Consider the following 109,653-nt stretch of genomic DNA (forward strand, 5'->3'; position numbering starts at 1 on the left):
CTAGCCTGAGTAGAATCCACATGTATATCTATCCAAACAGTGATGCACCACCTTCTACAGTCTCAACCGGGTAGACTAGACTCACCCTCCCCTTATCTGACTAATCCCCCTTTTTCCATTACAACCACAAGTACTACTCATTCATCAAGAAGTTGTTACAAGTTTATTACAAAACAAGAAGACCCAATTTGTTGCACAATGGTAAGTCTAGTAGTAGGAATAACTTAACACAAGATTGAATACAACACAGATAGAGATGAATAGGTAGAGGTTAGTTCCTATGGCTATCCAGATTCTAGACAATATATCACATCCAAACAGGAATAACTTAACACAAGATTGAATACAGCACAGATAGAGATCAATAGGTAGAAAGAAACAGTGAGATGAGACCCAATCCATTCCTGAATATTATGATACAATGCTTTAGAAGAACTTTGCCCATGAGGTGCCTCTATTTAGTATTGTTCCTCTCCTCCTAGCCTGAGTAGACTCCACATGTATATCTATCCAAACAGTGATGCACCACCTTCTACAGTCTCAACCGGGTAGACTAGACTCACCCTCCCCTTATCCGACTAATCCCCCTTTTTCCATTACAACCACAAGTACTACTCATTCATCAAGAAGTTGTTACAAGTTTATTACAAAACAAGAAGACCCAATTTGTTGCACAACGGTCAGTCTAGCAGCAGCAGGAATAACTTAACACAAGATTGAATACAACACAGATAGAGATGAATAGGTAGAGGTTAGTTCCTATGGCTATCTAGATTCTAGACAATATATCACATCCAAACAGGAATAACTTAACACAAGATTGAATACAGCATAGATAGAGATCAATAGGTACAAAGAAACAGTGAGATGAGACCCAATCCATTCCTGAATATTATGATACAATGCTTTAGAAGAACTTTGCCCATGAGCTGCCTCTATTTAGTATTGTTCCTCTCCTCCTAGCCTAAGTAGACTCCACATGTATATCTATCCAAACAGTGATGCACCACCTTCTACAATCTCAACCGGGTAGACTAGACTCACCCTCCCCTTATCCGACTAATCCCCCTTTTTCCATTACAACCACAAGTACTACTCATTCATCAAGAAGTTGTTACAAGTTTATTACAAAACAAGAAGACCCAATTTGTTGCACAATGGTCAGTCTAGCAGCAGCAATTTGTGCAGTGGCCAAATAGGCTGGTTGGCCGCAACACCTGGCAATCACAGTGAACGCTACGCAGCACCAGTTTAGTGAAGCCACTATTGCAATTTTAAAAACATTTGTTTCTGAATTGGAACATAGTCTGGATCCTCGCCTGTTCTAGTTGCCTTCTTCCAGTAATTCCTCTATGGCAATGTGCCCTGAGATGAACTTGATAAGGCGATTTGTAACTCCTCCATGGCGATTCCCCCTGAGATGAACTTGATAGGGCAATTGGGGACATACCACGGCTTGTAAGCTCTCTTCATGGTGCTTACCTAGGCATGCCCAATGCCGATCCTTCATCAACTTTTCAGAACTACACTTTAATGGGCCTTGCATTTGGATGCCTCACCCTTTCCCTCTACATTACTTTCAATGCCATTCTTCCAAGCAAAGGCATGGGGCTCTATCTGCTCGAGGGTGATGAGGTCTTCTTTGAACACTATCTGTTTTGGCTCCTTGGGCCCTCTCTTCCCACCCCAACCCCATTTCTAGTTGACTCTGTTTGGGCAAGGGGCTTTAGCAAGGTCGCTCTTTGAATGAGCTATGCCTCCTCACCACTAGATCCGTGACTCATAAGAGACCGTTGCTTCTGCATACCGCTCTGGGATCTGGGGAAGGGGCTACTTCCTCGTCATGATGTGCTCACTCTAGATCTGGGGGAGGGGCTTCTTCCTTGTCATCATGATGTGCCCGCTCTAGATCTAGGGGAGGGGCTTCTTCCTTGTCATCATGATGTGCCCGCTTGAGAGTTTCCCTACCCATGCCGCCTGTCAGCAGTCTTCGGCCCTTCCAACTAGTTCATGAATTTTATAATCTCCTGATGAGGTCTTCTTTGAACACTATCTGTTTTGGCTCCTTGGGCCCTCTCTTCCCACCCCAACCCCATTTCTAGTTGACTCTGTTTGGGCAAGGGGCTTTAGCAAGGTCGCTCTTTGAATGAGCTATGCCTCCTCACCACTAGATCCGTGACTCATAAGAGACCGTTGCTTCTGCATACCGCTCTGGATCTGGGGAAGGGGCTACTTCCTCGTCATGATGTGCTCACTCTAGATCTGGGGGAGGGGCTTCTTCCTTGTCATCATGATGCGCCCGCCGCTCTAGATCTAGGGGAGGGGCTTCTTCCTTGTCATCATGATGTGCCCGCTTGAGAGTTTCCCTACCCATGCCGCCTGTCAGCAGTCTTCGGCCCTTCCAACTAGTTCATGAATTTTATAATCTCCTCCCAATTGGAAGGCCTCACGGGCGCCTGCTTGTGCTGGGCTGTCTAGATTAAAGTATGCATGCAATTTAGGGCAATGCCCTTCCAGACACCTAGGTTCTATTGTCCTAGCTCCTCCTGGACCATTTTCTATAGCTCTTCCTTAGCTCCCCTTTCCCTTTTGGCCTAGCCTTGGAAATCTTCAATCATCTTGTCCTTGTTCCTCATTTCCTCTACATGTACTCTCCTGGTAGCATCCATGTGCTCCTACCTCTTTCTCATTTCTTCTACATGCATCCTCCTCATAGCATCCAGATGTTCCTATCTCTTCCATAGGTCAGCATATGTGCTATCTCATCAAGGCAACGTTAAGCTCTTGACATTCATTTTTCCTCCTTTTGCTCTTATATTCTTGGTAGGGGTTGTAGATTCTACCTCCTTCTTGAGGGTGTTTATGGTCAACCTATCCTGCCTTTACTGCTCTTTAAACTCCTCCACTAGAGCTTCTAGTTCTTCAATCTGCACCTTTAGTGCAGCTTCATGATATTCATGTTCCTCCAGCTTCTTTGTTTTGTAGCCCACACATGCTCCTTAAGCTTATTGTCGACGAGGATTAGGTCCATTGATGACCCCTTGTATATTGATAGCTCCCTCCCCTTCCCGTCTGTTGGCATGGCTACCTTCTTCCTATCTCTTTTTAGGAGTGTGAATCTATGCTTCCAGACCTCCACCTCATTTTTAGCTACTCAATCTCCTTTTGGAGCTGTGTTTCTTTAACGGCACTTCCCCCACTGGCCCCATCCTCCTTACCTTCTTGGCTATGTTGCTTCTTCTAGGGCTCTTGTTGGTTCCAATCCTATTAGCTGGGCTTAGTTTGGCTATCCGAAGCCTCCTTTCATATTGTTGTCCTATGAGTGGTAGGGGATCATCTGTCTATAGAACGATATCAAGGCTTGCATTACTGCTGCTGCTGATGACAACTTCTTCAAATAGTCTTTCCACACATCTTCAATGGCCTGCCCTTCCCACTGCTCCATCTTTTCAACGTCAAGCTTATATACTTCCGAAAATTCATCGACATCCAGGACAGCCAACCTTGATTCTGCCTTAACTAGATCTACTCTATCTCTATCGGCCCTGGCTACTTCTTTGATGATTCTGATATGCTCTTCTCTTATTAAGGCAACCTAGCCTTTTGTCACGGCCTGGCTCTCCCTAGCCCTATCCAAATTCCCTTGCAGATGCATAACCTCCTGCTCCCTCCTTGCCATGGCCTCTTTCATCCTTTCCATATCCTCTTGAACTCCTTGTTTTCCTTTGCATATCCTCTTGAACTCCTTGTTTTCCTTTTGGCAGTCCCTGATCTGGAGTTGCATCTCTCCTAGGTGGTTCGCCTCCATTCTCCTCCTGCGTAGCTCTTTCTAAAGGGTGAAGATGGCATCCTGATCTGGAGTTGCATCTCTCCTAGGTGGTTCGCCTCCATTCTCCTCCTGCGTAGCTCTTTCTAAAGGGTGAAGATGGCATCCTTTTCCTATATTTCATCCTATAGTCCCACTCTATGTCTATGTTTTCCAAAAAGCTCATAGCACTGGTTATAGGGACATCCGACTGCACTTACTCCAGCTACATGCTTGTGCTTGTTAGTGCTTCCTATTGTGCTTCTCCAACTGGTGCGCTAGGATGGACTTGTTCCAGGCACATTGTGAAGTGTGTTATCTGTTCTTTTTTCTTTTTGAACACACTAAAGTCATCCACAAACACCCTCATGAAGGTGGTCAGATATTCAGAGAGATAGTGAGTGGAAAATAATAGAGAGAGTGAAAAAGAGTGAGAGGATGGGCAAGAGGGTAGAGAGATAATGATAGGAAGAGAGGGGCCCCATTCTGTTACAAATGTTGTTTTCTCTTTATCTTTCGAGGCCATTCGTACTACGTGGTTGTACCCATCTAGAAAGGAGTATGTCTCATGCTCAGCTACCACATCCAACAAGGTCCAACAAGGAGTCTATGAATGGCAATGGGAACGGATCCGATATGGTGGAGGCATTCAACTTGCAGTAGTCAATACAGACCCTTAGCTTCCCATTTTTCTTCGGGACAATCACTATTGGTGAAAGCCTTGGTGAAAGCCATTCTGCCTTGTCCCCACTGGATAGATGAACCCAACTCTCAGTAGCTTCTTAATTTCCTCCTTCACTTGTTTTGCGTAGTTGGGGTTCATTCTATATCTGCTCTGTTGAATAGGGATTCATCCTCCTTCAAGTTTATCTTGTGTTGGTAGAAGCTAGGATCAACTCTTTCATATCAAAGTAATTTGAGAGGCGAACACATCTTTGTAGGATTTCAACAATTCCAGGAGCCTTCCTCTGAATTCTTGATTCAGTTGGGCACTGATTCTTACTATCTTTGGCTCATGGTCGTCCCAATGTTTACTTCTTCCAACTCGTCTTCCTGGACTCTTATGTTCCGCTTCCTGAGTTGGGACTCCTCTTTGTTGAGGGCCAACATTGCTCGTTCCTGATCGGCCTTCTTGGTCGGCCTGTAACTCTACCACACTGTCCTGAGTGTCCTCCCCGTCTTCCTCTGCACTTTCTTCGTTTATCAACACTTCAAAATGAGCCACCATGAATTCTGCATCATACCTTTGTAAAATCATCTCTATGCCACCTCAAATAGCAACAAAATATATGGATTCTCCTTCATGATCTACTCTTCTTCGTCGTCTTCTACCCCTTCTAGGTAGTTTAGGCCCTTTGTGTGCATCAATCGACTTGCCAAGTTTAGCCTGTCTTTTCTTGTGCAACTGAAATGCAGACTTTCTTTTTGCCTCTCCTGATTGTGATCTTGTGCGTATCCCAATTGTGCTTTATCCTTCCACTCCTGAGCCACGATCTTCCCCAGAGCATGGGATATGCACCTACTATCTCATTCATCTTGAGAACTATGAACATAGTAGTGAACATGCATCCTGCCACTTCTATTTTTTCTTCTCTAATTATCCCAACATATCAGACCCTTCGCTGGTCAACCATGTGGATCCGGAATAGAGCTGGCTTCACAGCTTTTTAGCCAGACTATATCTGATATTATATTTACCCCTATCCCTCCATCTAGAATGACCCTTGTCACTATCTTTCCTCTCATCTTGATGGTCACTTCTGGAATGGAGACATATCACAGTCTTGGATTGTTTCCACATTCCTACATTCAATTGGGTTTTCCAGTTCCTCTGCAAGGGCATCTACACCACCAGATTCTCATTTGGCACTATGACTTGAAGCAGCTTTTGCCTGTAAATTGGGAACCACATTCAGCCTTTGATCTAGCGTGATGTTCAATTTCATCTTGCTGAGGTCCTCCCACAGGTCATATTCCTTGTTGCTATTAGTTGGCATGCCTTCTGTACATTCTTCCTTCTTTCTCTTTTGCTTCCCTTTCTTGTTCCTGACTTCCCCTTGTCAATTTTCCAATCTTCCTTCCAGATTTTCTTCCTTTTCTTCTCTCAAGACACTTGTGCTTCTCTCGGCTGTAATTGGGGATCCAGTTGCAATTTGGCATCAACTTCTTTCCTGTGCCAATCTCCTCTCTTTTCTTGACCAGGTTTTCCCTGTCCAGATTGTCCTCAAGATGCTCTAGAGCCTAGGGCCAGGCTTTCCTACATTGTCCTCACCATCTCTCATGTTCTCAAACCTTTGCTGCCCTACCCACTATTCAGGCTTCTTTTTCTATTCAGCTCGGCATTCCTGCCTATCAGCGTCTTGACAAGTCCTTGTGATCTTGTCACAGCCATCACCTCTATTGGCTTCTCTTGTTTCCCATGTTCTACTTTTACCATGTTCACAATTGCATCATTAGCTCTGAATCTGATTCTGAAGTTTCTTCCTCTTTCTTCTTCCTTTTGACCTTCCTCTTATTCTTGAAGTATTTTCTTGTTTGCTCCAAGATCCCTTCATGTATGGTAGCTCCTCCCACCACTTGTTCAAACGTAAGGGCATCCAGATCATATGAGGTGACTGCCATTCTGGAGCTTTTTCCTCAGTCCTCTCACAAACCACTAGCTCAGCATGGATGGAGCAGGACAATTGGGCTGATCTAGGGGCATCATCATTGCTCAGAATTCATCTACATAGTCTTCTATTAGCCTCTTTTTCTATGTCAGCCTCTATAGCTTTTCCAGCACCTCCACTATGGTCTTGTCTTTCCTGAATCTTTTCTGGAAAGCCTTCTTCAGTTCTTCGAATGTGTGGAAGTGCTCTATACAGTATTGTGTGTGCCAGCTTGTGGCTTTGCCACCCAACGATGTTGTAAAATACTCTCTCTTTTGTGGTAACAGAGCTCAAGTGGCCAAGAACGTGGTTTCGAAGGCAAAGATGTGGGCATCTAGATCCCCCTCACTCTTGCCCTTGAATTTAGGATACTTGAGGGAAATCCTTCACACAACTATTGGTTCTTCTCCTTCCTCAGCTTCCTACCTCCTGTTTTGTGGCTCCTGATGATCTTCTTACTGATTCCTCAGTGGTTCCTGAATTTGTCTTTCCAGCTGACGTGGAATCCCTTCTATTAGTCTTCTTGGATGGTGCAGTTGTACTTTGTGCTCCGTAGCTTCAACTTGTCTGCGGGTGGTGCCACATTTCTCTGTTTGAGGTACCTTCATTCCCCATGCATGCTCCATTGTGTTCCTATGACACTCTCTTAAACATACCTAACCCCAGTATGTGCACAGTCCCTTTTCCTGGTTTATTTCAAATAGCGTCACTCTTTGACTAACTATGTAGGACTCTATTTTCTCACTCCCCTACCTAGCTTACCAGTTCCACACAATAGGATCCCCAAAAGTGTCGGCATCTGAATAGGACCCAGCACGGTTCCAGACCACCTACTTGGCTTTGGAGGAGACACGACTAATACAGTTGTGCCCAATACAATAAGCCAACACATAGATGTTAAGCTATCGCGTCTACCTAAGTGCGGGGAGATTGAGCATGAATACAAGCAGGTTAGTTCCTATGGCTATCCAGATTCCATACAATCTATCACATCTAGACAAGAATAACTTAAGACAATATTGAATACAACACAGATAGATATGAATAGGTAGAAAGCAACAATGAGATGAGACCCAATCCATTCCTAAATATTACAGTAGAATCCTTTAGAAGAACTTTTCCCATGAGCTGCCCTCTCAACTCTCATGTGCCCCTATTTGGTATTATTCCTTACCTCCAAGCCTGAGTAGACTCAACATGTATACCTGTCTAAACAGTGATGCAACCACCACCTTCTATAGTCTTAGCCGAGTAGACTAGACTCACCCTCCCCTTATCTGACCAATCCCCCTTTTTCCATTACAACCACGGGTACTACCTATTTATCAAGAAGTTGTTACAAGTTACAAAACAAGAAGACTCGGTTTGTTGCACAACGGTCAGTAATCTGGCAGTTGGTTGACCACCAACAAATGCCTTAGCAAAGAACTCTACTCATAAACTACTCACTCAACTCTGCTATTCCCCTACTCTATGTACTGTTCCTCTCCCTTGGACCCAAGTAGACCCAACATGAGATTTTTACTATCAAGACAAAAATGCACTCCTTCCCTACAATCTCAGTTGGGTAGAACAAGTCTACTCTAACTCCTATATCCCCTTATCCGACTAATTGCCCTTTTCCTTTACAACCACCATAGGTACTACCCGTTCATCTCAAGAAGCTATTATAAGTTTGTTATAAAACAAGAAGGCTCAGTTTGTTGCACAATGGTCAGTCTGGTAGCGATCTAGGCGACGACCAAACGGGCTAATTGGCTACCAATAACACACTCAAGAGCGGAAAAGACACTATGCAAGTTCTCATAGGATGCCATTGGAATTCAAGGAAGGGGATTGGGTCTTCTTAAGAATTTCCAAGACTAGATATGGTGCTCTTAAGGAAACACAAACACTAAGGTAGCTCATCAATATTATGGGCCATACAAGGTTTGGAGCTCTTATGGGGCAACACAAACACTAAGTTAGTTCATCAATATTTACAATACTCTTAAGGAAAACACAAGCACTAAGGTAGCTCATCGATATTATGGCCCATACAAGGTTTTGAGGCATGTTGGTGAGGTTTCTTACCAATCGAGGCTCCCATCAAAGATTCATGATGTGTTTCATGTCACATCTAAAAGCATACCTTGGGCCGAAAGTGATTTGGAAGATGGGCTACCTCCAATGAATGAGGAGATGATTCAGTATATGCCCAAAATGATTTTGGGCACTAGAAACATGGTCCTTCATAATCATACATTGGTGGAATACTTAGTTAAATGGTGAGGATTACTTAAGGAAGAAGCTACTTGTTGGAAACCCACCTCTACATTGGAAAGGTTTGATGGGTAGTTAAATGTATTTGAGGGATCTAATGATACTTGATAATAGTGAGTTAGCTTGCTACTAGAAATTCACTTTGGAAAGCCCTGTACTTGTTAGTTATGGATGCAAAGTGCTTAGAAGCATCACAATTCTCATATGCCAATATGTAGCATTTGAGGGATCTAATGATACTTGATAACAGTGAGTTAGCTTGCTAGAAATTCACTTTGGAAAGCCCTATACTTGTTAGTTATGGATGCAAAGTGCTTAGAAGCATCACAATTCTCATATGCCAATATGTAGCATGTGTTATGGGTTGATTTGAAGGTATTAAGTGCAAGTTACAACCATACACATGTGTTAAATGCATTTGAGGGATCTAATGATACTTGATAACAGTGAGTTAGCTTGCTAGAAATTCACTTTGGAAAGCCCTGTACTTGTTAGTTATGGATGGAAAGTGCTTAGAAGCATCACAATTCTCATACATGCCAATATGTAGCATGTGTTATGGGTTGATTTTAAGGTATTAAGTGCAAGTTACAACCATACACATGTGTTTTTTCTCCATGATAGTTAACATGAGTCCTTAATGATAATCTCCATTCATGTGAGAATGCACATGTATATCTATGGTTTTGAGGATGAAACCTCATGGGTGGGGGTGGTTTGTAACAAATTCAAAAGTTCTCATGTTCATTACGCATGCACACCTCTAATTCAGATTGTCAATGAATGAGTTACTGAGTTTGATTTTTAAGTTTTATAAAAATCCTAGTTAGATCATTGATGATGTTGATGTGGCAAGTGGGTGGAATCAGTGATCCAATAATGTGATGACCCAGATGATCCAAATGATCTAAAAAATGGGACAATTTGAATCTTGAACGATTTGAACTTGATAATTTTGGGTTGACGACCCAAATAGTGGCAATATGAAATGTGACAATTTGAAAATGAGATCGGCAATCCAACAATGTTAGCGATGTGATACTTGGTATCAGTGATCCCTCTTTTTATCAAGTTCCATAAGGGTATAGACATGACCTTCTCCCTGTGCTTATCAATGTTGTTCATTATTCCCATTGGATATTGCATTTACTGGCACAGATCCAGAATCATCCTAGAATCATCTCTTCTTCCATGGAACCTACAGGCATGACAAACACCTTCCTGACCAAGGAATTATTTTTGATGGAAATGTTAACATTTAAAAATCCCTCGGCTTTTGTGGTTATCAAGTGAATGCTATGAACTTGCGCATCATATGAGATCAACTTATGACTTGACCCCGTATCTATTAATGCAGTGCTTGTTACATGGCCTTTAGTTGTAGTAAGTCCCACCTTGAGTCGTGCTGGCTCAATGTTAGTTCCCCTTCGTCCAAAAGGGTCATAGAGGCCATGTTGACATGTATCAGTCTTTTGTGCAGTAATTGTTTGGCTTTGATCTCTCTAGCCTTAGCATTTTCTTGTGCTTGTTGTATCTTTTCTTTTACAAGCTGTTTCTGTTGTTTCAAGATATGTTCTTGCAAGAGCATCTCTTGGATCAATGGTCCAAAGTATTGTTTTAATTTACTTCCATTGACATAACCCTCCATTTGGATGCTATCAATTTTCTCAATTCGAACAGACCCCTGAGGTATGAGTTTAATGGTCCAAGGCCTCGGTATTTAAGTTTCTTTTTCTTGGTGCAACCGACACCATACATGAGGACAAGGTCCCCTGTTTCAAGTTCTTTTTGTTTAAGGTTTTTGTCAAACCAATGTTTCCTACGTAATTTTTCAACCCCCATGAGTCCATGTGATGCTATCAGTCTAGTCTCATCAAGCTTCTCTAAGTCAATTAGCCTTTTAGCTAATGTATTCTGTGTTAGACGCTCTTGTATAAGTTAAACAATCCTTAAGCTTAGGACTAGGTATTCCATAGGCATAACTGCTTCCACACCATAAGCTAGACAGAAGGGAGTGTAACTTGTCACTACCTGATATGATGTTCGATAGGCCCATGGGGCTGCTGTCAGCTTATGTTCCTAGTCTGTTCAACTTGTTTCCAAGGGCTTTATCAAGATAGTACACAAAATCTTGTTTGTACTCTCTACTTAACCATTGGCCTATGGATAATAAGGTGATGATTCTCGATGGATCACTAAGAATCCCGAAAGTAAATGATCAATCACCTCATTGATAAAATGTGAGCCGCAATCACTAACCAATTCTAATGGGCAGCCAAACCTTGAGATGATTTGCTCATATAAAAAACTTGCAGTTATTCGTGCATCAGCTCTCCTTGAGGCTCTCGCTTCTGCCCATTTTGTGAAATAGTCCATGGCCACGATCACGTATCGGGCTTGGGGGATGGATGGGCTGCGAGACTCATCGGTCCCACAAAATCTATTCGCCATTTCTCGAACAGTTGTCTCACAACAATAAGGGTGAGCGTCATATTATCCTTTTCTTGTGGAACAGTGAAACGTTGACATTCTTCGCATCTTTTGACAAATTCTATGGTGTCTCCGAATAACGTAGGCCACCATAGTCCTACTTGAAGCACCTTTTGAGCTGTGATTTCTCTAGCAAAATTCCCGCCTGCTATGTCTGAATGAGCTTCTTCCAATATGGTGATGAACTCATCCTCTCTAATGCATCTTTTGAGCATATTATCTTTTCCTAGCTTATATAGTTCTCCGGTAATCAGTTGATAAGGTGCAACAAGCTTGATAAGCTGCCTCATTTTATCTTTGTTCAAAGGTATTTCTTGTAGAAAATCATAAGCTAGATACTCTGAGATTTCTTCACTCCATTCGGGTACCATGTCCAACTTGAATAAACAAGCATCAGGGAGATCATCATCAACACCAGTTGTTGCTGGTTCCCCATTTGGAATTCTTGACATGTGGTCAACCAACACATGTTGTGTTCCCTTCCTTATCGTGACTTTAAAGTCAAATTCCAACAACAATAGTAACCATCGTGTGATAATCCCCGTGGTGCAAGGTTTATTCACTAAGTATAGTAAGGCTTGATGGTCTACAAAAAATATAAATTTGTTGGCCAAGAGGTAATGTTAATATTTCTTGTTGATGGCGTAAACCATGGCCAATCCTTCTCTCTCTATGGTGGTGTAATTAACCTCTGCATCATTCAGTGCTGACAACTAGAAGTGAAGCAAACTGGATAGTCCAATTTGAACTCACTAGGCTAGGCTAGTACACAACCAATAGCAAAATTTGATGCATCAATATGCACGTGAAATATGAGATCCCAATTGGGGGGTCATAGAATTGGCGCACTTGCCAACGCTTGATTCAGTCGATCATATGCTTCCTGACACTCCTAGGTCCACTCAAAGACAATGAGGAGCTTGTACAAGGGTCTGGCTATTTCTGCATAAAAATTTATGAAGCGGCGATAGTACCTCACACGGCCCATAAATCTTTGCACTTCCTTGTAGTTGGTAGGTGGTGGCAGCTCCAATATCAGCTTGACCTTGCTATCGTCCGTGGATATACCATTCTTTGAGATAATGTGTCCCAATATCACACTATGCTTGACCCAAAACTGACACTTCAAGGGGTTTAGGGATATACGATATAATCGACATCACTCGAACACTTTTCTCAAGCAGGCCAGATGGTCTACCCATCGAGAGTATGCACATAGATTGTAAATGAATACCTCCAACCACTTTTGTAAGTAGTCCTTAAAGGTTGTGCACATCAACCATTGAAAGGTTGCTGGGGCATTTGTGAGGCCGAACGGCATAACTTTGTATGCAAATGTCCCCCACATTGTGTTGAAAGTTGTCTTGTGCTGGTCCTCTGGTGCTATGGACACCTGATTAAAACCGAAGAATCCATCCAAGAAGCTGTAAGCTTCTCTCCCAGCCACTCTTTCCAAAACGTGTTCTGTATAAGGCAATGGATAATGGTCTTTCCTAGTGGCTGCATTAACCTTTTTAAGATCAACACATATCCTAAGCTTTCCATTCTTTTTTGTTGGACAACCAATCCATGTGTTCAATTTCATAGATGAAATCCGCAGCAATGAGCTTATCAATTTCCTCCTTTACAATTGCCGCATACTTAGGATTCATCTAGTACGGTTTCTACTTGGTTGGTCTCGAACCTTCCATGATTGGAATCATATGCTGTACTACCTCAGGCGATACCCCCTTCATCTCTTTGTAATTCCAAAAACGAAACAATCCTCAAACTCCTTGAGGAGAGCAATGAGTTCATCTTCTTCAACCAAAGTCAAGTCTTTTAACAATGTATACGGGCTGAGCTTCTTCCCCTGGTCTTGCAATATCCACTTCCTTGACTTCTGTTGGGCCATCGTATGATGTGGATAGCCCATCCTCTTTCACCCTTGTAGCTGTCAATTGGCCCATTCGCCACAACAGTATAGGTTTTGAAGTGGTTGGGTACTGAGAGCAAGTGTGGTTTGTCCTCATTTTCACTTTTGGCTTTAGCCATGATCTTTTTAGCCTCATGTCCTGCCTCTGCTAGGGTTTTATTGCATTTTCGGTGCCCAACTTTTGTAAGCTTGGGTGTTTCTAGCTCTTGAAGGATGACTTTCTCTGTGTGCCTTCCCTCCAACGATATCTTACTCAACTCCTCGCCCCAATCCTTTGGAACTTATCGTGTACCTTAGTGGCCTCAAGGTACCTCTGTGGGTTTTCTTTGTAATAGGGTGTTTCGTCGGGCTATATACCGTTTCTGTTTTCGCCACCGTCTGAGGCGCTGAGCACCGGTACGGCTTTGTGTGCTATAGTACCTTCTGTACTTGATGTCTCCCCTCCTAATTCCTCATCAATGATCTACCAATTAACCATGCAGATAGAGGTCGTGGTTGGGGGGACGATTCCAGATTCCAAATACTGGGTTCCCCTAGGCTGCATCACATCAATGATGGCCACACATGCATCTAATTTTCATTGAGGTCTGGAGGAGGTGACGCATACATTTTCATTTCCTCTTCATACATTTTCATTTCCTCATCTTTGGAATCTCCGTCCGAGGGTTGGCATATCTGTATAGAGGTGGTTCATTCCATTGCCAAACAACTTCCCCCCCTCCATGGGGTGTGCCTTCCATGTTCTTAGATCAATCTTTAAGATTTGTGAATCCCTTCGTACATACACATGATCCAGGGCCCAATCATGCACCAATTTGGATTTCCTCATGAAGGGTCTCCCCAATATTATGTCATATGAATCAGGTTAACGCCGGAAGTCCATGACCACAAATGTATGATGATAGTGAAACGTAAAGATTACGAATTTAACATTCTCCAGAAGCCCAATGGGCTTGGATGATGTTCCGTCAACCATTTTAATGAGACGATTAGATCTACTTTTTTAGAGCGGATTTTTTCCAATTTTCCCAACAACATTTCGTGATGATGCTAACCCCAGCCCCACCATCTAGGATAGCCATTGCTGGTACCCATTATGATGAATCAGAATGGTAGCATTTGTGTCATCGCTTTTGTAGTAGCATCCCAATTGGTTAACTAGTATCTTAAAGACACCGGTTTTCCTTGTATGCCTCAAGGTTCTTTCTACCAGAGGTTGCAAAGTCCCATCTATATGTTGGTCCGCCTTCTACCCATTCTTTAATGTCTATCCATAGGGTTGGTGAATTGCGTAATAGTTTTCCTAATGGCATTTGGACAGGCATGGATAGCATAGCCACGAGACTTTCTATGTCTATGGGTTCTTTGGGAGATAGAGGGTTCTTCCCATGTATGTGTCTCATATTCCTCCACGGGGAAGGAATGGATGGACACCCCCAAACCATTTTCCTCAAACATTTTGGACAGTGTGTTTGCTTGGGACTCCTCTTCTGTTTCTTTCGAAATTGGGGTTAGCACATCCAATTCCCTATCCCAGGTTGGCTCATTTTGTGGATAAACTATATCCCTTACCCGGTTGGCCCTCAACTTGGCTTCATGAAGCCCTTGGCACTCTTCGACTAAGGCCTTGGCATTCGGGTATTCACCAACCTCCTTAGGAGTTGTTGGTTGCTCTCTTTGCTCTTCCTAATCAGATCCTCTATGATTGATCCCTTGACATCCCTCTTTCTTCGATTGGGTGGATCCGGTGTCGATTGTATCTTCTTTGGATCCGTCTTGGATTATGACCCTTGTATCACCCTTACCCACTTTTTTCATTCTTCTCCTGTGGCCAGTTCTGGAAATAGTTGCATCCGCTCGATTTTTCCCTTTGTCTCCTAATTGAGCTTGAGCTCTTGTTAGGACATTAAGTGGTGTGATGTTCCCAGGCTATACACTAATGGTCCAAATGGTGGCCTGATTGGCAGCAGTAGAAGTAGAGCCGCTTGCATGGTATAGACAATCCTTGATCAAATGATCAATTCCACGTTTGTCTCCTAATGGAGCTCTTGTCAGGATATTGAGTGGTGTGATGTTCGTAGGCTATACACTAATGGTCCGGATGGTGGCCTTATTGGTAGTAGAAGTAGAGCCGCTTGCACGGTATAGACAATCCTTGATCAAATTATCAATTCCACGTTTAGTATAGGTGAGTAATGGTATGTCATTGAGCGAAGCCGCCACTTGTTGTGGTTGATGTGTAGTATGACCCATATTCTTGTTTGGGCACTCGGTGACTCGATGCGGCCCTCCGCACAGCAGCCAAAGCATTTTAGAGGTCCTCTTCTCAAATTTAAGTTCAGGTCCTGGCCCTTCCATTGTACCATTGTTTGAAACATAGGTACTGGCATGTTATTCTATAGGACGTAATATTCCGGCGTAACCTCAATCTTTTCCTCGTAGTACTCCCCGCTAAGTTCTACTTCCCGCACCATGTCAACATCTTCTGATGACGGCTCTTCGATCATTACTTGATTGATCTTAGCATGTGGTGGTAGAAGTGGTGGTGGCAAAGGTGAAGCATCTTATACCCGGAACATTCCCCTAGGTAAGTAGGAAGAGTTGGGTTGTCCAACAGTGTGGTGGTGATCTGTACAAGTGGTGCCAGTAAAGCCAATGGGGCTCTAAGTGCTAGTAACTGTGCAACATTTTGAAATCTTGGATATCTACACATTGAAGTGTCATGATTTCCTAATTTTACACAATGAGCACAATAGAGTAATGGCCTTGCTCTTAACTGTGGACACTCGGTGGTAGTGTGATTTAATTACACATAGAGCACCACACCAATTCCCTGGCGGGGGTAAAGGTGATTATGCCCATGCCCAGATGTTTCTCTTCCCTCTTTGACTTTCAATCTCTAATATGGCATTACTGACCTCATCCACCATCGTGTTTCTGACTTACTTGCTTTGAGTTCCAATTTCTTGGTGGATTGAGACACGCGAAGTCGTAGTTGCTAAAGATGTTTTAACATCTTCTGATTGCGGCAATTCCAACATATTATCTTCATATTCGATTACCAGTTTGCAACATGCATCAAGAGTAGCAGGTCGGGCTAGTACCAACAACATGTAATCATGTATTTTGTGGTCCCTAACCCCTCTCCGGAAGCAAGGCAACAAAGTGATCATCAATTAACCTCTCCCAAAGTTTGCACCTTGAATTTAAGCGCTTAAGATAAGACACATAGTCTCTCATCGACTCATCTTCCTTTTGTTTGATATTATGTAACTGTGCCACAGGGCTCCATCTATCACCACTTCAGGCAAAACTGGGCACAAAAACATTCTTTAGCCTTGTGAAGTTAACCTTATCCTCAGGCTTAAGGGTTCGGAACCACTAATGAGCTTTTCCTTCCAAGGTCAGTGAGAAGGCATGTATCATTGTCACATCAATAACTGGCCCATAGGTTTCACATGTGGATTCAAAAATCTCTACATGTTGGATAGGATCCCCGTCCCAAAGAACTTTTGGACAAGTTTTGAAATGATATGTGGTTTCATTTTGGAAGGTCAGGATTCTAGAGCAGTGCCTAGTTCTCTGACCATCCCCCGACCCATCTGTGCTGCTATATTTAGCAGGTCTGTCCTTGTGGCTACATTAATGTCCATGGTTGAATCTATCCTAGGCCTTTGAGGAATTTCTCCTCCCTACCTAGACCTCACCCCCTTCTTGTATTGGCTCTTCTAGGTATTTCTCGTCCATGGATTGGTCCACCCGCCGCTATACCTTGGAGTGACTCCCCATTAGTCGTCTTCGTTCGTCTTTGCAGAATCAGGAGTTCCATGTCTTGTAGGAACGTAGGGTGATTGATCATCCGCTCAATATTCTTTTTGGTGTACAGATGGTCCTCTACTTTACTCGCCATGCTTGCTAGGTTACCCTCCTCTTCTATGGTTGAACCCTTTCTCCATTCTAGATTCCTCGTTTATGGGTTCCAAGATTGGAATTTCTCCCACTTCTATCCATAACTATTTTTGGTTCCTTCCCTCGTGAGTGACTGGAGTGGGTTAAAACTTCTTGTTTCGTTTTGCTCAGCTCTCATCCTTCAAGTATCAAGCTCTTGTTTCCTTAAGCTCAATTCTCATAGTTGTTGTTCCACCTTGCTCTGTTTGAGGTCTAATTCTACTTCCTCGGTGGTGGGGAAGAATATTTGACCCATTCTAGCCGCACTTTCTATGTCCTGTCTTATTCGAGGGGTGCCGGTATTTGACAGCCTAGAATTTGACGTTTGGATGGGAACTTCTTATCGTGGACCGAGTCTAGTGCTGGTTGACATAACCATGCCCGCAAATTGCGCTTCTTCATCTTGACTGGTTTGGAAACCAAAAAATCTCTGTGCGATATCAATGATACCATTGGACCTTGTTGGGGAGGGTGGTTTCTCCTCTTCCCCAAACCCAACGTATCTTAGCCCTTATTCTATGGACTCTTCGCTACTAGTTTTAGTTGTGGGGGTCAGGTTTCTTAAAACACTCAGGTGTGTGCTTTTGCGGAATGTCCTGATGCCACACTTCTTTGATAGGAAGATCCTGGGTGATTTGACGCACTATCGTCAAGTGTAAGATTGTCTCCAATGAGTTTTCCAAATCTTAAGTGCATGTATGTACGATTTGATAAGCTATTTATCAACCCAATTTGATTTTGCTTCTGATACTATCGCTCTATTTCAGAAGCCATGAAATTGCAGAGAATGTTTCATGGCGTGAAGTTACAGGAAATGGTTCACGACGTGAACATTATTCTGCACTTTCACGTGCTCAGAATTTTTTACCTTTCGGGTTAGATCTCCTCTTTTTTATATAAGCTGCCCTCCTTAACCGACCTTTGTGGCGTGGTCTGACTATTCGTTGGATTTGGCCAACCTGTGAATCTACAGAGAAGCTTTCACGTCGTGAACAAGAAAGGGTCTCACATCGTAAACTAGGAAGGGTTTCACGCCGTGTGAACAACTTCAAAAGGTTTCACATCATGAACACTTTGCTGAACTTTCACATGCTCAAAAATTTTGGCAGACTTCGCGATGTTAGAGGTGTTAGGATAAGGTTGCCTATTTTTGGCAAGGCAATCCTGTGATGTTCGATGTTAATTGCGGCACTGATTTTGTGAGCGATTCGCGATGTGAAATTGCACGAAATGGTTCACGGCATGAACGTTTTTCTACAGTTTCGCGTGGAACTTCCCACGTCAAAAGTTGTGATTTTGGGTGCCTAATACTTATCTAATTAATACCAAATCGATTGTGCCACTCCTAAGGAATGGAATGCAAGTTCTTGGCACAGTCAATGGTCCCTTATGTTTTTTATTTTTATGAATTTTTGAAAAAGAAGAAAAACTAAACACCAACCTGCTCATTCACGTTGATGTTTTCAATGATGCAAATATCAAAATTAACAAGAACAAACAGTGAAGCTTTATCCTAAAGAGTGGATAAGATGTGTAAGGGAGAGCTCTCTATAGCACAAAGGGGATTGTGTCTTTTCATTATGAGAAAATACCTTATATACTTTTGGCCCTTATTCACACTTAGGTGCCCAAAACTTACTTACTAGGCCTTGGGTACCAATATCACATAATGTACAACTTTTATAGTGCCGTTTCATGACACTTATTAATGTCCTCAATTGAGGATCATGTTTGTTAATCCAAAATAGGATTAATATCTTGTTTGTCACTCTATTGCGATTGGTGACAACCAATCCGTATGTTCTATCTCATAGATGAAATTTGCAGCAATGAGTTTATCAATTTTCTCATTTACAATTACCGCGCATATTTAGGATTCATCCATGATTGGGATCGTGTGTTGCACCACCTCATGTGGTACACCCTTTATCTCCTTGTAGTTCCAAGCAAAACAATCCTTAAACTCCTTAAGGAGAGTAATGATCTCTTTTTCTTCAATTGAAGTCAAGTCCTTAGCGATATAAACAGGTTTGGCTTCCTCCCTTGGTCCCGCAATATCCACTTCCTTGACTTTAGCTGGGCCATCGTATGATATAAACAACCCATCTTCCTTAACTCTTTTTGTCGTTAGTCGCACCACCTTTCATTCGTCAACTATGTAGGTTTTGAAATGGTCTAGTACTGAAAGTAAGTCTGGTTTATCCTCATTCTCACTGTTTATTTTAGCCATAACTTTCTTGGCCTCCCGCTCAGCTTCTACCAAGGCTTTATTTCATTTTTGGCATCTAGCCTTTGTAAACTTAGGCATTTCTGGTTCTTAAAGGATGACTTCCTCTTTATGTTTCCCTTCAAGTGATATCTTACTCAATTCCTCACCGCAATCCTTAAAAAACTTGTCGTGTACCTTAGTGGCTTCGAGGTATCTCAACCACTAGGCATCCATGGGTTTTCTTCGTAATAGGAAATTTCGTCGAGCAATATATTATTTTTGCTTTCGCCATCTTCTAAGGCTTCTAAGGCTTCTAAGGCGTTGGGCGTTAGTACGGCCTTGTGATCCATTTCCTTCTATGCTAGAGACCTACTCTTCTGATTCCTCATCAATGGTTTGCCAATTGACCATACAGCCATACAGACAGAGGTAGTAGTAGGAATAGTTTCAAATTTCACATATTGGGTTCCTCAGGGTTGTATCACATCTATGGTAGCTAGCACATGCATCCAATTTTCACTAAAATCTAAAGGGGGAAGTGATGCATACATTTTTGTTTCCTCTTCCTCTATGGATTTTTCTACCATGGACTGGCATATTTGTACGGATGTGGTCTGCTCGGTTGTAATCAAATCATTACCGAAGAGTTGTCCTTCCATGGGGTGTGCTCTCCACGTTCTCGGATCTATCTTTTAAATTTGCAAATCCCTACGCACATACACATGATCTAATGTCCAATCATGCACCAATTTGGATTCCCTCATGAAGAGTCTCCCCAATATAATGTCATATGAGTCTAGTTGGTGCAAGAAGTGTTACCATATTATAGTAGTGATGTGTGTGAACACACTTAGGACCGCCGGGGCACTTTTTCCCTCACTAGGAGGTTTTTTTCCCTCGTGCATTGTATATACGCCCATTATCTTCTAGGGCTTGTCATCTTTCATTTTTGGCACTCATAATACACTACTGTGTTGTGCTCAAGCTTCCTCATCTTCTTGAAGTTGTGTGTGCATTCCTGCAACCCTAATTCCAACAATTGGTATCAGAGCAGGCTTCCTCCTCCCGGGCAGCATCACCGGCACCTGCCGCTTCATCTCCTCCGATTGCGACGAGGTTTCACGAGCGTCTGCAGGTTAGTATATGCCGTGGGATAGCCCGTAGGGCTAGTTCGTTTCAGAATTTTGATCTGAAGTCATTTCGCCCTCCGTTTTTGCATTCCAAGTACTGCGCAGGCAAAATCGTCCTACTGTGCAGATTTTCTGTCAAGATTAAAATCTGCAGGACAGGTGCCCATTCGTCTGTTTTGGGCTGTGCTACATAGCACAGGTCGATTTTATACAGGTTTACCTCTTACAGACAGCATTTACATCTAGTAGTACAGTCATTGGCCATGGCTGACAACAATGATGTATTCCGCATGTTGGCTGCTGAGGATAAGTTGGATGGCACCAACTATCCATTGTGGGCATATATGATGCGACATGTATTGGTAGCAAAGGGGTTATGGAACATTGTGCAGGGTATTGATGCACGTCCTATTGTGGCTGGGAATGCTGCAAACACATCAGAAACAGGTACTGTTGATGATGGTGCAGGCACAAGTGCTGTAGCAGCTGTTCGAGAACCACCACTTTCAGCAGAGCAGATTCGTTGGGATGGTAGAGATGCGCAGGCTCATGCCTTGATTGCGCTGTCTGTCAAACGTACCATTATCCCACATATTCGCTCCTGCAGGACTTCTAAGGATGCTTGGGATGTACTTGCCACATTGTATCAGGCAAGAAATGAGGCTCGTGTTGCTTATCTCCGAAAACAGTTGGAGAGTGAGCATATGAACGAAGGTGATTCTATGGATAGCTTTTTGACAAAGATCAAGGATTTCAAAGAGCAGCTCATTTCTGCAGATGAAATCCTGTCAGACAGTTCACTTGTGCAGACTGTTTTGAATGGTCTACCAGATTCTTATCAGGGTTTTGCTTCCACTCTTCGCTTGATGATGAAAGGCAATCCCAATGCCTTATCATTTGAGGAGTTAGTTTCTGTTTTGCTGCAAGAAGACCAGTCAAGGCAAAACAGGAATATTATGCGTGTCGCAGATCAAGCTTTTGTTGCTAGTCAGAGAAGCGGGAAAGGTAAAGCTGGCTTTTCTTCTAGTAAGCAGAAATCTGCAAATGCTGCGCAACCAAAGAAGGAAGACAAAGATGAGAAGAAGGGTGACAAACAGAAGACATTTTGCAAGTACTGTAAGGGAAATGATCATGTCATCAAAGCGTGTCCTAAGCTGGCTGCGAAAGAGGCTAAGAAGAAAGAGGCTGGTATGGCTGTTGCAGATGCCTCTCCTTCTAACAATGAATCTGCTAATGTTGTGCTAGATACAGAATGGGCATTCAATGCGCAGTGCAGTTATGACCCATCTTTGCATGACACATGTATGTCTGCAGTAGATTCAGATGTATGGTACTTTGACAGTGGTGCCACTAAGCATATCACCTCGCAGCGCAGTTTATTCACTTTCCTTGAGTCTGCTCCCACAGGGAATACTGTCACTTGTGCCAATAACTCCTCTTATCCCGTTAAAGGAGTTGGACAGATTGTGCTGAATGTTGCAAATGGCAACACCTTTACACTTTTTGATGCATTGTATGTGCCAGGGATCAAAAAGAATCTGCTGTCAGTCTCCGCATTTGCCAAAACAGGTTTGGTTGTAAAATTTGTGGATGACAGATGTACTGTTCATGATCTCTCTTGTGGTGACATCATTGTAGCATCTGGTTCACTATGTCGAGGGCTGTATAAGCTCAATATGGATGGCAAATGTGTAGAGGATTCAGCATGTGCTATTATGGATACGCAGGCTATTTCAGATGCAAAACTGTGGCATGCACGTTTTGGTCATCTGAATTTTGCAAGTTTGCTGCGCCTGCAGAAATCTGAAATGGTGTCTTCTTTGCCTAAGCTTGAGGCACCTGTCAAGCATGTTTGTGAGGGCTGCATATTGGGTAAAATGCAGCGTGCTTCCTTTCCCAAAGATGGATCAGTGAGAGCTGAACGCAGATTGCAGCTTGTTCACAGTGATGTTTGTGGTCCCATGCAAACTCCATCATTTGGAAACTACCTTTACTTCGTGACTTTCATTGATGATTTTACCAGGCATGCATGGGTATATCCTTTGAAGGCAAAGTCCGAAGTGTTCTTGTGCTTCAAACAGTTTTTGGTTATGGCTGAAAATGTGTCAGAAAGTAAGATGGGCACCCTCCGTTCAGATCGAGGGGGGGAGTATATGTCTTCAGAATTTAATGCATTTCTGGCTGAACGTGGGATAAAACACCAATGTACAGTGCCGTATACACCACAGCAAAATGGTGTGGCTGAGAGAAAAAACAGGTCTCTCATGGAAATGGCAAGATGTATGGTTAAGAGTCAAAGTCTACCACATGGTTTTTGGCTTGAGGCTGTCATGTGTGCCACTTATGTACTAAACAGGTGTCCCACCAAAGCATTACAGGTTGTCACTCCATATGAGGCTTGGCATAGCCGCAAGCCATCTGTTGGCCATTTACGTGTTTTTGGTTGCCTGGCATATGCATTAGTGCCTGTGCAACATCGCAGAAAATTGGATGACAAAGCTGTCAAATGTATTTTTGTTGGATATAGTGCTGAGAGCAAAGGCTATCGTTTGTATCATCCACAGACAAAGCGCATTTTGGTTAGCCGTGATGTTGTATTTGTAGAAGATGCAGTTCAGCCCTTGGTTTCATGTACTAAGGAGACAGATATCAGCTCACGTGATGTCTATGATACATTGTTGCCTCTTTTCAGTGGTGCACAGTCAAGTGCAATATCTCATGAGGCAGTTTTTCAGCCTATGCAGGTTTTAAATGATGGCACAGATCAGCCTATATCTGATGCAGATGTGCATGATGCACTTGAGGATGAGAGACAAGAGATTGAGGGCTCTAGGAACATGCCTAGATGGCTGGTGCAGACTTTGCGTGACAGCAAGTTGGATGCCCCTTTGTCTAGTCGCACTCGTTCTGGCTCTCATAGTGCCTCTTATGCGTCAGATTGTTATGCATTGGCTGTTTCTAGTATGTGCGATGAAAGTGAGCCTGTTTCATTTGATGAGGCACAAAGTTCAGAAAATTGGATGGCTGCTATGCAAGCAGAATACGATGCTATTATGAAGAATAGTACATGGTCTTTATGTGACTTGCCCCCTGGCAAGAAGGCCATTGGCACTAAGTGGGTATACAAATTGAAGCGTAAGCCTGATGGCACAGTGGATCGCCATAAGGCTAGGCTTGTTGCAAAAGGTTATGCTCAAGAGAAGGGCATTGATTTTGATGAGACTTTTGCTCCCACATGTCGTATGACCACTGTTCGTAGCATCTGTGCATTAGCAGCTCATAATGGTTGGAATGTACATCAGCTGGACATAAAGACTGCGTTCTTAAATGGAGATTTGCATGAGGAGGTGTATGTATCGCAGCCTCGTGGTTTTGTTCAAAGAGGGCAGGAAAACAAAGTGTGCAGGTTAAAAAAGGCTTTATATGGTTTAAAGCAAGCTCCACGAGCTTGGTATGAAAAAATACATGCATATTTGACTGCACATGGGTTTCAGAATAGTCCAACAGAAAGCACTTTGTATGTTAAACGTGTGGATGGTGTACATCTAATCATTGCTCTCTATGTCGATGACATGCTGCTCACAGGACCAAATGAGAGTCATATTGCTGATTTTAAGGCTGATTTGAATGCCTCTTTTGAGATGTCAGATTTGGGGCATTTGCATCATTATTTGGGGATACAATTTAAGCAGTGTGATGGAGGTATTGCTTTGTGTCAGACAAAGTATATTGAAACATTGTTACGGAGATTTGGCCTTGAAGACTGCAAGCCTATTGCTACTCCAATGGAGACAGGTTTGAAGTTGAGTCTTCATGATGCTGGAGATCACTTTGATGTCACACTCTATCAGACAGCTGTTGGTTGCCTCATTTATGTATGCATTACGAGGCCAGACATTCAGTTTGCAGTCTCACAGGTGAGCAGATTTATGCATAGCCCAGGCATTAAGCATTGGCAGGCAGTGAAGCGTATCTTTCGCTATTTGAGTGGTACTCGGCATCTTGGGTTGTTTTATCCCAAGGGGGGATCATTGCCGCCAGATTTACATGCTTTTTCAGATTCTGACTGGGCTGGTTGTTATGAGACACGCGTGTCCACGAGTGGTTTTTGCTTCATGCTTGGAAGCTCATGCATATCATGGTTGAGCAAGAAGCAGCCTACTGTGGCCACTTCTAGTTGTGAAGCTGAGTACAGGGCAGCTTTCACAGCTACGGTTGAGTGTGTGTGGCTCAGACGCCTTATGGCTGATTTGGGTGTTGGGCAGCCATCTGCCACCACCATCTTCACTGACAGTCAGAGCGCATTGGCAGTTGCGCGGAACCCAGTGTTCCATGCTCGTACGAAGCACATTGAGGTGCACTACCATTATGTCAGGGAGAGACTCTCTGCAGGAGAGATCAGTTTGGCTTATGTGCCAACACAAGATAACCTTGCAGACCTTTTCACAAAGGCTCTGCCTCGTGAGAAGTTCGAAGCTTTTCGCAAAGCTTTGGGCTTACTCCCTTTTGTGGATTCGTCCACATAGCTAGACACTTCCCTATACATGAGTGCTAGCTCTTGTTCACCGCATCACTCCAGGGGGGATTTGTTACCATATTATAGTAGTGATGTGTGTGAACACACTTAGGACCGCCGGGGCACTTTTTCCCTCACTAGGAGGTTTTTTTCCCTCGTGCATTGTATATACGCCCATTATCTTCTAGGGCTTGTCATCTTTCATTTTTGGCACTCATAATACACTACTGTGTTGTGCTCAAGCTTCCTCATCTTCTTGAAGTTGTGTGTGCATTCCTGCAACCCTAATTCCATTGTTACCATATTATAGTAGTGATGTGTGTGAACACACTTAGGACCGCCGGGGCACTTTTTCCCTCACTAGGAGGTTTTTTTCCCTCGTGCATTGTATATACGCCCATTATCTTCTAGGGCTTGTCATCTTTCATTTTTGGCACTCATAATACACTACTGTGTTGTGCTCAAGCTTCCTCATCTTCTTGAAGTTGTGTGTGCATTCCTGCAACCCTAATTCCAACAAGAAGTCCATTACTACAAATGTATGATGGTAGTGAAATGTAAAGAGTTTGAGTCTCACATTTTCTCAAAGCCCAATGGGCTTTGAAGATGTTTCGTCTACCATTTTAACAAATAAGATCTGCTCTTTTTAGATCGGTTTTTCCTAGTTTTCCCAACACCGTTTTGTGATGATGCTAAACCCCACCCCACTATCCAGGATAGCCAGTGCCTCGTACCCATTATATGATGAATTGGGATTGTAGGATTAGTGTCATCACTTTCGTAATAATGGCCCAATTGATTAACCGATGTCTTGATGACTCTGGTTGTTCCTTCCCTTGTGTGTTTTAAGGTTCAAAACATCCTCTATAGTGTCAATTGGCCTTAGTCGCCTTCTACCCATTCCTTTATGTCTGCCCATAATGTTGGTGAACTACGTGGCAGTTGTCCCAATGGCATTTACACATAAGTGGATAGTAAAGCCGCGAGGCTGCATATGTCTCTGGGTTCTTTGGCAATTGAGGGTTCCTTCCATGTGTGTGTCTCGTATCCCTCCCTAGGGAATGAATGTGGACTCATCCTGTGCATCTTTCTCAAACAGTCTTGACATTGTGTTTCCTTGAGATCCCTCTTCCGTCTCTTCTAGAATTGGAGGAGGTACATCCAATTCTCTTTCCCTTGTTGGTTCATTTCTTGGATACATTGTATCCCTGACCCAGTTAGGCTTCATGAAGTCATTGGCATTCTTCTACTAGGACCTTGGCTTCTTCGAGCTTCCTCGTCTCCTCTTCAGTGTTTGGGTATTCGCCGACCCCTTTAGGGGTTAATGGTCTTTCCCCTTGCATCTCTAGGTCAGACTCTTTTTGTTTGACTGCTTGATCCCCTTCTTCTCTTGATTGGGTGGATCCGGTGTCGATCGTATCTTCTTCGGATCCATCTTGGATTGTGACCCTGGTGTCACCCTTACCCTCTTTTTTCACTCTACTTTTTCGGCCAGTTCTAGAAGTGGTTGCATCTGTTGGGTTCTTCCCCTTGTCCCCCAATTGGGCTTGGGCTCGTGTCAGGATATTGAGTGGTGTGATATTTCCAGGTTGCACACTAATGGTCTGGACAGTGGCCTAGTTAGAAGTGGGAGTCGAACCACTTGCATGGTATATGGACAATCCTTGATCAAATGATCAATCCCACATTTAGTACAAGTAAGTATTAGCATGTCATTGGGTGGAGCAATTAATTGTTGGGGTTAGTGCGTATGACCCACATTCTTGTTTAGACACTCAGCGATTCGATGTGGCCACCACAACCAAAACATTGTAGCAGTCCTCTCCTCATGTTTGAGTTTATGTCCTTACCGTTCCACTGTACCGTGGTTTGAAACACAAGTACTGGCGTGTTATTCTGTAAGACATAGAATTTTGGTGCGATCTCCACAGCTTCCTTATAATACTCTCCATTAAGTTCTACTTCACGCACCATATTCGTGTCTTCTAATGGCTCTTCAATCAATACTTGGTTAACTTTAGCATGTGGTGGTTGTGGTGGCGGCAAAGTGTCATGTACCCGAAACACCCCCCTAGATAAATAGGAAGAGTTGGGCTATCCTACAGCTGTAATGATTTGCACAGGTGGTGCTGGTAAGGCCAATGGAGCTCTAGGTGCTGGTAGCTGTGCAACTATTTGGAACCTTGGATATCTACACATGGAGGTGTCATGATTTCCTAATTTTACATAGTGTGCACAATAGAGTAGTGGCATTGCTCTTAACTGTGGACATTTGGTGGTAGTGTGATTCAATCTGCACATAGAGCACTACACCAATTTCCTACAAGAGTAAAGATGGGTATGCCCATGCCCATATGTTTCTCTTCCCTCCTTTACCTTCAATTTTTCCAGTATTACATTACTGAGTTTGTCCACAATCATGTTTCCAACTTGCTTGCTCCGAGTCCAATCTCTTGGTGACTCAAAACACGTACCGAAGATATTCTGACATCTTCCAGTTGTGGCAATTCCAGCATATTATCTTCATATTCAATTGCCAGTTTACAATCTGCATCCAGAGTAGCCGGTCGGCAAATAATCATGCAGCTTGTGGTCTCTAACTCCTCTATGAAAGCAAGGCAATAATTGATCATCCGTTAGCCTTTCCTGTAGTTTGCACCTTGAATTTAAGTGCTTTAGCCAAGACACATAGTCTCACATTGACTCCATTTCCTTTTGTTTGATGTTGTGTAGTTGTGTCACATGACTCCATTTGTTGCCACTTCTAGCAAATCTGGGCACAAACACATTCTTGAGTCGTGTGAAGTTAACCTTATCCTCGAGTTTGAGGGTTTGGAACCATTGATGCACTTTCCCTTCTAGGGTCAGTGAAAAAGCATAAATCATTGTTACATCACTAATTGCCCCACAGGTTTCTCATGTGGACTCAAAGATCTCTACATGTTGAATAGGATCCCCATCCCCATAGAATTTTTGAACGAGCTTTAAAATGATGCGTGGCTTTACTTGGGAGGGTCGAGATTCTAGAGTAGTGCCTAGTTCCCTAACCATTCCTCGGCCCATTTCCACATCCATATTCAGCAAATCCGTCCTTCTGGCCGCATTAAGATCTATGGTTGGATCCACCCTTGGTCTTTGAGGAATTTCTCCCCCCCTACCTAGACCTCGTCCTCTTCCTATGTTGGCTCTTTCAGGCATCTCCGATCTATGGAATGGTCCAGCCACTTCATTATGGTATGGCTCATCATTAGCCACCTCTATATGGCTTTGCAGAATTAAGAGTTCCATGTCCTGTAGGATTGTGGAATGATTGATCATGCTTGATGTCCTTTTTGGTGTACAGGAGGCGGTTTTCCACTTCACCCGCTGCTCTTGGTAGGTTATCCTCTTCATCTAGGGTTACAAACCCTTCCTCCACTATGGGCTCTTTATTAATGGGTTCAAAGTTTGGAATTTCTCCCTTACTTCTACCCATGACTATTCCTAGCTATTTACCCCATGATTGGAGTAAGTTTACACTTCCCATCTCCTTTTTTTCGGCTCTAGCACTTCAAGTATCCAGCTCTTGTTTCGTTAAGCTCAATTCTCATAGCTGTCGTTCTACCTCGATCCTTTTTAGATCTAATTCTACTTCTTCTAAGGTTGGGAATAATACTTGCCGAGTTCTGGTTTCACTTTCCATGTCTCTTCTCATTTGGGGGTGCCAGTGTTTGACACCCTCGAATTTGAAGTTTGGATGGGTACTTCTTGCCTTGGACCAAGTCTTGTGATGGTCGACGGACCTATGCCCGCAAATTGCACTTCTTTATCATTGTTAGTTTGGAGACCAAAAAATCCCTAAGCTATATCAATGATACTGTTGGATCTGGTAGGGGAGGGTGGTTTCTCCTCTTCCCCAAACCTAGAGTATCACAGCCCTTCTTCCATGAATTCTTCACTACTAGTTTTGACGATGGTCAGATTCCTTAAGACACTCAATTGAGTGCTTACTGAGTGGCCTAAACCCACAGTCTTTTGATAGGAGGATCCTAGGTGATTTGATGCACTATCAGGAGTGAGGTCATCTTTGATGAGCTTTCCAGACCTCAAGTTGTGAATATGATTTGATAAGCTATTTTGCTGCCCTTGTCAGAAAACAATTCATGTCGTGAATGATTTTCTATACTTTCAAATGTTTAAAATTTTTACTTGGGACTGAGAATTCTACGTTACCTTGTTATGATTTTCAATGTTCTCAAGACTTCCATAGCCTTAATCCGATAATACCAGGTTCGTGTGAGTTGGATTTGATTAAGGCATGAAATTGCAGAAAAAGTTCACGCCGTGAAGGAAAAAGGTTTCACGTCATAAATTAAAAATGGTTTAGAGATGAAGCGAGCATAAAGTTGTGAAATTTAAGGTTAAATTAGGCTGATTTGCAAGTGCAAAGACACATTGCTCATAAGAAGAAGGTGTGCTAGACAACACCACAAAAAGACATGCTCATGAGAATAGGGCATGCTAGACAAGACCACAAAAATCCTTTTCTTCATTATTTATCGCACAAGAATAGGGCATGCCCCCAAGAGGAAATGAATGGATAAGATTTGAGTGGAAGTGAAAAATCACGAGAAATTGGTTGTGTTTGTGTGTGTATTTGTGTGGTGGAGTTGTCTTGGAAGAGAGCTTCATTATTTTTTCTAGTTAATTTTGATGTTTGCATCACTGGAATCATTAATGTGAATGAGTAGGTTGGTGTTCTATTTTTCTTTCTTTTCAAAAAATTATAAAAATCGTAAAAATAAAGAACCATTGATTGTGCCTTGAACTTGTATCACATTCCTTAAGCGTGGCATAATCATCTTGGAAGCATTGGATAAGAATTTTATACCCAAAATCACCTTAGTCGACACGAGAAGTTCCCACATGAAACTGTAAGAAAATCGTTCACGACGTGAACCGTTTTCTACAACTTCACACCGTGAAACGCTCTCGGCATCAATGCCGCGATTAACGTCGCAATTCACGGGATTACCTTGCCAAAAATAGGTAGCCTTATCCTCACAACTCTAACATCCCAGGGTCTAACAAAATCAAGAATCGTGAAACTGCAGAAAATCATTCACGATGTGAACTATTTTAGAGCACTTCATGGTGTGAAACATTTTCATTTCACGACGTCCAGAAATAAATAAAGATTTTTTGTTTATGTTAATCATTGTCCTAATGCTCCTCCTCCTACCGTTGTGCAAACGGAGTGCACTTGATGCTCATCACTTCTATATACTTAGATTTCGCCAATGGAGGAAGAGATTGCATGCACCAATATGCATGTTTTGCAATCTATGAATATAGTGTGTTTTGTATTAGTTTTGCCTTGTAATGTAACATGTTTGCCTTGCAAGATGCAAATGGATGGAACCATGGATAAAGTTATACATCCAACAAATGTGTGGGTTGGATAGAGTATCAACCCCCCATCTGTGTGGTTGCTTGGTTGATTCAGGTTTGCCCTCACAACTGTGCTTCTCCTAGTGTTTCATGAGAGAGTGCCCAAGAGTGCCCTTGATTGTTGCTCACTCTATAAATGTGTGTGTGTGTGTGTGTGAGAGAGAGAGAGAGAGAGAGAGAGAGAGAGAGAGAGAGAGCATGGACTACACAAAGTGTCCAAACTCCATATATTCTTGGGTTTCATACGATTTTCCTTACAAGTGTCCCAATTCAAAAGGAAATCATATGCTATATATATATATATATATATATTTTTGGAAAAACAAGATTTTGGTCCCGATTCTTTTTTTTTTTTTGGGGGTTGTTTTTGCAGGCCGGATCCCCATTCCTATTTCCCAAACACATTTTACATTGATTAATTAGTGCTAAAATTGAACCTCAACCTTAGTAGTGCATCTTCCCAGAAAAAACAAAACAACATCGAAATCTACACGACGAGAGAGAGTATCCCGTTCAGAATGTCACTGTATGCACTTCCTGCCTCCGGCTCTCCTCATGCTTTGCTGCTGCTCTCTGCTTGTTGCTAGCAGCCTGCGAATCCGATGAAGGGCTAGAGTGGGGGACAGAAAACCTGCGAACAGGCTATGCTCTACAGAACCTTGTACGATGCCTTCGATATGATCCTAAACATAGCTCGCAACTTTTCCCAAGGTTTTGGAAAAAAAGAACACGGGGAGGGATCAGCGTATGTCACCAATGTACATGATGATGGAGCCGATTCGCTACACCAAGCATGAACTACTGGGTTGGCGACAAGCAGCTGAACTGGACGGCTGCTGGGAGAGCATCGTGGCTTCCATGGGGGCTCCTCTCTACCAGGAGCTCTGCAGCCTGGCCGTGGCCGTCCCCCCCGCCCAACGCCGCGACAGGCGTCAGCGACCACAATACAAGTCCAACCCCCCACGTAAACAACCCTCTCCCTTGTTTTTTGGTTGCCCGTATTGATTTGTCAGACTTTTGCACTCCTGCAACTTCTTGCATATAGTGCACTCTGCATCGCCTTAACCCTGGACGGTGGTTTGTTGAAGTGTGCCTTCAACCTGCAGAAAACGTGGACAGCAGGATCCGCAGCTTCAGTGGTTCTCCTGATGGTGGCTATCAAGACTCGGGTGAAGAGGAGGATGCCTTTGAGGACAGTGACGAGGAAGTGAGTCTCCAGCCACTTGCCTTTCAGGTGGAGGGTGAACCCGATTTTCAATCAGGCCCACCTCAAGATGGATTTGAGTATCTTCGACGGGTCATGTAAGCCCCTTTGATCAATGTTTGGAAATTTGTTACATGACATCAGATCATCCACACCTGTAAATGAAAGTGCGCTTTGTGTTTGCTTTGTATTTAATTATGCTGCAATGGTCAACAAAAGAGACCATTCTTTAACAGTATTTTGATTGTCACCATGCCTTTCGCAATGTTAAATATACAAGTTGTAAGCATTAAAAAGAAGAAGAAGAAGTTGTGACATTATTAAGGTAAGTCTTTTTTAAACCGAGAGAGTAAAGGCTAAGTGATGATACAAGCGCCCCCTCAAGCATTATCTTGTGCTATTCAGTATGTGTCTTTAATATTTTTTAAAACTTAAATGATGAAAGTACAGGTGTGATTGTCTCAATGCTCACTCCTTATGCCGAGAGCGAGGAATGGAGAGACATCACTCTGGCTCATATTTAAAGAACAAGCTCACTTTCAAAGAGCAAAGAACTTTGTAAGGTGAATACTTTGGGAGAGTACAACGAGAGTTTTGTGGCAGCCATATGTCGAGGCACAACGACGTGAATATTTTGGGAGAGTACAATGAAAGTTTTGTGGCCATATGTTGAGGCACATTGCCACGTGTTAATCTTGTTAGTTATATAAGATAGAAACCGTCGGTAGTGCTTGTTAATTTTGTTAGGTAGAATGGGGATCCATTGGAATGACATCATGTTGGCATTTGCTCTGAGAGAGAGCTTACGGGCGGCAAGCAGGTTGGATTCTGATACTCACAGTGTGAACAGTGCTGATCAGAGCACAATTGATTTTCCTTAGCAGGAAAGCATGCTGTGTATAAAGGATGGGCTATTTGAAGCCTCTCCCAGCCCCCCTTTCTCCATCAGATGATGTTGAGGCCCAAGCCTCTTTCGAGTATGATGCAGCCTGGAGTTGCAGGAAAATCAGCCCACAATCTTCTTTGTTCATCACTTGGGTCGTATTTGGAGCAATCTTCTCTCTAGTTTTTATCCTTCCAGCCGTTCTTTGGCTTCTTGACATAACATACTTTGAAAAGTAGTTAGACTAGTCCTCGATGAATTTGCAATAGAATCTTGAAAAACCAAGAGATGTTTTGATTTACTAAACATTCTTGGATGTGGCCACTTCCATGAACTTCAATCTGCTTGGGATCTCTGTTGACTCTTACCTAGGTTGCCCCAAATACTTCGCTTTCTCAAAAAGTAGGAACTCCTTGACGAAAAGGAAATACTCCCTGAGCTGCTGGACCCTATCAAGATGTTCAACGTGCTCCTTCAATGCTCTCGAACACAAAAGAGATAAACATCATGTTTGCTTTGAAACTGATCCTTCTTCTTTCATCTTTTTTTTTTTTTGTTCAGAGTCTTGTTTGAAAATCCAAAGGCTATCTATATCTTTGAATTTAACTTCGATTTACTCATCATAGTATCTCACAAGGTCCTTAGCTAAAAACAACAAGAAATCCCACAACATCAAGTTCTTGACCTCTACGTAGTTCAAGAAGTTGTGTTGGATTATGATCCTACCATCCAAACTCTTGATCTTGCTATATCCTTATAAGTTCATGGGTCTTAATGTAGACGCCCATAACATGGATAGTAAGCAACGTACATATGTGCTATCCTCATGGTAAACCTCTACTTCTTTGTGACTTAAAATAACCAAATTTGTGTGCACTTGCTGAGGCTCTCTCTTCACCTTTATTAGTACATTTGAAAACGGAGTGGTCCAAAGCTTATACATCTTCAAAAGTCTAGGGAATTTTCGATTGCACATGCCACCAAAAGTGAGAGTCCAATACCTTGATAAATCCCGTGATCTCTTGGAAATTATTAATGTCCTTAAGCTTAAGAACGATTCTTCTATACAAAGCAATGTACTAATAGAAACTTTTCAATTGTCTCACATTCATCCCAAGCTATCTAAGCAAGTGCATGTTTAGAATGACAACCGCCGAACGGGGAGCGACTGTCACAAACCCCTATATTCTAGGGACATGCGGATGCGTGTCAGGCCTAGAAACATGCGGATGCATGTATGTATTATACCTGGGCATGTGTATGGATCATATGAGTGGATGCATATGAGTCCAAGGACATGGCAGGACATTTGTGGACTTTCAGGCGGTGCCCGTGTGGATTCCGGCCATGCACACATGGTGTGTTATGATGGCAGGCGGAATATTTTCAAGTACAAGAATGATGATAGGTGGTTCTCCAAGTTTACATGTGCACAATGCATAAATGATGCATGCCATAACTTTATTTTACTTTGTGTGACATTGTCTTGCTGCCTGGACAATGCTTGTTATTTTGGCTTGTGAAGTCCGAGGGACCGGGGACGCCCGGGTACCTTGTGGACACGTGTGTGCACTCCTGTTTGGGCCTAAAACTGTGGGCTTATGGGTTTTGCAGGTGGTAAGTGCGTCCACACTTAATTTACAGCTTATTTCATTTACTACTAAAGTTTATTGGTTTGCAGGTCCACACTCATTAATAAGTGGCCGGACAACTTATAATGCGTTCGCATTTGGTTGGACCAAAATTAATGAAGTCCGGACAGCTTATGGCCATTTCCCATTTGGTTGGACCTAAACTTATACAAACAGGACAAATGGAGCACTATGGACTGGACACCTACCTGGACACCTTATGGGGACATTTGTCAGCCTGTATGTGTACCCACCAAGCCCCATAGGTGGCACTGGAGAAAGGTGCCTCCTTCAAGAGGCCTTTTGGGCTGTTTTATTCATTACTCAACACAGTGGAGAGCTGGTTGAAGCTTTGGGAGTTGTTACAGGGCTGGTTGCTTGCTTCCCGGACTCACACAAGCTTGGATAATGATCCCCACACTCTTCTAAAGGGCTGGTTGGTAAATTTCAGACCTGTATTTTCTGGTTATTGCGAGTTTTGGGCTGGTTTCAGGTGTCCAAAGTCAACTTGGACAGTATAGGACAGCTCTAGGGACCTCCACAGGGCTGTAGGACCCTTTACAGGTGGAATTCTCGCGATAGAAAGTTGCTGTTTTGGACTGGTTATTGCACAAAACAGGCTGGACAGCAATGGAATATGTGAGCATGGATGTGTCTCAAGGATTCCTGGTATAGCAGGTGCTTAGGGCAAGCATTGGGGACACTTGCTCGCGGAGAACACAGGTTTCTGGATCAGTTTCTTGCGTGGAAACAGGGTCTAAAGATCCATTTACATCCTGTGCAGGGCGGAGTACCTGTGAGGATTGTGATACTCTTGTGCAGGGCGGATGTACCTGTGAAGAGGCTTGTGCAGGGCGGATGTACCTGTGTGTAGGGCGGATGTACCTACAGATTCTCTTGTTTGAAATGTATTCATTCATGATGTATTTGGAAGAATCAGGTGCAAGCTGGTGGTGAATCCCCAGGCACCCGTAATCTTGTACTTTGCAGACTCTTTTGGTAATATAACCTAAAGGGGGGGGGGTCAGCCTATCATCGGCCCCTTTATGTGGTGTACTGTCATTTTCAGCTTTGTGGTTGTAATACTCAAGTGTTAAGTGCTCAGAATCTTGTTCACATTTATACGATTCCAATACACGCGTCCGCCTCCCGTTACAAGCGACACTTGTACGGTCCGTTTATATGTGCCTCTAAGGGAGTGAAGAACTCTACCTGGCACATTATACCACTTCATCCTCGGATCGTTTGGTCCTTGCTAACGAATGTGGGTGGACACCAAATTGGCAAGGATAGATGTTTGGTATGCCAAAGCCATCCTGCCAAGACTAGTAGCCAAAGCAACGAGTCGCTCATCAATACAGGTAGCTAATTGCTCCTCCATGCAGGAAAACGCTTCCATGAATGCGTCTATCTCCATGATGAGTAGCTAGAACTAGTGATTAATAAATAAGATCTTTCTCCAAACCCAACCTTGTGTACTTCTAGACTCTAGGGCTCTGCCCTATCCAAGCAGTCAAGCGCACTGTGACACCTATATGAGTATCCAGGGCAGAGCTAGACATCAAATAGCAGCCGACGGGTAGGGTTGGATAGCGCACGTGACATGTGTGGCGTTGATGACGTGGTGATCAGGTTACGACAACAATAGTATTGGTTGACTAGGAGAATTGCTGCATATATATACTTGGGTAGCTAAATCGTCATATTCATCTACTTTCCTTAGTGTTGGACTTCACAGAGTGTTTCTCTGTAGGTGAAGTGCTAGCCAGGAGTGTTTAAAAGGTCATAGGGCTGTGATTTGATGTCTTCATTCTCAGCCACATCTTGTACTTGAATTTCAGTTGTATTACTTCGTTCTTGTACATAATACATAGCAGTAGTTTAGGACTCGTGTGTGTTGTATGTGTGATTCCGCCTCACTCTTCCCTCTCTCTCTCTCAAACCCTAGCACATAGGCGCAAGTGTTCTATAGTTGTAGGGAACTTGCAATATTTTTTTCTTTTTTGGCACACCCGTGTGCGTTGACTATTTGGATAGGGTAGAGTACTTAGATTTCAAGAGTGTACGAGTTCGGGTTTGGGAAAAGTGAATATTTGGGTTCTCTTCATTGCACTTGGGTCAATTGGGGTATATTGTGCTTCGCTGCCCCACCAAACCCTTCCTTCATCGTGCATCGCTGAAATCCTTCACCTGGTCCTTGATCACTTGATATTTGTCATGGATTCACAACTCATTGATTTGCTTGTGAGCATGAAGGCATCTGGACATGCAAGCGGCTAAAATGGAGGCTATAACTCGCCGGTCTCGATAGAATGGAGTTGGGACTTTGAGCACCTAGTATTTTGGAGCTTGAATCTACAAGGGCCCATGCTTCGGAGCTTTTGCTGATACTCCCAAGGACCGTCCAACAGTCGAGCAGGTTGAGCGAGTTGTGGATGGTTTGAAACGGTCTTTGCACAACGTAGACGCTTGTGCAAATCAGCCTTGTCTTGGTACAACCCTCTAGACATGGGAGAGTTCCAAGTCTTGGACTCAACAATAGAGGAAGCAAAAAGGCAAAGACAGGGGTAGCCAATCCAAGGCCAAGGATGGTAAGGACGAGGCAAGTGGGAGAGCTTTGATGACTCGTCTCACCCGTGAAGAGGGTCACGCCAAGATGGTTGCTAGACAATGCTTTTATTGTGACTCCATCGAGCACATCACGAAGGATTGTTCGAAGACCTTGGAGGAGCAATCAGAGGAGGAGGCTTCTTTAGAACTGGAGGAGCAATCAGAGGAGGAGGCTTCTTTAGAACTGGAGGAGTAGTCCGAGGAGGAGGGTTCTTCCAAACTAGAGGATGAGTGTGAAGGCGATGCATGTGTGCGCATCTCATCTTTTTTAATTTCTCAGTCGAGCACACACCCAAGGTGCTTCATTGCATCAAGCCACAACTACGAAGAGAGGAAGTTCTATGAGGGAGAGTCTTCACAGTTGCTGAGAATCTTTGGCTTTAGTGGGGGTCGCTTCAGTTTCTTGGGTTGCTTCAATTTCTTGGTTAATTTAGGAGGACTCTTCTCACTTGTTGTTTGCATTGGGTGGAGTATCTTCTGTTTTTAATGCTATGGAGGCACCACAAGAGGACATGTCATCAGATTTGTCTTCGCCTTGGGAGGATAGGCCAGTTGGTGTATGTTCAGGGTACACATGTTATGTAACTAACACTAATTCTCAGGATTAGGTCATAATCTGGACAGGGTTGGGGAGCCCTGAGATTAGGGGGAAGATTGCAGGGAAGTTACAGGTGGCTAGGGCTCATTATTATTGATAATCCATGGTTACTGGCTATTTATGACGGGTCAGTTATTTATAGCAGCAAGAGTTACTATATGAGTGACTATGGGTTATTGTGTTCATGTGTTCATAGGTTGTCTTACTTGACAGTTAGTCTGTGCCTGGACCAGAGTAGTCTTACTCTTGTCATGGACATGGTGGTTCACAGGCGGTCTTGCCAAGGGTCCCTTAGGACATGCTCTGGTGGTATGGGACGCCAGGGCTGATTGGCTTACCTTAGCCCTTGGCTCGAGGGAGATTCCTGATGGAATCTACGGTTGGGAGGTAGTTTGCCTGGACCCTTCTATGTGTACTGACCTTGTGTGTTTAGCTTGTGTAAAAGGTGGTCTTATGGGACCTTCACAGTTGGTAGGATAGCTTGCTTGATCATGGAAGAAGGGAACTTTATAAGGTTTGCTTGTCTACTAGCATGTGTTGTCAACAATTGCCTTGTGTAGGTCTCTCTCGGTCACCATGTTCATCTTTGAGTTGTGAATTTGGTAAGTGTTTTTGTTAGGGTTGCATGAAGGAACTTGGTGATTCTATGAAAATGTTGAAATAATACACCAAAATATCATTCATGTGACATTGGGGATATGGGCATATGTTTCAAAGGTCTTATAGCCATTATACATATGGTAGACTATGGTCAAAGAAGGATCCAAATCAGCATATTCTAGGCGCCTATTGCAAGTGGAGGAGGTGCCCTCAAATCTAGGCAAGTGGGTGCTCAAATCAAGGAGAATGGTTGAGAGATTCTAGGAGAGATTATGGATTAATCTCATTGCGAATCACATGTACTCAAGCCTATATAAGAGGCTCACATCGAATGGAAGAGCACAACACTCACTTTCTCATCATCTTGTTGTCATTATGCTCCTCATTACTCTAATCGTAGGTTAATCTCCTTTTGCTTAGCTTAATGTTCCCTTCGGGATATGGGCATATGGTTCAAAGGTCTTATAGCCATTATACATATGGTAGATTATGGTCAAAGAAGGATCCAAATCGGCATATTCTAGGTGCCTATTGCAAATGTGCCCCTTTTAATCCAGGTGGACGGATATGCTGGAAGGATTACCAATGGGGAGAAGACTACTGGTTTGGTTTTGATCCAGGAGGATGGTGCCCTAGAGCTACCTTGCAGTGGAGAAGTTCAAGTTTTCCTTTGGACCCAGGTGGTGGGATAGTAGATTTTTGGAGCTACTGAGCATGGCAGACTTTGGGGTGGGCAAACCATGTTGGGAGTTTTTTGTTGATCCACTTTTGACCCTGGAAAAATAGTTTGGCGGGTGCTTTAAGGCTTGTCACTTGTGTTTGAGATGTGTATGAATGAGATATGATGTGGATAGAAGTGATGTGATATAATGGTGATGAGAATGAATGTGATGGATTACCTGTTCTTGAGTCGAGGATAGATGCCTCCTCCAAGAGGGAACCCATATTCACGGCAATAGCACACCTCTGCAAGCAAGCCTTTGTGCCACCGATGATCTCAGCACTCCACCAATCTCCAAAACTTCTCCAATGGAACGAGGTACAAGGATGAAGCAGCCCCCTCTCAAAACTGAAAGAGAAAGGGACTGGACAGCAGCAAACAGTCCGCCAAAACGCACGGGAAAGCATCCTCCGGAAGAGGAAAGAAGCCGGGGAAGGAGAGGATCTGTTGAAGCCACTTAGCAGCTGCACCATAAACCACCTCCTGATGCTCACGTGTCTGTGAAACAGCCCACACTCCTTCCAAAAGCGGCTGCAAATGCTTAGGAAAGCAAAACGCAGCACCTCCAACACAGCACCTTTGCATCCAGCAGGAGAAAACACAATGGGCAGGAGCACGGCAGGAAGAGAGGCACAGAAGAAAGAACACAGGTTCAACAGAAAACGCAGCCCACCAATCACCAACCAATGCAGCCTGTCCAGATTGTACCTGGACTCCGAGAGAAAACGCAGGGCAGGAGCAGTAGGAGATGAAAGCGCTGATCAAGAAAGGAGAGCAGGAGAAGAAAATGCAGCCGTTGTTGAAAAAAAATGCAGCACTCTTCGTCCACCAAAAAAGGGAATAAAACGCAGAAGTGGGCAGCAGGGACCTAGTCATCTGACACCATGATAAGGTTGCACAATGTGGAAGCAAAACATAGGAGAGGGGGAGAGGCAGAGAGAAAGAAAGAAAGAAAGAAAGAAATATTAACGTCTACGAGAGGCCAAAGTCGGCCTATGAGACAAAAAATAATACAACTGTGTTCTTCCGGTCATCGGAAGAAAAGAAAGAAAAGAAAAAGTGTGCATGTGTCTGGATACAACTGTGAATCATCATGGATCGGTGGAGCCCATATACAAACAATATAAGGGGGGATGGGGACGTGGATGGAGTGCTAAGGCAAGATGCATCTCTATATGCTGAAGGGGTAGTACAAGCATGCTATGCAGATCTATGTCTAACTCCATCCAGTGCCATAAGAGGGATATAAGATATCATACATCGCCGATGCTGAGGCTGTGAATGGCGTGAACATGTACCCTGAGTCTGAATGAAAGCGAGCTAGCCTCTCCTGCGTCTCCATCTGGTGTCTCATTTGGATAGCTGCTATCTCTCGGTGGTGGAGTCGGGGTGCTCTATGTCTAGTCTGTCTAGGTCTCCTCCTGGCTCTCAATTCCTTTGCTCTCCATGTGGTACATCAGCTGGCACTGGCATGGCTCTCTGGAAGAAATCTGTGAGCTAGGACTGTCTCCCACCCCTAGTGGGAGCGGGTGTCTGGAGGAGTCTCTCTCGAGAACTATGAAGCTCTAGTAGTAGTCTGCCAAGCTGTCGCTTTATTAGACATCAGACAATGAACATTTTATTAGCATGAGGCTTTACAATGGCAATACCAGCCAGCAGATGATGTAGAACAAGTGCTTGTGAAGGAACGAACTGAGTTACAAGTGAGAAGGGAAGTGGCCTTTATATAGGGAAGGAGTGAAGCTGGCCGACTGCCCCTATGGAGCTAGCCGACAGCAGCAAATAACCCCATGACCTGCATAAATGTGATAAATACATGTGTGCCAATAAAAGGTCCGGTCCCCACATGCAGTGAGATGCACAAATTCTAACAGGTATGCTGTCCCAGGAACCCAAAAAACCCTAAATCCCTTGTCCCTTGGTCAGAGCTGTGTTGTGCTTCATGTATTCTCCTATGTAGGCATGGGAGGGTGATCTAAGCTGTGTGCACAGTTCTACATGGAGGGCAGCAAAGAGCACTGCAGTGCACGGTACACACAGCCTGCTGCAGCAGGTCAGCTGGCGGCAGAAAAAGCAAGGGGGTGGAAGGGGCGGTGCAGCGGTTGTAGACGTCCGAACAGAAGCAGCCATACAGGTGTGTACAGTGGGGCTGCAGGATGCGGACAGAGAAGCTGGTGCCACAGCATTTGTGGTTGAGACAGATGCCAGCGATTACACAATAGGGGCTGTGGCTGCCTTGTTCCCGGGGGGCTGACCTGAGGCATTTGAAAGCAAGAAGCTTGATGATAGCTGTGTGGGAGAAGGAAGAATTAGGGTTAGGTTAATTCATGTGTGGGAGACATACACAGAGAGAACAAGGGAGAGAGAGTTGTGGGGATAAGTCAACTCATGAGGCATGAGTGTGTGACTCCCCTATCACACATGTATATTGCACTAGTACACATAGTGCACTTAGTACATTAAAAGTACTAAGTGTACTATGTACTATAACTTATGGGCTTGTACACACTATAAGGGTGGGCATAACGCCTTTACCCCAATAACCTCCCACTTAAAGGCAAAGTGCCCTTAAGTAAAGGAAAAGAAAAAAATCAGCATGTACATGATAATATACAAGGCCATATCAAGGCTGAAACTGGCCTCATCCAATGCCCATCAAGTGTCTGCAATGAGCAAACCGCTCCGGAGGCAAACTCTTTGTCAACAGATCAGCCGGGTTGTCATCAGTATGAATCTTAACAAGCTGAATTTGCTTGTTCTCTATCACCTCTCTGATGAAGTGATACTTCACATCCACATGCTTTGTCTTTGCATGAAAGACAGGGTTCTTTGCCAACTGGATGGCACTCTGACTGTCACAATGCAACAATGGAATATCCCTTGTATAACCCAAATCAACCACTAACCGAGATAGCCATAATGCCTCCTTGCAAGCCTCTGTGGCTGCAATATACTCGGCCTCTGTAGTAGATAAGGCTATGCACTTCTGCATCCTGGATATCCATGACACAGCACCTCCTGTGAATGTAAACACATAACCGGTAGTAGACTTCCGGTTATCTGGATGACCGGCATAATCCGAATCCGTGTAACCATGCACTGATGCATCCTGTTTGCCAAAGCAAATGCACATATCCTGTGTGCCCTTCAGGTATCTCATGACACCTTTCACTGCTTCCCAATGCTTCTTGCCAGGGTTGGCCATGTATCTAGAAACCACTCCCACTGCAAATGCAATGTCCGGCCTAGTAGCAACCATGGCATACATGAGACTGCCACAAGTTGAAGCATACGGAATCTTGGCCATATCAGCCCTGTCTCTATCCGACTGTGGGCTGTCCATAGCACTGAGTTTCACATATGGAGGCAAAGGAGTACTAGTCTTCTTCCCCCCGTCCATATTGAACCTCTGCAAAACTTTGCCAATGTATTTCTTCTGAGACAAATACAATACATGCTGATTTCTGTCCCGAAGTATCCGCATACCCAAAATGTGATTTGCATCACCCAAATCCTTCATATCAAAGGTTTGATGCAGCCTCTGCTTCAAGGTATCCATCTCCTTACGAGATTTCCCGGCAATCAACATATCATCAACATACGAGTTGAGGATCAATAGACTGCCATCCAAAGCTTTCTTGGTGTACAAGCAGTGATCTATGTCACTTCTCCTGAATTTCTGGGATTTCATGAATGTATCAAATTTATGATACCATTCCCTTGGTGCCTGTTTGAGCCCATAAAGACTCTTTTTCAGCTTGCATATAAGCTTCTCCTTTCCACTTACTACATAACCCTCTGGCTGTTGCATATATATCTCCTCATGGAGATCACCGTGAAGAAAAGCAGTCTTCACATCCATCTGAATCAAGTCCAGATCATCATGCGCAACCAAAGCTAACACAGCTCTAAGTGTGGTCATTTTGACCACTGGAGAGAAGATCTCATCAAAGTCCACACCATATTCCTGCTTGAAGCCCTTAGCCACTAACCTGGCTTTGTATCTTGGCTTTGCATCTGATGCAACTTTGAGCCTGTATACCCACTTGCATGGCAAAACCTTCTTGCCTGCAGGCAAATGCACCAACTTCCAAGTTCCATTTTTATGCAGAGAATCCATCTCTGACTTCATGGCACGCTCCCATAGAGCCTTGTCTGCCCTCTGTAAAGCCTCTTTATAACATGAGGGCTCCCCACAGTCAGTGAGCATCAAGTAGTCAACCCCTGGAACAAACCTGTCAGGGACTCTGGAGGGTCTAGTGGACCTCCGTACCCAATGACCATCATTTGCAGGTTGCTGTCCAGCCTGCATATCACCTATTGGTGGCTCCTGTTCCATGCCATAAGGCTGAAATATAATGCCCGGTATCTCCTCTGACTGTGGTATATCCATAGGGATATCTTCTGCCATCTCTGGCTGTCCATTTGGATCATTTTCAGCACCATTTAAGGGCTGGTTTTCTTGCTGTAATGGCTGATTTACAGCCCTTTGTTGTTGTCCATGATGTCCATTATCATCAAAGATGACTCTGCCAGGCTCCTGTTGCCTTGCAGGCTCCTTATACATGCATGTTTCATCAAAAATGACATCATTGCTGCGTATGATCTTTCTATTCACGGGATCCCAAAGTCTATACCCCATTTCACCTCTGTCACCATATCCTAGGAATATGCATTTGTGAGACTTAGGATCAAGTTTGGTGCGCATTTCCCTGCGTATGTGCACGTACGCAACGCAACCAAACACTCTCAAGTGCTTGTATGACGGAGGCTTCCCTGTCCATACCTCTTCTGGCACTTTCCCACCAAGCCTCGTGTTAGGTGACCTATTTATAAGGTGAACGGCTGTCATAACAGCTTCAGCCCAAAAACCATGAGGTAATGCAGCATGTGACAACATAGAACGGACCTTCTCCTGAATGGTCCTGTTCATCCTCTCTGCTGTCCCGTTTTGTGGAGGATCATAAGGAGTAGAGAGCTCCCTCTTGATGCCTTTAGCATCACAAAAGTCCTGAAACTGTTTGGACATATACTCTCCCCCATTGTCGGAACGCAAAGCCTTCAGTGTTTTGCCAGTTTGATTCTCAACATGAGCAACAAACTTCTGAAACACTGAGAATGTATCACTCTTCAAACGAAGAGGATAAACCCACACCTTGTGTGTGGCATCATCTTTGCCCCTCCCAAAGAAAGCTGAGGCATCTCACATACATCTGTATGCACAAGCTCTAACTGAGCATCTTTCTGTCCAAGAGCTTTCTTGTGGGGGCACTGTAGTTGCCTACCATATATACAATGCTCACAAAACTGAAAACTTGAAAACTTTAGAGAAGGCAAGTAACCCAAACGAGACAATTGCTCCATTCCCTTGACACTCATGTGTCCCAACCGGCTATGCCACAGAGAGATTTCCGGCAGCTCGGTTGCATTTACATTAGCATGGTGACAAACACCTGCATGCATAAAGTAAAGAGTGTCCACCTTAGAGCCTCTGGCAACAACCAGTGAGCCCTTACTAATCTTCCACTTTCCACTACCAAATGTGGTAACATAATCAGCATCATCAAGCTGTCCAGTAGAAAGCAGATTCTTCTTGATCTCAGGCACATGCCTGACATAACAGAATCGTTCTTTAGATAGAGATGATCTAGATCATGGCACAACCTTTGTGCCCTCACTGGTTGGGCAGTCATGGAGCATAAGCTGTGAGCCATCTGAAAACACAAGCCTCACATCACCTCTGCCAAGAATCTTGCATGCATGGTTATCACCCAAATAAACCACTCCTTCATTGCCAGCAGTATACCTGACAAACAAGTCTCTGCAACCTGTGACATGAAAGGAGGCACCTGAATCAATGATCCATGAGTGCATACCATGACCACCTGTAAGAAGTGAATGGGCATCAAGTGAAGACGTAAATAGGACCTCATCCTCACTGCCACCTGCATGTGACACATTGATTTCTTCAATCTTGACTCCACTTTTGCCCTTTGGCTTTACATCTTTGGCTTCATCTTTCTCTTTGTCTTTGCCTTTTCCCTTTTCCTTTTGATCATTTTTCCATTTGTAGCATTGCTTTTTAATGTGTCCCTTCTTGCCACAATAATGGCATTCCAAATCCTTTTTGGAGCGAAACTTGCTCCTTTCCCTTTCTTGGCTTTTCCCCCTTTGCTGGGATCTCCCACGTGCATTCATTGCATTGGACTTTCCAACAGAGTTGTTTTTCCTGTTCATCTCTTCTTGAAGAAGAGCACCCTCAACATCTGCATATGACAGCATAGCATGCGAATTGCTAGTGGCTGTCCTGAATGTGTCCCAACTCTCTGGCAAAGTGCATAACAGAAAAGTGGCTTTGAACTCATCGTCCATTGCCAACTTTTGATTAATGACCTGGCTGACAATACCATTAAACTCATTTAGATGGGCTGTCATAGATGCCCCTTCCTTCATCTGAAGACCTATGAGTTTCTTCAACCAATACACTTTGCTTGAGGCACTTTGTTGGGCATACAAGTCTTGCAATCTCTGCCACATTCCCCAAGCTGTCTTCTCTTCACGAATGCTGAAAAGTAATGAGTCTCTGACACAGACAACATGATAGTAGATCTTGCCAGCTCATCCATATCTTCCCACTCTTCAGCAGTAAGAGAAGCGGGCATTACACCCCTTTCTTTAATAGGCTTGTGCTGCTTCTTCTGGAGCAACACATTGTAGCACTGGGTTTGCCAAATATCATAGTTATGCGAGCCTTCAAGCTTCTTGATGTGAAGCAATGAAGAGCTCTCACCTGTGGTTGCCATAGCAAAATGCAACCTGTCAATGCCTGACTCCCTGCAAAATGTGCAAACACTGCACCAAAAGCACACAAAGTGCTCACAGTTTTTCTCCCAAGCTTTATCTCCCACTGCGGAAGCACAAATGCAACTTTTCTCCCACTTTATGTGATGAAATCACCAAAATCTGGTTGCTGCAGATTTTGGACAGCACCTTAAATGTGCTCTGTTGCCCTTCCAAAGTACTGTACAGCAGTACCAAGTGCTCACCAATGATGTACCAAACCTGTACCGGCAAGTACAGCAGCTGAAATTGAACCTTTTGGTCACTCAAAACAGTGTACAGCCATGCCAAAACTTGCACAAAGCTGTGCCAAATCTGTACCAGCAGGTACAATAGCAATAAATGCTCTCCTGGCTGTCCAAATGAGTAAAAATCAGACTTTTACAGTCCCGAACACTGCATAAAACAGTCCCGAACAGAAATTGGGCAAAAGCCCCTTGATTGCAAGCTGATTTCTGAGGATTCAAGGCATAAAAGTCTTGCCTGTTGCTTTGCCAAGCTCAACAAGCATACAAACTTGAAAAGCCCCTTGAATTAAGATCAATTTCTGATCATACATGGTACATTGATGCACATGAAGGCATTCAGAGTGTTCACGATGCTTCCCCTTGGCCACATATACATCAAATACATGAAAGCCCCTTGATTTACAGGCACATTGAGTGCTTGTAAGGCATCAACACATTATCCACAGCATCAAATGCGATTCCCTGCATGCAAATCAACTTAATCGGCACAAAAGCCCCTTGATTTGCACTGCAATTTGCTGCAATTTTGCCCAAATGTGCGATTTTTCACATCATACAGCATGTATGAGTGCTTAATTGCACAATTACATCAAAAGCCCCAAATTTCGACATCCAATTTCTTGCAAATTGATCTTGATTGTGACCAATTTCCTGCAAATTGATCCTGATTGTGACCAATGTCACCCAATTTTGCCAATTTTGCTCAAAAATTGAGCAATTGGGCACCTGTACCTGCTCAATTGTTGATTGTACTTGCTCAATTGCAAATCCCAAAAAAAAATTGAAGCAAGATACCTTGTAATTTCTGAATTTTGTTGCAGGAAAGGGGGTGTGCTGAATTTGGTGCTGCTCTGCAGAAATCTGATGCTATTGGAGGGCTCTTCAGGCGTGCTGCAGAATTCGTGTGCTGCTTTGTTTCTGGAGTCTTCAACACAGAAGCTGTCGTCTACCTCCAAGTCTTTCGGTGTGTGGAAGCAAGAGGCTAAGTGGCAGGCGGCAAGCGATGAGAAGCAGCGGGCACGTTCTGTATTCGCCTAATAGCCTTACACCTTGTGGCTAACGCTCACACTGCCCACGACTGATTCGCTACCTTCTTCGCCCAACGCTCATGGGTTTTCGCTCGCCTGCCTTCGCCTAGCTGCCGCTTGTTGACGTCGCCTTCCCTCTATTCGGCTGTGGTAGCCTTCGCTTCACGCCCAGCAGTCAGCTCGCCTGCCTTCGCCTAGCTGCCACTTGTTGACGTCGCCTTGCCTCTATTCGGCTGTGGTAGCCTTCGCTTCACGCCCAGCAGTCAGTCGTCGACGCCAAAGACTAGTGATTACGCCCGTTTGCTTCTTCGCTCGCTTCAGTGGCTCGCTATGCTGCCTTCGCCATGTAGAGCTACACGTGTTTTCGCTACACGTTCAGAGAACGTGCGTGATCTTGGGTGTCCCGCTACCACACTCGCCTATCAATGGCCTGCATGAAAACCCTGTGGACGCTCCACCCATGCAAGTGCTCCATGCCATCGCTGAGCAACCAACGCCCTTCACAAAGCTTCAAGGGCGCCCTTCTCAACACCTACAGGCTCCGAATGAAACAAGCAGAGCAACATGGGAATGCACTCTCAAATTAGAGGAATCTTGAAACCCTAAAACACAGCCTGCTCTGATACCAGTTGTGTGGGAGAAGGAAGAATTAGGGTTAGGTTAATTCATGTGTGGGAGACATACACAGAGAGAACAAGGGAGAGAGAGTTGTGGGGATAAGTCAACTCATGAGGCATGAGTGTGTGACTCCCCTATCACACATGTATATTGCACTAGTACACATAGTGCACTTAGTACATTAAAAGTACTAAGTGTACTATGTACTATAACTTATGGGCTTGTACACACTATAAGGGTGGGCATAACGCCTTTACCCCAACAATAGCCATGTGAGGCGAAATAATTGTATGCGGTTGTACATGCATTGAAAATTTGGAGACATTATTTGTATGCAAATTTATATTCTTTACTGACCATGAGTCGATCAAGTACATTTGTGATAAGAGGGAGGCACGGTGGGCATAACCTATGCAGGACTTTGATATGGAGATTCAATATAGGAAGGGCTTATGCTGATAGGAAGTGTTCACTGAGGGAGTTTTCCAAGGGAATGCGTATTTATCTGTGGATACCGAAGAGTCCTGAGATGTTGCGAACGGGGAAGGAAATTCCTCTAGGGATTGTGGACCTTATTGAATCCTAAAAAGGGTTGGAGAGGTGGCTTATAAGTTAGAATTGCCTCCTAATGTAAAGTTCATGCAAATTTTCATGTAAGTAAATTCCTGATGGAATCTATCGTTGGGAGGTGAGTTTGTTGGAAATAAGTGCACACTAGGTGTACTATTTCTAGTCTAGTTTCACTTAAGTCTTTGTGTCTTGAGTCTAGTGCCATGTGGCACCTCTACATTTATCCCATAAGTCAGTCTACTCAATCTTGTACTTCTCACCTATATATTGTAGGTATCACATCAATGAAAGTATCAATCTTGTGTCTTGTCTACACTCATCTCAAGGTAACTCTTTGTATTTCATTTGCTCTTGTTTTATTTCTAGTTTTGCACTTGCTTTTACATTTCCTACATGGTATCAGAGCTAGGTTGCCTGCCATAGCTTCTCCCTAGCTGCGCTCAGCCTGTAGGACCAGCCGGTTCCACTCATCTCATAGCTGCGCCAACCTGAATCTGCTGTCCACCCTGCGCCGGCTCCATTTATCTCAAGGCTGCGCTGACCTGAATCTACTGTCCACCCTGCGCCGGCCTGATTTCAGTAGCTGCTGCATACTTCTGTTGCTTTCGTGAAGCTGCTACTGCTCTCTCACTTGGAGCTGCTGCTGCCCGCCATACTGTTGCAGCCCATCTTTGGCTGCCTTCTTCATCAACTCAAGGGTGTGTATCATCTCAAGGAAGCTGCAGATCGACTGTCCTCCTAAACGAGCTATTTTTTTGCTGCATTCAGTTCTGCCATTGCTTCCTCTTGAAGAGTCTACAAGGTAATTGTGCATTGTCTCCATCAGTTTGCTGATTAGTCCTTTTTTATCTACAAACTGCTAGTTCCTCATGCTTCGATAGGCTGTCAAATGCTATGGCCTTGACAAGTGGTGAGAGAGCCGGCTTCTAAAAACAGTTTGGATCTCTTCTTTCATTCATTTCTGCAATCTTGTAAGGGAATAGACACTGCCCTTGCATTTTAGCAAGAGGTAAGACCTTCCCACATGGCCTCTTCTACTCATTCTCTCATGTCTATCGACAAATTCAATGGCTCCAACTTTCATACTTGGCAAATCAAAATCAAGTGCCATCTTATGAAAGAAGGTCTCTGGGACATTGTTCACCATGCTGCTCCCGAAGATTCCGACATTGAGCAAGTTATCACTTATGCTCCCACTGCTAAGAATGACAAAGCCTATGCTATCATCCTGCTCGGTCTTGGAGATGATTACATTCATCACATCTCCGACATACAGTCTGCTTCTCGAGCATGGATCACTTTGGATACCCTCTTTGGACCCCGCTCTAAAAATTCTAAGATTGCACTTATGATCTCATTCTTTGATCTATATATGCAGGAGGGAGCTACTATAGCCTCTCATGTCAATTATTTTCGCAGTCTTATGGTTCAGCTTGCTTCAGTGAAGTCCCCCATCTCCGAAGATATTGCTATTGCTGTGCTTCTCAAAAGCTTACCTGATACCTATGCTACTCTTGTCACTACCTTCAAGTATCACAATAATCCTACTCTTGAAGGTATCATCAATGCTCTCCAAGAGGAGGAAAGAACAAAACAACAAAAGGTAACTGACACTGCATTTTTAGCAAAGAAAGGAGGATCTAAGGTAAGAAAGCCTTGCACCCATTGTGGAAAAACTAATCATTTGGAGAAGGACTGCTTCAAGGCTCATCCATGCACCATTTGTGGCCGTGATAATCACCGGGAAAAGGACTGCTACTCTAAAACCTCTACATCAGCCCCTGCATCTGCCTCAGCACATGTTGCTGCAGCATCTACAACAGCAGATCTTGCTGTTCATTCCTCACATGATGAGGAATGGGCTTTCTGATTACTTCACCTTTCTTGTCTACCACTTTGACCACCGATGATGTAGGTCAAGGGGTTCTAGTGTCTTACTCATTATGCTTTTTGACACCTCTCTTGTCCCTACCCAAGAGGCAGCGATTGCCCTTGAGGAGGGGTTGTCTTCAAGGTCCATCTGCTTGTCTACAGTCAGTCATCTGTCTATCTATCTGTTGTCTGTCTATCTATCTGTTGTCTGTCTAGTCTTGTCTGTCTATCTATCTGTTGTCTGTCTATCTGTCTATCAATCTGACTGTGTCTTGTTTTAGATCCATCTTGTCCCTACCCTTGTGGACCCATATGAGGATATCACTTGAGGAGGGGTGTCTCAGGATCTTCTTGTCTCTCATGTCTTGTCTCTCAGTCTATCAGTCTTTATGTCTATCTTCTAGTCTTGTCTTTTTTGTCTTCCTCCTAGTGTCCACTTAAGGAGGGTGTTGGAAATAAGTGCACACTAGGTGTACTATTTCTAGTCTAGTTTCACTTAAGTCTTTGTGTCTTGAGTCTAGTGCCATGTGGCACCTCTACATTTATCCCATAAGTCAGTCTACTCAATCTTGTACTTCTCACCTATATATTGTAGGTATCACATCAATGAAAGTATCAATCTTGTGTCTTGTCTACACTCATCTCAAGGTAACTCTTTGTATTTCATTTGCTCTTGTTTTATTTCTAGTTTTGCACTTGCTTTTATATTTCCTACAAGTTTCATTCTCATGTAATTTGGCCTTGGCCTACAAGGTTTGCTAAACCTTAACACTTGGGCTTGTTGCTCTTGCTTCCAGCTTTGGTGTGCTGTGGCATAGTTTTAATCATACTTACCATACTTCAAACACTTGGAAGTATAATAAATATTAATGTGTTTATTTCAGAGCTTGCCAATCATACTTGGGACCTGGGTTATCATACGTGCAACCATTCTAATCCATTTAAAAAAAAGTAGTCGTTGTTTTACTCTTAATTTAGTGATTATGTTGTTTGTTACCTTAACATGCTTCTGCTCCTTAGAAAAAGTAAATAGAAGAGCACATATATACATGAGTATCATACACGCTTTTTTGGTTGGACTTGTGTATGTATGCACATATATACATGAGTATCGCTCTTTTTTGGTTGCAACTATGTATGTATCCTTTCTCGTCAAGCCTCTATTCTCATTTTAGCATTTCTTCTTTGGGGGTTCCATACATGTCTAGATCAAATCTCTTCTTGCACGGCTACCATGTGGACAATATCTTCCAAACCTCTTTTGGGCTTTTTACCTTGAATACTTCAAGTCAATGCCTCAGGCTTGACAGCACTGGATGATACAAAACTTGATGAAATTTTGACTATAGGTATGGAGTCTCTTAACCCTAAATCAGGTTATGCTAATTAGCATAAAATTCTTTTAAGAACTAGTCTTCAATAGACGGCTTCTTCATTTTATTCTCTATTGCGCCATAGTTTTGGTGTAGCATGAGGAAGCTTCGGGGGAGATCGGTAACTTCAATGCTCAGAAAAACAACACACTTGTCGCGACGAAATTAACGCACAGAACTGAATGTAAATGTGCAGAAAAATAGAGAGAGAGAAAGAAAGAAAGAAAGATATATTAATGTCTACGAGAGGCCAAAGTCGGCCTATGAGACAAAAAATAATATAACTGTGTTCTTCCGGTCATCGGAAGAAAAGAAAGAAAAGAAAAAGTGTGCATGTGTCTGGATACAACTGTGAATCATCATGGATCGGTGGAGCCCATATACAAACAATATAAAGGGGGGTGGGGATGTGGATGGAGTGCTAAGGCAAGATGCATCTCTATATGCTGAAGGGGTAGTACAAGCATGCTATGCAGATCTATGTCTAACTCCATCCAGTGCCATAAGAGGGATATAAGATATCATACATCGCCGATGTTGAGGCTGTGAATGGCGTGGACACAGTATTGGGTCCCGAATACCCTCTGTAGGGCCCCCACCACGAATGGTGCTTTTATTAGAATGATGCAAAACTAAAATAAAAGACTGAACTTGAACCTTCTTGGTTGAGATAGATCTCTGCCCTTGACCTTCAATCCTTCACCCCTTCTGCGTTAGCTTGTCCTTGGCTGTCCTGGCCCTTTGATCAGCTTTAGCACTTGGTGAATTATGAGATGAATGGATTGAAATATGCAATGGGTCAGGAGGAAGGGGGCCGAGTTTTGAGTTGACCAGATCAGACCGCTAGGGGTGTCCTCTTGCCCTGTTTCTTTTTCTCTTCTTTGCGGAGGCTATGAGCATGTATCTGACGGCAGAGGAGGTTGGTTTGAGAGGACTTCAGCTCCCAGTCAGGGGGGAGGACTTGCTCGATGCTGAGTTTGGTGATGACACGGGTTTATTTTTGCATGGCCAGGAGGCCAATCTTCAGCGGGCAGAGCAGTCGCTCCAGGTTTTTAGTGCAGCTTCGGGAGCATTGATCAATTGGCGCAAGACAGCGGCCTTTTGGATTAGTAGCGCTCCCACTCCGGCATGGAGCCCAGACCCGGGTTTTAGATGGATTCCTCCTTGCACAACAGTGCGATATTTGGGATGCCAGATTGGACTAGATTTGTCACCTGAGCAGCAGATTGCCCCGCTTCTTCTGAGCATTCGGAAGAAGCTTTTGTATTGGAGTACAGCTCGGCTATCCTTGGCTGGGAGGGTGGTGGTGGCAAATCAGGTGCTTTTAGCGACCATGTGGTACATTACGTCTTGCTGGATTTTCTCGAGCTCTTGTATCAGCCAGGTACAGAGGCTGATCAGGAACGTTCTTTGGTTTGGGCGGGATGGTCAGCTAGCCAGGGCAAAGGTTGCTTGGGCAGTTATTACACTTCCGTTGGCCCAGGTAGGCTTGGGCATTATAGATCCAGTTGATCAGAGTAGAGCCTTATTGGGGAAGCTTATTGTTCGGGGGTTGCTTCCAGGCGCTAAGCCTTGGAAAGAGCTTCTTTTGCAGCGGCTGCAAGCTCGAGCTCCCCCAGCAGGGGGCACTTGGGCACCAGAGATACGATGGATCTTCACGGAGATGAGGAGGACAGGCCTTAGTAGAGGATGGGAGGACAGATTTGTCTTGAGCATCCTGAGAGCTTGGGAGCTGCTGAGACCGGGGCTCTCTCAGAGACCTCCTTCTTGTGATGAGGAACGGGCCAGACAGCCGCTCATTTGGAGCCCAGCGGTTCGCACAGAGCAGGGTCATATGCTGGGTTATCGGCCTCGTCTAGCCTGGGGACCAATGGCGGCAGGCCTTCTGTAGTCTTCCAGAGGAGATCCAGGTGGAGAGGCTGGGTCACTTCAGAGGGGGGTTGATTATGAGGGTGACATTCAGGAGGCACTCACAGAGGAGTGGTTCACGCCTTTCAAGCCCGTGGCCCCACGGTGGATGGGAGCCTTTACTCAATTGGAGATCCTGATTGCTGTCAGAGCTAGCACTGAGGATGGCAGATGCCTCTACTATGAGATCTAGGATGAGGGCAGACTTCAGAGAGTGGAGGTGGAGTCGCCTTTGGTTGCAGAGTGCATCTTTCAGAGGATTACGGGTGGTGGCCGCCGCTTCTCGGAAGTGGAATATTGACCTAGACCCTACAGAGGTGGACTCTGATTGGCGTATATGGGCATATGCAGCGCGCCCCTTGGCCCGGCTCCAGTGGGACCCTGGCGAGTACGAGTGGCATGATCCTTATGCATCCCTTGAGGCCACAGAGATCACCTTTTTTCAGTATACTGTTCGGTTGGGGCGACGTATTTTGACGGCGAGGAGGATGGTCTCTCCAGCTGCATCGGGGCATTGGCAGCTTCAGGGGCTCTCACCAGAGTTCCTGGAGGACTTTTGGACCAGGCTCTGGGCTAGTCGACAGGCACGCAGGATCTCGACTTTCCAGTGGCTGGTTGCCCACAGGGGTTCGGCAGTTGGCACCTGGCTTGTCTACAGCGGTCTTCCGGCGGCCTGCGTCCGATGCGGCCACCCTATGGAGACACAGAGACATTGCCTATGGGACTGCCCTCAGGCGCATCAGATTTGGCTGCGGATGCTGCGCATTCTGGCCCCCCTCGCTCCAGAGGGGATGTATACGTGGGGTGCCGCTGCTTGGTCGACTTCGTTAGGGCTTGCTATGGGCTATGAGACGGAGTAGGACAGCCAGGCCATCAGATTCATTAGGGGCTAGCCTTGCCTTGTTCCTTCACCGGACTTCTCGTCCGGCGCCGGACACAGGAGAGGGATCTACGATGGGAGCTCCTCAGCAGCCTCACCATATGGTTCACCTGGAGGGCCCGGTGTTTCAGGGCCTTTGAGGGGAGACCGGAGCCACAAGCAGAGACAGTGCGGGCTATCTGGCAGGAGCTCATCCACACCCTGCGAGGACAGTACGACTGCATCCGCGGATGAGGTGATCTTGCGGCGCCAGGCCTTTCACACCACTTGACGCAACGGCCCCTTCTATACCCTACACATGGGGTCCCCCCGTTGGCACTACAGGCCACCTGTTTGGCTTTTCCCCCCTCCTATTGTATGATATAGCCTCTCAGTTCTTTGTACTGATTCTTGTATTTTTTCAGCACCTAGGGAGAGTCTCCCTGGCTGCCTTGCTTTGTTCTCTGCTCTGTTTTCTTATGAGCAGAGAGGATCCTTTGTAGCCCTACGGGCGTTTTTATATAACTAATGAAAGGATCTTTTCTCGGGGAAAAAAAAATAAAAAATAAAAAATGCAATGGGTATTTATACCCCTCTAGGATGCTAGTCGGCTGGAATAACACCAGTCGGCCGACTGAAAAATACCCCACGACCAAAAAATCAGCATTAAATGCTAGAAAACCTACGCATCACCTAAATGAGCTGTTGGCCATCAGGCGCCTCTGTTTCTGGCTGCTGGGCAGCCTGTGTGGGCTGCCCCACACTTGGCCTACAGTCCTCTAGGACTGTGTACCCTGTCGGCTGCTTGTCCAGGAGCCCTAAGGCTGTCCTACAGCCCTTCCATGGCCATCCCATGGTTGGTTGGCACAGCCAAGGCCTTCCCGGACTGGGCTCACATGGGACCAATTTTCCATCCCAAATCCTGCACCTTCTGTACATATATGTCTACGTGGCATCCAAGTGCGGGATGCACGTGACATTTGAGTTCCATTAGGTTGAATTAGAGTGGAGTTGTCAATTTTAGTTTATGCATTTCATATTTTTTCATAAATTGTTCATGCATTGTTAAATTGGTAGAGTAGAAGCATTTTTAAATCATCTAAAAACAATAAAAAAACACGTATTAAATGCATCACACCTCTTAATTAGGATTAGAAACACTGAACACACCCCATCAAGTTCAAAAAACCATAAAAACCACCAAAAACTATGCTAAACCAACTCTCAAGTAGGGAATGTGAGCTTAGACATGATAGCTTGGAGATGTGAGCCATGAGTCCACTGGACTTGTGAGCCATGAGCCTATAGATGTGAGCCTGGAGGTAGGTATACCTAATATCATATGGACCAATTATTACAGTTATAAAAACCACACCTATCCATATTTTGGAAGATATTCTTGTCATACAATCTTTACTAGTTATAAATTCTAAGGGAAAAATTTATCCTTTGCAATTATTAGGGAATAAAGTATGCTTATTACCCCTAATAAGTGCATACACCAACCCTGTCATAGGCCTTGTTCTTAGATTTTCGTGTCCCAGATAGGCCTACTTCATACTAGAGAAGGATGTAAGGCTAGTTTATACAAAAAGAGCGTGAACCTACATGTGAACCAGAGTTAGAGAGAGACTGCTTCAAAGAGAAAACTTATATTACTTCATTCAAGTACAATGCTTTTATAGGCTTTGAGCCTCTATAGGCATGGACAATATATATTTGTAGACTTAAGGTTTGCAAATCAGCAAGCTATGGAGGATCAAACATTCCCATCATGTAGAGATGGAGAGGGAACTAATTTGAAGAGAGATGAAATGCAAGAGAGAAACTATTGCACGATTCAATGAGGATTGTATTGATTCTCTTGATAATCCAAACCTCCACCAAATACATGATTTTATAGACATGTAGCCTTATCTTTTGACTCAATCAAACTTAGACCAAGTCTCCCTAAGGAAACTTCCTACACACTTGCGCACACATACTTGCACAATATTATATCCAACCCTAAGAGGCTATTTACACATAAACACACATAGATATACTACTACACTCATAAAGAGTGTTTACACACTATGGCTATACGTTACCCTTTGACTTTGGAACTCGTACAATGATAAATAGTAGGAGAACATGTGTTGTCTCCACAGTTTTCAGAAACGGCGTTTCGGAGCTACCGAAACGGCAAAACGTTTCGAAAACGTTTTCGTTTTTGGAAACGGTATTTTGGGTTGCCTGTTTTTTTCTACGTGTCAAAACCATCGGCTTGTTTTTTGATCTATCATTTGACATTGAATGATTGATGTGATAAATCATAAGTCATATAATATATTGAACTTGAGCAAAGATGTATTTTTCAAGCTTTTGTAATGTTTTTATCAATGATATATGTATGTATTAAACCTTAAAAACCGAAACTCTGTTTCCCCATTTCTTCCCGGAGGCCGAAACTCCAAAACGCCGTTTCGCGCTGTGCTCCGCACTCTCGTTTCCGAAACTCGTGGAAACTATGGTTGTCTTCAACATCTCTCCTACAATAGATGTTCTAATGCCTAGGGATTGATTCAATTCTAGATACACATATGTTCTATCAAGTGATATATATTTGGATACATTAGAGATCTAATGTCCATAGGTTTGATACAAATCTTGGTTGGAGGTTTCTTGTCGAATGTTAGGCCAAGAGGTCTTTGGTAGCAAGAGTAGCCTAAAAAGCCCAATCTGAGTCAACCATAAGATTGGCCTCTTCTAGTGAGGTCTCCACTTCATCTTCTTCTTGATTATCTTCAACAATCAAAGCTTTGGTATTTTGTTTCAAGAAATAGTTTTTTCCCTTATGATTCGTCTTACCACAGAATCCACATTTGTTATTGGTTTTGTTGGTGGAGTCCTTGGAGTAATTCTTGGTATTGGTGTAGCCCTTTTGCTTCTGCTTCGTGAAATAAGTTTCCCCCTTCATTGTGGTTGGAGCTGGAATTTCTTTGCTTGATCTTTCTTTCCTTCTCTAAGAGAGAAGCTTTAATATCCACCAATTTCGATATTGATAGATTTGTAAGAGTGGTAACAATATTATCATACTCTTCATCTGGATGAGTAAGACTACAATTGCGATGTCTTCATATATGGCAGCTTTGATACTTGCCAATTGTGTTAGCATGCTTTTCATGGAGTTCAAATGTAAGGAGAGAGACTCTTTTGGTTTCATTTTTAGTTCAAAAAACTTTATTAGCAAGCTAAACCTGGAGCACTTTTCTTGTGCACCAAACACAGTTTCAAGATGTATCCAAGTCTCGTGTGATGTATCACACCCATCAATATGATGGATAAATGAGTCACTTAATCCCAAGGCTATGATAGCAAGGGCCTTCTTGTTGAAATATAGAAAGCCATTTGTAAGTTGGCTATGGTGGATTAAATACTAGTGTCAGGTCAAAACACATGATAAGGAAGAATAGTGTAAAATGATGTATACACATAAAAGAGACAACAATGTTGGGCAAAATGGTTGATTGATTACTTCATAGGTAAGTGCCCTTTATAGATTCCATACAACTCAATACCACCTAGTGGTTTCATCAAAACAAGTGGTTAAAACACAAAACTACATGCTAGAGAAGCTTCACCCACAAGCCAAGTGATTCGGTCCCGTTCACATGTACATGGTCCATTTGGCCCATCCTTCTAGGGATATGTTTGGTGTATATTTCAACACCCCCCTTTAAATACATAATCATTACAATGATATTGATGACCTTTGATGACTCACCATAACTTATGCTTACCTAACATTCATGCTAGATGATTTCCCTCTTACTATGACTGCTTACCATGACCATATAAGTTTAGGATGGCAATTTAAGCTTGAGGCTAGTTAGGAGTAGTTGGGATGGAGGTTTAATGGTTGTTTTACAAAGATTTACAACACTATGTAAAGTTGGGCAATAAGAGTTTGGGGCCGGGCCCAAGACATGATCTATAGAAGGTATTCACTATGCATTGTGAGGGCTTTATGATGCCCTTTGTTGTCTTCCTTTGGTTCTCCGTGCTCTTCTCCTTCATCTCCATACTCTTCATGCATAATGTAGGCCTTTTGAGTCTTCTTTCGAAAGAAACAATCATTCTCAATGTATCCTGGTTTGTGACAAAAATCACAAATGATTGAAGAGTTGTACTTAGCCTTCCCTTTGTAGCCTTTATTTGATGTGTAGAGAGCTACTTGATTTGGTGAAGTGTTGGACAAGGTGTCCTCTTTGGCTTTGAACTTCAACTTATTCTCCTCCTCCAAAAGAGAAGCTTCAACAATGAAGAGCTTTGTGATAGACATGCTGGTCAAAGTTGTCACAATGTTGTTAAAATCGGAGGCAATGACTTGAGTAGCACCGCAATGGCAATGGCAATGTCTTCATCCACCTTTAGTGAGATGCCTGCAAGTTGGGTCATAAGACTTTGCATGTAGTTAAGATGAGATGCAAGAGAAGTTGTAGACTTCATATCAAGTTTAAAAAACTCAATAAGCAAACCAAACTTAGAGCTCCTAGATTGAGCCCCAAACAGGGTATCCAATTGATCCCATGAAGCCTTGGAAGATTCACACCCGTCTGCAGGATGAATGTATGTATCATCCAACTCAAGAGTTATGATGTCTCTTGCTTGTCATCTCTGGTCTTCCATGCCGGAATAGTACCTTGGTCCCTTGGCTTCCTCTCCTTTCCATTTGTAATGCTCCATAGGCCTTTCTTCATGAGGATGAGCTTGATTCGGGTTTGCCAATTGTAGAAATTTTGCCCCTTAAAGTGGAAGGTAGTGTCATGTGAGGCCATTAGGGTTGAGAGAGTTGAGCAACACACTTGAGAGTGAGAGTAAGTATTGAAGAGGGTTTGCCTCAAACTTGAGTCACCTTGATTTCAAGAACCTTGTTGGGCCTTGTAAGAGAAGCCAAGACAAACATTGAGATAGAAACAAGTGATAATGCTTAGATAGAACACTTGATTAGCCAAAATAAGATAGGATTAGTGACAATTAACCACTAATGATAGTTAGAAGAGCTTGTGGCTATGGTTGTGAAAAACACAACTCTGCTAAAGCGTTCAGTTCTCCTAGCTGAGAAAGCTGTTGGTCAAGCCCTGTACAGTCCGCCATTGTCTAATGGCGCACCTACAGCTAAGAGCAATTAGACAATGGCGGACTGTAGAGGTGGCATAGACTGTACGACCGCGCGAGAGCAAAAAATGACTTGATTTGGGGAAAACGACAATGGCGCAATGTATACAGCCGAATCCGCCTAATTGGTGTGCCACGCTACTGCGCCTAGAGATAGGCAAGACCCTCACAAATTTTGGTGGGCAATGAATGAGTGAGCTGGGAGCATTGAGTCCTCCACCAGCTGTGGTTATGGTTGGCAACTTTGGAATCTAGTGAAAAGGATAAGATATCAATAAATGTGACCTAATTTGGGGTTGAGGTCGTCCTAGGATCCCTACCTATTCTTTGCTCTAAGATACCATGTTGGAATATTGAAAACCATGTGCAAGTTGGCTATGGTGGATCAAATATCGGTGCTAGGTTAAAACACATAATAAGGAAGAATAGTGTAAAATGATGTATACACACAAAGGAGACAACAATGTTGGACAAAATGGTTGATTACTTACTTCATAGGCAAGTGTCCTTTTATAGATTCCATACAACTCAATACCACCTAGTGGTTTCATCAAAACAAGTGGTTAAACACAAAACTACGTGCTAGAGAAGCTTCACCCACAAGCCAAGTGATTTGGTCCCTTTCACATGTGCATGGTTCATTTGGCCCCATCCTTCTAGGGATGTGTTTGGTGTATATTTCAACACTTCTTGTCTTTCCTTGCTGTGTTGTTGACTTTTTCTCTTTTCCGTTTGCCATATTCCATATTCCTTTCCTCATAAAGGTGAATTTGACATTCTTCTGTCAGGAGTGGAAACCTTCTCTTTCAAATTTATTGATTTTTGCTTGAGAAGCCATGATTCATGATGAGGATAGGTATTACTTTTGGCTTGAAGCTTAAAAGTAGTGTCTAAATACTTTACATAGTTTGAGATCACAAAACACTTAATGCACTTTTCTCCTATGATTGAAAACTTTGTAAAGGGTGCTCACAAGATAATTTACGGGGATCTTAGCCAGCGATAGCCAGTGTCTATCTCGTTCATATGAAAGAGCAAGTTAAAATATTAAAGATAAAAAACTTTTTAGCCCAAAATTAGTGCGTGAAATGTCCCTCCAAAGGAATGAAAGAAAATTCTCAAATCAAGGCATATTCCGTAATAATATTGGTTGCCCCATAGTGAGTCTTGTTAAGGCTTTTAATTCTTTCCCCTTTTTTTTTTGGTTTTCTTTTTGTTGTGTTTTTTTTTTTGGTTTTTGTTTTTGTCCTCCTAAAAAAAAAACTCTTTTTTCTTCAAAAAATAAATAAATATAAATAGAACCTTATCTTTCTCTTGCTTGGAGGCGCTCTAGTTTTGCGTTGAGGTTTGTAGGCGCGATGAGGTTCTTGAGGTTGTGGCGTGGTCGACTGGGAGCTACCCGTATAGGATGAGTGGCAGTAATACTGGATAGGGCACCGTCAGTGTTGAGACTCTATGCCAACAACTGCCGACTAGATGCATAGACAGGTGTAGTTGTTGTGCCGATGACTGTCGACTAGATGCACAAAGGTTGGGGCGCCTGCAATGATCCAACATTCAGAGGAATTGCGCAGGAGGGGGAGCAGCATCAAAGGTCATTAGCGACTCTGTTGTGTGGAAGAGAAAAATAAGCAGACGACGTTGAAGTGTTGAAGATAAGGCTTTATGAGAGACTGGCAGCTGCATAGAGAATGGTAGCAGGCGGAATAAATATTAAAAGCAAATCACTTACAACTAATGCAAAACATTAGTTCTATGTACCTTTAACATGCATCCTCGTGCATACTCCCATTCTTCCGCCGTGATATGCAGCCCCTCGCCGCTCTCTGCTCTCTCCATTTCCTCATGCAATCAATCGACATGGATATCATTCGGAAGTGTTGCTAGATGCTTAGGGTACGCCTTACAAGAGCCATGTTGCCTCCGAAAGAGAGCTCTTTCTGCTTGCCTTTTTGTCTTTGCATCCTCATATCTTGTAACCCATCTGCTCATCACATCACTATTAAGGATGCAAGTGAAATTGAGATTATCAATCAATGTTCTGTCAATTACTTTACTCTGTCCTTTTCCTTGAGGCACAATAGGGACGTCTTGGTAAAGAGGGCAGCGTAGAGGATGAGCGCTGGGCGACATGGTGGTTAGGAGGACCAAAACAAAGAACCCAGCTGGTAGCGGGCGTTTACCTTCTCAATCGACTGTTAAGAGGCGTAGTCCATTGAAGATAGCGATTGGCTTTAAGATTACGACTATAGCACTCTTTCTATGCAACTGGTTAAGTTGTGGTGGCGACTCGTGACCAGCTGCTAGAGAGGCACACGTGGCTCTGATACCAATTTGTTGACCTAAGGTTTGCAAATCAGCAAGCTATGGAGGATCAAACATTCCCATCATGTAGAGATAGAGAGAGAACTAAGTTGAAGAGAGATAAAATGCAAGAGAGAAACTATTGCACGATTCAATGAGGATTGTATTGATTCTCTTGATAATCCAAACCTCCATCAAATACATGGTTTTATAGGCATATAGCCTTATCTTTTGACTCAATCAAAGCTAGACCAAGTCTCTCTAAGGAAACTTCCTACGCACTTGCATACACACACTTGCACAATATCATATCCAAGCCTAAGAGGCTATTCATACATAAATATACTACTACACTTATAAGGAGTGTTCACACGCTATGGCTATACACTACCCTTTGACTTTGGAACCCGTACAATGATAAATAGCAAGAGAACATGTGTTGTCTCCACATTTATTTCTATCCTCCTCCCCATTAAAGATTGGTGTAATGCCCACTAGGAGGCTTCACTAAAGACACTTCTTCAATGAATTTAGCTGTTTGGTAGTGTGGGATGGTATCAAATCCACAAATTTTATCAGACCTGGCTTGTGTATCCTCAATAAGTGAAAAGATGTATAATACGTGGCATGTGAGTCCTCAATAACTGAATAGGATGGCCATGCTTGAACAAGCTTGTCTTGTGGTTTGGCATACCTTTCAACTCCAGTTCTTCCCTTCCCCTTGCAAGGATGAGAGAAAGGGGTTTCCCAACAACACGATTGATTGACGGCTCCACCATTGGCTTCTCTTGAATGTTTGGAGGTCACCTGGTCTTAGAAGATGGTCCTGCCCTGAGATGGGACCTATGCTTCATGCTTTCCTTACCCTGAGGATGCGATTCTCTGCTGGTCATAAGCATGACATTTTCTACTTTAAATTGCTAAAAGTTCAAATGTTCTTTTTACAATGGTCTCTTTCTTTTCTTTCTTGGTTAGGGATCTGGGCATGAATATTAGGTCTATTTTGTAGGTGTGGTGTGGGCGTGTCAATGCATCTATAGGAGCTTGGAATCTGGATGCAAATGAGATGATCCATTCATGAAGATAAGGCAATTCTATAATTTATATCAATGAATGTTTATCCTCAAGAGATGATGAAAACTGGAAGCACTTAAGCTAAGCAGTATTGGTACGACAATAGGGTCCCTTAAGATTTTCAAGTGTTAATTTTTTGGGCATTTACATATTAGTTCTCTCTGAACTTGAACTAATCTTGAAGTGTTGAGCTGATTGTTTTTTTTACTATGGCGTTGGTATGCAAAGATATCACTAGGTCTACATCTGCGTGTCAGAATGTTATATGCTGTATTGAAGAACATTGTATAGTTGCTTGATTTTCAAGAAGCTGGAATGTGGTTTTGTTTTAAGGTGGGAGACTGCCCAATGCCCAAAGGTGAAAATAGCGAAAATTGGTGAGAAAAAGCTTTTCTGTAAGCAGACTAATTACATGCCGGCAATCCCGCCTATTCCCATGTGCTCACTTGATCTGCTCCCTTCAAAGGATTGGGTTCAAGCATTTCTGAAAGATTTTTCAGACCTACGTGCTGTAAGTCACAATGCTTCTTTTTTTAAGCGCACAAGTATATTGGTGACTTTTTTGTATGCAGAAATGAACATTGTCAATAGAGGCATTTCTCTATTTTTTGTTTTTAAAGAAACATGAAACCTTTGCTTGAGACATTTATAGATTTCTTTCATAGCATTTTAGAGGCTCTGCATTTCCCTCTGAGGTTGGAAAACCCATTTTAGTGGTAAAACCCATTTGTAGGTTGCCAAAAAATTAGGTCTTTGGAAGGTTTGAACAGCTTGTTGCAAGGATTTGAAGTCTCAAGTGGTGGTTTTCAGTCTGCTGTTTGTTTAAAGCTTTTTATAATCATTGGAATATTGTACGGTGTTAAATTCCTCTACTATACTAAAGTTTCCCTGCATTTGAGTATGTGATTATTATTAGTATTGAGAGATGCACAGGCCAAGATTTACTAAATTGATTGAGTGAAAATGGTTGTCACTTTGAGCTATGTTGTGCATGAGAACCAACTTTGCAATTTGCACTAGGTCATGGAAAACCAAAGCTTTATGTAGGACCCAAAAGCTGCATGAAAGGTTGAGTTTCGGGTTTGTGAGAAGGGCACTGGTGATACCAAGAGGACCGTGGTTCATCCTGAGACCTTTTTGTAGCTTACCCAACCCATAACGCCATGAATTAAGAATGGTGGTGACGAGTTTCCTATTATCAACTACCTCATCTCTATTCAACAACTGTTCTTGCAGATTGTTGCTACCATCTATTGGTGGAACAATAGAAAGCAGATCGTAGGGAACATGGGCACTTCGACAACCATATTGTTTGCAATACTCTATTCATATGCATTGGTATGGAAATTTGGTCAAAAATGCCTATGACACTATGTACTTGACTCTCCAAAGATTAATATGCACTATTTGAGGGAGGGGTCGGCCGTTCCGGCTCATTGTGTGTCTCTTGTCAATTCAACAAATTACATCTTGTATTGTGCTTATTGTCCATCAAATCTTGGTGTATTTAAGTGTATTGATTAGCATTGTGTTCCACCAAGCATTCCACACCGACTGGTGGAATTACACTTTTTGTTGTAGCCAACACAAAAACTTCATCAAATGGCCGACAGCCCTCCTAGGCTTTTCCATAGTCTTCCTTGCCCATGCCTAGTTGCTGTAGCTCCAAACTCTGGTCGTAAAAGTCCTCTTTATCTGTTGTCCTTTAGGAAATAAGTAAGAAAAACTCTTACTAGTGTGGTGTAGACAAAGAATACTCGCAAACAGGATCTTTATGCGGAAAAATACAGCTTGTGCAAAAGTAGTGGTGTATAATTGCAAAAGGGGCCAGAATACAAAGATGGCAGCCTTCCACACTGTGCGCTTTTGTGAAAGTAGCTTAGATAGTTGCTTGAGAAGCCAAGGGGGTAGAGTGGCTAACAAGGTAGAGGGTATGCTAAGTGATGAACTCTAGAATTGATTGTTGTGTATGAAGGAAGCATGGGGTGCCCTTATATAGAGCAAACAAGGCCCCTCCTTGGGCGGCACCATCCTAGGTAGATAGGAAGCTTCTAGTGAAGCTTCCCCCCTGCTAGGTGTCGTTTCTTGAGAAGCTTCCTCGTGCTGGCCCCTTAGTTGGAGTAGGTTCCCGCATACCTTCTGGATCTAGCTCATCCAGGGCCCTTGGTTTGGCCCCATAAAGTCTAGGCAAGGGCCCAGCTTTGATGCTCAGCTACCTGGCCCGCGTGCTGTTAACTCCTCAATAGCCCATGCCTATGAATAGCCCATTTGGCCGTGTGCTAGGCCTACCATAACCATCCAAACACATAGGCCACCGTCTAGTGTATAAACTAGGCTTATGTGTAAAGCTGCTCAAACATGGCTTCTCCTCATAAAGGGGGCCTTACAAACATGAGTGAGCTTGACCCATACAAATGTAGAGTGAAGGTGGACTTCAATATCCAACACCCCCCTCAATGGGCACCCCATACGACGAGGTATCCGGCCCCATGTGGAGCTTCCACCGATGTTGATCGAGCTAGAGCTTTGGTGAACATATCCGCGCAATTCTCTGACGTATGGCAATAGACAAGCTGCATCTCCTGCTGTAAGATAAGCTCCCAGATAAAGTGTAGTGAACCTCAATGTGTTTGGTGCGAGCATGAAAAACTGGGTTCTTTGCAATTGCCATGCAACTGTGATTGTCACAATGTAACATTGTAGGTTCCTCCTACTTTGTACCCATGTCCTCCAAAATCCATCGAAGCCATAAAGCTTCACATGCAACTAAACAAGTGTCCTTATACTCGGCCTCTGTTGAAGAGAGGGCCACCGTTGGTTGCTTCTTGCTAATCCAACAAATGGGTCCTCATGCAAGCATAAAAGCACCAACATGTAACCGAGCATCTGGTATCAACATCACCAGCCCAATTTGAATCACAAAACCCATTGAGAGTTTATCTTGAAGAGTTGTCTAAAGTATAGGTGTGATGCCATATGGAAGTGTCCCCTTCACATATTGTAGCACTCGCATCCCCGCCTTCCAATGGCTTGTTGTTGAACCTGCATACAACGCCAACTAACTTGACGATGTCTGCGCTAGTATTGCATAGAAAAATCAAGCTCCCCACCAAGTGCCTCAACATGGTCTCGTCAATCAGTGGTGAACTATCCTGAGTAGATAGCTTTTTTTTAAATAATTTTTTTCTTTTTTCAGAAAGAGACTTCTATTAAGTATGAGAAAAACATACAACAATCACAGCTATAAGCTGGAAAAGAATAGAATCACCCCAATATGTACGGTGATTTTAACCACTGAGGAGCATCATGATGCCATGTAAAACTTGTGGTACTAAAGGAAAAGAAGATGCCATGGTCCTATTTTCGCATAAATATCACACGCTTCGCCTGCGTAGAACGAGAGGGCCCTTGAATGCGAGCCCAAGTAGCCATAAGAGTATGCATGATATCACCCCATATAGTACTAATTCACTGAGACCCAAAAATCTGAACACCCTCCATAGCCTCCGTGCATCTAGCTCTCCAGATCTGCCATGCTGTAATACTGGCAATAATCTGGTGTCAATCCTTTGTCTAGGGGGGTGTATAATCAGAGTGAGGAACATCCTGCAATAAACCATCTTGGGCAATATCTCTACGAATGAAAATAGTAGGATCTGTACCACTGCCCTCATAAAAAAGCTGTGGACCGCACTGGGAGAGCCAAGCAACTATCCCCCAAGTCACATGCATGGCTCGGCCACTCAATCTGCCCGTAAGTTAGGCTACAGAATCCCAAATCTGCTGTGCAGTGCTGCATCTCCATAAACAATGTTGTATGGTCTCAAAATTTGCCGCACACCTAGGACAGGAAGGTGCTACACCGAAAACTGATCTCCAGTGATTGGTGGGGAGACCACCATGTAAGAATAACCAAAAGAAATGAGAGATCTGGCTCCTTCTGTATGAGTGCCAAAGTCTATGCCAATATCTGCGCTGTATCATTGGAGAAATATCATAGCTCTCCCAATGAGGCATGAGAGTAAGGATCCTATGCATCTGTCGAGTGAGGAGAGGCCTGGCGTATCGGACAGTGAAACTGAAAAAAGGAAGGCTTTTCAAAGGATCGAAGGCATCAATCCACTCCTCCTCTCCTGGATCCCACTGAAGATATCTGATAGGATTGCCACCATATAACCACAAACACCAAGAGCCATGAGTCACTATCTGAGGAGAAGGGTCAATGAACCAGTGCTTCCCCGAGCGACCCAACAATCCTCACTGGACTAAGCCTAGTATCTAGGATGATCTCCTCCATAATACATCTCCTCAATCTCCCACCAGGCATGATAGAGTAAATGAGGCAATCTGTATTCTTCTGGCCCGGCAGAGCAATGACTTGCAGAGATATGCCTATCCTCAAAAAAACTCCCAGCCAACTCGGATGATAGTCTCTGTGAAAGGTCCTAGAAAGCCACTCATGCGGAATAGCTGCAGCAATCTGATCAATACGAATGCGAGAGTCCCTAAGATGCTGAATGGATGTAGCTCTCCGATCCTCCGGAAGACTCTTAAAGGTCTTCCAAGCAAGAACTGTGTATGCACATCTCTCCCATCCTGACCACTGCATATAACGAGATGCACCAAGTGGCCGACCAGCCTCATCCCTAATGAACTCGTTTCACATAATAGGTTGTCGGTCAGCCTCGTCCAAAGACCTAGGAAGCCTTTGTCACAAAAAATATCTCATGCTTCTTCATGCTCTGACAATGGCTGCAATAAGAGGGGAAGATAGTGCCCTAATATCAGCCTCTGTGAACAAAAAACGTGTGCTGGGCATCCAGTCTCTCCCGACCACCCTGGGTGTACATCTGGAAATGTGAGACAAGAAAAAATCCTTCCAAGGCTCAGTGCTTGGTAGGAAACCTCTGACCACAAGTTTGCAAAGCAACGCCGTGCACTGAACATCCGGATCGATAATATTCAAGCCCCCCTCTCTTTTGGGCTGAATAACTGTGAGCCAAGCTACCCTGGCACGAGTGTTTGAGGTGCCATCCAAACCCGACCAGAGAAAATTGCGGATCAATCTCCGCAATTGGCCAATGCACGCACGAGAGAATCACCAACAAGAGGCAATAAACCAAGCTGAGGCAAGCAAAACCTGATTAGCCACCAAAGCTCTGGAGGCTAAATCTAATCTCCTGGAGCTCCAATGGAGGAGCTTCTTCCGGATACTCATAAGTACCGGAGCAAACTGGCCTGCAGGAGAAATATCAATCCCAACTTGGCATCCCAAATATCTAGTAGTGCATCCTCTGTTGATCCAAGTAAAACCAAGCTCTGCACCCCAATCAACTCTCGGTGAATCACTAACGCAAAAACCAACAGATTTGTGCCAATTAATGAGTGCCCCTGCTGCCAAACAGAACTCCTCTAGTGCTACCCGGAAGGAACATAAGCATATATGTGAAGCCTCCCAAAACAGGGCTGTGTCATCAGCTAACTCAGAGTCAACCAATTCCTCTTGACTACGAAGAGGCAACCTCAATCCCGAAATACCAGCAGTGGAGCGGAGAAAGATGCTCATGGCCTCTGTAACTATGATATATAATAATGGGGCTAAAGGGCAGCCCTGTCGTATTGAGCGAGAAATCTGAAACCGCTCTCCTCTTATCACCGCAAGCGAGAACTCTACTGTGGGCATCACGATACATGCATGAAACTCCCTTGATCCATCTCTGAGAGAAGCCCATGTGGCTAAGAGTACCTTCAAGGAAGTCCCAATCCACTCTATCATAGGCCTTCTCAAAATCCAAAAGCAGAATGGCTAAGGGTTGATTGCTCGCTTTAGCCCATTCGATGGCCTCCCAAAACGAGAAAATGTTATCAAAGATGCTCCTGCCGTGTAAGAATCCATTCTGAGTATCATGAATGACATCCTGCAAAATTGGATGCAATCTGATGCTCACTGCCTTAGCAAGAATCTTATAGGCAGTCTCAAGTAAGGTGATAGGTCTCCACTGGCCAATCAATGTCTTATCCCCGCTCTTAGGAATAAGATAAATAAGCCCCTCAGTGAGAGAAGAAGGCATAGAACCTGTGTCCCACATCTCCTGCAAAAACCGATGTGATCTCAGCCCCGATCTCATCCCAAAAAGTAATGAAAAAAACAGGGGAGAGGCCATTCTCCCCTAGATACTTACCATGAGGTAAGGCATGAAGAGCATGACTGAACTTCTGCATAGAAAAAGGGGCATCCATAGGGGCACACATCTCCTCAGTGATCAAATGTGGCAATGCATTCCAAACCTTCCTTTGTGTCGTGTGTCTCAAATCAGAATGCAGCTCAGCACTAAGAAGCTGGCGATAGAAATCAGTGGCAATCTGTCTAACCATAAGAGGATCTGAGTGAAGAGTGCCATGTGAATCTTGCAATTGCCTGACACTATCTCTGGCATGAGATGGGCCGTGAAAAGCAAAGAAAGGTTTGTTACATCTGCCACCCATCTGTGTCGAAAAGGATTCCTGGGCATGGAAACGGTACTCTGCGCGCTACTGAAGAGAGTGATGAAGTTCTGTCCTAAGTTCTAACAGTACATAAAGAATTTGCAACCCATTGAGCATGAGGATGTTTCTCGTGCTCTTTCTGCATGGCAGCCAATCTACGTCTAATAGCCCTTTCTAAGTCCAAGGCCTCTTGCCTCTTAGACAGGGCACATGTGTGATTAGAGTCACTAATATCACAGAGAGCAGAGGCCAGGCTTTGAGAGGCATGTAAGAAATCATGAGATCTCCAAATATCAAGCATACGACGCGATAGCTCTGCATCTGAAAACAAATGATCAGGGATGCGTACATGGGGTGCTGATCCATGGCAATTCGGATCTCTAATACATAAAACCACTGGGCAATGATCCGATTTGGAGGTGCCTGTAGCAATAAAAGTATGTCCACCTCTGTCAAGCACCCAATCATCCACACAAAATCTGTCTAACTGTGCATAGATACATCTTGCATCTCTTCTCCTGTTAGACCATGAATAAAGAAGAGTGGATGCACTCCTCAAAATGTCATCCTCATGCCAACAATCTCTGCCATGAATGGAGAGTATAAACCTCTCCCAAGACGCTCTTTCAAGAGGATGCACCAAGCCCTCATGTCCACCTCTTTTATTCGTTGGCATCTCAACCATGTTAAAATCCCCATCAATAATCCAATGGTCGGCAAGAGGCATCAATGTAGTGAGAGATTTCCAAAAGGCAATCCTCTCACCCCTATGGTTAGGAGCATAGAGGTTGAGAATACTGATGCGTGTAGTACCCTGCATAAGAAGGATCCACTGCGCTCTCACAGGCAAAATGACACCATGTCCAATGATGCAAGGCGAGATCAAAGCTGAAACAGAGATACAAACACCACCCTTGGTACCAACAGCCGGTGACCAAAAGGTGTGTCCCGAGAGAAGCTTGCCTGATCTCCCACACTGACTAGCATCTAGTTTATGCTCTTGCAAGAGCAATACATCCATAGGTCCACCTGTGACTGCACAATGAAGCTGGGTTTTTACAATTTGTTTCCGCCGACGCGGAAAAAAACCCCCAAGACCCTGAATGTTCCAAGAGACAATCCTGATAAGGACTTAGAGTAGAAACGACCAGATCTCGTGGTCGACGAAGGACTCCCTTTAGAGGCGGGCCGCGGAAGTACGTCTCGCATAGGTAAGGGAGGGAAAATTTGACGATGTAAACCTTACCTCTCTCTCCCACTCCGAGGAAAAGCCAGGGGTAGTCCTCAGAACTGGAGAGGTACCATGACAATGCGAATGCGCAACATCATCCTCAAGGGTACAATCATCCTGTAAATGTAATGCAGCATCCTCCTATGAGGGATCCAGATCATGTGCCTGCAAGGCCTCATCCTTCAAAGACGAATCAACATCCTGTGAGGCAAGAGCTGCATAGGGGTTAGGGTGAAGGGGCAGGTATGGGGGTCCGAGGGTGCCTGCCATCCCTAACCACAACCCAACGCTGTGTGGTTTGTTGTGGCAAAGGAGCAGTTGGAGTCTCAGCATCTGCAGAAGGCCTCTGATGGGCAGGACCACGCCGCCTCCTAACATGGCCCCTCGATCTGGGATAATCTCTAGCAATGTGACCCTGTCGACGACAAATCCGACACTGGTCAGGTCTGCCTGCAATCTCCATCTTCTGGCGGAAATGAGATCCGTCAGGTCTCTGAAGCATAACATGATCATCAGTAATCGATGGATTAGGAACAAGCACAAGGACCCGGGGTACACCATCAAGAGTGGCGGTAACGACTGCGGAAGCTGAGGCGGGAGAGCTCGGAAGGACTGGTACCTCTAGAACCTGGCCAAAGGATGCCCCTATGGAAGCTAAAAGCTTCCAATAGGACCGAGGAAGAGCAGGGAACGGTAGTGAGACTGGGGTAAGGCGCTGATCCTCCACCACTGGATCAAAGCTCACCTGGTACTGAAAGAAGAAAATCTTGCTAGGACCAAGAGGGAAGGGGATGCCAGCCAAAGCCTGAGAAGTAGCTTCTGAAGAATGAAAGTCCACTTGGAAGAAGCCTCGACCAAGCAAACGAGTATCCTGAAAAAGTGCACAATCAGCTGCGAAGGGAGAGCTGCTATAAGGCATTCACAGGCCTGCAAACGAGAGGGGTGGGAACCATAAACTCTCGCAACAAGGGTGGTCTGGACCTCAAGGTCAATGTCTTGCTGAAGAGAGGTGAGCTCGTCTTGTAAAAAATTGATGATTCTCCTGGCCAGTGGGGGTGACGAGAGATTGGTTGCGGCATAAGAAGCCATAAAACCAAGCAAGGAAAGTGGGTGGCCGACTTGAATCCATATAAAATTGCTGCTGAAAAAGAGGCGGGTGCAGAGTAAGGGGGGCAGAGGCGGGAGCTGAAGGGCGGGAGCAGCTGGGGTAGCAAGGGCAATGGGGCAGGCGGGGACAAGAGAGGGGCAGGCGGGGACTGCAGAAGGGCAGGAGGGCAGCAGATGGGGAGGCGGGGGCAGCAAAAGGGGCTGGTGGGGGCTGAAGAAAGGCAGGCGGGGGGCAGCAGAGAGGCTGGCGGGGGCAGCAGAGAAGGGCAGGCGGGGGCTGAAGAAAGGCAAGCGAGGGCAGCAGAGGGGCAGGTGGGGGGTTGCAGATGGGCAGGCGAGGGCAGCAAAGGGGCAGGCGGAGGCCACAGAGGGCAGGTGGGAGCAGCAGAGGAGCAGGCGGAGGCAACAGAGGGTAGGCGGGGGCAGAAGAGGAGCAGGTGGGGGCAGCAGCGCAAGTTCACCTTCATGACCATCCTGAGTAGATAGCTTTGACCCAACCTCCATTGGCATTGCTGCCGGTTTACAATCAGTCATTCCAAATTTGGCCAAAATCTGTGGCATACCTTTGTTCAGAGATAAAGATTCTCCCTGGCTGTTGATGAATCTCTAGACCCAAGCAGTAATGCAAGAGTCCCAGGTCTTTTATTTCGAACTCTTGTTTAAGAGATTTCTTTGTCAGCACAATCTTTGCATGATGATTATCTGTAATGATCCGGTCATCCACATCAACGACAATAATCATGCACTTCCCATGCTCATGAAACACATAAGTTTGAATCATATGGACTCCGAATAAGACTGATACTCTTCAAGTAAGCATGAATCCACTGGTACCACGCCCTTGGAGCCTACGTGATACATGGGCCATTTGTCTTGAGCCGTCATAGCTAAAATCGTGCGGATTGTTGTCATTGGTGCTGTGAGGGCAAAGGTCTCTTGATTGTTGGTGTTGGACTCACACACTCACACACACACACACACACACACACACACACACACAAACCTGCACATGAGGGTTAGGTGCAGCATGGAGAAGCTCACACAGAAATGAGAGAGAGAGAGAGAGAGAGAGAGAGAGAGAGAGAGCCAAAAGTGTGGTAGCCACAAAATGCAAGTCAACCCTTGCATGTGTGTCACATCCATATAATATAGAAGTACAAAATATTATATGTAGTGTCCTTTCACACTTGATATCCAAGGGGAAAAACCACATGGGAAAAAGTGCCCTTAGTTAAGCCCTGTTCACACATAGCACTACGTTGGTGTTGGACTCACACACTCACGCACACACAAACTTGCACATTAGGGTTAGGTGCAGGATGGAGAAGCTCACACAGAAATGAGAGAGAGAGAGAGAGAGAGAGAGAGAAAGAAAGAAAGAAAGAAAGATTTTATTAACGTCTTCCAAAAGACCGAACTTGGCCTATGAGACAAATCGGAGTACCTGTATGGGGTATCCTCTGTCATCCCAACAAAATGAAAAAGTACTGAACAAAAAAAAAGCTGAATCTGGGTGTGCGGGGGATGGAGCTCTACTACTAGGAGAAAAATGCAAAGCTATATGCATGGAGTATACAATCATGATATGCAACCTAGCTAGCTCCATCCTGTACCATACTGGGGGTATAGAATGGTATACATCAGTGAAGGGGGTGTCCACAGCTCCCTGAAGAACATGCCTGGGTGTGCTCTGAAGCGAGCCAGTCGCTCCGCACCCTCTCTGTGAAACTGAGCTCTGATCTCTGTCATCTCTCTCTGGTATAGGCGTGGTGTCCGAAAGCCAGGTGCCCTCTGTCTCCTGCGGGCTCTAAGTGTCTCTGCTCTCTGGAGAGTAATTCCCTGCCGTGTAGGGGCTGGGAGGGGGATGGATCTCTGAAAAAATGCAGTAATCTGTGTCTGTCTCCCCCCCTCTGGAGCTGTCTGAGCCTGTAATAATGTCTCTCTGTGGCGCTGTATGTCTAGAATGTATCTCCCCAGTATGCGCTGGTCTGCTGCCTCAAAGATCTGGTGTAGGGAACGTGGCTCTCTGAATAGAATGGGATATCTCTCTCTGATGGCTGTATATGCTCTGCATCTGCATACATAATGCTCCTCACTCTCCACCTCCTCTCTGCACAATCTGCATACCCTCTCCTCTCGGGGGATCCGTGCTGCTCTGCCAGTCTCAATCTCCAATCGGTGTGATGAAACTCTGAGTTGACCAATAGCCACTCGGGAGCCGTGTGATAAAAAGCCCTCCATGTATCTAGGCCTCTCTATAAATCCATCATCAGTGATACTCATGAAGTGCTTGGTACGTGCATGAAATACTGGATTTCGTGCCACGGTCATAGCACTCTGGCTATCAGTGAGAATGGTGGTGGGTGTCTGCTGACACTCACGAAGATCAGCCAATAATCTCCTCAACCATATACAATCTACTGTAGCTGTGAAGACTGCCCTCCTGCACTCAGCCTCACAAGTAGATGTGGCAACAGTGGGTTGCTTTTTACTCAACCAAGATATGCATGAATTGCTAAGAAAAAAAAAATTTCCACTGGTGGATTACCTGGTATCATAATCACCAGCCCAATCTGAATCACTGTATGCATAAAGTTGCAAGCTGCCCCCCCGGCGGATAGAACAAACCAAGATCCAGGGTACCCTGAAGATAACGAAATATGCGTTTGACTGCTTGCCAATGCTTTGTGCTTGGGCTGTGCATGAATTTGCTCAACAAAGACACCCCAAAAGATATGTCTGGCCTCGTGTTACACAAGTAAATGAGACATCCCACTGCCTGGTTGTAAATGCCGGCCTCAAAAGGCTCTCCAATATCATGCATAGTAAGCCGTACACCTGGTTCTACTGGAGTAGAAATGGGCTTACATTCATCCATGTGAAACCTTTTTAGCAAACTTTTTATGTACTTAGGTTGCTGCATAACAATGCCATCATCTGTATGCATAAACTGTATGCCAAGATAGTAGTGTTAAGGCTCCAAATCTGACATATCAAATTCAGCTTTTAAATCAGCTTTGAAATTTGAAATTTGTGCTTTGCTAGTACTTGTAATGAGCATGTCATCATACAAGATGACTATGAGAATATCGACATCGGTTTTCTTCACATACAATGTGCTTTCAGCTGGACTATTCACATAACCTTGGCTGGTTAGATGAGCATGTATTTTATCATACCAAGCTCTTGGAGCTTGCTTTAACCCATACAATGCTTTGTGTAACCTACATACTTTATGTTCCTCACCAGGAACTACAAAACCAATGGGCTGATTTACATATACTTCCTCCTGTAAATTCCCATTTAAGAATGCAGTTTTGATGTCCAATTGATGCACTTTCCATCCTTTATGTGCAGCCAATGCAATCGCTGATCTTATTGTGGTCATTCTCAAAGTAGGAGCAAAAGTCTCCTCATAATCTATTCCCTTTTTCTGGGAGTAGCCTTTAGCCACAAGTCTTGCTTTGTACGTGTCAATAGTACCATCATCAGACTTCCTTTTGACTTTATACACCCACTTTGTTCCAATGACATGCTTGCATTTAGGCAATTCCACAAGATCCCAAGTATTGTTCTTCATGATAGAAGAGATTTCAGCTTGCATAGCTAGGACTTATTTAATACATGTGGCGGCCAAAAGACGGGCTCTGGACAATATTTGGGCTATCTTCAAGTAGGTGCCCCCTTATGGACTTAAAAAGCACACGAGTGAGCTATTTTTGGCGGGGAGCCTCTATTATTGAGAAAAACTCCAGATTTGTGGAAGGCACATGCTTTTCAGCGTGCATGAGGGCTGTTCGACTGGTTTTCAGCCTGTTGGTAGCCTACTACAGCTATCTATTGCGACAGATGTTCACCAGATTCATTGGAGATGTTGCCCGACTCCTTCTGCATGTCTTCCACTGCTGGCCGACTGGTTTTGCAGCTTGAACAGAGGCTGGACAGGTCATAAAAACAGGGAGGAGGATCTGGTCGTCATCTTGGACAAGGTTTCTTCTCACCGAGAGCTTGTAGGCGTGTGTGCTGTTGTTGGTTGCATCCTTCTGTGTGGCTGCTGAGGGCTGGTCGACAGCTGTAAACAGCATTTCATGGCTGGTTGGCTGGTCTTGTGAGCCATACAGGAGGAGGGTGAAGACACAAGGTTGTTCCGGGCTGATGCGGGAGCTAGTTGTCCTGCATGTGCTTGATGTCGGAAGTGCCTTCTTGTGCTGAGGATTGTCAACAAAATTCTGTATATGTATTTGTTTTGCTTTTATATTGTATTGGAAGAGACAGGTGCTAGCTAGTGGAGAGTCCTTGGGCACCCGTGAAGTTGTATTTGGAAGCAGACTCCTTTTTGGTAATCTAACCATAAAAGAGGGGGTGGGGGGGGGGGTCAGCCCATCTTCTGGCCCCTAGTGTGGTGTACTATGCAGATTTGTCATCTTCTTTTGTTTGGCATGCTTATGTGTATTTTTAGTTTTCATGATTGATAAGATTTTTTGTGTACAGTTGCTCTTCCGTTTACATTGGTATCAGAGCTTGGCTTTCTACCCAGTTTGTGCCTAATATGATGCTTTGGATATGGCTATAAGGAGTCATTATCCGTGAGAGAAGGTTGGGATTTTGAGGTAGCCCTCATCTTATTGTTGCGCCTCAAAGGACGTACTTTTGATTTAAGCGGCAGTGAGCGTGTGGAAAGACTTTGTGGCCCTCTTGTCTGTGTAGGGGCACTGTTGCACCCTTGCAATCTATTCAGTATCATACTTGGGGAGATGGTACCAAGCGATTCCGGGGCACGGAAAATTCTTTTCTTTCTAAAAATCTGGAGGATACATTATGGCCAGCCAGTCAGATCGTTCTATGGAGGACTCTTATCACTTGTTCTTGCCGTATGTAGGAAGAGGATAGAGACAGGGATCATGTTGGGGCTTTGGCAGATAGCGATCCACCGTTGTCTACCAGGGCTAAGGATCAGCAGGATATTGATGCCTTGATGAATGAACTTGAAGAGCTCCGTGCTTTGCAAAGAGACCCTGATGTATAGAGAGTCATTGAATCAAAGTCTCATGTCAAGGCTGATGTGGTTACTTTTGATGCAATTGTCCAACAGATGGGAATTGACAAACCTCGAGAGTTGGTTGTTGCTTATTTGAAAAGCCGTGGCGATGTTGTTTCCGATGATGAGGGCAAGTGGGTCTTCACACGGCAGTCTCACAGGCTATCCCGTGAAGGGAATTCCAATGATGTTATGAGAGGGCATGCAGTCCGCACCAGTGATGTGAGAGGGCATGCAGCCCGCACCAGTGATGTAAGAGGGCATGCAACCTGAGCAAGTGATGTAAGTGGGCATGTAGCCCGAGCAAGTGTTTTGAGGGGACTTGCAGCCCATGCAACAGATATGAGGGGGCATGCAGCCCGAGGAGATGATGTACATCGACATGCAGCCCGAGGGGATGATGGGGGGTTTTCAGCCCATTTGAGAGATGCAGAAGATCTTCATGCATTGTCGGTGGTATCTCCACCTTCTAGGTATGTTTCTGCTCCCAGAGTTCCATCCAGAGTGGAAGGTGTTACATGGGAAATCAGCCTTAGATCTGGGCACCGTCGCCATCGTAGACATGACGAGGAGGATGATGTTTTAGAGCGTTGGGATGCTCATCACAGTAAGAAGGCCAAAGAGTTCAAGTCAGGGGATAAGGATATCAAATTCGGGAGTTATAATGGAAAGTTGGATACCACTAAGGCACTTGGTGGTATAATGGAAAGTTGGATACCACCAAGGCACTTGCTTTCATAAGACAATTTGAAATAGCCTTTTGTATTGAGGAATTTACTGAGAAATCTATGCCCAAGCATGTGGGTATGCACCTTAAATAGATTGCAAGTGATTGGTGGGTGGCAAAGCTTTTGGACAGGATGGTTGCTCGTACATGGAGTGCCTTTAAAGAGCAATTCTATGATCAATTCCTCCCTCCTCACTCCGAGAAGGATGTACGAAAGGAATGGGATTGGCTAACACACGATGAAGGCGAATCCGTTTCTTCTCATGTTTCAAAGTTTTGGCAGATGCAGGTACTACTGGGACTACCATACCTGTTGTAAGCCACATATCTATTTCCAAGGCAATAAAGAAATCAGCTTGTTCTTACTTGGTCTTTGTACGTGATAATGTTGAGCATGATGGTGTAAATCCCGTAGATCAAGATAAGATTGCTTTCTTAAGTGAATATGCTGATTGTTTTGCTAATTCCCTACTAGGATAGTCACCCACAGAGAGGCCAGAGATCATTGTATTGACATAATCCTTGGAAGCTCTCCTCCTAACCGATCTCCTTATAGGGTGAGTGTTGTCCAACAGGAGGAAATCATGATTCAAGTGAATGATTTGCTTGAGAAAGGATTGATAAGGCCAAGTTCTTCGCCTTATTGTTCTCCAGTTTTACTTGTGCAGAAAAAGGATGGGACATACAGAATGTGTTGATTACAAGGTCCTTAACAAGATTACCATCAAGAACAAGTTTCTCATTCCTCGAATTGATGATATTCTTGATAAACTTGAGGGAGCTGCTTGTTTCAGTCGCATTGATCTTAAGAGTGGTTACCATTAGATTCGAGTGGTACCTCAAGATGTGCACAAAACGGATTTTCGGACTTCATTTGGGCTATATGAGTATTTGGTTGTGCCATTTGGACTTACAAATGCTCCCGTCACTTTTAATAGAATAATGGACAGAATGTGTAGACCTCACCGAAAGTTTACAGGAACTTTCTTTGATGATATGATTATCTTTTCAAAGAGTATGAGGCTGAGCATAAAGAGCATCTCGCCATAGTTTTTGAAGAGTTAAGGAAACACAAGCTTTTCATTAATGGAAAGAAGAGTGAATTCTTGTTGTCAGAGATTCACTATTTGGTACATATTGTCTCCAAAGATGGAGTACGCATGGATCCCACAAAGATCAAGCCATCAAGGATTGGCTAGAACTTCAGAATGTTCATCAAGTTAGGAGCTTTATTGGTTTATGCTCTTGCTATGGTCTATTTATTCGACACTCTGCTTTCTTGGCTTCTTGTGCTTCTATTTTGCTACATTTATTGATGACTTCTCTCGTATATGCTGGGTCTATCCGTTGACACAGAAATCACAGGTATATGATGCATTTTTGGCCTTTGTAGCACTTGCTGAAACAGAGTCAGGATGCAATGTTAAAACTCTCCGTTCTGACCGAGGGGGGGAATATGTGTCACACATGTTGAATTCCTTTCTTGAGAGTAGAGGTATCAAACATCAGTATACTACTCCTTATACTCCACAGCAGAATGGGGTTGCAGAAAGAAAGAATCGGTCACTCATGGAGATGGTCAGATGTATGTTAAAGGCAAAGAAGCTACCACATATCTTTTGGGTGAAAGCTGTTATGTGTGCTTGTCATATTTTAAATCGATGTCCCACAAAGGCATTGGTTTCCATTACTCCTTTTGAGGCTTGGCATGGCCGCAAGCCTTCGGTATCACATTTTCGTACTTTTGGGTGTCTTGCATATGCACACATACCCAAAGAGTTGAGGAGGAAGTTGGATGATAAAGCCACAAAATGTATTTTTGTTGGGTATAGCCGTGAGAGCAAGGGCTACCGGTTATATGACCCACTATCCAAGAAGATATTCACTAGTTGGGATGTGATTTTTGATGAAAAATCAGAAATATCCATGGCTGGTTATGATGTAAATCAGGCTGAAAATGATGTGTTTGAAGGTCTACTACCTATGGAGTTTCATTCCACAGTTGGTGATCCAACCCATGAAGGTACAGGACAGCCAGCTAATCATGAAGATGGTGCAGAAATTCAGCAGGCTATTTAGCCAGTAGTTGAGCCAAATATGGGGCAGCAGGCTCCAGAGGTCAGACACATACCTAGATGGTATCTGAGGACATTACAGGACAGCCATCTAGAGGGTCCTCTTGCTGGTCGTACTCATAGGGAGACACGGACCAATGAGCATGCACACATCATGGATTTGAATATGGTTATGGCAGCCTGTTTACAGGATGATGATGAGCCTGATTCATTTGTGGATGCACGAGACAATGTGCATCGGAATAAAGCCATGCAGGATGAGCTTGATTCTATTAAAAGGAATCAAACATGGGATTTGGTTGATTTGCCCAAAGGCAAGAAAGCCATTGGTACTAAGTGGGTCTATAAGTTGAAAAGACATGCAGATGGTTGGTCAGCTGCTGCAAACAGCCTTTCATGGCTGGTCGACTTGTCCTATGAGCCATATAGGAGGAGGGTGAATACACAAGGTTGTTCCGGGCTGATGCAGGAGTGCTATGGGCTGTCCATAGTTGTCCTGCATGTGCTTGATGCCGGAAGTGCCTTCTTGTGCTGAAGATTGTCAACAAAATTCTGCATATGTATTTGTTTTGCTTTCATATTGTACTGGAAGAGACAGGTGCTAGCCAATGGAGAGTCCTTGGGCACTCGTGAAGTTGTATTTGGAAGCAGACTCCTTTTTGGTAATCTAACCATAAAAGGGGGAGGGGGGGGGGTCAGCCCATCTTCTGGCCCCTAGTGTGGTGTACTGTGCAGATTTGTCATCTTCTTTTGTCTGGCATGCTTATGTGTATTTTCAATTTTCATGATTGATAAGATTTTCCGTGTACAGTTGCCCTTCCGTTTACACTTGCTAGAGGACAGCTCCCATGGTTGGATTGCTTGCATCGGTAATTACCTTGAAAGGATCATTCCATGAAGCCAATGTGAAAACTGGAGACTCAGAGGCAACTTCCTTTATTGCCTAGTGTCATATTTTTGACTATACACATGTGGAGGAATGCCATGGAAGGATAGGTATAGACCTTGGTGTGTGTTCCAGGCATGGTTTAGTATATTTGGAAGGACTCCATGGAAGGATTGAGATCTTGGTGTGAGCTCCTGGCATGGTTTGTTACATGTGGAAGGACTCCATGGAAGGATTGATATCCTGGTGTGAGTTCCTGGCATGGCTCGGTACATGTGGAAGGGCTTCATGGAAGGTAGATACCCTGGTGAGAGTTCCTGGCAATACTGATGAAGTCTCATGGAAGGGTGGACACCCTAGTGAGACTTGTATGGGCGGTTCTTGAGACAGGTTCTGTACAAGATGAATAAGTTGGGAGGTGGAATTCAAAATATTGTGCATAAAGCATTTATGTTTGTTTTGACATGCATGAATGACTTGTCTTAGATTCCTGGACAATGCCTGGTATTTCTGCTTGTGATTGTCCATGGCCTCCGGGACGCCTGGAAACCTATGGATGCTTGTTTACACACCTGTTTGGGATTGAGGCGGTGGTCTTATGTGTTTTGCAGGTGGTAATCAACTTACAACTTATATTTTATTATACTAAGGTTTATGAGTGCAGGTACACTTAAATTTGGGCGAACAAATTATAGTGTTCATATACACTTAAGTTTGGGCGGACAGTTTATAAAGTGTTCACATCAAGTGGACAAGTTTTTAATGTAACTTGGCCATTACTCAAGGTGGGCAGCCCATCATGCAATAAAGTGTTCACGTACACTTAATTTTGGGCGGACAGTTTATAAAGTGTTCACATCAAGTGGACCAGTTTTTAATGAAACTCTTCCATTACTCAAGGTGGGCAGCCCATCATGCAATAATAGCTCCAGGAGTCGCTATTCTCGAAGGCGGAGAAGCCAAAAGCAGCTAGGCGTCCCATTTCCAGTTGTTTTTGGAGTGGAACACTCTAGGGTTTGAAGATAGGAGTCAGTTTGGCATGCACAACAGCTCTCCAGGGCTGGTCGACTCCTTCCAGGGCTGATATATAGCTGATCACTTGCCTCCATAGCTGCTACAGATAGAAGCGATTCTTCTCTCTCTCTCTCTCTCTCTCTCTCTCTCATAGCAGGTGACTACTTTTGGCTCCCCTACTGGGCTGGTCAACTGCTGTATAGCAGATTTCAGGGCTATCTTTGTTGCTCCGAAGACTCTGGGTTCCATCTCATCTCTTGGAGTGACTTGTACAGCATGTTTGAGGGCTGAAAACAGTGCTGTTCAGTCAAATTCAGCAAGGTTCGCGACAAATTCGAAGGCAAACAGTATCTAAACCTTTGTGAAGTGGCTCTAAGGGTGAACGTTCGGGTGGCTAGAGCTAGGGTTTTCATGGCTGGTTATTCGGGACAACACTCCTGCTAGAGGGTGTGATCACGTACTTGAGTATGGCTGTGCCCGAGGAACTCTTGGAAGGCTGAGGTTGAGGTCTTAGGCAATTGTTTTATTTGTTTTCATCATATTCTGGATGTATCTGGTGCCATTCCGTAGAGTGTTTACTCTCTGGCACCCGTTCTCTTGTATTGGAACACTCTGTTGGTAATAAAGATACCTCTAGTGCTGTGTCTTGTGTAGGTTTCTCATATGGTTGTTTCAGTGGTTTCAAAGCATGATTATGTATTGTCAGATGCCTACGTATTATGCCATGATGTTATGTATGGGATAAGATTTTTTGTGTATATGCTTTCGTATTTGTGACACCTGGAGTGCTTTGCCCATGATAGACACCTTCTGTCGATGCGTGTTCAACATCCTTGAGAAGATCTATAAGAGGTGCTGCAAGGTTGGAAAACTTGTCCATATGGGAATTGTATGCTTGGCAAAGACCTACAAAAGAGCGGATCTCCTGAGTATTCTTGGAAATATCCTATTCGAGAATTTCCCTTACTTCTAGATAATGAATTTCTTCTACTCCAAACTTGCTTTTCTTTGCATTGATGTAGAGCGCATTGTCTCGCAAAAGTTGCAAGACCTTTTCAACATCCTACTCATGCTGCTCTGTAGTAGTAGAAAAGATGAGTATATCATCTAAAAAAGATGAACACGTACTTTCCTATGATCTCCATAGATACCTGAGACATCATCTTGTTAAATGTCGCTGGTGCATTGGTGAGACCGAATGGCATCACCACAAACTTGTAATGGCCACGTTTAGTCCTGAAGGCTGTTTTTGGAATGTTAGCCGTAAAGATCCGAACTTGTTACTTGATAATAGCCACTCTTGAGGTCTATCTTCGAAAAGAACTTTGCATCGTTGAGTTGCTCAAGGATATACTCAATCTTGGGCATTGGGAAACTTGTTCTTCACTGTGAGCTTGTTAAGAACCTTGTAGTCTATGCATAATTGTGTGGACTTGTCTTTCTTTTGCACAAACAAGATAGGTGCACCAAAGGGCGAGGTTGAAGGCCGAATAAAGCTAGTCCGGAGTAACTAGGAAAGCTGCTGCTTTAGTTCACCCTCCAATGCCTTAGAAAGGTGATAGGGGAACTTACTGGGCGGTTCTGTCCCGGGGACCAACTCAATGTGATAATCTTCGGGACGACTTGGGTGGGAACTGCGGCGGGAGATCATCCTTTAGCATGATGTCTTGAAACTGTGCTAGGAGGCTCTAGCTTTAGCTTTAATGGGGTTGGTGACTAAACAATAGATCGTTGGCTACAGACATAAATCAATGTGCACTTGGCTTCATTTCTGATAGCTTGTTGGACCTGGATGTGTGAGATGAGTGGAAGACCTAGAATGCTTCTATCCCTACAAATTAGGATAGGCTCAAGAACACCATCAATAATAGTGTTTTGGCCCAGTGTTTCAATAAAATCCCTTGTCGAGTGATGAAATGTTTCGATGTTTCTTGATCCGTTTTGAGGTGAAACGTTTCGGGGCTGAAACGTTTCACGGGGTGAGGTTGACATTGATTCATATCTCACACCAAAAGAGGTGAGACAATGAAGTCTCGTTGAAATGTGGCCTTTTGAACCATCGCGACGCATAGCTCTAAGCAGGTAGTAGTAGTTGGTGCAGCAAGATGGGAGCGCATAACTGCAGCAAGCAGTGGTATTATGAGTGATTGATCTGTTTCAGCTCTGATACCAATTATTGTATCTTTTTAATGAAAAAGTACTGAATAAAAAAAAGCTGAATCTGGGTGTGGAGGGGATGGAGCTCTACTACTAGGAGAATGCAAAGCTATATGCATGGAGTATACAATCATGATATGCAACCTAGCTAGCTCCATCCTGTACCATACTGGGGGTATAAAATGGTATACATCAGTGAAGGGGGTGTCCACATCTCCCTGAAGAACATGCTTGGGTGTGCTCTGAAGCGAGCCAGTCGCTCCGCACCCTCTCTGTGAAACTGAGCTCTGATCTCTGTCATCTCTCTCTGGTATAGGCGTGGTGTCCGAAAGCCAGGTGTCCTCTGTCTCCTGCGGGCTCTAAGTGTCTCTGCTCTCTGGAGAGTAATTCCCTGCCGTGTAGGGGCTGGGAGGGGTATGGATCTCTGAAAAAATGTAGTAATCTGTGTCTGTCGCCCCCCCCTCTGGAGCTGTCTGAGCCTGTAATAATGTCTCTCTGTGGCGCTGTATGTCTAGAATGTATCTCCCCAGTATGCGCTGGTCTGCTGCCTCAAAGATCTGGCGTAGGGAATGTGGCTCTCTGAATAAAATGGGATATCTCTCTCTGATGGCTGTATATGCTCTGCATCTGCATACATAATGCTCCTCACTCTCCACCTCCTCTCTACACAATCTGCATACCCTCTCCTCTCGAGGGATCCGTGCTGCTCTGCCAGTCTCAATCTCCAATCGGTGTGATGAAACTCTGAGCTGACCAATAGCCACTCGGGAGCCGTGTGGTAAAAAGCCCTCCATCATCAGTGATACTCATGAAGTGATCTCTGTAGTATAGCATCTTCGGTGGAAGAGGCTGTGTAGGCGATATCCATGTCTCTCGTGTATAGAGCTGCCATAGATCCTGTCTCAATACTCTGTTCCTCTCACTATGAGAGAGACGGATATGTGGTGCATCCCTGTCATACTGGAATGGTGGTAGATGATCCATGTCTAGGCCATGCTGTGAGAACCAATGTGTGACCTGTGCATACCATGATCCTCTGTCTCCTGCCTCAGCCAACTGTCTAGATGCCTGAAAAGCTCTGTATGATAATCTGTCCTGTGGCATCTCTCTGAATCTGTCTAGCAGGCATATAGTCTGGAATATGGCCTCTACCATCATAGGAGGCGCAGCAAACTCTGCTCGGATAATGTCAGAGGGCCTGTGGTCTCTCTATCTGTGTCCACCAATGGGTAGCAAGGCCTGGCGCCCATACTGCTGCTCCATACATCAATGCCGGTGTGACTAATGTGTCAAATAGCCACCCCTTTGTCCGGGGCTCCTGAAAATGCGCCTGGTGGCACTGTCTCTCTAGCATAGCCAATGCTGCATATCCCCGTGTCAATCTAGCTCTGGCTGCTGAACCCATGGTAAAGCGTGTGGCTGCTGCAGAGAAGGTAACCCCTAGGTACACGTATGATGTCACCACCTCCACCTGGCATCCTGCGAGAGTGAATGTCAGCTGACTCCTGCCCTGTCGCGATGTATGAAAGACCATAACCTTGGTTTTCCCAAGGTTCACAGTAAGACCCCTCTATGTGCAGAAATCATCGAGTGCATGTAGATGCTGCTGTAGACCACCTGGGACTCAGACACTAATACAATATCATCAGCATAGAGCATAATATGTACTGAGGTACCTGCTAAATCAACTCCATCTCCGCCTCCCCGTGTAATGAAGTCAGCCACCTCATCAATGTATAACCCAAATAGCGTGGGGGAAAGTGGGCATCCTTGCTTCACACCAATGGTGCTAGCAATAGTCTCGGACATACCTCCTGGACATTTGACTCGCCCAAAAACCTGCTCATATAATGCATAGATGCCCCATGTCATATCTGCTGGTATGCCAAGAGACTGCAGGCGCTGAAAGAGCCTCTCTCGTGGTACTGTGTCAAATGCCTTGCGGAAATCCACAAAGCAGCAATAGAGCTTTCTCTTCCTCACTTTGGCCTGATCAATCATACATCTCAAAGTGAATACATGGTCAGTGGTAGAGAAAGCTCTCTTGAAGCCTGCCTGCCGTGATGAGCGTAAACCTGCTCGCTCAGCATATAAGCTAAGCTCTTGCTCCAGCACTGCACCATAGAGTTTGGCCAGCACGTGGCCAACCATAACCGTCCTGTAGTTGCTCGGATCGAGCATATCCCCTGTATTGTGAATCGGCACAATGGTGTGCATCGTCCACTCCGCAGGCAAACCCTCTGCTAGTGCCCTGTTAAACAGGTGTGCAAGAAAAGGAGCTAAAGAATCTACTGCATATATGAGATGCTCACCCTGCAGGCCCATATGGTCGGCGGCCCGTCCATGCTGTAGGCGGCGGATAGCTTCCTGTACCATCGAGTGGGTAAAGAAGCTAGCTGTGGTAGGTTGAGGCTCCTGTGGCTGAGGTATAGGTGGCTGCTGTGGGGCATGGTATAGACCCTCTGCATATGTGTGCCATGTCTGTGGGTCTGCAATAGGTGTCGGGGTCCGGGGCTCTCTGAAATGCCGCCATGAGACAGGGCTATCTCTACTCATGAAGAAATGAAAGATCTCTAGCTCCTGTATCTCTGCGAAGGCCCGCCTTTTGCGGCGAGTAAGTCTCCTCATCTCTCTCCTCGACTCCTGCTCTGTGATGGCTCCCAAGGCTCTCTGTATGCGGAGCCGTGAGTATAGGGCTCTGCACTCGTCATCATACCATCTGTTCTGGGGCATAGTCCCAGGTCTCGCAGGCTCTCCTGAGTGTACACGATGTGGGAAGCTCTGTAATGCAGCCGTGTGTAGGAGTGATGCGAGCTGGGCTGTAATGGTATCCATAGATGCCAGGGGATCCATGAGTAGGAGCCCATCCTCTACTCTGCCAGTGTATATGTCTGCCATGTCATGTGTGAAGTAGATGGTAGTGTGTGGCGTCGGTATGTGGGGGGCTGGTGATACTGGTGATCCGGCTAGTGAAAATGCCAAGTATGTATGATCTGCCCCAATAGGACGAGGTGGAATGGAGAATGAGGTGACAAGCTGTGATGCCTCCAAAGACCCCATAATGTAGTCTACCACCGTGCCTCTGGTCCATGTATGACCCCCATGTGGGAAGCATGTCAGCCCTCCTGATCCCGGCCACTGTAGCATCCCGTTATAAATAACGAGACGATGCCTGGCTCCCAACTCTAGTAAGTGATCCCCATAATGTCCTCTGTCTGGTCCAGTGTCCTCTGATGCCCGACTAGCCCCTATCTCCTCTGGATCCACAGGGTGGAGGATCTCCATGTCATCATAGTCATACACCTCACACTGTCTGCTCTGTGTGTGGGCATTGAAGTCGCCCGTAAGAAATACTTCCCCTAGTGTAGAATAATGCATAATCTCCTCTGACAGACAAGTGTATGGCGAGGCTCCTGTCTCCTCCTCCTGTGGCATGTCCTCTGTAATGACATAGAAGGATCCCGACGGAGAAAAGTAACATAGAGCTATGTATATAACCCTGTCCTGTGAGAGCTGTAAGCTGATCCACATGTATCTGGCCTCTGGATCCTGTGCTACCACTCTCAGTCTCCCCTGTAGCTCCCGTCTGAATAGGACTGCTACTCCCCCCGACCCTCTCGAGGTACCCTGGCGTGTGGTCCTCCTGTATGCTGACTCCCACTGGAATCCCTCTACTCGAGGTAGCCCTCTCTCTGGGCTCTGATGTGTCTCTGTCAGAAGTATGATGTCTCTCCCCACCATAACATGCTCCAGTCGTCCAGGCTGCACCCATAGTGAACCATTACAGTTCCATACCGCTATGTGTACCTCTGTCAGTGGCTTGGTTTTTGTCCCATAGGCCCCAAACCGCTAATCCATGGGCCGGCCATCAATGATGACCCGACCATCTCGATAGAAGGCCTTCTTGCCTTCTCTCCTCGCGTGTAAGACTCGTGGCATGCAAGTTCTCCTATGCTCAAGCTGCATCCTCGTGAGATCATCATCCAAGAAAATAGGAGCTCCCTCTAAACCCCGTAGTATGACCCTCTTCCTCATGAAGGTGACCCTCTCCGTCTCTCCTGCAAACTGTAGGATGAGGGCTCGTCCTTGGGTGTATATATAGCAGAGTTACACAGCTCTCTCTCTCTCTCTTTCATCTGCGTTTTGCTCTCTACAGCAGTTGTCTTCATTTCCGCTGTGCATTCTGACAGAGACAACATGGAGATCAGTGACATGTTCCATGGACACCTCGCCAGCCTTTCCAATCCCAAGGTCTAAACAAAGAGTAAACTTGCAGCTCTAAGAATGATACTTGGGCAGGAATCACTAACATATTTGACAGTCGTGCCAAAAATTATTGCACTCAAGTTTGTTCGTGTATTGTTAGTTCTGGGGGATGCCCTTGCATCTCCTATCACAATTAGTGTACAGAATATTATTCTGATCTCAGAGGCCAGTTTTGCCTAAAGAAGAGGTTCATGAATTTACGTGCGCACGTTTGTGGACTTGTTCTCCTCTTTTTCCTCGTGTAGAGATACTGCTTTTGCTTCTTTTTTATGACTGTAGCGGCATATTTTCCTACTTGTATGTATTCTAATTTTTTTTGTTGTTGTCGCAGGCCTTACCTAATACTTCAGCTCTGCAAGAAGACACCGTTGAGGATCTGCCACCAATACGAAACGAAGCTGTTTGGAAGTCGCTGTGTTTTGGTCCCAGTAGATCAAACGAGATTCTTTTTGATTTGCAGGAAGATGCAACTATACCTTCCACAGATAAAGAAGCTTTTCCTAAAGATAATATTTGTGAAGAAGTTGTGCATTCTCCTGTTCTTCAAGTTCTGCTGAGATTGGATGAGGTCTCAAGAGCAACTCTGTTTAGATATCATGTGTCGTGGCTCAAAGAGCAAAGCAATCTTGTGTATGACAGAGCAGTGTGGCTGTTTGCGCTGGCAGCTGTTGTAGACTCTCCACTTGACGACCAAACTACTGCTGCATTCCGTGACCTGTTGCGAAAATGTGCAGAGCTGAGAGTGGAAAAGAAATCAGATGATGAAGAGCTTCACATGCTTAATATCCTCATGACAATAGCGGGTAAATACTTCGGTCAGGCAGACCATTCTAGTGTGATGAATATATGAAGCCTGCACTCATGGTAAAGTGCCAGCATAATAACAAGTGTGATTCTGAAGCCCCCTGGGGATTTAGTGCGTCAGCAACTCTGATTCTGGTTGGGCAGAACACCTTTCTTCGCAACTTCAAACACAAGTTCTAACTCATGTTTGTTTTTGGATGGTGACACAGGTAACAGTGGTGCTCCCTCACATATATGTGCTAATTATGTAGCATTGACAACCTCTGTGCATTTCCATTTCAATGTGCTTATCAATGGGTTTTAAAATGGTTTCGCTCCACTACAAGTTTGCCTTTGTTATATGATCTGCTAGTCTTGCTATGCATGAACTGAATTTGAATTTTATTATTCAAGCTTGTGTAAGAGTCGATTGGTCTGCTTTCTTAATTCATGTTTAAACTTTGTACTGAAGTGTTTAGCTGGTTCTAAACTAAATCTGTGGGTCGGTACATGTAACACACACACATGCATGTGCACACGCACCCGTGCACACACATTACTAACTAACATTATTAACTTTTGATGTTCTAGCCATGATTGGATCCCCTTTACTAAGGTTTGCCAAACATTCTAGGTGTTTGAACTCTATGGAATCTTTTAGAGTCCTCCAAAGGACTAAAAATAATGGTCCTTCACAAGGTAAGTACTCATTACCACTATGCAAATGACCACCCGACACTTGGCAGGAAAAGTTTTGATGTAACTAACTAACTACTCTTTACTCAGTGACACAGAGTGGTTGAACCTACCTAATGTGACTTGCCCACTTTGCCTCTACCTTACCAGATGATGCATGCCAAGGTTAGGGTTCCTCTTTGTAGCTTTCATGCGTTGAGATGGCCATCTTCTATCTTTTTAAATAAAAATCTATATTTTTTTTATTTTTTAAAAAATTATCAATTTTCCTCTATTTTTAAATATGTTCGTTGCATTTTGTTCTCTTTTGCATATAAACAAGCCTTTTTTTAAATGTTATAAACTATCCAAAACTGATAATATACGAAATACAGAACTAGAAAGCCTTCTCTAAGGATTTTTTCGATGACGCCGGCTCGCTGAAGCTCCCACCTCCCCTCTCCCTGCTCGTGGTTCTGCCTTGCGCCTGTCGCCCCCCCCCCCCCTGCCTGCTCGCCCCCCCGCCTGCCCATCGCTCTTTCCCCCCCTCCGCCTGCATTGCCCGCCGCCTGGGTTTTTCTAGCCCCCCCCCGCCTGCTTCCGCTGTTGCGCCCCCCCCCCTTTTTTTCTGTTCCGCCTCGCTTCCTCTCCTCGCGCCTCCCCCTTGTCTTCGCGCCCCCCTTCCACTCTGCTGCGCCTCATCCCCCCCCTGCCGCCTGCTCGCTTCCTCCCCTTCCCTCTTGCGCGCAGCCCCCGCCTTCCCCTTTTTTGGGGTTTTTTTTCTTTTTTCTCCTTCGCCTTCTCCCACCCCCCCCCTCCTTCTTGCTTCCGCCCCCCCTTGGGGTTTTGTTTTTCTTTTTCGCTCCGTATCCCGCCTCTCTGTGTGCAGTTCGGTTCCAGCAAGTTCCCGCCTTCGCCTCGCCTTCGCCGCAGCTTCAGACTCTAATGGAGGCTCCTCCCGCCCCGCCTCAGAGGGACTCATCCGCAGCCCCCTCGCCCGCCCCCGAGGTCACCCCCATCAGGCTTTCTCTTTCGCCGGAAGAGGAAGCGAGCCTCACCGCAGAGGTGGAACGCCTCCAGGCTCATTCCACCATCTGCCGTATAGTCGGCACTCGCCCCAGCAGAGGGGAGATCAGGGATCTTCTTCAGGCCCGCCTTCTTGCAGATGTGGGCAAGATCTTGGATGTACAGCTTCTGGGCCGGGGACATTATCAGATCGAGTTCGAGGCCGCCCAGAGCGTTGCCAAGGTCCTTGCCATGAGTCCCCTTGACATCAGGGGTGCTCGGGCTTTCTTCAGACCTTGGCAGCATGGATTTGACCCAGCAGCGGGCGGAGCAGGGAGAGCGCCTCTTCCATGTTACAGTTTGTTTCCCTGGTCTCCGCTGGGAGTATCTTCCGCTCCTCTCCAGGCTCGGAGCTTTGGTGGGCTCGGTACTAGAGACGGGCCCCTCAGCAGCTTCAGTGGTGGCCAGAGCAGCTGGGCTACCTTCGGTCAGAGTGTTGGTGTCTGACATCTGCTCCCTTCCTAAGGTCATTCAGCTACCTACGATAGGGGGGGGGTGGATAGATCAGACAGTGGAGTTCTCGGGGCTCCCGAACCAGTGCTTCATTTGCAGGCAGGTCGGTCATCTGGCCAAGGCCTGCCCTCGCAGGAGACCTCGACCCTCACCACAGCAGCAGGCTACTGATGGCCCGCCCACAGATTCGGCTCGGCAGGCTGCCTCCGGGACACTTGCTCAGGCCACAGAGACCTCAGAGTGGCAGCCTGGACAGGGGCGCCGCCGAGGGAGACAGCCACAGCAGCACGCCCAGAGACCGCTGCAGCAGCAGCCACAGTCTCAGCCTCTCTGGGTTCCCGTGAGGAACAGCTTTGCTCCCCTTCAGGAGGAGACCCCTGCAGCGACTGAGGACCAGGAGATGCCAGCTCCCCCTCCTTCACCCCCCCACCCCGTTCCCCTCCCACCGCCTCGCTTCCACCATCGCCTCCTTCCGCCCCCGCTCCGGTTTCGGCAGCGACTCCCTCTCCACCTCCCTCGCCTCCCCCTCCTCCCCCTCCGCCCGCCTCACCTTCCCGGGAGGCCCTGGCAGTTCCCTGGCGATCACCTGCAGTCCGGAGAGCGCTGAGCACTGACCTCGCTCGAGTATCACAGAGGAGACCTATGCCGATTAGGGCCTCACGGATTTCATCTATCCGCAGTCGGCTGAGTCACCTTGGCATTAGACAGCGCTCGGAGGCCTTTGATTATACCTTCACACGGCTTTTTGGAGCAGAGGGCCCCCATGAGCCAGCACCCATTCGAGTTCATGTAGTGATACCTCCGGCCCGCGGGGAGGAGGCACTAGACTCAGCGGTGGCCTTCTCGTTCCCTCTTTGTGGACCTTGTGACCGGGAGTGGACTCTAGAGCTCGCTCTCAGCACTTTGAAGACTCAGGCAGTTGAGTTTTCTCACCACATGAGCGATCTGGAGGTGACAGATGTGATAGGCCGACTTTGGGAGTTGGCTCATTTTTTCTTGGATCCCGGGAGTGTGGATACCTCAGGGATTCGGCATTTGGTCGTGCGCATAGTGGCAGACTTGGCACGCGACCCTGGATATGTGAGTATACACGAGGTTGCTCTGTCAGAGCAGGAGGCAGTCGCCATGGGCCACAGCCACTGGCGCCTGATCCGGGATTCTTGCAGTACACCGGGTGGGCAGATTCGCAGCCGTTCGGATGGGGACTACTCTCCATCCAAGCCGCTTGCGAAGGCCCGCCGTACGGCTGAGACAGCATCCACCTCAGCAGGGCATCCATGAGGATCATCTCATGGAATGTACAAGGCCTTGGCGGAGCACACTTTATACGCTATCGAGGTTGCTTGAGGCAGGAGCTTCAGAGATGCCTGGTTGGTGGCAGCATTGACATTTTGATGATGCAGGAGCACCACTTGGGTGAGAGCAGGATCCGGAGATATGGTTCGGTGATGCCTGGTAGATGGGACACTTTTTGGTCTGCAGGGTTTTGTCCTTTGGGTGGATAGGGAGGAGTATGCATGGTTATTGCAGATGTATGGCGGCAGGCCATTGTGGATCGAGGGATCATTGTGCCTGGTAGAGCACAGTATGTCATTCTGAGGATGCATGATGAGCTATTGGGTGTGCTCAACATCTATGCGCCCAATCATGCTAGTGCCAGAGCAGAGTTCTGGACTCAGGTTACAGATGCATTGCCAGAGGCCGCACATTGGTGTGTTGGGGGAGACTTCAACATGCTTGAGGACCCGGCAGATAGGGTGGGAGGCACTCATGTTACAGTGCACGGCACGGAGCTTGCAGCTTGGGACCGGTTTTGCATGTCACTGAGGATCACCGATGCATGGCAGCATGGGGCTTTCTCCCGGTCTCAGGACAGTCTTAGTTTCTCTCGGTCGGATCGCCGACAGGGAGGGACTAATCTATCACGGATTGATCGCTTTTATGTGGGCGACTGGTTAGGGGAGCGAGGGGGCTCCGTCGGCATTCTCACTGGCACCTCATTTTCAGATCATGCGCGACATTGGAGGAGGGGACCCGGGAGCCCAGCTTGCAGTTGAGGATCCCAGAGAGGGTACTTACAGATCTCAGTCTCGCTGAGGACATTGAGAGGATCTGGTATGATAGTCAGTGCTTTGACCAGGATGCAGCGGGCCAGTGTGCCCAGGGACTCGTTGATCTTAGCTCTTTTCTACACGCTGCAGCTTTGACACGACTAGGAGAGATTCGCGAGCGGGAGCAACGGCTGAGATGCAGCCTTGCTTCGCTACAGCGCCTTCAGGAGCAGCAGCCTGCATGTGAGTGGGTGGCGTCCCAGCTGAGCCAGGCACGCCAGGAGGTTAGAGAGGTGGAGGAGCAGAGACATGAGTTTTACTATCGTCGTCAGGCCTCTCAGTGGACGCAGCTTGGTGATAGAGTGACTGGAGAGTTTATTGAGATCACTGGACCCCGTCATGCGCGAGCAGGAGTCCGCCAGCTTGGTAGACCGGATGGATCGGTAGCTACTGAGCTCGGGGAGATCAGAGCCATTGCTACTGCATTTTATAGTGACCTGCTTTCAGCGGAGCCAGCCACTGATGATCGGGATGTTTGCAGACAGACTGTGTGGGCCCATGTGCAGAGGAGGGTCACAGACCATATGCGTACAGTTCTAGGTGCGCCTCTGTCAGAGATTGAGCTTGCCGAGGCCTTGAGGGTCTTGCCGCGACATAGTTGCCCAGGGGAGGACGGACTGACGCCGGCATTTTTTATGCGCTATTGGGACCTTTTGGGGCCAGGCCTCCGCAGGGGCTTTCAGCATGTTTTGGACACTGGGGTGATGCCGCAGAGCTTCTCAGAGGGCTTGATCTATCTTATCCCCAAGGGGGAGGAAGTATCAGATGACATTCGGCATTGGAGGCCTATTACGATCCTCAATACTGTCTACAAGGTCTTGGCAAAGGCCTTGAGTTTGAGGATCCAGCCCTTCCTGGGGGAGTTGATTCATGCTACTCAGACAGGATTTGTCAAGGAGCGCAGTATCCTTGACAACATCTTTACTTTCTGGGAGGCGACGGCCCGAGCTAGATTTCTTGGCGAGGACTTGGTCGTGATGCTTCTCGATTTTGAGAAGGCATACGATAGAGTTGATTGGGGTTTCTTAGAGGGCACTATGCTTCGCCTGGGCTTTGAGCCAGGATGGATCAGAGGGGTGGCAGCTCTGTATTCCACAGCTCGCAGCCAGGTGCTGATTGCAGGAGGACGGGGGTCGAGTTTTGAGCTGACCAGATCAGTCCGTCAGGGGTGTCCTCTCGCTCCTTTCCTTTTTCTCTTCTTTGCGGAGGCTATGAGTATGTATTTGACGGCAGAAGAGGTTGGTTTGAGAGGTCTGCAGCTCCCAGTCCGGGGGGAGGACCTGCTTGATGCTGAGTTTGCAGACGACACGGGCTTATTTTTGCATGGCCATGAGGCCAATCTTATTCGGGCTGAGCAGTCGCTCCAGGTTTTTAGTGCAGCTTCGGGAGCATTGATCAATTGGCGCAAGACAGTGGCCTTTTGGATCAGTAGTGCTCCCACTCCGGCATGGAGCCCGGACCCCGGTTTTAGATGGATTCCTCCAGGCACAGCAGTGCGGTATTTGGGATGCCAGATTGGCCTGGATTTGTCACCTGAGCAGCAGATTGCCTCGCTTCTTCTGAGCATTCGGAAGAAGCTATTGTACTGGAGTACAGCTCGACTATCCTTGGCTGGGAGGGTGGTGGTGGCTAATCAGGTGCTATTAGCGACCATGAGGTACATTACGTCTTGCTGGATTTTCTCGAGCTCTTGCATTTGCCAGGTACAGAGGCTGATCAGGAACTTTCTGTGGTCTGGGAGGGACGGTCAGCCAGCTCGGGCAAAGGTTGCATGGGCAGTTATTACACTTCCGCTGGCTCAGGGCGGTTTGGGCATTATAGATCCAGTCGATCAGAGTAGAGCCTTATTGGGGAAGCTTATTGTTCGGGGGTTGCTTCCAGGCGTTGAGCCTTGGAAAGAGCTCCTCTTGCAGCGACTGCAGGCTCGGGCGCCCCCAGCAGGGGGTACTTGGGCACTAGAGATTCGCTGGATCTTCATAGAGATGAGGAGGACAGGCCTCAGTAGAGGATGGGAGGACAGATTTGCTCTGAGTATCCTGAGAGCTTGGGAGCTGCTGAGATCGGGGCTCTCTCAGCGGCCTCCTTCCTGTGTTGAGGAGCGGGCCAGGCAGCCGCTCATCTGGAGCCCAGCGGTTCGCACGGAGCAGGGTCATATGCTAGGTTCTCGGCCTCGTCTAGCCTGGGGACCTTTAGCGGCGGCAGGCCCAGCTCGTAGTTTTGGAGACTGGCAGGCTTTCTGCAGTCTACCAGAGGAGATCCAGGTGGAGAGGTTGAGTCACTTCAGAGGGGGGTTGATTATGAGGGATGATATACAGGAGGCACTCACAGAGGAGTGGTTCACGTCTCTCGAGCCAGTGGCCCCACGGTGGATGGGAGCCTTTACACAGTTGGAGATCCTGATTGCTGTCAGAGCTAGCACTGAGGATGGCAGATGCCTCTACTATGAGATTCAGGATGAGGGCAGACTCCAGAGAGTGGAGGTGGAGTCGCCTTTGGTTGCAGAGTGCACCTTTCAGAGGATTCGGGTAGTGGCCGCCGCTTCTCGGAAGTGGCATATTGATCCCTACCCTGCTGATGTGCTCCCGGATTGGCGCATATGGGCATATGCAGCGCGCCCCTTGGCCCGGCTTCAGTGGGACCCCGGGGAGTACGAGGGGAATGATCCTTATGCATCCCTTGAGGCCATAGAGATCACCTTTTTCCAGTATACTGTTCGGCTGGGACGGCATATTTGGTCGGCGAGGAGGACGGTTTCTCCAGCGGCAGCGGGGCATTGGCGACTACAGGGACTCTCACGGGAGTTCCTGGAGGATTTCTGGGCTCGGCTCTGGGCTAGTCGGCAGACCCGCAGGATCTCGGCTTTTCAGTGGTTGGTCGCCCACAGGGGCTCAGCAGTTGGCACTTGGCTTGTTTACAGCGGTCTTCCGGCGGCCTGCGTCCGATGTGGCCACCCTCTGGAGACACAGAGACACTGCCTTTGGGACTGCCCTCAGGCACAGCAGATTTGGCTGCGGATGCTGCGTATTCTGGCCCCTCTCTCTCCAGAGGGTATGTTTACGTGGGGTGCCGTTGCTTGGTCGACTTCGTCAGGGCCTGCTATGGGCTATGAGATGGAGCAGGGCAGTCAGGCCATCAGATTTATTAGGGGCCAGCCTCGCCTGGTTCCGGCACCGGATTTCTCGTCCGCCAGCTGGACACAGGAGAGGGATTTACGATGGGAGCTCCTCAGTAGCCTCACCATCTGGTTCACCTGGAGGGCTCGGTGCTTTACGGCCTTTGAAGGGAGATTGGAGCCACCAGCAGAGACTGTACGGGGGATTTGGCAGGAGTTGATCCACACCCTGCGAGGACAGTACGGCCGCATCCGGGGAGACTCGGATGAGGCGATCTTACGGCGCCAGGCCTTTCACACCACTTGGCGCTGTGGCCCTTTCTACACCTTGCACACAGGATCCCCCCGTTGGCACTACAGGCCACCTGTTTGGCTCTTCCCCCCCCCTATTGTATGATTTAGCCGCTCAGTTCTTTGTACTGATGCTTGTATTTTGCAGCACCTAGGGAGAGTCTCCCGGGTAGCCATGATGTATTCGCTGCTCTATCTCTCTTAGGAGCAGGAGAGATCTTTTGTAGCCCTACGGGCGTTTTTATATAACTAATGAAAGGATCTTTTCTCGAAAAAAAAAAGAAAAAAAAGAAAGCCTTCTCTAACAAACTACAAAAAGAACAATATAAAAAAAGCTTTCTAAACATGCCAATGTGTCAAGCTCTTGCCTCTTTTGACTAATTATCCCTTACAACCAACCCCTAACCTAACTCCCTAAATTAATAGCCAACCCTCAGTTACCTATTATGACCTACTTACTTATAAGTATCCCCCCCCGGGTCTCTACCAGATTACAAGGCTCTACCCTCTATCAGAACCCCCACTCTATCAAGTTATGGGTATAACAAGCTACACTCTACTTGGTAGTACAACTCACTCGGGCCTCAAATTAGAAGTCTCCTGACCCCTTCTCAAGCAATTTTACCCTTAAAGAAGGGTTCCCAAAAATTTAGCTTGCTAAAGAAATGCAATCTTGTGATAAGACCTTCACCCATGGAAAGGTAAGACATTTTTCAAATTTTCAATAGAGAAAGAAATACCCTTCTATTTTTAATTTTGAAAAATGACATTCTCAAAATAGCATACAAATTGTGATCACGTGACATGATTCACAATTTACAAAGGGAGCCCAATCCTTACTTGATTGGCTTCATGCTCAAGAGAATAGCTTAAACCCAAGCAAGTATAATAGTTAGTATTAAGCAATAATAACACGAATTTATATTTGTTTACAAATTCGCATCTTATTCATTTTTTGGTTTATGTACTAATAGAAGTAGATTTTTTGAACTTGAAATTTCAAAAAAAATATGTAGACATTACAACAATTGGAAGAGATATAAACATTGTTATTGATGCATTGAAAGAAAGATATTTGGGAAGTTTGGTCTTGCCTCAAAACATCTCAAGGCTTTTTTGAAGAGAACTGAAGGTGGGCTACTAGAATGGAAGTTTATTTGGTCATGACTCAAAACATCTCAAGGATTTTTCAAAGAGATCTATCTGAAGGTGGGCTACTAGAATGGAAAGACAAGAAAGACTTGAGAATCACACATGTTCTGAAGAATGGAAGTCTTCCAAAGAGTGTTTGACAAGGCAGCATGGGAGGGTGTATTACCTTGGCAAAGGAGTTTATTAGAAAACTTATGTCAAGTTTTGATTTAAAAAAAATGTTAATTGCAATTTGTTTAATGCAAGAAAGATTTTTTCACCAAGGAACTATCCAAAAAAAGCAAATCAACAATGTTTTACAAGGTAAATTTTTGATCGATTATGTGGTAGATTTGATGGTGATGACTCGGCTTCACTTGTCAACAAAGAACCATGCAAAGGAGAACTTACACATTTTGTGCCTACACTAGTGGAGTCTTATCCCACAAAGGGTATATTTGACTCTTGGATACAATGTATGGTGACATAGAACAGAGACAAATGTTCTCATATGTTGACAAATTGTTCTAATCATACTTGTGCTAGTTCTATCATGTACGAAAGAGGGTTCTCTAAACAAAACAAAATCAAGAGTCATGATAATTTTAAAAGGTTATATTGAAGAGTTACCAACTTGCTGGTAGTTGTGCATGGTGACATGTCGAAGGTGAAACCAGCCGGTCCTATATTTTTTGAATTGCCACCCCAAAGCTCAAGGCCCACAATGCTCCCTAATAGTGATATCAGCCAATGCCCACCCCACTATGGGGCCTTTGATAAATAATCACTCTTTTTTATGACACTTTGGAGAGGACGGCATCGATTAGATATTTTTTTAAAGACGAACAAAGTTTTTTTTAAAACCGACACATAGTCTTACTGTAAAAAAACACAATAGCAAAAGTAGGATCTTGACAATTTGAAACACCGAATTGCAGAAACAAGTAGAGATTAAACAATATTATTGCTTCCAAACTTTGATTACAATGTGATGGTTGTTGGCGCACCCATGTGCTCTAGGTAATGGTGATCTATGACTCTAGATGGAGGTTGTCTTGATTACAAGAGAGCTTGACCATAATGAACTCGATGATGAATAAGGATGCCAAACTAGTCTATATATAGTGCCCAAGGTTAGCATGGATGGAGGTCGTCACCCCAAAGCTCCCACAGTGCTCCCTAATAGTGACATCAGCCAATGGCCACTCCACTCTGGGGCCTTTGATAAATCAGCACTCTTTTTTATGACACTTTCGAGAGGACGACACCGATTAGACATTTTTTTAAGGTGACCAAAGTTTTTTTAAAACTGACACAGTCTTACTGTAAGGAAACACAATAGCAGAAGTAGAATCTTGACAATTTAAAACATCGAACTGTGGAAAGAAGTAGAGAGTAAACAAAATTATTGCTTGCAAAGTTTGATTACAATTTGAGGGTTGTTCGCCTACCCATGTGCTCTAGGTAATGGTGATGTATGACTCTAGATGGAGGTTGTCTTGATTACAAGAGAGCTTGACCATAATGAACTCGATGATGAATAAGGATGCTAAACTAGTCTATATATAGTGCCCAAGGTTAGCATGGATTGAGGTCGTCGGTCATGTCGGCGGCCAACCCACGACTTGGTAAAAAATGACCAACCATATCATACGATAAGGACATGCTACAATTAAGTATAGGGAAGGCCACCTCCTGAGACTATATGGACCCTCAAACGGGTGCTATAAATTGAGAATAATGTGTCCTCAATTTGATGTCATGCATTCACTAATGCAGTCACATAGATCGCACAAGCATGTATCTTAGTGCTTGAGTGCTCAACACAATGGTGGCTACTCCCCATATAGGGAGCCTTACAAAATTGAACACATTTATCACTCATAGTAACAATACAAGGGTTTTCACCATTGGCAACATTTATCTTTTTCAAGTTCTGGGATACACGGATCTTGTCATTCTTCTTTGGTACTATGACCACTAGTGACACCCACCAATCTGTGTGCTCCATCTCCTATATGAAACATGTAGAGATAAGTCTAACGACTTCTTCATTAATGGTTATGGAATAGGTTTCATTGTAAATGTATGGCCTTTGTTTGGTTGGACTTGCACTATCCACAAGTGGAATTGTATGCTGGCAGGCTTCTGGAGAGGGACTCCCTTTAGATCTGAATAGCTCTAAGTGAACATGTCTCTGTATTCCTTGAGAAGCTTTGTCGATTTGGTCTCCCCCCTTAAGAGTTTGTAGATATCTAAACTTTTTAAGATCTTCCCCAGGTTGTGCTAAGTCAATTTGCTTAACGTCCTTAAGTCCATCATAAGACGCCTAGTTCCTTTGTTTTCTCTCTTTCCGAACTAGGTGCAGGCACCTGGTCCGTTTTCAATCTTGTAGTTCCTGAAATGTGAGGGGACTTGCCTCTAGATCTCTTCTTGGCCACTTTTCTCAGAACTAATGTTTTGGGATTCTTCTTTTATTCGTCCCTCTCATATAGCTTTGTTTCGTCCCTCTCATATAGCTTTGTTTCGTCTTCTCTAACTAGCCTTGATGTCTTTTTTGAGTCAACTAAGGCTGAATCTATAGGACCATCATATGTGCCAAATTTTTAGCAATCTCATGGTCTATTTTCAAGGCATCAAAGCTTGACTTTTTGGAGTCAACTAAGGCTGAATCTATAGGACCATCATATGTGCCAAATTTTTAGCAATCTCATGGTCTATTTTCAAGGCATCAAAGCTTGACTTCTTCATGAGATCCTCCAGGTAGAATAGAACTCCTTGGTAGCTCTCAAGGCTTTCACATATTGAAACAGTACTTTTCATCATTGAGACTTGGTAGGTCCCTAGTTCTAATCTAGATTGGCTTTTTAAATCTTTTTTGGAGAGCTTCTCTCCTTTCAAGGAATTCTTTGAGGAGTGACTAGTTTTCTACTAAAACTTTCTCATTCTCCATCTTATCATTGTCTACCCATCTGGAGACATAGCTAGGCTCGAAGCCTGCACTAAATCTTTGAGACCCTAATTCATTGGTATAGGCATCCTAGTCACATCATCTCTATATGAATGGTTCTTTAGGTTCACCTTAATGGTACTATCATCTTGCTAGAGGTAGATATCATCTCTTTGCAATCATGGATTAACATCATTTGACGTATGAATGGGAATCCAAGAATCACATCCTAATTCGTGGGCTTTCCAAAGTCGACAAATATATGACCATAGGCTAGCCCACATGACATTACTTCTACCTCTTTCAGAATTCTTATGGGTGTGCCTAAGTTGCCATTGGCTAGTTTGTGGACAAACTTTGAAGGTTTGAGGGGCCTGCCCCCATCTTCACCACGTCTTTGGTGGTACTCATCCACTTTGTGAGGGCCTTGACATGTGAAGCATGCTAAGGGAGTTTTCCCTTGTACATTGATATCCCTTACTCAATAAGCTCCTACTATTTGCATAAACGTTGTCAATTGGTGAATGTCTAGAATGTCCTCGTTCGGCCATTTGGTGCTCACTCCTGGAGGGCTTCCAACCACTGAGTCTAGGTATTCCACATATAAAAAATGGGTGGGTTAGGAGGTTCTTCTATGATAGGCTCTCGACTGGTCTTGTGGGAGTTGTTTTCCTGGTAGGGTTGGTTGTTGAGGCAGTAACATTGGAGGTGGAATCTTTATGTCCTTATATCGGAATCCTAACGATAATTGGGTTTCTATTGCATAGGCAGCATCAATACTACTAGTAGGTAGCACTAGGGCAAGGCTAATGTTTCAGGAGGTCCTGGTAATGTTGGCACTCTTGTCATTCTCATCATTATTTGGGCATGGTAGCAGTTAGATAATTCATAATATCCACACCACTAATTTGATCTTTCTCTTAGAACAGAACATTCATGATTTTACTTCTATAAACAACACACCATGTCATTTCTCATCTAGGAGCATATGAGGATGGAAAGTCTTTCTTAGAGATGCTTTGAATACCCCTTGGAGTCCTTTGATCATAGTATTTGCTATGCCTTCCACACTCTTGGGCTCTTTAGCCTTCTTTGAATTGAGGCTTTTGATGTTGGGCTCAATTTTGGCCAATGGGTTTGACATTAGGCTATCTGCAAAGGGGATTCCGATAAAGTTATCATCAAAGTCTATGGCATCCAACCAACACTCCAGTAGCATTGGATGTCTGTTGGCATATAAGACATCATGTAGTTGCTTGTGCTTCTTCTCAATCCTTCCAAGATCAAAGAGAGTAGCCTAGTTTGGCTCAGTTTTTCCTCAGTAGGACACATGTTGTTTAAGTTCTTTTAAGACAATTGATGCAGTCTCTCGTATTTTTATGTTTAAACTGCTTGAATTGACATAGTTGTGTTACAGAGCTACACTTGAACTTGCCTTGGGAGAATCCCATTGTAAATGCTAGCTCCAAATCTTCCAATTTTTCTCTATGTGAATCTTTTATCTTTTGATAATCAAAGCAAAGCATTACTTTCCAAGGTCAAGCCAAAAGCATCTATCTTTGTTTTAGGATTGGTCTATTGTATAAACCTCCTTGAAAGTAGCCAAATGGCTATAGGGATCTCCATCAGAATTAGAAATTAGCTTGGCTATGAGAGAGGGTCTTATCTTGGGATGGCTATACTCCACCTCCTCTCTCATCCCCCTTACAGCCATGTGCCTGGGTTTGACTCTAAGGTACCTGAGTATAGGATGGTCCCACATATCCACCTCGTCTCATCTTAGCTACTGTCAAAATGACATATGTGGTTCTTCTCATTGCATGGGCTACATGTGTTTTGACCCTTGTTTCATTTGGTTTGCTATTGGCTTGGGAGCCACCATTGTGGTGGTGTCCATGCCTAGGTTCAACTTTAGGAGGTACCTGAGTATAGGATGGTCCCACACATATCCATAGGTTAGTGCCCTAAAAGATGCTTCTCTTGGTTTCTCAGGTTGTACTAAGCCTAAATACGCCATCTATATACCAGTACTCTGGGAGTTACTGGTACACTTGAGGCTCTATATTCTTAACTCTCAACTCTTGCAGTTCCCCACCGTCTTAAATGGATTGGTACTACTGTTTCAACTAGGGTTACCAATCTGGCTCTTTCTAATAAAGGTGCAAGTTCTCACCTAATGATTCTCATACCAATAGAAGCTAGATGTTCCTCCCTTATGCCCCTAACTTTGGCTTAGTATTTGTGGGTAGGTTCCCTTGTGAAATAGAATGAAAATTCTCCTCTTGTCATATAGACCTTCGTGGTCTTGAAGTGATTTCCTTAGAAGTCCTTACTTTTGTTGGCCCTTAGTTTCTATGTTCTAGGTCCATAGTGGATGGAAGACTTTGCTTGCGTAGACCTTTCTGTACCTCTAACTTCTTATGCTATTCTTGGGGTATATGTTTTATTGTCCTCATCCTCCACATATATATCGTTTGATCACTAGTGTTGGATGATAAGACATGTTGACTAAGGGTGCATCATGAAACTTGTGGTTCCCCTCCACATCCCTCTATACAATAAAAATGGTGAAGAGGTTGCCAAGGGCATCCTCATACAAGCCTATGTCACCTTGGTTAGCTCAAAATCTCCTCATCTGAAAGAATCTATGTATTACATTTAGAGGTTAAGCCTCAACAGGCTCTGTGTAAGTTCTTGAAGTTTTGTGGACTCTAGGACGTCCTTGTGCTTTAGTTGTTTGGCACACCAAACACTCTGATATAGGAGGATTTTTACATGGGGATATACATGTTCCCTTTCATATCTACATAGAATTCGTGTCCATCACCACACACAGGAAGTGATGATGACTTTTGGGTTGTCCAAGATCTCACAACCTGGCAATGTCGAAAGTGACCTTACTCCAAGAACACCCTATTATGGTCAATGTAGACTCGAACAGTCTCGTGATAATCATAACACTATAGCACATAGGTTTCACTACCTGATCGAGTTTGAGCTCATTCCTCTGTATTCTCATTTAACACTCATCTCTCCCCGATTTAGTGAGCTACTTGAGCCCTTTGAGTTCTTCTTGATGATTCACCAATAAATACCTATGCTCACTAGAGTCCATTCTAGCTAATGGAAGTTCTAGAGGGTTTATATCCCACAACATTGATATAGTCTCTTCCATTGAGGATAGGGTGCCAAATTTGTGCTTCTATGATGTGTATCTGTTACATCAGATACTACATCTAAAGATAAGCTTTGAATGCCTCTAGCTTTAGATTCTTGTGTCCATATAGTCGAGAAACTACATCATGACCTTGTGTTTGTGTGCAAGGTCCACTAGGAACCGGAGTAGAAACATGACTTTTTTCTCTGGATGACTCCCATCAGTGGACATTGGTTTACAGGAGAGTATCTTTGTTGAAACATTGAACATGCCCCTAACTATATTCTAGTTTGTGGTGGTAACTCTAAATTCTTCTGGCCCAAATCTTAACAAAGTGTTGGGTAAAAGTGTAGCATCTCTCCATTTCTCTTTCCAACACTTTCATAAAATTAAATAGTTCTTTAGATTTTTTTGCAAATACATATGCACTGTCTTTGTATAAATGCTTCACCTCCTCTTAATTATCTGTTTCTTTCTAACACATAAATTCTTTATATTTATCAAGCTTCTATGTTCCGCACATGGCTATACACTAGACTGAGCTTTCTTTTTGAAAAGTTGAATCTTTCAACAACATTGTTTTTCTTTTTACTCATTTGTGCTTGACACTTTTCAAACTTTGATTTGACATTTTAAGTGTTAGGTTTTCATTACTAAGCTCTTTTACTCTATTGGAGTAAACAATGGCCTTAGGGGGGTTAACCTAAACAATGGCCTTGGGGGGTTAACCTAAAAAATATGTAAGTATACCACGTGAGTTAAAATGAAGGGGTTTTTTAATTCAAAAAAATAAGGTAAATTTACAGAAATAAATTTATAGAAGGGGTTTTTTAATCAATTTTAAAAAAAATACATGTACGTCCATAAAGAAAAGGGGTCATTTCATTCATAAAAAATTCACAGATAAGAGGTTTTTTTAATACCCCTTGAACGCATGTAATACATAGGTTTTCTTAGCAGTGCACCCCCCGAGACTGGCCCGCTCTCTAAGAATCTTTAGCTCCTTCAAATTCTTTACTTGGGTACCTTTATCTAAAGTGATGGGGCTATTGAACCTGTGTTGGAGCCAACTGTGTTTAGGGTAGCATGAATAACATTCGGATTTTTAAAACCACCTGCACCATTGTCATCGGATCCATCTTTCAAATTCTTTGTTTGCAAAGCATATGGCTTGTAGAGTTTGAATCCATAATCAATTTAAATTCTTCAATGTATCCTGCATAAAAACTTTCCATGAGCTACTTGCACCTGACTACATAGCTATTAAGTTGTGCAGTAAAAAGCTCATATATTTATGTATGGCTTGTAGATGTTTAATCTATAATCGATTTAAACTCTTCAATGTATCCTGCATAAAAACTTTCCATGAGTTGCTTGCACTTGACTACATAGCTATCAAGTTGTGCAGTTGAAAGCTCATATATTTATGTATCCTCGACAAGCTCCAAAGCTGCCGGACTAGCTTTGGCCACATACAATTGAGCCCTCTCTTCCCTAGTTGATGCTCTAAATGGTTCATGATAAAATGATGCTACTATTGGGTATACTTATTTTGGAGCTCTGCATCTATAGTCTATCTTTACGACTCTAAAAGCTCCCCTTCTTGCAGGTCTCAATCCTCATGGGCTTGCTTTAAATCTATCCAAGTAGCTCCTTAAAGACACTTGCAAAGTGTCGTTTCACCTCAAGAGTCACGATTGAAAATGTTGTAGGCAACCTCAATTTGTAAGTTCCTCAAGGAACTTGATTAGTGTGGTACCATGCTTCATAGCCTGACACCATAGTACATCCTCTTTTAAGAATTTTTTGAACTCTTACGTACTTGTGTTTTGCCATAAGTAAATGTTTAAAAAAAGTAGAACCAATTTTAACCTATTATGAGTCTAAGCTACCTTACCATTAGGAATATTGTGTGCTTGTCTTATCTCGGGGTCTTGTTCTTTGAGTAAACAAAGAAAGTTACTCTTTTCATTAGGTGGTAGGGAGGAGCATGCAATATAATAAAATGAACTCTATCCTTTATCGGGCCCTTCGGTTTCTCATCCCAATTTATTTGCACTAGTTGGCTACAAGAATACATAGCACAGGGTGTTAGGCCATAGTATATATCGTATATTTTTTATATAAACTATGCAGCAATATATTGTAGTTATGTAAAAAACTCCTCGCCATTCTCTAGATCAACCATTTTGCTAGCCATCGTGTTGCTTTTCCACACCTACAAACAACCTTGTGAAAGGTTGTTTGTAATTTTTCCTTAAAAGTATTTCGGTCCATCTTATCCTTTTGTGCGAGGATGTCATTCTACCTAGCTTGGTATTCACCCTTAAAACATTGTATCATCATTACGTTCAATTTTCCAAACCCTTTCATTAGTGTAGTGCATTCGACAAAATTGATACTTGGAAGATGATTTGTGTGAGAGTACAAGTACAGGACTTGATACCAAGGATGTTGATACCAAGGGAGGACGTTGTCCTCCCTTGGCTTCTTTCTCTAGGTGCTTGGCCATCCAATTTCTATCTTCCTCTAATGCATGGCATAGTAAGGACTTTTTTAGTGTACCCCGACACGCAGATTATGTAAATCTTATATGTGACATGAGATGCAACATGTCCATGTTCATTGATGCTTCACATAAATAAGGCAAAGGTTTATGGTTGTTAACAACACCATAACACTTTTGGAATCATCAAGGCAATGATGGTGGTTTATAATTGTGCATGTTAAGTCTTGATACCACTGATAGTAACTCCTATTTGTTCTTCTCTGGGTGGCATCCCACATCATAAGAAAAAGCCGCCACAAATAAACTTGCTTTAAAGATTGTGATCTAGCCAATAATATAATTATATATTTTTGATCTTCTTTAAAAGCATACCTTGTTTGATCTCCTCCATCCATGCCTGAACCCACCATCCCACACGTAAAAAGTCTTGTTACTAAGGAACTCCCATTTTGTGTTGCATACAATTGCTCGATTTGTTCATTCTTCTCCATCCGTATATCATCCCGTAAGAGCTTTTCTGTGTGCCATTAAGATCTCATAAAGTGGCCTCTAATGCCAAGGAAGGCATGCTCAAAGAGTAAATGAAGTGGCCTTTCTCTCCTACATAACTATGGTTAAAGAACTTAATACAAAGCTTCTTGTAACGTTCATTGATCCTTCAGATAGAAGGATTCATGGAGACACGGTGACAAAGTGGAATCAAAGGTAATGGAGTTGCCTTCCTCACTTGTAAATAAAACTCAATCTGATTCTTCACATGTATGGGAGTTTCTTTATAAATATACAAGAGTTTTTTTATGTGCCATTAAGATCCCGTGATGCCAAGGAAGGCATGCTCAAAGAGCAAATGAAGTGGTTCTTGTCTCCTACATAACCATGGTTATGCAAAACTTCTTGTAACGTCGTTCATTGATCCTTCAGATAGAAGGATTGGTGGAGAACAAGGTGACAAAGTGGAAATCAAAGGAAATGGAGTTGCCTTCCTCACTTGTAAATATAACTCAATCTAATTCTCCACTTGTCTTGGGACTTTCTTTACATAGATACATTAGCATTTTGTTTACTATGAATTTACCATGAGTCAATCTAAGACCTCCTGTACCACGTCTATGTGAAGTTCGCTACTATAGTTTATCATGAATACGTCTTGTTTGTCAGCCTTGACCTCCTCTTCACATCAACATCAACCTCATGTGTGGAGTCATCTTTGACTTCTTTCTTCTTTTGTTGGAATTTTATCTTTCCCCTTCTTTTGTTTTCAATCTCTACCTCATAATCTTCATCATTTTTGCTTTGAATGACACTATTTATTCTCTTCCTCAGATTTGAGGACATCTTCTTTGATATGGATAGAGCTCCTCCCTTGAGGAGTATGCAAAATTGTATCTCTCTTTGCCTTAAACATTTTCCACGTAAATAATTCACAACCAAGTTTTGAAATAAGGTAAGCTAACTAAGTGGAATCAAAGGTAATGGAGTTACCAAACTTGACTTGGAAAAAATTCCAAACGATTTTAGAATGTCTTTAAGCATGTTTATATTAATATATGGAAATAGATGGGAGAGGAATATTTTTCCCAAAAATTTCTCAATCATAACCTCGATATGTCCTTCTAGAAAGGGCATGCTATGCATGCTTTGACTGAGGAAGTCTACATAACTTTTCTCTCTTCGACTTTGCGACCCTTGTGAAAGATACAACATCCCCACGTATAAACTCTTGCAAGTATAAACCCTCATTAACACGATCCCCTTATGACTACCACAATTGAAGGGCATTCTCTCTACCCCTTATGGCCGATCATCTCACATCCATCCTTGGTGGTAAAAGAGGTTGACATGACTAACAACTCCTGTGGGGAATTGCAAAATTCAAATAAATTAATAAGTTTCCTCCCAAATTTGATAGTAACTACATGGACGTGAATTTATTGTTATGTGCATGTGCTCTCCCTCTTTGGTTCGACAGTACTTTAGTAGAAGTGACTTTATTATCCCCCCACGTTAGTGGTGAGTTTGGGTAGCCCTACCTTCCTTAAGAGAAGGTGATTTTGTTGCTTTAAAGTAGGATAGTATCACTATATATGACCACACATTATCACCATTTAGCATCACATTGATAATTTTGCCTAGTTTATCCTTTTGTAGTCAAAAAGGATGCTTGACATGCAGGATGCTATGTGCATGTTGTCTCTTTGGTTTGACAGGTCCTTAGTACAAGTGACTTTATTATCCCACGTTAGTGGGCGAGTTCGGGTGGCCCTTTACCTTCCTTTATATTATGTGATTATGTTAGTGTGTAGGATGATAGTATCACTATATGACCACACATTATTACCGTGTAGCATCACATTGATGCTTTTGCATGGTCATAACTCAACATGGATGCTTGACATGCAAATTGCTTTGGATTTCTATGTGCCTTCTTTGGTTTGATGGTAGCTCAGTAAAAGTGACTTTATTATCCCATGTTAGCACCGAGTTCAGGTGGCCCTTTACCTCAATAAAAGTGACTTTATCATTCCATGTTAGTGCTGAGTTCAAGTGGCCCTTTACCTTCCTTAGAAAAAGGTGATTATGTTGTGTTTCATGTTCTACAAGAGGATAGTATCACTATATGACAATACATTATTACCATGTAACATCACACCAATACTTCTCCTTATGCAAGTAGTTTTGCATAGTGTTTCCTTTTGCATGGTCATACTCAATATGGATATTGAGTTTTCATTGGCTCTCAGAGGAAGTTGTGATGCACCTGTCATGCAAGCTTATCTTTGTGTTGTATGTGCATGAGCTATCCCTCTTCAACGAATGTAGCCCTTGTTTAAAACAAATTTTCATTTTGGTTGGCAGCAACACTAGCACCCATGCAAGGTTGCTATAAGAGAAGCAATGTCCTCTAGGAAACAATTTGTGTATGTGGAGGGAGGGCCGGGGTGTGGTCACCTACAGCATCACATGGGTACTACTTCTTCCTAAGACTAGTTCTGATTCATGTGCCCACCATCTTCAACCAATGTTTGTGGGGAGGACTTCAATGCTCTCTCTCTCTCTCTCTCTAACACGTCTTGTGTTCGAATCTCACTCCCATCGGATAGATCATATTTGGTCTCTTGGGATTGTTCCTACGACGTTAAAAGAGCTTCTTCTTCTTCTCTCTCTCGCGGAGGGTGGGGGTGGTCCCCTACAGCATCACATGGGTACTACTACTTCCCAAGACTAGTTGTAGTTTATGTGCCACCATCTTCAACCAATGTTCACGGGGAGGACTTCAATGTTCTCTCTCTCTCTCTCTCTCTCTCTCTCTCTCTCTCTCTCTCTCTCTCTCTCTCACACACACACACACACACACACACACACATCTTAGAGATGTGACCAGGCTCCATATGCACTCTTCTTTTAAAAAAAATATAATATAAACTTGTAATTATTTATTTATTTATGTATAAGCTAGAAATGAACTCCACCTTAGTCCCATTGGGTATGTAACCCCCGGTTGGAAGTGTCAGAAGATATTTATAGGTGAGTAGAACTTGTGGAAGAGGGTTTCAAGTTAGGCTAGTGGGAGGTACGCTAGTGTTCAAGGAGAGGGGTATGGCACGTGGGAGGAAAGGAGAGGGAAAGGAGGTGATCAAGCGAAAGGGGTAAGAAATAGAGCGAAAGTAGGGAGGAAGAGGGAGAGCAAAGAGAGCGAGAGAAAAAGGGAGGAAGAAGGAGTGCAAAGAGAGCGAGAATGAATGCTAGGAAGGGGGAAAGTGACAGGGAAGAAGCAGAGGGAGAGAAAAAGGGAGGAAGAGGGACAGATAAGAGAGCGAGAGTGAGAGAGAATGCGAATGCAAACGCTAGGAAGAGGGAGAGAGAAAGTGAGGAAGAGGGAGAGAAAGAGAGTGAGGGAAAGAGATAGGGAGGAAGAGGGAGAGAAACAGAGCGACAATGAACACCGAGAGAGAGAGAGAGAGAGAGAGAGAGAGA

General features: G+C 44.4%; 1 protein-coding gene across 2 annotated transcripts; it reads left to right on the plus strand.

The window, feature by feature from the left end:
- Positions 1–30,803: 30,803 nt before the first annotated feature.
- LOC147632901 (uncharacterized) lies at positions 30,804–88,564 on the plus strand. 2 transcript variants are annotated; one of them, XM_086807808.1, is made up of 4 exons: positions 30,804–31,317; positions 31,460–31,655; positions 62,788–62,965; positions 87,773–88,564. In XM_086807808.1, exons 1-4 carry the CDS (start codon positions 31,101–31,103, stop codon positions 88,289–88,291), a joined length of 1,110 nt encoding a protein of 369 aa, XP_086663934.1. In that variant the 5' UTR covers positions 30,804–31,100; the 3' UTR covers positions 88,292–88,564. The 2 variants fall into 2 exon arrangements, with proteins under 2 accessions (XP_086663934.1, XP_086663933.1); XM_086807807.1 differs by having other exon boundaries at positions 30,806–31,317; positions 31,442–31,655.
- The last annotated feature ends 21,089 nt before the right edge of the window (positions 88,565–109,653 follow it).

The sequence above is a fragment of the Cibotium barometz genome, chromosome 13 (assembly GCF_041138505.1).
Source record: "Cibotium barometz isolate CiBa-2024 chromosome 13, ASM4113850v1, whole genome shotgun sequence".
NCBI classification, from domain to species: Eukaryota; Viridiplantae; Streptophyta; class Polypodiopsida; order Cyatheales; family Cibotiaceae; genus Cibotium; species Cibotium barometz.

Bases quoted from the DNA above. Each gene is read 5' to 3' on its own strand.
- LOC147632901 (XM_086807807.1), top strand. From the start codon at position 31,101: ATGTCACCAATGTACATGATGATGGAGCCGATTCGCTACACCAAGCAT. The intron at 31,318-31,441 runs GTAAACAACCCT...GGTTTGTTGAAG, and splicing joins ATACAAGTCCAACCCCCCAC to TGTGCCTTCAACCTGCAGAA. The intron at 62,966-87,772 runs GTAAGTCACAAT...TTGTTGTCGCAG, and splicing joins ATTTTTCAGACCTACGTGCT to GCCTTACCTAATACTTCAGC.